Raw genomic sequence first — 144179 nt, 5'->3', positions numbered from 1 at the left:
AATCTAAAAAAAAGAACTCAACACATCAACATCTTCTTCCTGACACACGACGAACATTGCGATGAAGGAGAGGGACTCGAGCTTCTGGGCACTCGGCTAAAACTGCGACACTTCTAAGTTGAGGGAGAAAGGGAGGACTCGAGCAGCGAAGGAGATGGAGGATTCGAGCCACGACGCAGGAGCAAGGGGGGACTCGAGCCGGGACAAAGGACGATCTGAGAGGATGGACGACTCTAGCTGTGGTGGACTTGTAACACCCCGAAAATTCTCTATTTTCCAAAATACCTTTTTAATATAAAATTTAGAGAATTGTCAAAGTATTATCGCCCGTGTGATAACGTATCAACTTATTGAAAATTCTACAGCGGAAAACATAATAAATAAACTTCTGAAATAAAACTTAGTCAACAAAAAAGTCAACCCTAATAGTCAAACCAAACGAAAGTCAAAATCAACCTCAAAAGTTAAAGTCAACGGCAATAGTCAAATTCAACTATTAAAGTGTAAAGTCAAACATAATAAATAGTCAACACAAGTTCTCCAATCGTGAACACATGATGCATCATCTTCAAACCTGTAAGTGACGATGCACTATTGATCCCTAGAGACTGCTCACCAAATGGGTCATCACAGGATCAATAAGGCATAGCCATGATCAACACATACACACAAAGCACGTATCAGCAAAGCTGAGTACTACATAATAAATAATCAAATAAACAATCCTAACATGATATTAGCAAATAATAAACAGAGATAAATAATAATAAAATAACATTGTAAACTACTTTTACTGAACTAAATTTTACAACTAATAGATTCATTAATTTAAATGGAATTGTAAATGGAACGAGTTGTCTAGATCAAAACCAGTCTTAATCTAGAAGACGAAGTACGGGCACAACTCCGTACTCCCTGACCTACGATATCGAGGAACCTTTAAAATATAAAAGGACACAGTGATCAATCCGGTCCTAAGAAAAGCAATGGGCTACCACCATGTACTCCAACTCATACTTCTCCAACAATTCAGACGACAAGAGTCTAAATATTGCTATCCACGTTTCAATTTACATGACTAATAATTTAATCACTTGTTATGACTCACAAGTAGGACAAATGATATAATCATAAAATAATCATATTCCATTTCTATCTTAGGATTAGATAAGGTGATTATCAACTTATTAACAACCCAAGATTTTCCAATATTTAATATAACCTTGCTTTATTTGTTGAACCAAGTCAACAACCAACCAACCTTTCATAAGTTTAATAATCAACTTACCAAATAAGCCCCTCGATGCTCATAAAATAATTAAAAAATCCAAAGGTAACAACATGATTCAATCATGATCCAAACCAACATATATATTAATCCCTGATATGAATTAATAAAATAAAATTCCCAAATCCCATATACTTATATCAATCTTCCACACAAACATAATATAAATAACATAAACCAACATGCTTCATACAACGACATACAACATGAAAATCCAACGTAATAGAATCACATATGAACTAATAATAGTTTCCTATAGATGATACTATATACATCTCATCCGTAGGACATGATACTAATCCAATCAACACATAGGTATGTACGTACCTTGTGTAGACAAATCGAGAGGCCACTTTCACAACCTTAAAGTCGCGTAAAGAGTGTAATATCTTGAGTTTGAAACTGAAGGGCAACAAACTGAATATTGTGGCCCATAATTGACAACAAGAGCGATGAGTTGAATTTGTTGCCCTAGGGAACACTATTGTGCGACAAAAATGTTTTTTGTTGCCCAAATACATATTAGGGCGACGAACTAAATTTGCGTTGCCCATTATCTTAATAAGGCGAAAAAATTACATATTACGTTGCCCTTGTTTAGTGATGGGCCAGTTCAAATTAAAAATTCATTGCCCAAACCAAGTAGAAAAACGCTAAAAAAATTAAACTGGCTCCAAAATTTTCCCACAAAAACACGTTCCTTCCCCTCACCCCAGAGACTTCAACTGCTCATAACTCTCAACTCACACTTCTCTTCGGTTCACGGTGGTTCGACGGTGGATCTTCTTCAGTTTTTCCCGGTGATTTATGATTTCCGACGAGATATTGGACGTCTCTCAGGTGAGGACTTCAATTGTGATGGCCAATTAATTTTTTCATTGAATCAAATTGACATATCTCACATTTCTCAACATCTTCTTTGATGAATTCTTTAATTATGATCGAAATTTCGGTTGATGGTTAGTTGTTACCCTCTTATGCTCTGCCCTAACCTTTTAAAATTTCACAGGTGGTGATGTGGGTGGCTGCCGGAGATCAACAGTGAGGCTAGCGGCGATTTCGGCGGCAAGGTTGGTATCTTTTGTTTTATCCTAAGTCACGAATCAACCCCTCTTCTTGTCAAGCAAAACAGTTCTTTACCTTGAATTATTGTTATGAATTTGTCAATGTTTTATTGAATTACTTAGATTATTTGTTTCTCAATATTGGTACGAAATTTCTAGGTCTTCTACTTTCTCTTTCTCTCTTCTTCATCATCATGTAAAGGGACGGCTGTTCACAATAGTTATAAAGGGGGGGATATTATAGTATGTAGACTCGTTGATATCATTTTTTTGGGTGCTAGGATTTAGTGCTTGACCATTACTATTTCTGTAGACTATTAGAGTGTTTGAGGGCTAGTGCATTACACAACCTTGTGAAGCCCATAAAGGCAACTATTCTGCCTTAGACAAGATTTTGTGCTTTTGAAACTGAACTATTTTATAGGTGGTTTGCAACATACTTCTTCCAAGAGATCAAACATTCTCCAAAATAGATGGACCATCCTGTTAGGGACCTAGCATTGAAAGCACAGTCTGTTACAGGACATTGGACTTAGTGAGTTGGCGCCAAAACGAATTAGAAAGCTTGTTATGCCAATTAGAAAGTTGTTATGTTAGTTGGCAGTTAGTTACAAGTTGGTTGAGAATAACTGTATATAAGCAGATGTAATAAGCAGGGAACAATCTATCAATACAAAATTACAAATCTCAATCTCTATTATCTCTCTCTATCTCTCTAAATTCTGTTTTTTCTCTATCTTCTAAATTCTTCTGTTCTTTTATTCTTCTTCTCTTCTGTTCTGTGTTCTTTCTTATCTCTATACTCTTGTTCTTGACAGAAGGTTAGCTTGAGCTACCTTAACACAGTCCCTCTGATCACAAAAGCTTGTGATTCTAAGCTCTCCATTGGAGGGATATAATAACCCCTAATCTTCTGTGCCCTGTAGATATCTTACCACATGAATGACTGCATTTGAATATGAAATTCTGGGACAACTCATAAGGTGGCTGAGTAGTTGAACTGAGTTGGAAATGTTAGGCATACTCATATTCAAACATATGCTTCACGATCTTCTATGATGTCTCCTTCATCTGTGGAGAGCTTAATATGTTGAGGAAAAGGAGACTTACAGGGTGTACCGAGAGACTTGTAGGGTATGCAATTGATAAAACCAATGTCTTTTACAGTTTCCTTCACATACTTCCTCTTATTAACCATAGTGTCCTTATCACTTTCTATTTCTTATCCTAGAAACATTCTCATTTTTTCCTAGATCTTTAGTAGTGAATTCATCACCCAGCTCTGCTATGCATGCACTGTCATTACCTGTAATCTTTCATTAAGATATCTGCAAGATAAAGAAAACACCATATCAGTATATAAGGAACTTCAAGATACATATAGTAGTATAGGTAGCAAAGATTTAATTTTCACTCAGGTTTCAGATCACTGAAAGCCAGCAACAAATAAAGAAATCGATCGGGGGGGAGATGCATGATTGTTGACTAAAGAATTAAAATAAGCCGCATGTTCTCAATATCTATCCCAGTTTATACCAAGCTAGAAGTCTGATTTTTAATTACTTGGAACATGTTGTGAGCTGAAATTAGGCCTACATAGTATTTGTGATTGTGATTAGCATAGTATTTGTAATTCTTTGCCAAATTTCAATAGAAAGTCTGCTTCCAAACTTCATAAAATCGTGTAAGTAACTAATTGCAGGGGAGTATATGTTTTCAATCTTTCATATTAGGAATGATGAAACCTCTATATATAAGAATATTATTTACATCAACAAATGAATAGAAAGAATCATTATTTACAAAGTGAATCAGAAAAAAAGTCTATCAAGAATGGGAGAAGATGAAGGTGTTCTGGTACAATTGCTATGAATCTGTTGCATGGAATCATATGCATCGTCACCTTCATTTCATCTCATATATTATATAGAACCATATTATATAGAAACATATAATGTGGTAGGTTGACTATTCATGTCACAAATAGAGCAATCAGGATAGGAATACTCTGAGGTAGATAGAAAAGGTATTGAGTAAGAAGTTATCATTTGTGTATTTTTTTTTAATAGTGTGATGTGGAGCTTTTTAGGGTAAGTCCCTTCATTTCTTATATGTGTAATGGATGCTTGTGTTTTACAATTCGCATGTTTTATGTACTTCCTCCATTTCAAATTACTAGCGACTAAGTGAAATGCACATTTTTTGAAGGCCGAGTACTTAACATGATATATGAAACTAACAAAATTGTGTTAAACTCTTAAAACACGTCTTTATTTTTACCTGTTATGTATTATCGAAACCCTGATATAGGAATTGGACCATCTAGTTTTTTTTAAGAGGAAAGGGAGAGAATCGGCCTATACATGATTTATGAAACTAACAAAGTTGTGCTAAACTATAACCTTGTGAATGACAAGAGTGGTAGTTTCTAATTGATTATGGATTTGATATGTAACAACATTACCAGGAATCAAGTGTTGTTTGAACTGATCTATTGTGTGAGAATCTTGTATACCTCGTGCTCTATTATTTTTGCAGTATTCATTCCTTTTTTTTTTCACTTTTGCTTTTAGTCATTGAGATTACTGGCGGTGCATCTGCTTCTTTCAAAAAGAATTGCGTTAAGGGAATTGAGGCCAACAGGGAGAGAATTTCAAGGTTGCTAAATGAGGCGAGTGCATAATAGTACCTTATGTTGCAGTCATTTATTCTCTGACATATCTTTGGACTACAAGCTTAACTAATCATTTTCCTTTTGCTTCTTGATATGTGGCCATCTATACTTGCAGTCGCCTATGTTTGTGACAGCTTTAAACCCCGTAAGTTATTGTTGACCCCTTCACTAATCATTCTTAAGGTTTCATCTGCACTGCTTCCTGTATCTCTCAGAAAATTGGTTATGACAATGCTGTTGCAGTTGCCAAGAAAGCGCACAAAGAAGGAACTACATTGAAGGTGATAATTATTTTTGTATACTAATTTTCTACGAATCAGATTTCTCAATTTATATTCTTATGCATGCGTGAAGATATCGCTTTTGATTAATAATTTAAGTGCTGATGTGCAAAAGCCGAGTTTACAATTAAATCATATGCTAAATAAGCGCTAGAGGATGATTATTTTGCATTTCAGTTTTTTTTATAATAGTGTGACTAAATATTCATTATTATACTCGGTATTATTAATGTCGAAAATTTTCATTGTTTAAATTATCTTCTTATTTAGTTTCAAGCTAATTAAAGACAAAATATCTAGATTAGTTTTTACACAATGCACTGTCAAATTCTGGAGGATAGATAATTTTTTTATTTTATCAGGAACAATGGTTCATGACTAATTATAACGTTTTTTATTTTATCAGGAACAATAGGTCGTGACTATTTTCCGAAATTAGCAGAGGGGAGCTATGATAATGCTTAGATTATGTGAATTTCTTCGTAGATTATGGGTACTGCTAATTAGTTTTTTTTTTAGATTTACTTTGAATTATAAGTTACATTGAATGTCAAATTTGAAGATTATTTTGTTGTACTCGGATTATATACAATTTGTTATTCCAGGAATACATCTTCTATTATCTCATACTTTTGTTTTTAATAGGTTCATCTAATATATATGAATAGGGAAAAAGCTTATAGATTACACGATAACAATCATTTGTAGTCCATACCAATTTGGGCAACAAAATAGAGTTCGTACATTGTCATTTTAATTTTGCGTGTGATTGAAAAATATGTACAACAATTCGTAGCCTAAAGTATTTTGGGCGACGAAACTGGTGTTGCCCAAGACATCATGTCATGTGAAAAAAAGTCTATCAAGAATGTGATAACATCCTCGGCTTATTCAGAATTTTGCTGCGAAAAATATGCATAACTGAACTCATACTTTAAATATAATAAATAAATAAAGTACTTAAACCAACACACTATAAATGTTAACTTCAAAACCAACCTTAATATACTATGTTCCTATTAAAGCAATAGATAAATAATCTGTTACACAAGCTCTCTATTCCCAGATTCCCATGATGCAACATATGCAAACCTGTAGATATCAATGCTCCAAAGAATCTGCTCACCAAAATGGGTTATCACAGGATCAATATGGCAAAGCCATGATCAACAAACACAAACAAAGCACTTAATCAGCAAAGCTGAATATGATAATAATAAACATTTCTAACATGATACTAATAAATAATAAGCAGGGATAAATAATCATATAACAATCTAACAATCTGCAGATAACTTTTGCTGAACTGAACTTTAACCATCTTTTTAGTACTTTAATGGAGTAGTTATTAGACCGAGTTATCTAACTAAAACCAGCCTTCGCCTAGGAAGAAGAAATACATGGGTGACTCCGTATTCCATAACGACATGTGATATCGAGGAACCTTTGAATAAAAATGCGAACGGTGATCAATCTTGTTGTATAATATGAGCACTATAAGAGGGGGTGAATTATAGTGAGAGAATAAGCTATACATTTTGCGGAATTAAAAGTTAACTTGGGAACATACAATAGGAACACGAGAGATTTTAGAGAGGAAAAACTTCCTAGGCCCAATAGGAAGAAACAACCTCGACCACAAGGGATTTTTACTCAAACTTTCCACTGTAATAGGCCAAAACAACTATGTTTACAATCCTATTACTTTTCTCTCGAGCCACAATTTAAGTTACTAAACTCAAGTTCCCAACGACAGTTCCCACAACTGTCGCCTATCCAAGTTTCACTTTACATGATTTACCAATTATTACTTGTTATGACACACAAGCAATAGAGACACATATAATCAAACATTCACAACTTAATTTTTTTTAGTCTTAGGATTAAATAAGTGATCATACAACTTACAACCCAAGATTTATTCCTTCTTATTTCAATCCTTCTTATTTGTTGAACCTAGCCAACAACCAACTTACCTTCCAAAGACATAAATTATCAACTTACCAAATAAGGTGCGGTCCACAGTCCTCCTAGAGTAGTGAAAATAATAATATAAGGGAACACATGATTCAAACATGATCAAACTCAATAAATATATTAATTCCCCCATGCAAATTAATAAATAAAGTTCTCAACCAACATGCTTGCATCAATATTCCATACAAACATGATATTCAACTCATAATTAAATCTCATACTTAATATATTCGCACACAGGCATAAAACATGTAAAATCCAATCATAATAGAAATTATATATGAACTTACAAAGTTCCTATACATGATATTACAACTTTTGCTTCCTAAAATCATGATACCACATCACATAACACAAAGGTATGTACGTATCTTGTGTAAACAAATTGGTAGGCGGCCTTTAATCACCTTAAAAGTCGCCTACTAAATAATCTTCGCCTAAAATAACCAATATAATTCCAACTAAATGCTCCAAATAAATCCTAGCAACTTTAAAATACTTTAAATCCTCTTTAAAAATATTTAAAAGCTTTTTTTACCCTTACAACTTTAATTACTTATTTTATCTAGCATAGTACTACTATACTAGTCATTAAAATCCATAAAACTCCATTATTAACACCCTTCCTAAAATTCCAACAACTTAAAAATATTAATACTCTCTTTAAACATAATTAAACATGCTTAAATTCATTAGTTAAATCAATTTCATAATTTATAACACGCTATTATGATTTTCCAATCTTTAACACCCTAAAAATTCATGATTTGATAATTAAAAACTCAATCTAAATATAAACAAATCTGAAATTTTATTCTTTCAATACATAATTTATATAATCAAAGATCCATCATTAAAACAGTAGATTAAAGTTATTAATCATAAATAGTACTAAAATTAAACATAAAAACATAATCTTTAATCAAAACTTGAGGAGGAAGAAAAAAACAAAACCAACAAATCAAAGAACATAGAAACAAGGAGGCGTCGATCACACGCAGCAGCAGTGGCGCAGCAATAGGCAGCAGTGACGTTTCTTGGTGAAGAAGAAAGTATTCCTTGAAGAAGAAGAAGAAGAAGAAGAAGAAGAAGAAGAAGAAGAAGAAGAAGAAGAAGAAGAAGAAGAAGAAGAAGAAGAAGAAGAAGAAGAAGAAGAAGAAGAAGAAAGAAAGAAGAAGAAGAAGAAGAAGAAGAAGAAAGAAAGAAGAAGAAAAAGAAGAAGAAGAAGAAGAAGAAGAAGAAGAAGAAGAAGAAGAATTGGAAGAGAACAAAAAGCAACATGAAGAGATAAAAGGGAGAAAAAGTGGCCGGCTATCTTGGGAGCATGTGAGGAGGAGAGAGAAAATTTGTGTGGTAAAATAATTGGATTTAAGGTATTTATAAGTAGGCTTTTCCTTTTGGGCTTAGGAAAAGAAAATTGGGTTTGAATAGAGTGTTATGACGAATAGGATTGATGATTTAGAACTCCTAACATCAATAAAAATCCTTTTTCTAATCCACGTGAATTTGGGTTCCTCGAGCCCATTTAAACTTCTTTTCCAAATCCAATTAGTATTTCAAACATTTTTCAAAGCATGCCTTAAAAAAAAATATTTTAACTTCCTTAAATCCTTAAAATAATTCCTTTGACTTTTAAAATAGTCAACCTTCTTTAAATAAATAAATCACTTCAAACTAAATTATGTTTAAATATAAATATATAAATACTAGAATATATTTATGAAATCCATAAAATTACGGGAGATTACAGTAAGTTAACAAAAATCAGGTTTACAAGCATATTATTAAATCCTAAATATGTTAGTTTCAATAAAGTTCATGAAAAAAAGTTCAAACAACAACAATGTTTATTTTACTATTCGAAACACTAAGTTTTACATAGATAGTTAAGTTGATTATTATGTTAATAATATCAAGGACTAAGCACTGGAATACTTTTATTATTCGATTAGGTCCTAATTTCATAAGCGGGACGTTTAAGTAGTCAGCAAAGATTCTCCGTTACAAGGTATGTATGTGTACTAGTTCAATTAGATATGTTAGTATCGATTGAGAATTGGATTGTAATCCTATGATTTATTGTTGTAGCAAGGATGTTACAAGAGGTTGCCTAAACTCAAGAATTAAGCAATGTATCTAAGGAAGATTAAATGATTATGTGTTTAATGCTATGTGAATTATTATCACTAAGAAGGATATTTGGCGATAAACCTGTAGTTGGAATCCTTACAAGTAGTGAACAATGGGGGGCGTGTGGGACTTGTCCTACACTCCTACGCCAGCGTACTTGATAACTCAAGTAGGCGGAAGGATCCGTACGATCTTGGGGGTATGTATACTAAGGTGATGGGTATGAATCGGAACGAAACCGCATGTGTATTCCATCTAATAGACCAAGTTGTCTATTAAGGATTAAGTACCCCGTATGATTCTTGTAACACCCCGATAATTCTCACTTTTATAAAATACCTTTTCAATATAAAACTCAGAGAATCATCAAAGCATTATCGCACGTGTGATAACATATCGGCTTATTCAGAATTTTGCAGTGGAAAACATATAACAAAACTTTAGAATTTAAATATAATAATTAAACAAAATACTTTAAAACCAAACACACTATTAATGTTAACTTCAAACCAAACTTAATATAATGTATCTACTAAGGCAATAGATAAAACAATCTGCTACACAAGCTCTCAAGTCCCAAATCCCCATGATGCAACATCTGCAAACCTGCAGATGTCGATGCACTAAACAATCTGGTCACCAGAAATGGGTCATCACAGATCAATAAGGCAAAGCCATGATCAACATACACAAACAAAGCACGTAATCAGCAAGACTGAGTACTACATAATAATAAATAAGCATTCCTAACATGATACTAATAAATAATAAGCAGGGATAAATAATAACATACAATCTAACAGTCTGCAGATAACTTTTATTGAACTAAACTTTAACAATCTTTTTATTACTTTAATGGAATAGTTATTGGACCGAGTTCTCTAACCAAAAACCAACCTTTGCCTAGGAAGAAGAAATACGGGCGCGACTCCGTATTCCATAATGACCTGCGATATCGAGGAACCTTTGAATAAAAATAGGAACGGTAATCAATCCAATTCCCAGAAAAAGCCATGACACGCTCACCATGTACCCCAACTCCTTGTGTGCAATTTCAGACGTGCACCAGTCTAAAGTTTATTACTATCTAGGTTTCACGTTACATGATTTACCAATTATTACTTGTTATGACACACAAGCAATAGAGACACGTATAATCAAACATTCACAACTTAATTTTTTTTTTAATTTTAGGATTAAATAAGTGATCACACAACTTACAATCCAAGATTACTTCCTTTTATTCTAATCTTTCTTATTTGTTGAACCTAGTCAACAACCAATCTTGCCTTTCAAAGGTATAATTTATCAACTTACCAAATAAAGCCCACAATCCTTATAAAGTAGTGAAAATAATACTATAAGGGAACACATGATTCAACATGATTCAATCTCAACAATATATTAATTCCCCCATGTGAATTAATAAATAAAGTTCCCAACCAACATGCTTGCATCAATACTCCATACAAACATGATGTTCAACTCATAATCAAATCTCATACTTAAGATGTTCGCACACTTTTAAGACATAAAACATGTAAAATCTAATCGTAATAGAAATCATATATGAACTTAAAAAGTTCCTATACATGATACTACAACTTTTTCTTCCTAAAATTATGATACTACATCACATAACACATAGGTATCTACGTACCATGTGTAAATAAATTGGTAGGTCACCTTTAACACCTTAGAAATCACCTACAAAGTAATCTCCGCCTAACACAACCAATAGAATTTAAAATCAGTACTCCAAATAAATTCCAACAACTTTAAAAAACTTTAAATCCTCTTTAAAAATATTTAAAAGTTGTTTTTATCATTAAAACCCCAATTACTTATATTACCTAGCATAGTACTACTATACTAGTCATTAAAATCCATAAAACTCCATTAATACCCACATTTCTAAAATTCCAGCAACTTATAAATTATTAAAACCCCCTTTAAACATATTTAAACATGCTTAAATTCATAAATTAAATCAATTTCATAGTTTATAACATGCTATTATGATTTTTCAATCTTTAACACCCTAAAAATTCATGCTTTGATAATTAAAATCCCAATCCAAATATAATAATCAAATCTGGATTTTTATACTTTCAATACATAATTTCTATAATCATAGATTCATCACAAAAACAGTAAATCAAAGTTACTAATCATAATTAGTACTAAAATAAAGAATAAAAACATAATCTTTAATCAAAACTTAAGGAGGAAGAAAAGAATTAAACCAACACAACAAAGAGGACAAAGACACCCCTGGCAGCAGCGGGAGCAGAAACAACTCGGGGGTGGTGGTGGAAATTGTGGTGTTGTGAAGTTTCTTGGTGAAGAATAAAGTGTTTCTTGAAGAAGAAGAAAGAAAGAAGAAGAAGAAAATAAAACGTGAAGGAGGAAAACAAAGGGGACCGTCGGTTTTGGTGAGGCGAAGGAGAGAGAAAATTTGTGTGAGTAAAATAATTGGGTTCAATTTATTTATATGTATGTTTGCTTTTGGGCTTATGATAAGGCAATCGGGTTTAAATAGAGTTTAAAGATGAATAGGATTGCTTATTTAAAACTCCTAACATCAATGGAAGTCTTTTTCCTAATCCACTTAGAATTTGGGTTCCTCAAGTCCATTTAAACTTATTTTTTAAATCCAAATAATATTTCAAATAGTTTTAAAAGCATGCCTTAACAAAATATTTTAACTTTCTTAGATCCTTAAAATAATTCCTTTGACTTTCCAAATAGTCAACCTTTTTAAATAAATAAATCATTTTAAACTAAATTATGTTCAAATATAAATATATATATATATATACTAAAATATATTTATAAAATCCATAAATTTACAGGGGATAACAATTCTAGAAAGATGATAGTGCTCGTTCGTTGCCAAATTTAAATTATAAAAGTAATAAAATGTAATACTCATATAGTATCATGCCTAAGAAGGTTTCTTATTGTTTTGATTATGTTTAGTTTATCATTTCATTGTTTAAGTATGTACTCAGCATAACTGATATTTGTTATTTGTGTTTGTTTGTTAACGTGTGATGAATCATTGATATTCAATGGGGAACAGATTAGGTATGAGTTCGGGAATACAAGGGATACTCTTTGTTTTATAAACCTTTTAAAGTGTTTTATTGAACATTCTAGAGTTGTTATGAATTACTTAGTTAATGGTTTTAAATAAAAAGGGGTTCATAGTGATTCTCGAGTTGTAGTTAACATTTTATTTCCGTTGCAGTTTAGTTTTCATAATAAGGAGTAAAATAATGTTTTTATTTCGATAAGGCTTGCATTTCACCGCGACAATACTTCCAAAGTCGATGCGACGTAGTTTAGACGTGTATGGATTTCGGGGGTGTTACATTAGGGGTTGGGGGTTATGGGTTATTGTTATGGGTTAATTTGGGTTTAAAACAAAAAATAGGGTTAATGAATATTGGAGTTAACCAATGTTAGTCATTAAAGGCATTTTGATGTATTACCATTAAACTCGGGGGTACTCGGTTAATTTAAAAAGTGCGAGAGTAATCGGTGAATTTTTCGAAAACTTGTGAGTACTTGAAAAAACCGTAATTAAAATTGTCTTCTTTTCAAAAAATGAAGATTGCAAGGAGAAGTTGCTGGATACACTCCAATTCAAAATAATGGAAAGTCAAGGATGTTGATCTTGGAACTAACTAACCTAGAGTAAGATATTTTGACGACATATTTTTCAAAAAAACTTTTAACTCATTTATTGTATTATACTTTTTCAAGTGAGGCTTGCAATAAGGATGTCAGTGTCATGCTTTTTGTGAGGGAAGTCTTTAATATGGTTGACAAATCTGTTTCAGAAATATGGAAAAACAAGAAAATGTACATTTATTTCATACGATTTATACACTTTTACACAAAATTGTTAATTGAATATTTTTTCTTATCTTTTGATATACTAAATAAATTATGTTCTTCTATCTCTAATTCTTATTATTTAGAATGGTGAAAAGGACGGGTTTCCGAAGGAATTTAAGGTGTTCCTGGGCAAAAAAATTCTCTTCAAAATAGAAATCCCTCATTATCTCACAATTATTAATACCACAAATGATGAGCAACTTATTGATAAATGGATGAGAATTTGCATGAGGCAAGTTAAAACATGCTATATACTTTGTGAAATATAATCTAAATTTTATTTTTAGCTTTTTAGGCCTTCATTTTTACATGGTTATTTTCATTGTTGTATTGAAAATAAAGTATGACAGATACAAGAAGGAGCAAAGTGAATATGAAAGTGTAACACCCCGATAATTCTCTCTTTCAGAAATACTTTTTCAATATAAAACACAGAGAATTACCAAATCATTATCGCCCGTGTGATAACATATCGGCTTATTCAGAATTTTGCAGCGGAAAACATATAACTAAACTTCATACTTTAATATAATAAAAAAAAAATAGTACTTAAAATCAAACACTCTATAAATGTCTAATCAAATCAAACTTATTATAACATGTTCCTGCTAGGGCAAAAATTATAATAATAGATTACACAAGCTCTCCATTCTCAAATTCTCAATGATCATGTAAAATCTGTGAACCTGTAAATGTCAATGCTCTGAAGAATCTGCTCACCAAAATGACTCATCACACAGGATCAATAAGGCAAAACCATGATCAACAATCACAAACAAAGCACGTAATCAGCAAAGCTGAGTACTATATAGTATTACATAAACATTCCTAACATGATACTAATAAATAACATGCAGGGATAAATAATAATATAAGAATATAACATTTTGCAGATAACTTCTACTAAACTTAACTTTAAACATCTTTTTATTACTTTAATGAAATAGTTATTGGACTGAGTTGTCTTATCTAAACTTGCCTTCACCTAGGAAAACGAAATACAGGCGCAAATCCGTATTTTAGAATTACCAGCGATATCGAGAAACCTTTTGAAAAATAATAGGGATGGTGATCAATCCATCTCCCATACAAAGCCATGGGCTTACCTATGTACTCCAACTCCTAAATGTCCAACTCTAGACGTGCACCAATCTAAAGTTTATGACTATCCAAGTTACACTTTACGTGATTTACAATTTATTACTTGTTATGACACACACAAGTAACACAAAAATATCAAATCAAACATTTACAACTGAACTTCTTTTTATCTTAGGATTTAATAAGTGATCACACAACTTACGATCCAATATTACTTTCTTTAATTTCAATCATTCTCATTTTGTTGAACATAGTCAACAACCAATCTTACCTTTCAAAGGCATAACTTATCAACTTACCAGATAAGGCCCACAGTCATTATAAAGTAGTGAAAATAATAATGTAGGGAACACATGAATAAACATGATTCAATCTCTATAATACTATCAATTCCCCCATGTGAATTAATAGCTAGTTCCCATACACATGCTTGCATCAACAATTCCAAATAAACATGATAATCTTTAACTCATAATCAATCTCATAATTAACATGTTTACACACATGCACAAAACATGTAAAAATTCAACCATACTAGAAATCACATATGAATTTATAAAGCTCCTATACATGATACTACAATTTTTCCTTCTTAAATCATGATATTATATCACATAACACATAGGTATATACATACCTTGTGTAAACCAATTGATAGGCCACATTTGATTCCTTAAAAGTCACATGCTAAATATTCTCCGCCTAAAATAATCAATACTCTAAATAAAATACAGCAACTTTAAAATGCTTTAAATCCCCTTTAAAATATTTAAAAGTTGTTTTTACTATTAAAACATCAATTACTTTTAATATCTAGCATAGTACTACCATACTAGTAATTAAAATCCTTAAAACTCCACTATTAAAGCCCTTTTTAAAATTCCAGCAACTTATAAAATTATAAATCTCTCTTTAAACATACATAAACATGCTTAAATTCATAATTTATAACATGTTACTATGATTTTCCAATAATTGACACCCTAAAAATCCATGCTTTGATAATTAAAAACTCAATCTAAAATAATAATCAAATCTGAAATTTTATTCTTTTTATACATAATATATATGAATCAAGATTAATCATCAAAATAGTAAATTAAAGTTAATAATCATGGTTAGTATTAAAATAAAGCATCAAAACATGATCTTTAATGGAAACTTGAGGAAGAAGAAAAAAAATTAACCAACAATTCAAAGAACTAAGAAGAACAATGAACGGCGCCGAAATCAAGGAGGCATACAGCAGCAATGGCGCCCAAAGATTGATGATTTTGAAGGTGTGGTGATGTTTCTTATCGAAGAAGAAACGTTACTTAAAGAAGCAGAAAGACACTTGAGAGAGAGAGAAAATCGTGAGGAGAGAGAGAAAATAAGGGGGGCCGGCGGTTTGAGTGGGGAAGAGAGAGAATAAATCTTTTGTGGTAAAATAATTGGGTATTAAGGTATTTATAAAGAGGCTTTTCCTTTTGGGCTTAGGAAAAGGAGATTGGGTTCAAATGGAGTTTGATGATGGATAGGATTAATGAATTAGAACTCTTAACATCAATATAAATCCTTTTCCTAAACTACTTAGAATTTTGGGTTCCTCAATCCCATTTAAACTTCTTTTCCAAATCAAATTAGTATTTAAAACATTTTTCGAAGCATGCCTAAACAAAATATTTTTAACTTCCTTCAATCCTTAAAATAATTTCTTTGACTTTCAAAATAAGCAACCTTCTTTAACTAAATAAATCCTTTCAAACTAAATTATGTTTAAATATAAATACTAAAATATATTTATAAAATCCATAAATTACGCGGATTACAGAAAGTGCCAAAGAAAAGACTAATCTTTTTTAGGGAGCATAAAAAATGTTATTTGGTTGTTCTATTGATAAAAGTTGCTATGGATCGTGTTAAACAGAGGCCAACTATGGGTGAACGTGATTCCTAATCATGCTAGTACCCTCACCTCCGAACTCAAATTTTGGTTCATTACCATCAATGATGTCATGACGGTGAAATCTACATTGGATAAGTCACCACGATCTCCTTAAGTTTCATAAATATCCAATTAGGTTTACGAGTCTTCCTTTTAAAGACTTGTTGGCGACTTCAAAATGTTTTTCAAGAAAACCCTTACAATGTAGTCAAATACGTGCTCACACCGCCGCACCAGACCGTCACACTATTGCACCATTAGCGACCAGCGAGCACCAGCGCACAATGCCTTTGACTTTGTTTTCAATTTTCTCCCTAGTTTCTCTTCTCCTTCTACTAAAGATTTTTTGCCTTCATTTTCCTATTTCTCCTCAATTCTTATTTTAACCCCAAACTCCAATCAAAATCATCCACTAATCACAACAAATCTTCAGTAATCAGTAACTTCATTCTCGATTGATTCTAGTTTATGCCTGATAAAAACGAAATTAGGGAAAAGAAAGAAAAACTACAAATTATCACAGAAAATTGGGCGGAACTCAAATCCAACTTTCGTTTTTCATCAACTTCGGGGAATTATTTGGAATTATCTTCATCATTTGTTTCGTGATGTGATTTTCTAATTTCCATCGATTTTGTACAAATTTCGTTGATAATTCTCTCATTTATGATGTTCGATAATTCTTCGATCAATTCTTCGCATCTGATTGATGTTCTTCGATCAATTTTTTGAGGTGACGGTGAAAGCTGCGGTGGACAGAGTGTAATACCCCAAATTTTCAAAGTTATTTTATTATTTATTAAGATTCAATATTTTTTATACTTAAATTTATTTTATGATATACGCGATTTTATTTGATAACTATGTTTATTAAAATAATAATTTCATTTAGTTTTGATCTATTAACAAATTTAAAATAAATCATTTACTTGTTTTATTATTCATTTCATTATTTCTAAATAATTAAACTCTTAATTTAGTTATGGGTATCCTTGCACAAGTTATCCATTCATAATTGTCCATCCATATTAGCATTACAAAGCCCAAATGCCAAGTCCATACCCATATGTCTTTTGCCAAAAAGAAAAGTTAAAATAAAATATATAAAAAAAATAAAAAAAAGGGAGGAAAAACGTGATTCACTCATCATCTTCCTCCCCCTTCTTCGTCTGATTTACAGCACAAATGAGTCAAGATTGTCAACAATTGACAACCCTTGTCAGTAAAGATTTGAATTTCAATCCACAAAATCAGATTTTAGGGGGTAAAAATTTCAAAAGGCTACCCCTAAAACACCATAGCCCTCACACCTCACTTCTACCATTAATGGCCTTGACCAAAGCTCCAAAATTTCTGACCAAATTCCTCTATAAATACTGAAACTTACTCACCATATTACTTAAGCAAACAATCTCAAAAGGTTTGCTACAATCCTTTATCTTCTTCCTTAATTTCTGAATTTTGTTTTGAAAGTTAAAAACGAAAATTTCAACCACCATTTATAACTCCTCTGCTTCTCTTCACCACCGCACCACCGGAAACCACGCGACCACCAAAATCGACCGCAACACCGCCAACTCCAAAACCCATCGCAGCCAACCTCATATCTCCCACGCGTCTTCCTTGCGGCCTCTGGTGCGCCCCCTACAGCCCACGCCAGCCACCACCAGTACTCCACCTGACCTCGGCCTGCCTGACTCATTCTACCTCTTGAATTCTATCGTCTAAACATTGGTCGTGCGCCGGCCAAAACGCCACTAGAACACCTTCACCTCCCCTGCTTCGTGCCTCCCCTTCTTTCATTCCTCTTGTTCTGTTTCTCAGTTTGAGAAACTGAGATTTTAAAACTTCCTTTTCTTTTTGGTTATATTGAGTTTTTCTTTGTTTTATTTTGTTTACTTTTATTTTTAAAACTAAAACTCATAATTTCCTAAACTAGTCTACTGAATTAAGTTAGTATTTTTAGTTAACTTAGTATTTGATAAACTTGATAAATGTTTCTTAATTTTCTGAAATGAAACGAGTATAATAGAATTAGTTTTTCAGGTTTAAATAATTGTTCAAGTTAATAAAAATGAAGTCGAAGTAATTTTGTGAGTACTTAAAATGATTTCATGAATGATTTACTTTGATTTATAAACTCCCTTAAAATCAATAAGAATTTCTTTAAGTTACATGAATTATTTAAATTATTTTTTTATACAAAAAGGGGTTATTTAGGAACTAACTTAGATCTCGTTAATACTTATTGTAGACTCCGATTTCGTAGACGAGGAATATCAAGGGTGCTAATACGTTTGGGAACTTAACTTTTGGGCACGCGTCACGAGGTAATCTCCGATGTCCATCTAAACATAGATCTCGTTAGTGTAAAACGAATTGATTACGTGATTATTATGTGCTTATAAAATTTATAAGTATGGACTATAATTATGGATTATTGACCTAATGCGAATTATGAATATGAATGGAAAAATGGACAACGAATATGGATTTCGATTATGAATCATGACTATGGACGATGTATGATATGACAAAGATGTTTATTATACCGTTGTTAAAAATCGGTTAATGTCATTTAATAATATTATGATTATTATTATTATTATGATTATTGTTATTATTATTACTATATATCATTATGATTATCATGAATATTATTATTGTTATTAATATTGAGACTTTATGAAAGTTGGAATTAGTAAGAACTTGTGATAATGAAATGATTATGAACCTGAAGTGATAAATGAACTCAAGTGACGGATGTGAAATGAGGTATTGAAACCGCAATGAATGGATTGAGATTATGATGGATTGAATATGTTCACACGGGATTGAATAACATGACGTAAATGTGTACGTGATTTATGTGATGACTTGATTAATAGATGTTAATCACGTAAAGTGAAATATCGGAGGGAAATAATTAACAGGTTGCCCTGTATGAGAGGTTCAGCGGCCCCTACAGGTTATCTGGTTACTATGTTGATTATTCTGTTACTGTCTTCCTTCTATCTTATTGTGATCCAAGTAGAAGGAATTTGCACACTAGGGACTCTGTTATTATGGCCATTATGATATCCGTAGGTGGTTACAGAGGTTCTCCCCGGCCTACAATGTTGAAGTAAGTGGTTACAAGGATTCGCCCCGGCTTACTGGCGTTCTTTTTCCTCTCCTTGAATAACTTGATTAATTGAATTAGTGATATGATTATTGTTGAACCCAAGTTTTGATGATGACAAAGGAACAAAGATGCAAACTAAGTACTGGACTAACAAGTTGTTTAAGTGAGTGAATTTCAAGGTATCATTGAAAGGAATAAAGAGAATACTAAATCAAGAAAGAAATCAAGTTTGGATTTTGAAGACTAAGTGAAGATGTTTCTCTATTTAATACTGGAGCATCATTGGAGCAAGAAGACTAAAGCGAGGCTTTTTATTTCTAGTTCTATAGTAAAGGAACGAGTAGAGATGGTAAGGAACTATGGTAGTTTAGAATGAGAATGATAGTTTTTTCCTTTGTAAGGAACAGACGAATTGGCGCTAAACTTATAAGTTAAAGGAACTAACAATTAAAAGGAACTAGACTTAGGTTGAAGCATTACAACAGTACATTGATGGCAGTTGAGAAAATTATGTCTAGAATGTAGGTAACCGTTTTATTTAAAGAAAAATCTGATTTTATGGAAAATCTTTTTAAAGAAAATGTTATTTCCCTAGGAACACTACAAGAGGGGGGTGAATTGTAGGTGTAGAAATAAACGTAACTTTTTGCGGAAATTAAAACTTAAACGAATAAACAAGCTAAGGAACACAAGGGATTTTTACGAGGAAAAACTTCTTGGGCCCAACAAGAAGAAACAACCTCGACCACTAGGGATTTTAAACTCAACTCTTTCACTAATTAGGCCAAACAACTTTGTTACAACCTAATTCTAACTCGAGCCACACCTTGAGTTCCTAAACTCAAGTTCCTGAGCCACTGTTCCCTTAACAGAGTTCCTCTCAACTTCACTCGAAGTTTTCTCACCATACAAGCTTCACTCAAAGCCTTCTCTTTACAGAACTTCACTCAAAGTTCCCTTACCCCAAAAACCAAAATACAATTGATCGAAATAAGCTTAGTGGAATTAGAGTAAGAAAGCAAAGAACAAATGGCTATTATGAGAGAATGAAGGCACTGACACTTAATAAGTTAAACTCACTTAATTACTTAGTCAGACACTTTGGAACTATCTAGACTTCATATTTATAGTGAATCATGAAGAACGTGGGAGTTAAATGTTACATGTTAAGTCCATTAACCCATGATGTTCCTTCCCCTAAGGAACACGTTTTACATCATGTCCCATGATCCCATGAACTATTGAACGTGGATATATTTAAGCACCTACTCCTAAAGATTAGGAGTTCCTTGAGTTTATCCGAAAATCAGTTTTATAAAACTTTTATTTTAAAACTGAATTTTTAATCTTTAAGAAAATAATATCTTTTAAAAAATCTTCTAAAACCGGATATTTATTTTCTTATTTTCCAAAAAAAAATCTTTTCCTAAAACAGATTTTCTTTTTAAAACATGATTTTAAATTAGATAATAACTAATTTCCTATAATTTAGGCATGACTTACCAATTCATATTTAACCTTACTTTGCACGCCTAAGTCTAGTTCCTTTTATTAACAGTTCCTTTAACAATTGTTTAGTGCCACTTAGTTTGTTCCTTAAAAGGAACAAACTTCATTCTCAATAAAACTGCCACGTTCCTTACCATTCTTTCTTTGTTCCTTTACTTGGAACTAGAAAATAAAACGCCTAGCTTTATTCTTCTTGATCCAATGCTTGCTCCAGTATCAACATAGAAACTTCTTTACTTAGCCTTTGAAATCCTCTCTTGACTTCTTCTTGACTTCGTATTCTCCCAGTTCCTTGCATTGATACCTTAAACACATACACTTAAATAATTCATTAGTTCACTACTTAGTTTGTTCCTTTGTTTCTTTGTCATTATCAAAACTAGGGTTCAACAATTTCCCCCTTTTTGATGATGACAACAAAGGTACAAACTAAGGAAAATAACAAATAATATAAGTGAATGAAATATAAAAACATAAAGAAGAAAATGAAAAATAAAACACAATTATAGTAGTATAATGAATGAATTTTGATTTTTCATTTACCTTAACCTATTTTTGATTTTTCATTTACCTTATCCAATTTTTTAATTTTTAATTTTTCATTTTTCAGTTTATGTACAGTTTGTTCCTTAAATCCTTTTCCCCCTTTGTCATCCTCAAAAAGAATAGACGCTGCATGATTGATGAATTGTTTAACACCTTAAGACCAATAGCAAGCACCATTGTGGTTAAGTTAGAAATCAAAGAGTAAACTTGCTCAAACATCAATCACATAATACTAGCCATTCCAAGGAAGAAATTATGCAAACATTTAGAAACATAGACATAAATAGCAAAAGTCATTTATATATAGCACTTGTTCCATAACAAAACAAAGAAAGAAAAGAAAAAGGATAAACAAAAGTTGTGTTCCTTGAAAAGAAACAGGAACAACAAAAAAACTAAGAAAGGAAGGGGAATGGTGTTCCTCTACAACTTCTTCTTCAACCACATCCTCCCTTTTTCATACCCCCCATGATGTGCCAACTGTTCCTTCAGCTCCTCCAAGCTAGGCCATAGAGTCCATCTTCTTTTGTTGCGCAACACGTATCACTAGATCTTCATAAGACTTATCATTGATCAGTTTTGGCATCCAAAGTCCAATGAAGATGATTATAAAATTTTATCATGTGTTGGCAGGAAGCAACTTCATTAACCCAGTTAGTCATCCGAGATTTCCTGTTCCTTACCCTTGGAACTGAGGCAGAGGGATTTGTGAGAAACTGGAGGAGGTTTGAGTGGAAGGCTCATCTGTTCCGGAATGGAAACAGAAGGTGAAGGGTGATAAATGGGAGGAAGAAATGGTGGTGTGGGTGGAAGAGTTGTGGAGGTGGAAGCAAAAGGTTTGGTCCTTTTATTTCATCCTTCAACTGCTCAAAACTGGAAGGAACAGAGAAGGATGAGGGGAAATGGAGGTATTTTGTGAAAGGAACAGAGAGTTTGGGATGATGGTGGAGTGGGTTCCTTGAGAGTGAGGGTCCTGTTCCTCTATCCGAAAGGACTAAAGGAGAGTCCTGTTGGAAGGAACAGAACTAGGAGCAATTTTTCACGAGTGCTCTTCTCACTCTCAGGAACAGGGGTAGGCTTTGGCAATGTGTTTGCGCCTTTAGGTTTCGGTTCCTCCGGCTTAGGAACAGGTTCATCCAAGATAACATCATCATCTTTTCTCTAAGTCTAACTTAGGCATTTTCTTTTTCCTGAGGAACGGAAGCATTCTCCTTGAATGAGAACCCTTCTTGGACAGAAAGACCAAGTCCATTTAGGTCTTCTCATTCAAGATGTTCCCTTGTTTGACTCCTATGTGGTCCAACCAGTAAGTCTTACTTCAAAGTGATGAAGTAAGAGATTATCAAGGCCCGTACCAATAACACAATGATTTTCAATACATGGGTTAAGATGTTGAATAAGAGAGGAAGGGAAAGTTGATTTGTATGTGTGGTCCAAGCAAAACATGTAACACATATCCAAGAGACCCACTTCATTCCTCTTTTCAGTTCGAGGAATGAGTGCTCTCCAAACCAAGTTAAAAGACTTTGTGAAGGGGAGAGAGTAGGTTATGGTTTTTTTTTGGCCAGAGTTCCTCCAAAATATTCAAATTTTGTCTTGAGGAAAATTCGAGAAAGAAACAGTTCCTTTCCGTTTAAAATACAAATCAGTTCCTTTGCAAGGAACTTCCCAATCTTTGCCAAATGTGCTTGATTAAACCTTATTTTCTTTCCTCTAACCTCAGTTGTGCAATTCCATTAATTTAAAATTTGCACAAAATCTCCATAGCTAAGGAACAAGAGCTTTTAAAGGCGAATTCAAACAAGAATTCCATGCCTTGTTCCTTTAGAATGGAGTTAATTCTGAAATTCTATTTATTGCCCATTCTAAATCGAGCAAAACCCAAGACATACCTAGATTCACTTCGTTCGACCCGTTTTCTTGGAAGAGAAGAAACAGTTCCTTTGGAAGGAACAGGCGTATTCTTCTTCTTCCCCCTGAGATTGTTCCGGGGTTTCTTCTTCATCATCTTCCCCAATACTTTTCTTCTTCGTAGCTCCTTCTGGAGATTCTAATTGTTGTTTCTCATGGGGTTTTCTTGAATTATGTCGGTTTCAAGGGTTTTGGTAGGTGAAGGAAATTTCCATTTTTGAAGGTGTTGGTTTTTGGTGTTGGAAAAGGAGAGTTTCTTGAAGTTTTTGCCATGATTTGAGAAGGTTTGAGGTTTTTATGGAGTAAGAGGTGTGATGATTTCGGTATGGTGAAGATGAAGGTTGGAGGAACACGGTTTCTATAATGTGAATTAAGAGGAATTTTGCATGTAATAGTTTTGACACGCGGGAAAAAAAATAAAGCAATAAAATAAAAAAAAAAAGAAAGAAAAGAAAGATAAATAAGAACAAGATTTAATTAAACTGTTCCCTTATTTTTCGGATTTTTCGGATTTTTCGGATTTTTATGAATTTTAATTTTTGAAAGAAAATAAATGCTAAGGAACTTGTGCTATAGGAACAACTAATGCTACATATCAAGTTCCTTCATAATGCATGTTTCTTGACCTTAGGAACAGTAAGGGGAGTATTATGTGACATTTGTGAGTTGTTTAATTTCTTTGAATTCATGTTTATGTTTTCAACATTCCAATTTGCAATGGTCTTAGGCAATTAAACACAATTATTTTTAGCGCACAAAGTCACTCAAATTGATTCAAACATGGGGAATGACATAGGAACAATCACTTAATTTTTATTAATCCTAACTCAAGCCTTAATTTTTCATATCTATCTCTTTGCAAAGGCTTAGTTAGGATATCAGCAATCTGATAATCAGTTTGACAAAACTCAAGTTTAATCAAACCTTTTTCAACATTTTCTCTTAAAAAGTGATGTCTATATGTATATGCTTTACTCTAGAATGATGCACTGGATCTTTAGAATACTATAGCACTTGTATTGTCACAATAAATAGGAACACATTCAAAGTTTATTCCATAGTCACTAAGTTGTTGTTTTATCCAAAGCATTTGAGAGCAACATGCAGCAGCGCTACATATTCTGCTTCAGCAGTGGATAAAGCAACTGTGTTTTGTTTCTTGGTACTCCAAGAAACTAAACTATGAACAAGGAATTGTGCCATACCTGAGGTGCTTTTCCTATTTACAAGATCTCCAGCATAATCTGCATCTGCATATCCTTTTAGTTCGAATGTATCACTTCTTGGATAGTAGAGTCCAAGATCATCTGTTCCTTTAAATATCTAAGAATTCTCTTCACAGCAGTAGGTGAGACTCCTTTGGATTTGCTTGAAATCTAGCACACAAACCAACACTGAAAGCTATGTCTGGACGACTAGCAGTTAGATACAAAAGTGAACCAATCATTCCTCTATATTTTGTTTGATCAACACTTGTTCCTATGGAGTCTTCATCTAATCTAGTTGAAGTTCCCATAGGAGTGTGATTTATCTTTGAATTTTCGAGGCCATATTTCTTTAATAGTTCCTTTATGTATTTTTGTTGGTGAACAATTATCCTTTTTCAGTTTGTTTGATTTGTAGTCCAAGAAAGAAATTTAACTCACCATCATACTCATTTCAAATTCATTGCTCATGAGATTGAGAATTCTTTGCACAATGTTTCATTAGTAGCTCCGAATATGATGTCATCAACATATATTTGAACAAGCAAAATATCAGTTCCTTTAGATTTTAGGAACAAGGTTTTATCAACCTTTCCTCTTTTAAATTGTTTTCTAAAAGGAACTTTGATAATCTCTCATACCATGATCTAGGTGCTTGTTTTAACCCATAAAGAGCTTTATCAAGCTTGTAGACATGATTTGGGAGATTATTATTTTCAAACCGGGGGTTGTTCAACATATACATCTTCTTTAGATAGCCATTTAAAAATGCACACTTAACATCCATTTGATATAATTTAAATCCCATGTAAGCAGCAAATGCAATTAAAATTCTAATGGCTTCTAATCTAGCTACAGGAGCAAAGGTTTCTTCATAATCAATTCCTTCTTGTTTGTTATAACCTTTTACTACAAGTCTAGCTTTGTTTCTTACAATGGTTCCATATTCATCTAGTTTGTTTCTAAACACCCATTTTAAGCCAATTACTTTTTGTTGTTTAGATGAGGAACTAGATGCCATACCTTGTTTCTTTCAAACTCATTTAATTCAGCTTGCATTGCAGTAATCCAATCAGAGTCAGTTAAGGCTTCTTCATGATTTCTTGGTTCCATCATTGATAGGAACGCATGAAATGCACAAAAGTTCCTTAACTGAGATCTAGTTTGCGTACCTTTGGATATGTCGCTGATTATGAGTTCCAGGATGTGACTTTTGTTGATCTCCAAGGTTTTGGTTGAAACTCTCTTATAGGAACATGTTGTTCCTCATGAGTTCCTTGAGTAGATGAGGAACTCTTCTAGTTGTTTCTCTATTAGCCTCGGTGGACTCAGTTCCTTCATTTTGAGGAACAGGAACATCTTCTCCTCCTTGAGGAACAGGAACATCATTGATTTCATTATTTTCAAATTCCTCGTTCCTTTCCTCTTTCACTTCTTCTTCTTCTTTTGAATCTTCTTCTTTACTTGGTTGCTAACCCTATCTCATAGTCATCAACCTGTATGCTTGGATTATTTGTCAGATTCATCAAAGATTACATGAATACTTTCTTCAACACACATAGTTCTCTTGTTATATACTCTATAAGCTTTACTATGTGAGGAGTATCCTAAAAATGTTGCTTCATCACTCCTTGCATCAAATTTTCCAAGATTATCTTTTCCATTATTATGCACATAACATTTGCACCAAATGTTCTAAAATAGGTGATATTTGGTTTCTTTCCAAATAAAGTTCATAAGGAGTTTTATTAATGATAGGTCTCATCATGGCACGATTAATTATGTGACAAGCAGTATTAACAGCTTCAGCCCAAAAGTTCCTTGGAAGTTCACTAGCAATTAACATGGTTCTAGACATTTCCTCCAAAGTTCTATTTTTCCTTTCTACAACACCATTTTGTTGTGGTGTTCTAGGGGCAGAAAAATTATGATCTAGGCCATTATCTCTGCTTAGTCATCAAATTTATAATTTTCGAATTCTTGCCATGATCTGATCTAATGTGCATTATTTTATGCCACTTAGGTTTTGAACTCTTTTAGCAAAGACAAGGAACTCATCATAAGTTTCATCTTTACTAGTGAGAAAAATAACCCAAGTTACCTAGAGTAGTCATCTACAATCACAAGTACATACCTCTTTCCACTTCTGCTTTGAATTCTCATGGTCCACATAAGTCCATATGAATTAATCTAATGGTTTAGTGGTACTTACAATCGTTTTAGATTTGAAAGAGGATCTTACTTGCTTACCTCGTGCACATGCATCACAAACTTGATCAATATGAAATTTTATGGATGGTAATCCTAAAACAAGTCTTTTGATCTAAGTTTCTCAAGTAATGAAAAGCTAGCATGTCCTAGACGCTTGTGCCAAGAAGTGAATCATCTTCAATAACACTAAGACAAGTTAAATTGATTTGAGGAACAAGGTCTAGATCCACAATGTATGTGTTCCCTTTCCTTGTTCCTTCCAAGATAACCTTCTTAGTTTTAATGTTGATGATCAAGCATTTTTCTTTATCAAATTTTACAGTATTTCCTTTGTCACAGAATTGAGAAATGCTTAATAGATTATGTTTTAGACCTTCAACTAAAAATACATTTTCAATGGAGTGTAATGGTGACTTACCAACCTTACCCATAGCAACTATGTTACCTTTCTTATTATCACCAAATGTTACACTCCACCTTCATAGGTTGTGAGTGAGAGAAACTTGTTTTGTCTCCTGTCATGTGCTTGGAACAACCACTATCGAGATACCATGTGTTGTTCCCCCTCACTCCAACCTGCAAAAATCAACTAGTTGTTAGTTGTAGGAACCCCATCTTTCGTGGGTTCCTGTTCTTGACTAGGATTTGTTTTGACAACCCATTTTTTCTTACTTATTGTCACATTTTTCCCAATCATCTCAGATTTTAGTTGACATTGATTTATGTAATGACCTACCTTGCCACAATACATACAGAACTTATCACTAGGTAGATCAACATATTTCTTTGTCTTGTTCCTTTTCTTGTAGTTTTCAAAACCAAGACCTTCCTTCCTTTGGTCTGTGGTTTCTCAATCCACTTAGGAACTTTCATGATTTTGCCTCTGTTCCTTGCGACAACCAGTTCCTTTTTAAGATTACAGATCTGTTCCTTTAAAAATTTTTCTCTTTATTATTTTTCAATCTCAGATCTGTATCCTTTCAAAGGGGTTGATCTTATATCAAAGGAACTCAGAACAGGGACAAATTCCTTCAAGTGTGAAATCTCTAAATTAATTAGATAATTTTTTTTTCAAACTTCATAATATTCTTTGATTTTTAAGTTTTTATCAAATAAATCAAAGAAATCTTGTTTCACATCTGTTCTCATTTTCTTAAGCCATTCTATGTGTTCCTTGCAAACCTTTAAGGCTTGTTCCGTTTGTTTACGTTTTTCACGTTCATCTCTACATTCAAGAATTGCATCATAAAGAAGATCATATATTTCAGCCTAGTTTTACATCTAGTTCTGACTCAAGTCCATGTTGACTTACCTCAATTTTTCTTCATCTTCTTTTTCGTCAGTGTTTGCCATGAGGCAAAGGTTTGCTGTTTCTTCAGTTGGTTGTTCCTCTTCTTCTTCCGTCTCTGAATCTCCCCAAGCAGCTATCATAGCTTTGCGCACATTTGCCTTAGAGAAAGGTGCTTTTGATTCTTTGTTCCTTTCAGCAAAGCGTTCCTTGTTCCTTTCTTTGGTTTTGTCATTTTCCCAAAGAGGACATTCCTTGATGAAGTGATCTGTACTCCCACATTTATGACAAGCAGCTTTGTTAGAAAATTTCTTAGTTTTACCTTTGAAGTTTCCATTCTTCATGTTCCTGTACATCTTTCGAAATTTTCGAACCATGAGGGCTGCTTCTTCTTCTTCGGAGTCCGAATCATCTTCATCATCTGCTTTGAGAGCAATTGATTTTGATTTGGAGCTTTCACCATATTCAGTATCAAGGTGAAGCTCATGAGTCATAAGTGACCCTGCCAGCTGTTCTAAGTTGAACTTAGTGAAGTCTTTTGTTTCTTGAAGAGCAGTGACTTTAGCCATCCATCTGTCCTTAGGAAGACTCCTAAGAACCTTTCGAACCTGTTCCTCAGATGAAATAAACTTTCCAAGAGAAGCCAACTCATTATAATGTTAGTAAAACGAGTAAACATGTCTCGGATGCTTTCTTTGATTTCATGCAGAACAGTTCATATTGATTCATAAGTAAATCAATTTTCGATCTTTTAACTTCATTAGTTCCTTCGTGGGTTACTTCTAGTAAATCCCATATTTGCTTTGCGGATTTGCATCCCATGATCCTATTATGTTCATGGGGTCCAAGTCCACAATGCAAAAGTTTAATAGCCATGGCATTTACTTCCATTTTTTCAAAATCAGATTTGTCATAATCAGAGAGGGGTTTAAGAGTTACCTCATTTTTGTCATTTGTAGTTGTGACTTCGAAATCACCAACTTCAATGACTCTCCATACCTGATAGTTTTCACCTTTGATGAATATCTCCATGCGGTTCTTCCAATAGTTGTAGTACTTCCCATTGAACATAGGAGGCCTTTGAGTGGAATAACCTTCTTCAAGTTTCTCGGTGGTATTCATTGTTCCTTGGATCTTTTTCTCAATAGGGTTTCCTATCTTACGTGAGTTCTAGCTCTGATACCAATTGTTATTTCCCTAGGAACACTACAAGAGGGGGGTGAATTGTAGGTGTAGAAATAAACGTAACTTTTTGCGGAAATTAAAACTTAAACGAATAAACAAGCTAAAGGAACACAAGGGATTTTTACGAGGAAAAACTTCTTGGGCCCAACAAGAAGAAACAACCTCGACCACTAGGGATTTTAAACTCAACCTTTCACTAATTAGGCCAAACAACTTGTTACAACCTAATTCTAACTCGAGCCACACCTTGAGTTCCTAAACTCAAGTTCCTGAGCCACTGTTCCCTTAACACAGTTCCTCTCAACTTCACTCGAAGTTTTCTCACCATACAAGCTTCACTCAAAGCCTTCTCTTACAGAACTTCACTCAAAGTTCCCTTACCCCAAAAACCAAAATACAATTGATCGAAATAAGCTTAGTGGAATTAGAGTAAGAAGCAAAGAACAAATGGCTATTATGAGAGAATGAAGGCACTGACACTTAATTAGTTAAACTCACTTAATTACTTAGTCAGACACTTTGGAACTTATCTAGACTTCATATTTATAGTGAAATCATGAAGAACGTGGGATTAAATGATTACATGTTAAGATCCATTAACCCATGATGTTCCTTCCCCTAAGGAACACGTTTCTACATCATGTCCCATGATCCCATGAACTATTGAACGTGGATATATTTAAGCCACCACTCCTAAGATTAGGAGTTCTTGAGTTTATCCGAAAATCAGTTTTATAAAACTTTTATTTTAAAACTGAATTTTAATCTTTAAGAAAATATATCTTTTAAAAAATCTTTCTAAAACCGGATATTATTTTCTTATATTTTCCGAAAAAAAAATCTTTTCTTAAACAGATTTTCTTTAAAACTGATTTTAAATTAGATAAAACTAATTTCCTATAATTTAGGCATGACTTACTCAATTCATATTTAACCGTTATACTTTGCACGCCTAAGTCTAGTTCCTTTTATAACAAGTTCCTTTAACAATTCGTTTAGTGCCACTTAGTTTGTTCCTTAAAAGGAACAAACTCTCATTCTCAAAAAACTGCCACTGTTCCTTACCATTCTTACTTTGTTCCTTTACATTGGAACTAGAAAATAAAACGCCTAGCTTTATTCTTCTTGATCCAATACTTGCTCCAGTATCAACTTATATAAACTTCTTTACTTAGTCTTTGAAATCCTCTCTTGACTTCTTCCTTGACTTCGTATTCTCCCAGTTCCTTTCCTTGATACCTTAAACATCATACACTTAAATAACTCATTAGTTCATTACTTAGTTTGCATCTTTGTTTCATTGTCATCATCAAAACTAGGGTTCAACAGAAAAGATTTTATTTTTCCAAAGATAAAAAAAATATTTTTCGGTTTTTACGGAAGTGATTTAAAGATAATATTTTTATTAAAATTATTTAATTTCAGATTTAATAATTAATATGTTTTAAATTAAACCAGATTTTCGAGTAATGCTTAAAGTGGTTGCTAAAATTAAGGAGCGGTGACTAATAAAAACACTCCCACGTTTAACAGCGATCATGGGGATCATGGGATGTTTGAGGAACGTGTTCCTCAAAGTAAGAAACATCATGGGATAATTGTTTTTCACAAATACATGTTTTAATCCCATGTTCTAAATTACTACCACTATAAATATTAATGTCTAATTAAGTTCCAAAGTGTGTCTGACTAAGTGATTTAGTGAGTTTAACTAATTATAGTGTCAGTGCCTTCATTCTCTCATAAAAGCCATTTGTTCTTTGCCTTCTTACTGTAATTCCACTAAGCTTATTTGTCAATTGTATTTTGGTTTTAGGGGTAAGGGGACTTTGAGTGAAATTCTGTAAGAGAGAAGCTCTGAGTGAAGCAAGTAAAAGTGAGAAAACTTCGAGTGAAGTTGAAAGGAACAGCTGTTAAGGGAACATTGGTTCAGGAACTTGAGTTTAGGAACTCAAGGTGTGGCTTGTGAGTAGAGTTAGGTTGTAAAAAAGTTGTTTGGCCTAATTAGTGAAAGAGTTGAGTTTAAAATCCCTAGTGGTCGAGGTTGTTTCTTCTTGTTGGGCCCAAGAAGTTTTTCCTCGTAAAAATCCCTTGTGTTCCTTTAGCTTGTTTATTTGTTTAAGTTTGAATTTTCGCAAAAAGTTATGTTTATTTCTACACATACAATTCACCCCCTCTTGTAGTGTTCTTAGTGAAATAACAATTGGTATCAGAGCCGGAACTCATGAAAGATAGGAAACCCTATTGAGAAAAAGATCCAAGGAACAATGAATACCACCGAGAAACTTGAGGAAGGTTACTCCACGCAACGGCCTCCCATGTTCAATGGGAAGTTCTACTCCTACTGGAAGAACCGAATGGAGACATTCATCAAGGCTGAAAACTACCAGGTATGGAGAGTCATTGAAGTTGGTGATTTCGAGGTCACAACTACTAATGACAAAAATGAGGTAATTCTGAAACCCTTCTCTGAATATGACAAAGTTGATTTTGAAAAAATGGAAGTAAATGTCATGGCTGTTAAATTGTTGCATTGTGGACTTGGACCCTGTTATTTCCCTAGGAACACTACAAGAGAGGGGGTGAATTGTAGGTGTAAAAATAAACGTAACTTTTTGCGAAAATTAAAACTTAAACGAATAAACAAGCTAGAGGAACACAAGGGATTTTTACGAGGAAAAACTTCTTGGGCCCAACAAGAAGAACAACCTCGACCACTAGGGATTTTAAACTCAACTCTTTCACTAATTAGGCCAAACAACTTTGTTATTACAACCTAATTCTAACTCGAGCCACACCTTGAGTTCCTAAACTTAAGTTCCTGACCTGTTCCCTTAACGCAGTTCCTCTCAACTTCACTCAATTTTCTCACTCATACAAGCTTACTCAAAGCCTCTCTCTTACAGAACTTCACTCAAAGTTCCCTTACCCCAAAAACCAAAATACAATTGATCGAAATAAGCTTAGTGGAATTAGATAAGAAAGCAAAGAACAAATGGTATTATGAGAGAATGAAGGCACTGACACTTAATTAGTTAAACTCACTTAATTACTTAGTCAGACACACTTTGGAACTCATTTGAACTTCAATATTTATAGTATAATCACAAAGAACGTGGGAGTAAAATCGATTACATGTTAAGTCCATTAACCCATGATGTTCCTTCCCCTAAGGAACACGTTTCTCATCATGTCCCTGATCCCATGATCTCAATATGAACGTGGATATATTTAGCCACAACTCCTAAGTAATAGGAGTTCCTTGAGCTTTATCCGAAAATCAGTTATTATAAAACAGCTTTTATCTTAAAACTGAATTTTTAATCTTTAAGAAAATAATATCTTTTAATCAAATTCTTTATAAAATCGGATAATTATTTTCTTTATATTTTCCGAAAAACAAAATCTTTTCCTTAAACAGATTTTTTTTTAAAACTGATTTTATCATTTAAACTGATTTAATATAAAACTAATTTCCTATAATTTAGGCATGACTTACTCAATTGCTAATTTACCGTTATATTTTGCACGCCTAAGTCTAGTTCCTTTTATAAACTAAGTTCCTTTAACAATTCGTTTAGTGCCACTTAGTTTGTTCCTTAGAAAGGAACAAACTCTCATTCTCAAATAAACTGCCACTGTTCCTTACCATCTTACTTTGTTCCTTTACATTGGAACTAGAAAATAAAACGCCTAGCTTTATTCTTCTTGATAATGCTTGCTCCAGTATCAACTTATAGAAACTTCTTTACTTAGCCTTTGAAATCCTCTCTTGACTTCTTCCTTGACTTCGTATTCTCCTTCTTCATTGATACCTTAACATCATACACTTAAATAACTCATTAGTTCACTACTTAGTTTGCATCTTTGTTTCTTTGTCAATCAAAACTAGGGTTCAACAATTTCCCCCTTTTTGATGATGACAACAAAGGTACAAACTAACAATAACAAATAATATAAGTGAATGAAAATGATAAAATAAAAATGAAAAATAAAACACAATTATGTAAGTAACTGAATTTTGATTTTTCATTTACCTTAACCTATTTTTGATTTTCATTTACCTTATCCTATTTTAATTTTTAATTTTTATTTTCAGATTTTTTATTTTTCAGATTTTTCATTTATGTTATATGTAAGTTTGTTCCTTAAATCATTTTCCCCCTTTGTCATCCTCAAAAAGAATAGACTCTGCATGTATTGATGAATTGATTTAACACCTTAAGACCATAAGCAAGCACCATTATTGGTTAAGTTAGATTTTCAAAGAGTAAACTTGCTCAAACATCAATCACATAATACTAGCCATTCCAAGGAAGAAATTATGCAAAACATTGAAACTCAGACATAATAGCAAAAGTCATTGTTTATATTAGCACTTGTTCCATAACAACAAACAAAAAAGAAAAGAAAAAGGATTAAAACAGAATCATGTTCCTTGAAAAGGAAACAGGAACAAAACAAAAAAAAAAAGAAAGGGAAGGGGAATGGTGTTCCTCTACAATCTCTTCTCCACACACTCTAGCTTCTTCATCACCACCCATGTTGAGTCCAACTTGTTCCTTCAACTCCTCCAAAGCAGGGCCATAGAGTCCATCTTCTTTTGTTGCGCAACCACTGTATCACTTAGATCTTCATAAGACTCACATTTTATCAGTTTTAGCATCCAAAGTCCAGTGAAGTGATTATAAAATTTATCATGTGTTGAGCAGGAAGACAAACATCATTTACCCAGCTACATCATCCGGATATCTTGTTCCTTACCCTTGGAACCTGAGGCAGAAGGTGGATTTTGTGAAGGAACTGGAGGGGTTGAATGGAAGGCTCATCTGTTCCGGAATGGAAGAGAAGAAGAGGTATAAATGGAGGGGGAAAATGGTGGTGTGGTGGAAGAGTTGTGGAGGTGGAAGCAAAAGGTTGGTCCTTTTATTTCATCCTTCAATCTGCTCAAAATGGAAGGAACAGAGAAGGATGAGGGAGAAATGGAGGTCAGTTTTGTGAAAGGAACAGAGAGTTTAGGGATGGTGGTGGAGTGGTTCCTTGAGAGTGTGAGGGTTCCTGTTCCTCAGATCCGAAAGGACTAAAGGAGAGTCCTTGTTGGAAGGAACAGAAACAGTAGGAGCAACTTTATACGATGCTCTTCCTCACCTCTAGAAACAGGAATTAGGCTTGTGCAATGTGTTTGCGCCTCTTTGGTTTTGGTTCCTCCGGCTTAGGAACAGGTTCCTCCAAGATAACATCATTATCTTCTTCTCATGTCAACTTAGGCATTTTCTTTTACTTGAGGAACTGGAGCTATTCTCCCTTAATGAGTACTCCTCTTGGACAGAAAGACCAAGTCCATTTAGAGTCTTCTCATTCAAGATGTTCCCTTGTTTGACTCCTATTGTAGTCCAACCATGAGTCTTACTTCAAAGTGATGAAGTAGAGAAGTTATCAAAGCACCATACCAATCACACATATTTCAATACAGTGAGTAAGATGTTGAATAAAGAGAGAAGGGAAGTTGATTTGATATTGGTGGTCTAAGCAAAACATATAACACATATCTAAGAGACCCACTTCATTCCTCTTTTCAGTCGAGGAATGAGTGCTCTCCACCAATTGAATAGACTTTGTGAAGGGAGAGAGTAGGTTATGGTTTATTTTTTGACCAGCAGTTCCTCCAAAATATTCAAATTTTGTCTGAGGAAAATTCGGAAAAGAAACAGTTCCTTTCCGTTTAAATAAAATCAGTTCCTTTGCAAGGAACTTCCCAAACTTTGCCCAATGTGGCTTGATTAAACTTAATTTTCTTTCCTCTAACCTCAGTTGTGCAAAGACCATTATGTTATTAAAATTTGCACAAAATTCATCCATGCTAAAGGAACAAGCTTGTTAAAGGCGAATTCAAACAAGAATTCCATGCCTGTTCCTTTAGAATGGAGTTAATTCATGAAATTCACTTTATTTGCCCATTCTAAATCTACACAAAAACCCAAACATACCTAGATTCCTTCGTTCGACCCGTTTCTTGGAAGATGAAGAAACAGTTCCTTTGGAAGGAACAGGTGATTTCTTCTTCTTCCCCCTGAGTTTGTTCCGGGGTTTCTTCTTCATCATCTTCCCCAATTAATTTCTTCTACGCAACTCCTTCTTGGAGATTCTAATTGTTGTTCTTCTATGGGGTTTTCTTGATATTGTCGGTTTCAAGGGTTTTGTTGGAGATGAAGAATTTTCCATTTTTGAAGTTGGTAGTTTTTATGTTGGAAAAGGAGATTCGTGAAGTTTTTGCCATGATTTGAGAAGATTTGAGGTTTTTATGGAGTATCAAGAGGTGTGATGAATTTTCGGCTATGGTGAAGATGAAGAGTTGAGGAACACGGTTTCTAATAATGTGAATTAAGGAGGAGTTTTGCATGTAATAGTCTTTGACACGCGGGAAAAAATAAAGCAAATAAAAATAAAAAGAAAACGAAAAGATGATAAATAAGAATCAAGATTTAATTAAATCTGATTCCTTTTATTTTGGGATTTTTCGGATTTTTCGGATTTTTATGAGTTTTAATTTTTGAAAGAAAATAAATGCTAAGGAACTTGTGCTATAGGAACAACTAATGCTACATATTCCTTCATATCATGCATGTTTCTTACCTTAGGAACAGTAAGGGGAGTATTATGTGACATTTGTGATTGTTTAATTTCTTTGAATTCATGTTTATGTTTTGTAACATTCCAATTTGCAATGGTCTTAGGCAATTAAACACAATTATTTTAGCACACAAAGTCACTCAAATTGATTCAAACATGGGGAATGACATAGGAACAATCACTTAATTTTTATTAACCCTAACTCAAGCCTTAATTTTTCATATCTATCCTTTGAAAGGCTTAGTTAGATATCAGCAATCTGATTCTCAGTTTGACAAAACTCAAGTTTAATCAAACCTTTTTCAACATTTTCTCTTAAAAAGTGATGTCTGATATGTATATGCTTTACTCAGAATGATGCACTGGATCTTTAGAAATACTTATAGCACTTGTATTATCACAATAAATAGGAACACAATCAAAGTTTATTCCATAGTCACTAAGTTGTTGTTTTATCCAAAGCATTTGAGAGCAACATGCAGCAGCTGCTACATATTCTGCTTCAGCAGTGGATAAAGCAACTGTGTTTTGTTTCTTGGTACTCCAAGAAACTAAACTATGACAAAGGAATTGTGCCATACCTGAGGTGCTTTTCCTATTTACAAGATCTCCAGCATAATCTGCATCTGCATATCCTTTTAGTCGAATGTATCACTTCTTGGATAGTAGAGTCCAAGATCATCTGTTCCTTTAAGATATCTAAGAATTCTCTTACAGCAGTAGGTGAGACTCCTTTGGATTTGCTTGAAATCTAGCACACAAACCAACACTGAAAGCTATGTCTGGACGACTAGCAGTTAGATACAAAAGTGAACCAATCATTCCTCTATATTTTGTTTGATCAACACTTGTTCCTATGGAGTCTTCATCTAATCTAGTTGAAGTTCCCATAGGAGTGTGATTTATCTTTGAATTTTCGAGGCCATATTTCTTTAATAGTTCCTTTATGTATTTTTGTTGGTGAACAATTATTTCCTTTTCAGTTTGTTTGATTTGTAGTCCAAGAAAGAAATTTAACTCACCCATCATACTCATTTCAAATTCATTACTCATGAGACTTGAGAATTCTTTGCACAATGTTTCATTAGTAGCTCCGAATATGATGTCATCAACATATATTTGAACAAGCAAAATTCAGTTCCTTTAGATTTTAGGAACAAGGTTTTATCAACCTTTCCTCTTTTAAAATTGTTTTCTAAAAGGAACTTTGATAATCTCTCATACCATGATCTAGGTGCTTGTTTTAACCCATAAAGAGCTTTATCAAGCTTGTAGACATGATTTGGGAGATTATTATTTTCAAACCAGGGGGTTGTTCAACATATACATCTTCGTTTAGATAGCCATTTAAAAATGCACACTTAACATCCATTTGATAAATTTAAATCCCATGTAAGCAGCAAATGCAATTAAAATTCTAATGGCTTCTAATCTAGCTACAGGAGCAAAGGTTTCTTCATAATCTATTCCTTCTTGTTGATTATAACCTTTACTACAAGTCTAGCTTTGTTTCTTACAATGGTTCCATATTCATCTAGTTTGTTTCTAAACACCCATTTTAAGCCAATTACTTTTTGTTGTTTAGATGAGGGAACTAGATGCCATACCTTGTTTCTTTCAAACTCATTTAATTCAGCTTGCATTGCAGTAATCCAATCAGAGTCAGTTAAGGCTTCTTCATGATTTCTTGGTTCCATCATTGATAGGAACGCATGAAATGCACAAAAGTTCCTTAACTGAGATCTAGTTTGCGTACCTTTGGATATGTCGCTGATTATGAGTTCTTGGATGTGACTTTTTTTTTGTCTCCAAGGTTTTGGTTGAAACTCTCTTATACGAACATGTTATTCCTCATGAGTTCCTTGAGTAGATGAGGAACTCTCATTTGTTCCTCTGTTAGCCTCGGTGGACTCAGTTCCTTCATTTTGAGGAACAGGAACATCTTCTCCTCCTTGAGGAACAGGAACATCATTGATGTCATTATTTTCAAATTCCTCGTTCCTTTCCTCTTTCACTTCTTCTTCTTCTTGTGAATCTGCTTCCTTTACTTGGTTGTCTAACCCATCTCATAGTCATCAACCTGTATGCTTGGATTATATTTGTCAGATTCATCAAAGATTACTGAATGCTTTCTTCAACACACATAGTTCTCTTGTTATATACTCTATAAGCTTTACTATGTGAGAGTATCCTAAAAATATTGCTTCATCACTCCTTGCATCAAATTTTCCAAGATTATCTTTTCCATTATTATGCACATAACATTTGCAGCCAAATGTTCTAAAATAGGTGATATTTGGTTTCTTTCCAAAATAAAGTTCATAAGGAGTCTTATTAATGATAGGTCTCATCATGGCACGATTAATTATGTGACAAGCAGTTCACTAGCAATTAACATGGTTCTAGACATTTCCTCCAAAGTTCTATTTTTCCTTTCTACAACACCATTTTGTTGTGGTGTTCTAGGGGCAGAAAAATTATGATCTAGGCCATTATCTCTGCTTAAGTCATCAAATTTATAATTTTCGAATTTCTTGCCATGATCTGATCTAATGTGCATTATTTTATGACCACTTAAGTTTTGAACTCTTTTAGCAAAGACAAGGAACTCATCATACGTTTCATCTTTACTAGTGAAGAAAAATAACCCAAGTTACCTAGAGTAGTCATCTACAATCACAAGTACATACCTCTTTCCACTTCTGCTTTGAATTCTCATGGGTCCACATAAGTCCATATGAATTAATTCTAATGGTTTAGTGGTACTTACAATCGTTTTAGATTTGAAAGAGGATCTTACTTGGTTACCTCGTGCACATGCATCACAAACTTGATCAATATGAAATTTTATGGATGGTAATCCTAAAACAAGATCTTTTGATCTAAGTTTCTCAAGTAATGAAAAGCTAGCATGTCCTAGACGCTTGTGCCAAAGAAGTGAATCATCTTCAATAACACTAAAACAAGTTAAATTGATTTGAGGAACAAGGTCTAGATCCACAATGTATGTGTTCCCTTTCCTTTGTTCCTTAAATAACCTTCTTAGTTTTAATGTTGATGATCAAGCATTTTTCTTTATCAAATTTTACAGTATTTCCTTTTCACGAATTAATGCTTAATAGTTATGTTTTAGACCTTCAACTAAAAATACATTTTCAATGGAGTTAGTAGGTGACTTACCAACCTTACCCATGCAACTATGTTACCTTTCTTATTATCACCAAATGTTACACTTCCACCTTCATAGGTTGTGAGTGAGAGAAACTTGTTTTGTCTCCTGTCATGTGCTTGGAACAACCACTATCGAGATACCATGTGTTGTTCCCCCTCACTCCAACCTGCAAAAATCAACTAGTGTTAGTTGTAGGAACCCCATCTTTCTGGGTTCCTGTTCTTGACTAGGATTTGTTTTGACAACCCATTTTTTCTTACTTATTGTCACATTTTTCCCAATCATCTCAGATTTTAGTTGACATTGATTTATGTAATGACCTACCTTGCCACAATACATACAGAACTTATCACTAGGTAGATCAACATATTTCTTTGTCTTGTTCCTTTTCTTGTAGTTTTCAAAACCAAGACCTTCCTTCCTCTTGGTCTGTGGTTTCTCAATCCACTTAGGAACTTTCATGATTTTGCCTCTGTTCCTTGCAACAACTAGTTCCTTCTTAAGATTACAGATCTGTTCCTTTAAAATATTTTTCTCTTTATTCAATTTTCAATCTCAGATCTGTATCCTTTCAAAGGGGTTGATCTTATATCAAAGGAACTCAGAACAGGGACAAATCCTTCAAGTGTGAAATCTCTAAATTAATTAGATAATTTTCATTTTTCAAACTTTTATAACATTCTTTGATTTTAGAGTTTTTATCAAATAAATCAAAAAATCTTGTTTCAACATCTGTTCCCATTTTCTTAAGCCATTCTATGTGTTCCTTGCAACTTTAAGGCTTGTTCCGTTTGTTTACGTTTTTCACGTTCATCTCTACATTCAAGAATTGCATCATAAAGAAGATCATATATTTCAGCCTAGTTTTAATCAAGTCTGACTCAAGACCATGTTGACTTACCTCAACTTTTTCTTCATCTTCTTTTTCGTCAGTGTTTGCCATGAGGCAAAGGTTTGCTGTTTCTTCAGTTGTTGTTCCTCTTCTTCTTCCGTCTCTGAATCTCCCCAAGCAGCTATCATAGCTTTGCGACATTTGCCTTAGAGAAAGGTGCTTTGATTCTTTGTTCCTTTCAGCAAAGCGTTCCTTGTTCCTTTCTTTGGTTTTGTCATTTTCCCAAAGAGGACATTCCTTGATGAAGTGATCTGTACTACCACATTTATGACAAGCAGCTTTGTTAGAAAATTTCTTAGTTTTACCTTTGAAGTTTCCATTCTTCATGTTCCTGTACATCTTTCGAAATTTTCGAACCATGAGGGCTGCTTCTTCTTCTTCTGAATCCGAATCATCTTCTCATCTGCTTTGAGAGCAATTGATTTTGATTTGGAGCTTTCACCATATTCAGTATCAAGGTGAAGCTCATGAGTCATAAGTGACCCTGCCAGCTGTTCTAAGTTGAACTTAGTGAAGTCTTTTGTTTCTTGAAGAGCGTGACTTTAGCCATCCATCTGTCCTTAGGAAGACTCCTAAGAACCTTTCGAACCTGTTCCTCAGATGAAATAAACTTTCCAAGAGAAGCCAACTCATTAATAATGTTAGTAAAACGAGTAAACATGTCTCGGATGCTTTCTTTAGATTTCATGCAGAACAGTTCATATTGATTCATAAGTAAATCAATTTTCGATCTTCTAAGTTCATGGGTTACTTCTAGTAAATCCCATATTTGCTTTGCGGATTTGCATCCCATGATCCTATTATGTTCATGGGGTCCAAGTCCACAATGCAACAGTTTAATAGCCATGGCATTTACTTCCATTTTTTCAAAAATCAGATTTGTCATATCAGAGAGGGGTTTTAGAGTTACCTCATTTTTGTCATTTGTAGTTGTGACTTCGAAATCACCAACTTCAATGACTCTCCATACCTGATAGTTTTCAGCTTTGATGAATATCTCCATGCGGTTCTTCCAGTAGTTGTAGTACTTCCCATTGAACATAGGAGGCCTTTGAGTGGAATAACCTTCTTCAAGTTTCTCGGTGGTATTCATTGTTCCTTGGATTTTTTTCTCAATAGGGTTTCCTATCTTACGTGAGTTCTGCTCTGATACCAATTGTTATTTCCCTAGGAACACTACAAGAGGGGGGTGAATTTAGGTTGAGAAATAAACGTAACTTTTTGCGGAAATTAAAACTTAAACGAATAAACAAGCTAAAGGAACACAAGGGATTTTTACGAGGAAAAACTTCTTGGGCCCAACAAGAAGAAACAACCTCGACCACTAGGGATTTTAAACTCAACTCTTTCACTAATTAGGCCAAACAACTTTGTTACAACCTAATTCTAACTCGAGCCACACCTTGAGTTCCTAAACTCAAGTTCCTGAGCCACTGTTCCCTTAACAGCAGTTCCTCTCAACTTCACTCGAAGTTTTCTCACTCATACAAGCTTACTAAAGCCTTTCTCTTACAGAACTTCACTCAAAGTTCCCTTACCCCAAAAACCAAAATACAATTGATCGAAATAAGCTTAGTGGAATTAGAGTAAGAAAGCAAAGAACAAATGGCTATTATGAGAGAATGAAGGCACTGACACTTAATTAGTTAAACTCACTTAATTACTTAGTCAGACACACTTTGGAACTCATTTAGACTTCAATATTTATAGTGATAATCACAAAGAACGTGGGAGTAAAATTCGATTACATGTTAAGTCCATTAACCCATGATGTTCCTTCCCCTAAGGAACACGTTTTCATCATGTCCCATGATCCCATGATCTCAATATGAACGTGGATATATTTTAGCCACAACTCCTAAGTACTAGGAGTTCCTTGAGCTTTATCCGAAAATCAATTAGTTATAAAACAGCTTTATCATTAAAACTGAATTTTTAATCTTTAAGAAAATAATATCTTTTAAACAAATTCTTTATAAAACCGGATAATTATTTTCTTTATATTTTCCGAAAAACAAAATCTTTTCCTTAAACAGATTTTCTTTTTAAAACTGATTTTAAATTAGTTAAAACTAATTTCCTATAATTTAGGCATGACTTACTCAATTGCGTAATTGTACCGTTATACTTTTGCACGCCTAAGTCTAGTTCCTTTTATAAACTAAGTTCCTTTAACAGATTCGTTTAGTGCCACTTAGTTTGTTCCTTAGAAAGGAACAAACTCTCATTCTCAAATAAAACTGCCACTGTTCCTTACCATCCTTACTTTGTTCCTTTACACTGGAACTAGAAAATAAAACGCCTAGCTTTTATTCTTCTTGATCCAATGCTTGCTCCAGTATCAACTTAGAAAACTTCTTTACTTAGCCTTTGAAATCCTCTCTTGACTTTTCCTTGACTTCGTATTCTCCCAGTTCCTTGCATTGATACCTTAATCATCATCCACTTAAATAACTCATTAGTTCACTACTTAGTTTGCATCTTTGTTTCTTTGTCAGCATCAAAACTAGGGTTCAACAGACCCCATGAACATAATAGGAACATGGGATGCAAATCCACAAAGCAAATATGGGATTTAATAGAAGTAACTCACGAAGGAACTAATGAAGTCAAAAGATCTAAAATTGATTTACTAATGAATCAATATGAACTGTTCTCCATGAAGACTAAGGAAAGCATTCAAGAGATGTTTATTTGTTTTACTAACATTATTAATGAGTTAGCTTCTCTTGAAAATTTTATTTCATCAGAGGAATAGGTTCGAAAGGTTCTTAGGAGTCTTCCTAAGGACAGATGGATGGCTAAGGTCACTACTTTACAAGAAACAAAAGATTTCACTAGGTTCAACTTGGAACAGCTGGCTGGGTCACTTATATATGACTCATGAGCTTCACCTTGACACTGAGTATGGTGAAAGCTCCAAATCATAATCCATTGCTCTCAAAGTAAATGACGAAGATGACTTTGACTCAGAAGAATAGGAAGCAGCTCTCATGGTTTGAAAATTTCGAAAGATGTATAGGAACATGAAGAACGGGAACTTCAAAGGTAAAACTAAAAAGTTTTCTAACAAAGCTGCTTGTCATAAATGTGGGAGTACAGATCACTTCATCACGAAATGTCCACTTTGGGAAAATGATAAAACCAAAGAAAGGAACAAGGAACGCTTTGCTGAAAGGAACAAAAAATCCAAGGCACCCTTCTCTAAGGCAAACGTTCGTAAGGCAATGATAGCTGCTTGGGGAGATTCTGTAACACCTCGCCGACCCGAACCCTTCTTCATTCGATAAATCTCGGGTTTTGGGGGAAAAATTAATCCACGAGGGTTCGACTCGACGGGTGGTGCTACCACCGCAATTATCTCCTTGGAAATAAATGCAAGGCTAAGTTACAACACACCAACTCAATTTCATTAATCATTACAACTAAGTAAATTGTTCATTAAACATTACTAATTAATTAAGTGTTCAGAGTTCCAGCGGAAGCTAATCATATGCTAAGTGGATGACAACGCTAAATGTTCTCCCTTTTGTTTCCCCTGATCAATCACCCACCTGCACAAATACATTGAAAAGAGACAAGAGAGACAAGCTCCCAAAAATCAAAAAAACTGAGTAATTCCAACTCCAACCCGTAAAATACTTAAGTTGAAAATACTTTGTAAAATAGTAGATTAAGAGTTTTGGAAGTCATAGCACATATACACGCATATATATACACTGAATATAATCATCATTAATTCAATTAATCCAGTTATTTAAGGAGAGGAAAGAGAACGCCAGTAAGTTGGGGTCAATCCCCTTTAACCACTTACTTCAACATAGTAGGTCGGGGCAACCCCCTGTAACCACCTACTTGTAGGCCGGGGAAACCCCTGTAACCACCTACAAAAAATCATGATGGCCATAATAACAGAGTCCTTGGTGTGCACACCCCTTCTACTTGGATCACAACTAGATAGAAGAAAGACAGTAACAGAATAATCAGCATAGTAACCAGAGAACCTGTAAGGGGCCGCTGAACCACTCATACAGGGCAACATCTTCATCATTTCCCTCCGATATTTCACTTTACGTGATTAAGATCTTTTAATTCACGTCATCACAAAAATCACGTACACATTCACGTCATCTTGTTCAATCAAGTGTGAACATATTCAATCCATTATGAACTCAATCCATCATAGCGATTTCAATAAATCATTTCATATTATTCACAATCATCACTTAAGTTCATTTATCGTTTCAGATTCATAATTATTTCATTATCACAAGTTCTTACCAATTCCAACTTTCATAAAGCCTCAATATTAATAACACTAATAATATTCATGATAATTATAATAATAATAACAATAATAATCATAATAATAATAAGAATAATCATAACATTATTAAATGACATTAACCGATTTTAATAACGTTACAATAAACATCGTTGTCATATCGTACATCATCCATCGTCATTATTCATAATTCATAATCGAAGTCCATAGTCGTTGTCCATTTTGTTATTCGTATTCATAATCTGCATTAAGTGGATAATTCATAATTATAAATTTTATAAGCAAATAATCACGTAAACAATTCGTTTTACGCTAACGGGATCTATGTTTAGATGGACATCGGAGATTACATCGTGAAGCGTGCCCAAAAGCTAAGTTCACCGAACGGATTAGCGCTCCTGGTATTCTTCGTTTACGAAATCGGAGTCTACAATAAATATTAACGAGATCTAAGTTAGTTCCTAAATAACCTCGTTTTTATAAAATATACGATTTAAATAGCCCAAAGAGATTCTTTGTTATTTTAAAAGAGTTTATAAACCAATTTATGGTTTTTAAATCATTTTAAGTACTCACAAATTCTTTCATTAACTTAAACAATTATTTTAAACATGAAAAACTAACTTTATTTTACTTCTTATTTTCGGTTTAGAAATTAGAAAACATTATCAAGTTTATCAAAACTAAGTTAACTAAAAGACTAACTTTACTAAAATAACTAATTTGAGTTTTGGTTTAAAAGTAAAAGTAAACAAAAATAAAACAATTAAAACTCAAAGGAAAAGAAAAAGGAGGTTTTAAAACTTTGGGTTTCTCATATTGAGAAACTGATGAAGAACGACAGAAGAGGAGGGAGAAAACAGAGGAGCGAAACAGGGGAGAGTGAAGGAAATCGATGGTGTTGGTTGTTCGTCGGGTTTTCGGTGGCTCGACGGCCGGAGGGAGGTCGTGAAAGAGGGAGGCTGGGTTCGAGAATGGCTGGGCGCGGTCGCGGTGGTTCGCGCGGGTGGCTGGGCAGAGCTGCAGCCAGTGGCGGATCCAGGAATTTCCTAATGGTGGTTCACCATCAATTACCGTTCACTAAATCAAATTAATTTTTAATAAAAAATACTCCAAACTAAATTTCAATCGAAAAGAAAATAAATATATAACCAATAATTATACAAAATACAACTAAATAGTACTAGAGTAACCAAATATCCAAATTATACTACAAAATACAACCAAATACTAGTAAAAATGATTACAATTGCTCGCGATGAGTTTTCATGTTTTGATATCGATTTACAATATCATTCATGTTAACATTCAATGTATCTTAGTGAAAAAACTAGCAATATTTTGCATTTTGTTTGGAGTACGTTTTCTCTTCATTATCAAATCTGAAAATCAAGTAACAATTGAACTAAATTTGATGTATCTCACCAAATGAAACATATGCCAATTTGTCATAGACCATCAACTATCATCAACAAAATCAGCAATAAAGTGATAACACCCAATTCAAATATAATGTAATTTCAATTATCAAACACCAATAACACACAAATCAAAATACAATAACAAAATCAACATTTATAATAATTCTACATTACATAATCTGATATATAAACACCCATAACAACTTAAATTGCAATTTATTTTTCAATTCTCATGAAATTGGTAAACCCTAATCTATAAAGTAAAACAAGAAATCAAGAAAATTGAGTAGATTAAGATGTACCTAGAGTAGATTCACGATTCTTGGAAGTTGTCCGTCCACCGTCATCCACCAAGGAATGAATTCCGACCACTTTTGCGGCTGTATGTCGGCGAATCATCAAGGATGTGAGATGTCAACAGTCACGATCGCCCACGAAGGACGAAGCCACGAATCGCCCAAGCCGCCAGCAGTGACGAAGCCACTTTTGCCGGTGAGGCCGCCGGATGAAGCCAGTCAAGCCACCAGCGAGGCAGCGAGAAGGTTTGAGATTTTTGAGAGAGAAGGTAGAGGGCGATTGTGAGGTGAGAGAAAAGAACGTTGCTGAGTGTCTACAGGGGAAAAAAATCGTGCGTAATTTTCTGATTTTTTTTTTAATTTTATTGCTGGTGCACGTGCACCAGCGTGTTATTAGCTAAATCCGCCCCTGGCTGCAGCTACAAAAGGCTGCGAATTAGGGAGGGTTGGAGGGCTCGACTCGAGTTCGAGATCTGCTCGTGACCTTAGCGAGCCGAGCCTGAGCCTAGTAGAGTTCGGCTCGAAAGTTCGCAAACATGTTCGTAAAATGTTTTAAGATAGGCTTTATGTAAAAAAGTATTGTCCCACATCGATAGAAAAAGTAAACACCAACTTTGTTTTCCCTATATAATCTTATTACCTTTAAGTTCATTATAATTCTTGTTTGATTTGTCTTATTTAATAATGTTGGACAATCAATAAATATGCAAAGCCTAGAAATTGGATTAGCATAAAATTAATTCTTTTATTATATAATTCTATCACCTTTCTTCTACCCATATTGGGAATATGAGGAATAATGCACAGTGTTTGTGAATTATTTAGTTAAGTTTTATAAGTCCCACATCGGTGAGACAAAAGCAAAATTTTACATCTCCAAATATAAAATGTGCATGATATGGAAAACAACTACACCCATCTCTTCTTGGTGCCCGTTGTAGAGCCTAAGTGGGTTCCTTTGTTGGGATTTTGAAAGTCCCACATTGGGGAGGAAGCAAGAGTAACAAGGGACCTTTTGTATTATATGGGCATGCATAGATAGGAGTACAATGGATGGTTTTTGGGCTTGTCATATTTAATGAAAATTAGCCTAACATCCATAATTATAAAGAGTTTGACAAAACATAATGTTGAGCTTATTTAGCTAAGGTTTATAAGTCCCACTCGGTGAGGCAAAACCAAAATTCATATCTCCAACTATAAAAGGCGCATGATAGAAAAATCTAAAGCACCCATTTTTCTTTTTCTCGCTGCTCCTATAGAGCCTAAGTGAGTTCCTTTGTTGGGATTTTAAAAGTCCCACATCGGGAGAAAGCACAGTAATAAGGGACCTCTTGTATTATATATGGGGTATAGAATATAGATAGGAGTAGAATGTATGGTTGTTGGGCTTGCATTATTTAATGAAAATTAGCCTGACATCCATACTTATAAAAAGTTTGGCAAAACATTGGGCTATATCTAAAGTCTTGGATAATGTTAAGCTAAATTTTCTTTCAATTTTTAAAATTTTAATTTCACGAGCCAAGCTTCGAGCCGAGCTTCGGGCCGAGCCTGGTTTTGTTCGTTTCGAGCTCGAGCCGAGCCTAAATTTTTTAGGCTCGACGAGCTTCGAGCCGAGCTGAGCTCGAACTCATTCATTCTCGAGCCGAGCCGAGCCTGGGTATGTTCGGTCTCGGTTCGGCTCGTTAACAACCCCTACTCATAACGAATGTAAAAAGCTTAATAAATTAGAAATAGTAAAATGAATAATAAAACAAGTAAATGATTTATTTTAAAACTTTTTTAAATAAATCAAAACTAAATGAAATCATTATTTTAATAAACATAGTTATCAAATAAAATCGCATTATCATAAAATAAAATAATATTAAACCTTAATAAATAATAATATAATTTTCTGAAAATTCGGGGTATTACAAATTCAGAGACGGAAGAGGAAGAAAAACAACAAACTGAAGAAACAACAAATCTTTGCCTCATGGCAAACAATGATGAAATAGAAGATGAAGAAAATGTTGAGGTAAGCCAACATGGACTTGAGTCAGACTTAGATTGCAAAACTAGGCCTGAAATATATGATCTTCTTTATCATGCAATTCTCGAATGTAGAGATGAACGTGAAAAACGTGAACAAACTGAACAAGTTTTTCTGATTTTTGGAAGCTTGTCTCTCTTGTCCCTTTTCAATGTATTTGTCCAGGTGGGTGATCGATCGGGGGAATAAAAAGGGAGATCATTTAGAGTTGTCATCCACTTAGCATATGATTAGCTGCTGGAACTCTGAAACACTTAATTAATTAGTAATGTTTAACGAACGATTTACTTAGGTTGTAAAGATTAATGAATTTGAGTTTAGTTTGTTTTTAATTTAGCCTTGCATTTATTTCCAAGGAGATAAGTGTGGCGGTAGCATCACCCGTCAGGTCAAACCCTCGTGGATTTTATTTTTCCCCCAAAACCCGAGTTTTATCGAATAAAGAAGGGTTCGGGTCGGCGGGGGTGTTATAGAGAGAATGGGGATTGAGGTTTGAAAAGAAATAGGGGTTTGAACCGGTGGAGAGAGAGAGAAAGAAAAGAAATAGGGGGTTTGAACCATTTCGATCACATATGTATGACTCTTTGTTACATCATAACTTATGGTGTAACATATTATACTTAATATAAATGCCCAAAGTAATGTAAGTTAGTACTGTTATTTCACTAGGAACAATACAAGAGGGGGGAGGGGGTGAATTGTATATGTAATGTAAGTTAGTAATGACATAAATGTACCGCTGTAATGCTTCATCCTAAATCTAGCTCCTTTTAATTATTAGTTCCTTTAACATTCTTACTCATTCCTTTACAATGAAACTATAAACAAAAAGCTTCGCTTTAGTCTTCTTGCTCTAATGCTGCTCCAGTACCAAATATAGAAACATCTTCACTTAGTCTTCAAAATCCAAACTTGATTTCTTCCTTGACTTAGTATTCTCTTTGTTTCTTTCATTGATACCTTGAAATTCACTACTTAAATAACTTGTTAGTCCAATACTTAGTTTGCATCTTTGTTCCTTTGTCATCATCAAAACTAGGGTTCAACAATTTCCTCCTTTTTGATGATGACAACAAAGGTACAAACTAAGGAAATAACAAATAACATAAGAGAATGAAAAAGAAAAAATAATAAAATAAGAAATGAAAAAGCAGTATTAAGAATTTTGATTTTTCATTTACCTCTTGGATTAAGAATCTTAATTTTGATTTTTCATTTACCTCTTGGATTAAGAATCTTAATTTTGATTTTTCATTTACCTCTTTTTTTTAAAAAATTTTATTTTTATTTAGTATAGTTTGTTCCGTAATCTTTTCCCCCCTTTATCATCGTCAAAAAGATTAAACTCTTGGTGATTTCATGGATAGAGATCAATGCCCCTTTGTCCTTAGCTAAATATATGGTTGGATATTCAAATCTTCTACAATATATCTTTTTTTAATTTAAAGATGGGGTCAAAATTCTAATGATAAATTAAACTAAATAAGCATTAACAAAATAACTTGACACAATTAGAAAAAGAGAATGTATTGTGTCGGACTCGTCCGACCATAATCTTGGTCGGACGACTTTCAGGTTGTTCCAATTTTTTTCAGGTAGTATTCATTTTTTTTCAGGTGGTTCCAATTTTTTTTCAGGTAGTCTTCATTTTGTTTTCAGTTAGTCTTCTTTGTTTTTCAGTGGGTTTTTGTGCTTCAGTTAGACTTACTTGGGTTTCAGTTGGTCTTTATTCTTTTTCAGGTAGTCTACATTTTTCTTCAGGTAGTCTTCATTTTGTTTCAGTTAGTCCATTATTTCTTTTCAGTTGGCCCATTATTTTTTCAGTTGGTCCAACTGAAAGAAAAGAAAGTCTAACTGAAAGAAAAGAAAGTCTAACTGAAAGAAAAGAAAGTCCAACTGAAAGAAAAGAAAGTCCAACTGATAGAAAACAAAGTCCAACTGAAAGAAAACAAAGTCTAACTGAAAGAAAAGAAAGTCCAACTGATAGAAAACAAAGTCCAACTGAAAGAAAACAAAGTCTAACTGAAAGAAAAGAAAGTCTAACTGAAAGAAAAGAAAGTCCAACTGAAAGAAAACAAAGTCCAACTGAAAGAAAAAAAACATAACTCTACTTTCTCTCACTTTCTCCTTCTTCTTCATGGCATCATATCCCACTGCCCCTTACTTTCCAAACAAGCTGTGCAGTTATAAGCCTTCCAGTTCAGCAACATCCACTTTCTAACATATCTATTATTCTCCCATCTTTCATATCCTCATCATTATATGGAACTTCAATAACAACACCATTACACTGTCCCACCAAATCCAGCAGTTTCGAATCATTCCTATACACTGCTAAACTCCCACATTTCACCCTTTTTTCCTTATTCTCTTCCAACACTTTTTCTGAGCAATTTGGGAGCACATATATATCACTGTGATTCGTTGCGAACTTGAATCTGTCGTCCCTGAATGACATATTCTTAAGCGAATCAAAACAATCACTTGTGTTTGGATTACTCTCAACCAAAGCAGAGTTTATGATTTGAAACATTCTTTCCATGGCGGATTTTGAGAAGGTTACGAAGAAGAAGGTTTCTTTTCTCCTTTGCTGTATATTATAGTACTGGGCTCAGCCCGTCTGACGAGAATATTAGGTCAGACGGTCTGACCCAATACTTTCACTTAGAAAGAGAATGGTTATTTAACTAAAAAAATTACAAATTTAAATTGACTATAAAATCCTATATCTTAACGTTCATTACAATTTCTAACCACTTTATAGTATTAGTTTGTACAACAATAATTATAAATCGCACTTCTAAATTTATATTTAGAAATTCAAACAATCGACGCACGCATCGCGGTGTATAAAAAGCTATACAGCTTATCCAAGCTCCTAAAATCCGATGCGTAAAGCCTAAACTCCTTTCCCGGAAAAAATCTCCAGGTTAATTTCTTCCTTTTCCTCTTTCTAAAACGTAAAACCCCTCTCTTTCTAAAACCCTCTAGTCTCTATTTCCTTCCATACCCAATAAAGAAACTCACTCCATATCTGCAACAAGCCAACAATGTCTTTCTGCTAATTTCTAGAGTCTTTTAGTGGCCATGCTTCATAATTTCAATATCTTCGTTACTTTTGCTTTTATCTTCTGCTTCAATGTGAAAAATTTCGGGGCCCTGGCTTTCTCTGGGCCCCACATTGCGGATGTCAACATTCTTTTGCCCCCCAGAATGACTCATCCTGTTGAGTATCGTCTCCTTGGAAGTGATGGCTGCTTCAAATGGTGTGTTTTCCTTTTTATTTCTGTAACCCAATTACTTCATTTTTTTTTTGTTGTGGGTAATTTTGTTTTGAGGTTTATATGATTCTTAGCTTAAGTTTGAACTCTGGGTATTCAGCTGTTTTGTTAATTGTTTGCAATTGGTTAACTTGACGAATTACGCCCTCTGGTGGTGATATTGTTAAGCTTTTTAAGCTGATACTGCTCTTTGAACTTTAATAGATAAGTTGCATATTAAGTGAAAGCCTAACGAATGTTTGGGCTTTGAAGTTTGAATGGGCAACTTATAAGTCAATGAGTCATACAGCTTGCTTATGAATAAATTGGAAATTGGTGTTTTTCAAATTCCGGATGTTCCTTTTGCTGCTAGACAAATACCTGTTAGTATTGACCAGTTTTTGCTGGTTTTGAATCTTTTGATGTTTATTGCAGATTTTGGTTGGAAGGAAGATGTCTTCCTAAGGAGAATTTTCTTTTTGATGTGTTCCTATGAAAAATGTTCCCCGATTTTATTTACCTTGTGTTTGTTGTAGGAGAAAGTATGGTAAAAGCAGAGAAAGGAGAATATGGCATAGTAATACGAGTTATTCTATATTGACTTATGGAGACCAGGGGTGGATACAATTCAAATGCTTTCACAAAGTACAAAGCATGAGTATCAAGTTAAATACTTAAGAGATTGATTAGACTGGATAATATATAATTTGGTTAACTTATCACTCATGACATCTCACTTAGTTTGACCCATCAGAACGAGCAGTAGAATGCATTTGGGAGGTTCATAGATTAGGTTCACAGATTGCGAGTAGGCTGGAGAAAATAGGGAGTTATGATCATTGAAGTTTATGGATAGCTTTAAAAACCCAGGAAAGAGGATACTTCATACTGAAAAAAGCTTGCCTGAATTAGTATTGAGTAGTATATGGAATGTTAATAACAATGCTGTAGTTGGTAAAAATGTTGGAGGTTGATCTCTCTGTACAACATAGATGACAATTTATAGCTAAGCTAAGCTAAGTGCAGACAAAACAGTGCATCCTTCTGCTGGGACATTCAAACTAACCCTCTTCTCTTAACGTGGGAAAAAGACAAATTTTGTATCCTTTTCTTCTACTGGTAACAGCCCTAATCATTTGAAAATAATTGATCGGAGCATAGCTTCATAAATTAATCATGATATTTATGTTTTGGCTTGGCAGGTCATGGGATCATCATGATGTTTTATCTGTTGTACCTGAATACAATGAAAGTAATCATTGTTCAACTAGTGCTCGACTACGATCAATTGCTCCCTACACCGGACGAAAGGAGACGGCTGTTTATGCTGCTGATGTTCGCACAGGAACTGTAGTTCGTTGTAAGGTGTATATTGACATGTTCTCGAAGATTCAGATCTTCCATAGCTCTATTAAACTTGACTTAGATGGTCTTGCGACTCTCCGGGTCCGTGCATTTGATAGTGAAGGTAATTCTGAAGCACTAACTTTAACATATTTTTCTGAACTCGAAGTACTTGATCTGTTAGTGGTTGTTTTGTGTGGGTGTGATTCTTGTTTCTTGTCAAGTAAAAGTTTTGATGGCGACTAATGTACTTGTGATATTAAATAATCTTGTTATGCACATAGACCTATTGGTGATGTTTAACGCAATCATGTATCGACATTGCAAGTATATAATTTATATGGTATTGGCTTTTCCGATGTCACGCAAAGTTATAATGTTTGACTCATATAAGATTCTTTCTTAGTCATTCAAATGAGTTATTGTTATGAGTACTATATAATTTTTGTCCTTGAATTGGCATCACTTGGCGCCATGATGCTCACTCTTGATCTGCTGTGCAGATAATGTCTTCTCCTCATTAGTGGGCTTGAGGTTCATGTGGCAACTGAGGCCTCAAAGTGACAAGTCATCTCATCACCTTGTTCATGTCCCTTTGAGTGATTCTCCTCTAAGTGACTGCAGTGGATTTTGTGGTGACTTAAATATTCAGATAAAGCTTGAAGATACTGTATGTTTGCTGTCTAACTAGAAGTTCAATATTTAACTCATTGTATATGTTTTACTTGTCTAAGCTAAAACTTGTGTGCAGGGAGTGTTTTCAGACCTTTATGTAGTGAAGGGAATTAGCATTGGGCATGAGATTGTCTCTGTTCATTTGCGGGAGCCACAATTTGATAACATGACAGATGAGATTGTTTTGACTGTAGCTGAAGCCATGTCACTGGATCCTCCTTCCCCAGTTCTTGTTCTTGTTGGTGCTATAGTGCAGTACAGACTTAAAGTCATTAGTGGCAACATTCCAAAAGGTTTCTTTCTTATATAAAATTAAAAGTTGTAAATGATTCCTTTTACTTACAAAAGTGCAAATTTATGTCTCCCTATCTTCAAAACTGGATCGCTAATAATTAATACAATAGTGTAAATTGCCGTTTCGCTGTGTAATTCGTGCTATTAGCGCGTTTCGGAACGACCGATCTGGGTTATGGAACGACAAATTTAGTATGCTGGTTTTGCATATGGTGGATCTTGATTGGTGGTTATGGCCATGGCGTGAGAGTTATTGGGTTTATTATGGCTGATGTGGATGTTTTAATGTTAGTTATAATACTCTGTTAGTTGCTCTTTGGCTGGTGGTTGGAGGTGGTGAAGGTGGAGCAAATTACAGGTATAATGTAAAGATGTGCGACTATTAAATTAAAAACCAAGAAAACAGGGTGAAATTTGGTGAAGGAAAATGTGGGGTTAAGGAGAAAGAAACAAGTATAACGTAAAGAGATGCGACTATTAAAGTAAAAAGTTATGGTGGACCTCGTGTCCCTAAATAGACAAAAAAGAAGTGAGTAATTTTTTGTCTAACATACCAAAAAGGAAAGTGAGCAAATTTTTCTGAAACGGAAGTACATCCTTGTTTGACTTTCTCTCATTTCTATGGCTCCACCAACTTAGCCTAACATTGAGATTCTAACTTCCGTGTCCAACAGTCTATTAGCCTTCACCCCATCTCTAGGTTCGTCCATTAATAACAATATCGTCCCCGCATAGGACACTACAATATCTCATGCTGGATAAGCTATGTTATTCATCTATTAATGTCTTAACAAAGAATCCTGTCATAATCCATGATTCTGGACATTTGTTTACATGTCTCCTTACGTATCCATAACTAAGTCAATATGTGTACATGGTACACCATTCTTTAACATTGCCCACAAAAGCACGAGTCTTCCACCTTGTCATAGCCTTGTCAAGGAAAATTATGTTTAGGGCTCTCTTCTTTGCCATATGACATTCTCTTTTGTCTCATTAGATGTATGATTTTTATGATAGATCATCTCGGCATGAACCTAAACTAGCTCTGCAAAACGCTTGTTCATTTCTTTAAAATTGCTTTAATACTCTCATCGACTATTGGTCCCCATTGTAGGATGCTAGTCTAGTGTTGACTTGTTGACTCTTCTTCTTGCTGATGCATGTGTAATTTGAGGAGACTACACTGGTATCTTTGGTATCTGAAACAAAGGAAACTTGCCGGTGGTTCCCCCTCCAATGCTTACGTAAGTATATGTCTTAGTGAGAGAATGTAGAGCGAAAAAGTGGAGTAATTAAGAATGAATGTTTTCTCCGCGCTTGATGTGACCATTCATTAGGGGTATCTATATGGAAGTTGGAAGGTGTGCTTTTTTCCACTTTACCCTAGATAATTGTGCTGTGATTGGCTAGTTAATGGCAGTGGCAGATGTCACTATAGGAGGGGTAAATATTCAGTATGCAGCCGTTTGTACGAGAGCAGCATTCTAGGAAAATGGGCTTTTATAGTCCACCCTTTCTGGGTTACTCTGGGCTCTTTTTCAGTCTTTTAGGAATAAAGTGACACTGTATTCAAAGTGCGCAAATCATGAGTAATCATAGGATGACATTTGTCTCCTGCTGATAGGAGAGGCAAGCGCCATGTGGCATCCTGTGTGTGTTAGAGACCCTTGTTCATGACTTGTGTTCTTCTAGCTATCGTGTATCTTATAGATTTCTATTTCATCTCTTCTCAAGTCTAGTTTATCAAATACCTTGACTTTGCTTTCTGGGCAACATCTTTTTCCTTGACTTTGGCATCCTTATATTGCAATATGTTCTTCAATACCTACAATTTCCCAAGGGAAAGCAGCTATGTAGCACCGACCTAGATATGGGGACATAAACATGATGGGCATGGTTCAGAATCTAAAATATGTCCGTATCTTGGTAATAAGTGTATATACTTCAAAGTCGAGAAAGGATTTCAATACAGGATCAACTAAATCCTATGAAAGGGAAATAAGGGTCTTGAGTCCCTTTCCTTATCTTGATGATTCCTTAAAACATGGCAGCCCCTTAATAATTTGGTAATAGCACTGTAGAAGATAAGCATAGGGCATATCTACTGCTCACTCCATGGATGACACAATATACACTGAAAGCAGTGATTTGGATATTCTTAGGAAATCTGGAAGACCTAGAAAGCCAATGAGGCTACTATATGACTAGTCCAGTCTCCTCTTTCTGATTATGGTGCTTTGGATCTATACCATTTTCTTGTTGTGATCATTGTAGCTTGTGTTATAACCCATATATCTTTAGTGCGTGTACCAGAAGTTTATGTTAGCAAGGATGTATTTCATCCATTAGGGAAGTGTATAAGACTTACTAATTTTACTATGTCTCTGTTTTTGGACTACATATCTCTCCTTTCTGATGACATCTTTGATTTGTATTCTTTGCATTTTAGCATTTGGTGAAATTTATCTGGAGAAAGTTGTTCTTTTTTTAACTGAATTTGCTGGTTATTATATATTTCAAATTCCTCAATCAGTTACCTTTTTTTAATGCAGCTGTGCCTTTGCCCTCTCCATTTCACCTCTGGTTTGCCTTAAATACTTCCATTGCTCAGGTGGATGCTATGACTGGTCTTGTGCATGCATTAAAACTAGGGGAAACCAGTATAAGAGTGGAGGATACCAGGGTTGCTGGACATGTCCAGATGTCATCTCTGAATGTTGTCCTGCCAGATTATATGTCTTTATATTTGTTGCCTATATCTGGATCTGGTGACGCTACTGAGGGACTAAAACCAGTCTCAAATGCACGTTGGTACGTCGTTTCTGGCCGACAATATCTCATTGAATTGAAGGTTTTCTCTCGAGGGCCTGATGCGCAAGTAATCTATATAACGAAGGTAGCTAAGCATCTATACTTTTATAGCATTTGGTGCTGACTAAAATATATTTCTGTTCCTGGAACCTTTTGCCTCAGTCTTCTTTCGTGCAATTAGCATATAAAAGATGTTTGATTGTGATAATGCTGTTTTGTATTGTGTTTGGTTTAATTGTGAAGATAATTGATTTTAAGGTTGAACTCTTCTGTCTTGATTGTCATAATATTCTGTTCCACAATCCATATTTCTTGTCCATGTGCAAATTCGTGTGCCTGCATTATGTCATAAAGCGTTGATTTTGAAATGGACATAGTAAAAAACTGTTGATTGACATTGCTTACTTCGTTTTTCATGTCTGACGTATCTTGCAAAGCAAAGCTCAGGAATTCCTGTGAATCTGTTTCTTTAAATATGAGATATAATTTTCTCTAATGGTTCAAGCTTTGTAGAATTATACCCTTTATTTACCTATCTTTCATCTCACGAATTTCAATTGGACGTTAACTGTATGTATTCTGCACTTGAATGCAGAATGAGGATGTGAAATTGTACTATGATCAGCCAAAACATTGGAAAATTTTTGCCACACCAGAGAGTATTACAGCCAAGTATGGTTGGCAGCATTCAAGAATTTTGGAGGCGACAGTAGGAGGCCTTGGAAAGTTGTCAGCATCTTTGACTTATTCTACTGACCGTCTTGAGGCAAAGGAGGTGATGTTTCATTAACTTTATTTTGGAGATTTTGATCATCATTCAAATCATTTGACACTTTCTAAATGCTAGTGCTTCCACCTTAGTACCGACCTGTTTGGTTATATTTACACTTGTTATTGGACTGTCTGCAATAACTTCATATTCTTTTCTTGTAGCATTCTTTTCTTATATATTAAAATGAAAAATACCAAAGTAAATAAGCTAATGTTTTGTAAAGAATTTTGTGGTCATAAACAATCATTTGATGTCCTTGTTTCAGGGAGTAATATCATAGACAGACACACATATTCATAGTTAGGGGTGTTAACAAGCAGATGCAAGACCGAGCCTTGCTCGGCTTGGCTCGAGAAGGGGAATTATCGAGCTCAGCTCGAGCTCGAAACGTGAAAAATTCGGCTTGGTTCGAGAAAGTTCACGACAGTTCGGCTCGAAAAAGCTCAAGAATAGTTTTTCATTCAATTTAATTCACCCATATTAGATATCAAAGGAGGAACAAATAAAAGGAAAATGAAAATAAAAATAGAAAAGGAGGAGAGAAGTCAGACATGAAAGGATGAAAGAACGAAAAAGATAAATAAAAAAACGAAGATTAGAGATGAAATTTGACTAAACAACAAAATAGGGAGTGAAACTAACAAAGTGCAACTCGCTGGCAAAGATTGAGAAAACGAAAAAAAACCCTGTCATCTTACTTGCAAGTCTCAGCCTTCCCTCCGGTGTGAGAAATATCGATTAGGGATTTAGGGTTGAAGTTGTTGAATTTGAAATTCCTTAAACGGCTGAAAAATTCTCATTCTCTTCTCATTAGTTATTCCCATTTGGTTTGTATTTTTTAAATGGGCTAGGAAGTGGAGTACAACTTAATGTCCAAAATAGTACTTTAAAATTTATCGAACATGTTTGCGAGCTCTGGTGCCGAACTCCATCAGTTAAGGAGCCGAGCCGAGCCGAGCTAAACTCGAACTCAAATGCGAGCCATCTTGTGCTGAGCTTTGACCGAACTTTTCCCGAACTTTTACTGAGCCGAATATGAATAGTTTGCGAGCCATCCTGGCTTATTAGCACCCCTATTCATAGTTTTAGCATATTTGAGTACGAAGAAAATAAGAGCATAACCTGTTTATTCTTCTAAAGAGCTTCTATTCGACTTAGAGGGAAGATTTGAGGAATCTAAGAAGATGATTCTAGTTCGGAGATTTCATTTAGAAAATCCACCAATATAAACACACCGACATAAGGTAAAGTTAGGGGTGTATGTAACACCACGACAATTTTCTCTTTTCTAAGTATACCTTTATAATATAAAAGTAGAGAACGTGTGATGACGTATCGGCTTATTCAGAATTTTGCAGCGGAAAATATATAACTAAACATTAACCTTTTATTATAAATAAATAAATAAGCTCTACCCGGACTCGGCAAATTTTGCCATACACCGGTGTCGGTACGACACGACACTGATACGAAATACGTGTCGGATCCGGCAAGGGTCACTCGGACACGGCGGCTCTAAACCCTAGATTCTCAAACCCTAGAGTTTGAAGAGGAGAAGAGAAGAAAAGAAGAAGAGGAGAAGAGGAAAAGGCGATAACTCACCTTGACTCGCCGACCGGAGCTTCAAACGCGCCAGAGCTTCGAACTCGCCGGTAAGTTTGTCTCTTCAGTCTTCACTTCTCTCCCTTCTCTTCTTCTCTCTCTCTTCGTGTTCTGTACTTCCGTCTCTTCATATCTTCATCTTTTCTTTTTCTTTTTCTTTTTCTTTTTGTCACAAGTCCACGTGACTTTCTCCCTTTTCTTTTCTTTTCTTTTTTTTTGTTTCTTTTTTCTTTTCCTTCTCTCCTTTCCTACTTCTGCCCTACTTTCTTTTCTTAAAACATTATTTCTTCTTCTTAGTCATAGGCTAAGTTGTTCTATTAAATTAATATATTATAAATAGACAATTATAAAATATAAATTAGCTAATTAATTATTAAATTTTATATTATAAAATATTATTTTCGCGTACCCGTACCCGTGTCCAAATTTCGGACAGAGTCCCCGTGTCCTGATTTTTTGGAATTGCCGTACCCGACACTCAGATCCGTATCCATATCCGACACTCCTAGCCGAGTCCAGGTAACATAGTAAATAAGTATTTAGAAATCAACAAATCTAATTGAGTCTTATGCAAACAAACTTAATAATTAACGTTCCTACTAATGCAGAAAATAAAATATACTAGTTACACATTCTCTCCATTCCAGATTCTCAATGATGCACATCTGCGAACCTGTAATGTCAATTTTTGACCGAATCTACTCACCAAATTTGGTCATCACAGGATCAATAAGGTAAAACCATGATCACAAACACAAACAAAGCACGTAATCAACAAAGCTGAGTACTACATACTAAAAGATAAACATTCCTCACATGATACTAAGTAAATAACATGCAATAATTAATAATAATATAATCATATAACATGCTGCAGATAATTTTAACTGAACTAAACTCTAAACATCCTTTTAATAATCAAATGGAATAGTTATTGGACCTAAGTTGTCTTATCTACTAATGCCTTCACCTAGGAAGACGAAGTACCGGTGCTACTAGACACTACAACATTTTAGATTGACCTGCGATATCGAGGAACTTTTGCTAAATATAAATAGGGATGGTGATCAATCCATCTCTCAGAAAAAACCATGGGCTACTACCATGTACTCCAACTCCTAATGTCCAACTCTAGACGTGCACCAGTTTAAAGTCTATAAATATCCTCGTTACACTTTACGTTCTTTACTAGTTATTACTTGTTATGACACACATACAAGCAACATAGAACTACAAAGCAAACATGCAACTTCTTTTATCTTAGGATTTAATAAGTGATCACAACTTACAACCCAAAATTTACTTTCTTTTAATCTCAGACTTTCTTATTTGTTGAACCTAGTCAACAATCAAACTTACCTTTAAAAAGGCATAACTTACCAACTTACCAAATAAGGCCCACAGTCCTCAGGGGCGAGGCAAACATAGCGGGGACCCTATACGCTCTTTTAAAATTAGGCCTTTCATATTTAGTTCATAAAAGATATTAGAATCTCAATTTAAAAAAAATACTCTCAACATATCAAATAATTATAAATAAACAAATATTTAGATATAAATAGAGTAAATTTTATTGGAAATCGCAAAAAAAAAGATAGAGTTCTCATAAGATAGTGAAAATAATACTTATAAGGGAACACATGAATAACATGATTCAATCTCTATAACATATATTAATTCCCCCATGTTAATTAATAAATAAAGTTCCCATCCACATGCTTGCATCAATAAATCCATACAAATATGACAATCTTTACTCATAATAAATCTCAAAATCACATGCTTGCACAGGCATAAAACATGTAAAAATCAATTATACTAGAAATCACATATGAACTAAATAAGTTCATATACATGATACTACAAGTTCCTACATAATACTTATAAGAGAACACATGAATAACATGATTCAATCTCTATAACATATATTAATTTCCCCATGTGAATTAATAAATAAAGTTCCCATCCACATGCTTGCATCAATAAATCCATACAAACATGACAATCTTTACTCATAATAAATCTCAAAATCACATGCTTGCACACGGGCATAAAATATGTTAAAATCAATCATACTAGAAATTACATATAAACTTAATGAGTTCCTATACATGATAGTACAATTTCTTAAATACCCTCTTTAAACATATGTAGACATGATTAAATTCATAATCTAAACCAATCTCATAGTATACAACATGTTACTATGGTTTCTAGTAATTAACACCCTAAAAATCCATTCTTTAATAATTAAAACTTCAATCTAACAATAATAAACAAATCTGAATTTTTATTCTTGTAATATATAATATATATACTCCTTCCGTTTCCTAAAGATCTTCCCTCTTTTCGTTTAAGTGCGTTTCCAAAAGATCTTCCCTCTTTTACTTTATTCCTTATTTGGAAATTCTTTTTCTCCTTTTTACCCTCTCATGTCCCTATCATATGGTCCACCATTACATTATTAATTCAAGTTTACTCCTTTCTCTCTCCTACTTTAACCCCTTTTTATTTGTTTATTTATCTTAACCCCTCTCTCTCTCCTACTTTACCCACCCCATACCCCACACAAATGGATCCTCATTGGTATTTGTAGGAACAGTAACAAGGAATATCTTTAGAAAACAGAGGGAGTATGAACCATGATTATTTATTAAAACAGTAAATTAATATCAATAATCATGATTAACATTAAAAGAAAGCATAAAAACATAGTGTGTAATGGAATCTTGAGGAAGAAGAAAAGAAATTAACCAACAAGAAAAGAAACAAGGAGGCGCTGAAAATAAGCACACCCACGGCAGCAATAGCGACACAGTTCTTGGTGGTTTTGAAGGCTTTATGACGTTTCTTGTTGAAGAAGAAACGTTACTTGAAGAAGAAAAAATAAAGGAAGAAAGAAAATCGTGAAGGAGAGAGAGAAAATAGAAAATGCCGTGTGGTTTGAGAAAGAGGAGAGAAAAAATATTCTTTGTGTGGGGTAAAATAATTGGGTATTAGGATATTTATAAGGAGGCCTCCTTTTGGGCTTCAGAAAAGGAGATTGGGCACAATTAAAATTGATGATGAATAGGATAAATAAATTTGACCTCCTATTATCAATATGACTCCTCTTTCCTAATATACTTAGAATTTAAGTTCCTCAAGTCCACTTAGACTTCTTTTCCAAATCAAATTAGTATTTAAAACATTTATCAAAGCATGCTTAACTAAAATATTTTTAACTTTCTTAAATCCTTTAAATAATTTCATTTGACTTTTAAAATAGTCAACCATTTTAAATAGTCAAATCATTTAAAACTAAATTATGTTTAAATATAAATATATATATACTAAAATATATTTATAAAATCCTTTAAAATTATGGGGGATTATAGTGTAAATCGGTTGGACTGGATTGAATTTTGCTAAATCCAAATCCAGTCTAAAGTTTTTTGGACTCGAGAAATTGAGTCCAAATCTGATTTGAACTTTTTTTTAGCCCAATCTAGTCCAGCTTTAAACTTTATTCTTAATTCCAAATCGAGTCCAGAAGTCCAAATTATATATGGATTGTTTTCTTAAATTAGGTTCACAGTTGAAACCGTTTTCTCATGATTGAAATTCGAAAAATTAAACTCATTATTGCAAAATTAATTTTTGAATCAAAATGGCGTGTGGATATATTAAAAACTACACCATTCCACATAAGTATATCCATTTTAAAGAGTTCTAAAGAATATAATAACATACAAATTGAAAAACAGAAGAACCTAAATAATAATAAAAAATGCTTCTTAACAATCTGTAATATGTAAGCACGCATATGTTAGTTTGTAACTGTCATCACACATGAACACAAGACACAACAACCCATCTAACGTAATTTTAGAGTTTAGATTATTTAGAGTTGGAGATTTATGTTGCACAAGGGTAAGTAGGGTACTAAGATAAGACATTCAACAATTTATGGTTGAATATTTATGTAACAAGAGGGTAACTTTGGACTGGATTGTTTATATGCTAAAAAGCATTTGGATGGACTTTGGACTCCAAAGTTTGAGTTCAATTTGGAGTAAAAAATTGGAGTTAGAATCGATTGCAGTCAAACAAGTTTGGACTAGATTGGACTGGATTGGACCCTGGACTTTTCGCAGTCCGCTTACACCCCTAGATATCAGAACTACAGCTAATAGGATCATATAAACATAGCATATTATTAAAGGGGTATATTGGTGGGGATAGGGCACACCAAAACAAAACAGGAATTCTGTGCACAAGATGTCCTTATCCATGCAGCAGTGTCAAGCTGGCTTACATATTTGTAGCTTACTAGTATAATTCCATTTTATTCTAAAAAACACATAGATAATAGACTTACCAACTTTTGGGTTCTATGTTACTATGCCAGCCGATGTGGATTGACATGCCCTTTTCTATTGGAAAGACAGTTGCAGATTAACTCCTTTAAGTAGTTGCAAATACTGCAAATCAGTAAGGCCTTGTAATCTTTGCCAACACAGGGAAACATGGAAGACAAGATGAACTGAGCCTTTGTAGTAACTGAAAGAGCTGGAACAATTGCATATACTATCATACATATAGAACATACACAAGCCTCAAGAAGCCATCAGAAATTCAGATCGAGAAACCGAATTACTACTGTAATTCATCTGCCAGAAGATGACAAGTTTTAAGGAAAAGATTGGATTGACTCACTAGAATTCTATAATTCACAGATATTAAAACATACCTTTTAAACTAAGTTGTCATTGAAAAAAGAAATGCGAGTGCTTAAAGCCTTCTGCACACTTTTACCAATCGAAATCTCTCATAGATCTATAATTACAGATTATCAGATGTTCCTGAGAAAAAAAATCTATCAAAGCCAATATACTGATTTTGATGTCTTATTGTTATTATCCCATCTCTCATTCGAAGCCAACTATGATGAGAAATTCTGCTGACACTACTAATAATTTCTTGTATATGTAGATATGAGAATCAATACATAAATTTTTTATGAATGACTTGCCTCTTTGTTGCTGAAAGGAGAGCTACTCACAACCTAATAACCCACACTACCTATAGTTTCTTATTTATGTAGACAATACAAGAATTTTATAATAACTTACCTCTATGTAGCTGAAAGAGGAATTATTCACTTCCTAAAATCCCACACTACTTGTAGTTTGCTAATTATGTAGATGTGACAATTTATAAATGAAATTACTAAGACTGACTCACTTCTTTGTAGCTGAAAGAAGAATTGTCCAATTCGTATAAACCATATGCTGTTCCTGCGAAAAGTCTGCTGTACTGTTTACTCCTGAGTTTTCGGGTCTTCTTTGTAGCAGCAGGAATGTACTGCTCATGCTTGTCATGATTGGAGAGGTGTGGTTTCTCAAGGTTTTCCGCATATCAATCTGGAGATTATGCGAAGTTTTAGCATTTGAACATATAGTGAATGGACTCCCTTTCGCCTAATGTAGTCTGTTGTGAATAGTCCATATTTCATCAAATCAATGACGGAGAAATGGAAATAACATAATTGAAATCTAATGCAAAGATAAGCTGTACAAGGGGTTTTATTTATTTATTGTTTACGGAGTTTGAATCTCCTCCTTCCCACTCTATAACAAAATATAAGCAAATTCTGCTGTAGGCTCTAAAGGTTGTGCAAGAAGTTATGGTCTGTGATCAAGTGAGGGTTATAGAAGAAGAAAGGAATATTTCATTGTCATCCATTATGCTCCCGTGGTCACCAGATATTTATCAGGAAGCAGAGCTAAATGCCGCAGGAGGTTTTTCTCATCCTTGCCTGGCTCAATTGATTAGCACATCCATTATGCTGATTTATTACTCTAACCTTGATTTCTTTGGCGGTCTTGTAGGTTGTGCAACTACACCGGCTGAATATAGATGGCTTTCCTCTGATAGCAGTATTTTATCTGTATCAAATATGGGTGTTGTTCAGGCCAAGAGGCCTGGTAAAGCCACTGTGAAAGTTGTTTCCATTTTTGATAATCTCAATTTTGATGAGGTATCTACTGTTTGGTCACTGTCTCTTCTTCTGCTTATCTTATTTTGAGAAAAAAAATGACGAGTAGTATAATTACCTTCACATTAAGCATCTTTAATTTGTACCTATGACTTAGAATTCTTTTTGTGGCCAAAGGATGTGACTGTCTCTGTCCTTCTCTCTTTATCAGTAGCCTGTGTGATGTGTTTCTTGAACCAAGAATCACTAAATTTGGGCTCTTTGATGTAGTTTAGTGGCTTTTCTATATGAAAGATTATGTAATCTTGAATGAATCTTGATTTAAAGAATGGTTCTTTATGGTTTCTTGATTGATTCTTTAATGAATTAGTAACAAAAGTAGTAACTAGTAACCAGGATATGGAGAACTTAGGCGTATTTCGTCTCAAAGTTCAACTAGGGTTTTGGATTCTCTCCTAAATCTTTAACTCACAAGAATTAACTCAAAAATATTCTCTACTTTATTCATATGGCCGAAATTCTTGATTTATAGTCAGGGAAGAAAAACTCGGCCGTTCCGTTCTAGAACGGGCGCTTTGTAACGGGTTTGAGAGTTGCCGTTCCGAGAAAACCCGTTCTAGAACGGTGGAAGGAAATTCACACCAAACTCGGCCGTTCTGCCGTTATGTAACGGATTTGCGGCGTTCTAGAACGGTTTTTTGGCCGCATTTGTGTTAAAACGCGAGGCAAAGAAGGAAAAAGGAGAACAAAAGCATAAATCGGACTAAAATTTCTTGAATTAAATCTTACCAGGCTTCTTCATGCTCTAATTCGACACAAAACCCTCAAGTAATTTCATTTAATTACTTCAAATTGCAGTCTAAAATTGAAACCCTAATTTTAAAGAAACCCTAATTTTTAAAAGAAACCCTAATATGCGTATGGGAGGAAAATGATGGCCCTTGCTTCACCGGTCATGACAGAAAATGCCGGCGATATACCTTTAGATGCTTCTGGCATCGTAGCCGCCGGTGGATGCCGGCCGTTGTTGAAGTAGGTTACTTCTCTTTTATGGATCTGATGATTCTTCTTCTTTCTCTCTCTTCTTTTTTCTTCTCTTTTTCATTTTATTTTGTGACTGCTAGTCACGTGAGAACTGAGATAAAATATCTCGCTTGTTCTCCACTTCTCTGTCTTCTTTTCTTCCTTTTATTTTTATTTTTTATTCCCTTTTTCTTTTTTGTCCCCTATTTTTATTCTCTTTTTCTTTTTATTCCCACACTTAGTCACACCTTTACTATTGCACCAAAAAAAAAAGAGTAATTTCCATCAAAAGTACCCCAAATGTTGTATTGATAACAAAACAAAGTTAAAATGCTGCCTATGTGAATTTTTTTACAAAATTCACGTCGCGACGACCGCGAAACGTTCTATTTGGCCGTTACGGGGCGTTCCCGCGAAAACGCGACCGTTACCGAGAACGCGACCGCGACCGCGTTTTTTTTCCCTGTTTATAGTACAAGATTCCTAAACCTATTAAAACTAGTAAAGCTTAAAGGATAAAGTTAAATAACTAACTAACTTATCTATCTTTATCTTAAAGGATAAAGATAAATAACAAACTAAAACTTATCTATACCACACGCCTATCTTAAGATAATTAACAAAATAAAACTCCTAATTAGACTCAATGACAAGGAATTAGACTCCTAAGTATAATAGGATTCCTTTATCAAACACTTAAATTAAAGCAATTAAAACAATTAAACTACATAGTCTCCTAACAGAACTAGGATACTACATAAATGTCCTAACAGAACTAGGACTCTTCACCTTAGCCACGCATCACTCCGTCGAATAACCGAGTGGCAACCCTTGGTTATCCATTAATTTCATATGTACTTAAACATAAAGGAACGACAATAATTAATCAGGACGATGTGGTGATGGTATAGACTGGTAAGAGTCCCTGCTCAACAATCGTTAGTTACAAAAAGAGAGAATGATATGGAGAAGAAAAAGTGTAACTTTGTATTTCAGTAGCAAAAAGGCTGCCAGCTTTCGAGTAGCTGAATACTCCCAATAATTACAAACTAATTAACTCCAAATTCCAGACAATTCCTATTGATTCCCTTCCCCTTTATTTATAGATCTAAAAAATATTCCCTCTATGACATTACCAGCTGTGCCAGCTAACTCTTAACAGAATTCCCCCACGTCAACCTTTTTCCAACATTACTACTCCTTTGCGGGCTCCATAGCAAGAAATGATATATTCTGTTATGAAACGAATCAAAAACCGATTCATTGGGTGGAAGACAGTTTCCTTCCACTCTCCACTAGCTGCCTCCAGGTGTGCCTGAATGAGTAATACTAGACCTGGCCTTCTCCCTGTTGCGCTTAACATAGGCAAACCTTGTGGGAGGCCTAGGCTGGTGTACAGGTGAGTGGTGGCACCATAGTTTCATCTGGAGCTGTACTATGATACTTCCACAGTATAGCAAAATGATTTATTTTTGAATAAGATCAAGGTGGTTTGACTTATTTTTGATGAGGCAAATTATTGGTACAGTCCTTGCTATATTCTGATGATATGAATTATTGAAGACTGAAATGAAATTTAATGCTTTTGTATATTGTTTAGGATTTTATAATGTGTTCCTCGCTGCACTTGGAAAAGTAGAATTCTGTCTGAAAAGACCCTTATATACTTGTTTTGATGACTGAATTCGTTCATTTACTCTGATTTTTTTTTTCTTTAAAAGTAATAAAGAATTGAGGACCCCAAATGGGTGTCACCCATTCGCAATAGAAGGGCTAATCTATTTTACTTTTTGATGCATTGCTTATTATATATTTTTTTCTGTCATGTAGGTGAGTATTGAAGTTGCTGTGCCTTCTTCAATGGTTATGTTACCATACTTTCCTGTGGAGACTGTTGTAGGATCACACCTACAGGCTTCCTTGGCTATGAAGGCATCAAATGGTACTATTACTCAAAGTTTGTTGCCTTTAGTTCTTAAACATGAATTAAGATATCGTTAAGATGATCTCTCTCTCTATCTCCCCCTCCTCTATCTCTCCCTCCCTGCCACTCCCTTTCTCTCCCTCTCTCTCCCCCCACTCTTGGTCTCACTCCCTCTCCCTCTCCCTCTCCCTCTCCCTCTCCCTCCCTCTCCCTCTCTCTCTCTCTCTCTCTCTCTCTCTCTCTCTCTCTCTCTCTCTCTCTCTCTCTCCCTCTCTCCCCTCTCCCCCCCTCTCCCCCCCCCCTCTCTCTCTCTCTCTCACACACACACACACACACACACTTCCTCCATTCCAATATAAATGTAACACTTCTCTCACAAAGCTCTCACATAATATAGAGAAATGTTACATTTATTTTGGAGTGGAGGAAGTATTTATTTTGGGGCTGAGCAATTTGTTCATGTATTCTTGATACTTGCAGGTGATTTTTTTTACCGCTGTGATGCTTTTAGTTCATCCATAAAGTGGTATAGTGGAAGTGATTTTTTCATAATTGTTAATTCCTCTGTTGAGGCATCCCTGAAGAACAAGCGACCTAAATTTGGTCCCGCTTGTGCCCAAACCTATCTTTATGCTGCAAGTTCTGGTCGAGCTGTTTTGCATGCAACTTTTTCAAGTCATGTAAACAATGGTTATAGCAGGCAGATATCATTGAAAGCATCTGCTCCAGTTGCAGCCTTTTCACCACTTATGGTACATCAAGCTAGAGATGGCAATAAGTTTGGTGGTTACTGGTTTGATTTGGAGGAAAAAGGAATCCATATTGGATTGAAAAATCTAAAGAATTTATATCTCACACCTGGGTCCTATTCAAATGTTGTACTTGTTGGAGGACCTGAAAGGTGGAGGAAAGATATTGATTACATCCAAAAAGTTGATGTTCTTGATGAATTGTGTTCCCTTCCAAAAGATGGAGCCTTGGTTCAGCAAGTAAAAAATTCAGAAGGAAATGAATACATAATTTTATGCCAAGTGCTTGGTAACTTTGTAAGTCCAATTGTTTTTAATTTTTTTGCATTAAAGATATATATTTGGTATAAGTTGACTTATCTTGTTAGTTGGAAATTAACCTTATTTTCAGACACTTGTTTTCAAACGTGGGAATATGGTGGGAGATGACCATCCACTGCCTGTGGTTGCTGAGGCAATATTGCGGATTGATTGTAGCTTTCCCTCTTCAATTGTGGTTCTCGCTGATGAACCTGGTTTGTTTCCTATTCCTTCATCAATTTGTATTCAGACTCTTGCGAAATGATAGAGGGTGAATGTGCAATGCAAAGGATAACTAATTCTGTAACAGATCAAATTAGCAATAATACTAGAACATAGTAAATGCACTGAACATGTGAAGAAAGACTCCTTAGAAAACACTATTAGATACTAAAGAGAAGCCACAATAAGAGAAAGCTAGTCTACACAGATAAAGTGTGTTCCATGAAACCGTATATAGCAATGCGTACAAATCCCGAATTGTAAATGTTACAGGAAAGCAAGTATCAACACTCAACAGCCTTTGCCCGCAAAGAAGTCCTTAAGCGTCAAGCGACTCCTAGCAAATTGCATGTGACATGAGTGAAGCAGATTCTTCCATTTGTTTCCATAATTAATCATGATGAAATCATTCCTCAATACAATTTGCTTCGATTATGTCTTAGAAACCAGATTCCTCCTTCGGGAGTCATTTAAGGGAAAAAGAATTATTATCGAGGTGGTTTGCGTACTAGCCTTACATTCCAATTATTGCACATTCTGACTAAATATATGTCACTGTTACAGTAAACAAATTGGACATTATACAAAATGCTATTCAAGCTGACCGTAATCCTGGCCGCATTCGCTCCATGCCGATATCTGTAGCAAATGGGCAGACCATTAGAGTATCAGCAGTAGGAATTAGCAATTCTGGACATGCTTTTGCCAACTCATCTTCTATCCCCTTAAGATGGGAATTGAACAATTGTCAGGAGTTGGCATCTTGGGATGAGGCTTATAATTCTCAGATGTCTTTATCCAGTTGGGAAAGATTTTTACGTCTAGAGAATGCATCAGGACAGGTACTGTTGGAACATCTAAGCATATTGGTGATTGTTGTGGTATCGTTTGAATTGCTGGTCTGTGTTAAGTAACTTTTTGGCTATCTCTCCATGTTGGGATCTTTGTTTAATACGCTGGCCTATGCTTTGTCTTTGTTTCTGGTAACTATATCTATGCTCTAAATATATTGTTCCTGACAATATCTTCTGTATACAAATATAGAACTAATGTAACCAGCTGCTGATCGCACCTCGTTTGAATTATCTTATTACTAGAGCATGCTGGCTTCTAAATTTGCTTGTTTTACCCGTAATACCATTGTATCTATCAAGTTATGGTGCTATTATAATTTTTATTACAATGTTTTAATATGCATCTGAATAGTTCATTTGTTTTTGTTCATGTGAGTTCAGTTTCAATGATTTTTGTCCCTTGCTTTAGTGATGTATATTCCGAGTTCAAAATTAAACTCTTATCCTTGAAAGGAATGTTTCAGTTAGCTAGTTGAGAGTGAAATCATGAATATATCTTATTTTTGTCAAACTGTACCTGTTATTTCTCATGACGAACTTTGTATTTTCTCCAATATATTTTTTGGTTGGAAATACTAATACAATAGAATATTGAAGTCATCTCCTGATGAGTAGTTTCTATAATATCTTTTTAGTTAGATGCATGTTTGGACCTTGTATGATGAGGCAGTATATGTATCATCTGATCTGTGGTTGGTTAAATGTCTCCTTCTCTTATCATCTCACCATGATTAACCCATAACAGGGTTGTAGTGTTTAATCAGAGGTTTTGGTTCTTATCTAGTACTTTTTATTTGCTTTCTAGTGCACTGTTCATGCTGAGGTTCAGAATCATTTCAACTATGTCTCTCCTGTATCTGAAGCTCCTGAGAATCTTCTTCAAGATGCTATTCATCTTCAGGTATGCTCTGCAAATGTCATAGTTTGTTCTTGTAAGATAAAAAGAAAACAATTCCATCAGTAAAAGGAGTTTATTGAAACAATCAACATATTCGATGTTGTGGAAACTTCTATAAATATCTTGAGGAAAAATTAGTGCTAAAACTCTTTCGATTAATCGGACCTCATGATTGAATTCTTTAATTTATTTTCTTTAATATCTTTTTCCATTTTCTATGAAATAAGAACAAGAAATTAACTTTTCTTTCATGCTTTACAAATCTAATCAACGAAATCCTAAATTTATAATCATGACTAAGGTTCCTTGAATTATGTAACTTCTGAAAAATCTAACTCTGAAATTTTTATGTTACCTACACCATGATGAGAATTTTATGGTAGGGAAGTTGGGAAAACTGGAAAATCATATTAAGCGAAAATAGAGGGTTGGAGAGAGAAAAGGTAAGGTAATATTTGGGGTTGGCGCATGGAATTAAAATTCTCCCGTTCTATAACGTATTTTGGTTTTGCCGTTCCCTGAAATCCCGGTGTGGAACGCCATGATACTTCTCGCCACGCTGTCTGTTCCATAACGCAAACTCGCTGCTTCAGAACGTTTTTATCCCCCTTACATTTGTCTTTTCAAACATTGGCCAAAAATATTTTATGAAATAAAAGCGTAGGAAAGTTTAGCTGAAAAGGTATTATGTTATTAATTTGAGACATCGACTTTCCGGAAGTTATGTAAAACAATGTGTGACAGAGTGAATAGTTAGTTAAAGAGAGTAACTCTGTTGAATCTAGAAAATATGTTAAAGCTTCTATAATCTTGAGTAGAAAATCCCGATATTGAGTAAAAAATGTAAAACTTGCTTGAGGGTTTTCGGTTCTACAGAACTGTAAAGATATTCAAAGAAAATTTACTAGTTGAGAAATGAGAACTGGTGTGAAGAGTATAGGTAAATATTAAACAATCTTACAGAACAAGAAAGAGGAAAACGGGTGAGCCACTGAGCCCGCATAATGCTATTACCAAGATGTCTTTCCTCTCTTCTCTTGGTACCGTTTGGAATGTACTCCCATCTGAATAAGGAGAAAAGTGGGTGAGAATATATTCCTTGTTATCTCCAATTTTCTTTTCTAGAAACTTGCAAAAAATTGGGGATCAAATTTGGAAAGGTAGATATATCAAATGCCTGATAATCTCCTTTTTCTTTTCTTTGTCCCCATAAAAGACCACCATTTTTTGTGCTTCTCTTTTTTGTTTAGGGTCATAGAATTAATAAAGATTAATGATGAAATATTTTGCACTAATTTTGTTTTTGGAAACTTCCCATCTTCCATGAATTGGAGAATAAGTATTCAAAACATTCCTTAATGAATTTAGGAAAACTGGCTAACTATTTAAAAATACCCTTACTTAATTGCCAAATTAAAGACCTTAACATAAGCATATGAAGCTATACTAATCTGTTTCATAAATTTATTTGCCCTTGTTAATGAATATTTTATAAACTAAATCTAATATGTGGTCCATTGAACTACATCAGGCATATACTCTAGAGTATAATATTTAAGTAAACAGGCTTGGTGATTTTTTTAATAAATACTCCCTCCATCCTCAACTTATTGTCCTCTTTGGTTTCGCTATGCATATTAAGAATAGATAGTACGATATTTAGGATTTTGGGTAGATAAAGTAAAAGTAAGAATAGACAGCTGATTGAATAAGAGAGAGAGAGAGAGTGTGTTAGTGGAGGGCTTTTCATCATAAAGTTAAAGTAAGATTTTGTATTATATAATCTTTTCTTTTGAGGGGACTTTGTATTATATAATCTTGATTAGCATAAAATTGATATTTTATACTAGGAGTCTGGGACTTTGAGTTTGGATTTAGCTTTTCCATGCGCTTTTTACTGCTTTAGTGCTGGGTGGACAGGTGGAGGGGGTGGGAGGATGAAACTCTCATCATTTGTTTTGCGTTTCTCACAAAATGCAGGTGATCTCTATGCTGCAAGTTTACCCAGAATACAACCTGCTATTCTTCAATCCTGATGCGAAGGTATATTCAATTTTATTTTTTTATTCAATATTGGAAGTTTATGCTGGTGCTACAATGGTTGAATCAAATAAGTATCCAAACTTTCTATGGATTGCCGAGGAAGGGAACTGAATCTTAAACATATAGGGAAAGTCATCTGCAATGAAATATGCAAGCACATCTAAGGTTGGGGGGGGGTTCTCTTTTTCGTTCTACGGAGAAATATATTAGCTCCATCGAACTAGTTCCAAGTTTGAGTCTGGGGAAACCCCTATGTTCATATGGAAAAAATTAATTCTGTGTATAGGTAGAAATCCAATTGTATTTTTCTTTTGCAATTCACATCATTTTTTCACAAACAACTCTTTTGAATTCAACGGATTGGTTAATACAGGCATAAAGCATCTTATTCTGTTAAATGATAAGTTCCGACTGCTCTATCTCTGGAGAAGTCGTGTTCTTAATAGTTGGTTACAGTTAAGCAATTTTACATAAATGCGAACTTGAGAGACATGAACATGAAAGCTAATAGGGTTGCTTATATAACTGGACAACCAGAACTGAAGAGCGTAATTTCATATCCGAGGTCTTTCCCAAATTTGTCACATTTGCAAGGTCATGTTGAGGCTATATTATCTGGTTATAGTTTTGGATTAGGGCTAAGGTGCTCTCTCTTTCTATCTCTTGTCTCTATTGCTCTCTTTAATCTAGAACTTATTGTTGATATTCCCTCCACAGATAGATAGTTATCCCCTCTCCCATCATACATTACCCATTTACTTTTGACATAATATTTAGGAGGTGTATTTTGGTAGCCCATTTTACCTGTAGTATGCTGAAAAAATAGATGTGCTGTGCGATTTTGTTTTGTTGCTCTTCAATCTTTGAACTTAAAAGTAAATGTTGTTTAGACCACAACTCCTTTCCTTGAACTTCCCAAATCAAGCCTCGGTCTTAGATCCAACATGGCTAGGCTTCGTTTATATCATTTTACCAATTTATGGCTTATGCTTGTCTCGAACGACATAGAGTAGCTTGAGCTCGGCTGAAATGCATAGTTGAATTCTGTTCAAACAAGAAACACAAATTACATTATTGTTTTCTCTGCAGCTCGGCTCTATATTAGTGTTCAGCTGTGGCAAGTCCTTTAAGAAAGTACCTCACTTGCGTAATCATACAGATTTTAGTCCTTGGGGTGAAGGATATATCATAATTTTGCTCAAGTAAATAAGCTCCAACTGATTTTTGGATTCAGCTCGTCGTCTAGTATTCTTAACTACTCCCTGCAGTCTTTATTAGTTTACCCGTTTTTTTTGCACAAAGTTTTAGGAGAAACAATATTGTGGGACATAGAAGGAAATAGAAACTATTATTTTATGTTTAAGTTGAATGTATGTGTTATGGAAAGTTAGTGGTCTCATTCCAAAATTAGAAACAAAAGAAATGGGTAAACTAATAAGGGACATCCAAAAAAAGAATAAGGGTAAATTGATAAAGACCGGAGGTAGTATAATATTATGAACAAGCCGAGCTAAAGTCGTAGTTGATTTGAGTTGGATTGTTGATGAGCGACTTTGTTTATGATGACTTGTAACTACACATAAATTTAAACTTTACATAACAGGAAAATTCATATGATAAGCCGATAAAGTCATAAAACCTTGATGATAAGCTTTCATCAAAGAAGAAGTTTACTAAATGTGTGATCTAAGTCTAATACACCCCTCGAGATTAATCCGTGGATTGTGCTCCCAGGAGCACGAGAACTGTGCCCCCATAATGCAAAATACTCCCTCCGTCCCAAAATACTCTTTACACTTTCCTTTTTTATCTGTCCTAGAATACTCTTTAGACTTCTATTTTGGGATGTGACTCACTATTATTTTAATCATTCTACCTTTTAACGATTGGCCCACACTCTTTCTCCTCCAAATAAAATAATACCACTCTTATTATCTACCAACTCTAATCTTGGCCTACATTATTTCTCATTACAATAAAATAATACTACTTTTACTAACTAATAACTCCTTTCACATCTACTTTTCAATAAAATAACAATTGATAATTAAACAACAAATTATCATCTAAAATTACGTGCATGGATAAGTTCAAGAGTATTCTGGGATGAAAGGAGTAGAACATTTACGAAAATGAAAACAAACATTTTACTGTTGAAGTGGAACATTATAAGAATTCACTTATGCAAACTAACATTTTATTGTTGAAGTGGAACATTACAAGAGTTCACTTACGAAAACGAACATTTTACTGTTGGAGTGGAACATCACCATAATTCAATTACTTAAATAGAACATTTTCTCATCAAAATATTTTCACGGAAAATAGCACATATCTTTTGCTAAAAAATAAGTTTAAAACGAACATTTATTGGAATAGAACATTTGCCATTGAACCATTTTCACGGAAAATAGAACATTTTTTTTGCTGAAAAATATGCTTAAAATGTGATATGAATTTTGAAGGCTATTCTAAGTCTCTTGATTGAAAGATGGTTTTCTTTTAGTATTTAGGATGGTGTAGTTCCAGATTTTATAAGTTTTAAGGCACTTTCAGACTGATTAGTAACAAATGATATGAAGTTATAAACTCCTAACCAAGGATTAGCAACAACTAGGGTTTGAAGAAGTTCAACTAATCCAAGTTGAAGATCAACTAAGGGTTTGCATGCACTGCTAAAACTTTGGATTCACTTCGAAAACATATATTCACAAGGAATAGGTTAAACTCAAATCACACATTCATAGCCTCTAATGACTAGGCATGTGTTTTATTTATAGGAGCATCAAGAAAACCTTGCTCCCCAAGCTTACACAAAACTCACGGCCAACTAGCAGTAATTTAAGGAAAGTTGCCCCTTAGTTCAAGCCTAGAATCTAGCTAGAACTTAAGGAAACACAAACTTAAGGAAAGATGTGCAAATCTTTCTTTAAATGCACTAAACTACATGGCTGCAAGGACACTCCGTTTGCACGCCACATACACCCCAATTTTTAAGGAAACTTTCCGAAAATACAACTCATGACAACTAAGACTCTTATGAACCAAAACAAGCTAAAAGCTTATTATTACAACCAGACTTGAATAAAAATAACTCAATTACTTGAATTTAAGGAACTTAACTAACAAACATAATAAAAAGACATATTTTTGGTTACAATGTAGAACCCTTACTTTAAGAGTAAAGTAAAACCATGCAACAACCAAAGAAAGCAGTAAAGATAGCTTGGTGGAGAGTCAGAGTCATGCATGCACTCATCAGAATGAACATTTGTTGAAATAGAACATTTGCTCACTGAAAATAGAACAATTTTCACGAGAAATATAACATGGTTTTTCGCTCAAAAATATGCCTAGAATGAACATTTGTTGAAAGAGAATATTTACTCATCGAAAATGGAATAAATTTGGGAACACAATAGAATTTTCACCTCCAGATGATTGCTAATGTATTTAGACTTGGAAAGAAGTGCTTCTCACTTTGTTTCACTAAACACTAGAAAACTGAAATTACTAATAATCTAAAACAAACTCACGATTATTGGGATCTTAGGCTAAAACAAACTCATTTAATCCTCACCCTAATCTTATCACTTAAGACTAACTCAAAGCAATAAGCGAGTTTAGAACAACACTAACTCAATTCAAAAAGAACATACAATTTTCTTTTCACAAACGTTGCCGTGATCCGATTTATTACTCTTTACATATAGAGGATAACAAGCAAGGTAAAGCATCAAAAGATGACTAAGTACATCAGTACCTTTAGCTACGATGAAACTGTTGCATTTAAGGAAGAGCTGGAAAGTGAAAGTCTATGAAACCTTCCCTTAAATTGAGCCATTATTTCTCGGCTCCCCTTGTGGATTCTTTATGCTAACTTTTGCTTGCTTAATTATGGATCATTCAAAAGGCTTTAAGAGCTTAAAGAAAGCTCCCACCGAATTGCCAGAAAAGCAACACCAAAAAACCTCAAAAAAGAGAAGCAGAACGTCAAGCGAAAAGGACCCTCACTGGAACCATCGGGTGCCCTTTCGGTTGGTCTAGCCGCAACCTGCCATCAATTAGAAAATGATACTTCTCCGCAACTTCGCGATCTTTGAAGCTGGGTCATGGAAATTTATGCTAGTTAAACTGTATATTACTTTGTAACTAGTCATGCTTCTAATTCAAGTGTTGCTAATTTCAGATGAATCTTTCAGTTGTTGGAGGAAGTTGCTTTCTAGAGGTTATCGTGGATGATTCTGAAGTTGTAGAAGTCATGGAGCCTGGAACAGGTCTACAATGCTCACGGTTGAATTTGGTTCCTAGAGGTGTGGGGAATGCAGTGGTTAAAGTTTTTGATGTAGGGCTTTCTCCGCCGCTAACAGCTATCTCAGCGGTAACCTCTTCTATCCAGCCACCCTAGTTATTGAGGCTTTTTTTTTTTCAATCTGTGCTTGAGTAAAGAATCAGTCAGTTTCTCTTTTTGGTGATTTCTCTGACTTGATTTGTTATCATGCCTTGAATTCTGTCCTGATGGATGTGTTATAAATATGCTTATTCTCTAAGCCTCTAGAGTCTAAATTGAAAATGTGACGGCTACTAATTAGGGAAACACTTTCAGTTTGGCCATACTTTGATCCATCAATATCAGTGCAGACGCTCGCTTCCCCCCCCCCCCCCCCCCCCCCCCCCCCAATCTGTAGCTTTTATTGGTTATGTGTAATTAGCTTTAATGCTCCTGTTTTACTAGCACACTCTTGTTGCGGCTCTTTGTTCTTCTCATTATCTTCCAAGTAGTTTCTCTATCCGTGCATTGGATAAAGTTTCGATTTGGTATGGGCTAAAATAACCTTCAGCCTATGCAGAATGTATGCAATTGTTTTTCATTTTTCTAATTTTGCCTTTTTGTAAAAGGGAAAGGGGGGATGGGGGTTACCCAGCATAATCTGCTTACATCATAGGCTCATACAGATTCCAAAAATTTCTCTAATAATTGGCTACATTACTTTTTAGAGAATGAAACATCTGAATGAGCATATGCATCCTTTCTAAGTACAGGTAACGGTCGCTTTATCGATGAAGCGGCTTGTATTGGATTTATGGAACGGATTGCAGCTAATGCGGTGTGAATTTTTTCAAAAAATTCACATATAAGGGATTTAATGTTATATTTGCAAATTTATAGTTTAAATGCCCCCACGGCGAGTCACTGTTACGTAAAGGACGACACAGCGAGGACATAATTTTTGTCACGTTGTTAACGGGATTCCTCCGAACGGCAACTTCCAAATCCGTTACAGAAGGGCCGTTACATAATAGAGGGGCCGAGTTTTAATTCCATGGTTCAGAGTAGTTTTCTTGTAGTATAATGTAGCAGACTTAGGTTGTAAAGTATTTCTGTTATATGATCTTCAATCTATTGAACAATTTAAATTTGATATCAACCTGCTACAAATTTCAGGTCAAGGTTTCAGAGGCAGACTGGATCAAAATTATATCGGGGAAAGGAATAAGCCTGATGGTATGTTTTATTTTGATCTTTACTACTATAGTTGTAATACGTTGACATGCCACCTTGGGTCATGCAGGAGGGAAGCTTAATCTTGATTGACCTTATCGCTGGAACAGATGATGAGACATTCGAGTCCTCGCAGGTTTGACTTTTCTGAATCCTAAGTTGATTTCAGCATCATTATTCTGTTGCTGTGTGCAAATAGGTCTGAAAATTTCATCTATGCACTTGTAACTTCCATACATGACGATGTGCTTTTCATTATATTCATTTAACCAAACTGTCTGTGGGTCTGCAGCCTGTCTTGCAGGACTTCTTTTTCCGTCATAGAACCGAGTTATGATCCTCTCACGTCAGTTCAATTTATACATTCAACTATAAACTCCTAAATACAAAAAAATAAAGAAGAAAAAGAAAAAAATGAAACAAAAATAACACAAGATTGTATTCACATATATGTAAATTATCAAAGTGTACTGACGGTACCAATATGGTAGTCATAGCATTTGGAAGCACCATTGCCACATGAAAGGTGTGTTTGGTGTATGCAACTGTAAGATGTTCTGGAGAAAAGATTAAATAATGAATTGATTGTTACATTATTTTAATCTCTCGTTTCCCCTTTTGGGTGCAAGAGAGCCATAAATTTTAATAAGTTGTATGGTGCATATTAAACACAATAATAGGGATGTGACAAGTTCCCATTTGTTTCCACCTTATCCTTTATAAGTTCATCTTTGATTTTGGCAGTATGCTTTCATGAATATTCAAGTGCACATTGAGGACCAAATAGTCGATCTTGTAGATGGTCATGATGGATATGTTAATGCGTCCAACTTTACAATTCATGGTAGATCGGCTGGAGTAACCACTCTATGTGTAAGTTGGCATACATTGATAATCTCTTAGTTTTAACTTTTCTATAACTTTTTCTGTGCACCATGGAAAACTAATTTTTTTCCAAAAATTAAAAAACCAGGTTACCTCTCGACAACAGTCTGGTAAAGAAGTCCGCAGTGAAAACATCACAATTGAAGTTTATGCTCCACCTATGGTACACCCCAATGATATTTTCTTGGTTCCTGGCGCATCTTACGTGGTATGTGCCTCGCTTTTAGTACCCTTACGACCCTTTTGGTTAGCGGTATTAAATGGTGGTAATGGTTTCTAGTGCAAATTTGTGAAAACATTCCCATGTCAACATCTATGGTGATGCTACTTTATCCCAAACTCCTATTTTCTTGCTAAAATTTCATTACCATCCATTACCACTTAGGAGGGTGGTGTTGGGTGGTAATAGAAATTTATGAAGGAAAACACATGTTTTGCCATCAAGTTCCATTACCATAGATGTTAATATTGGAATGTCTTCATAAACTTGCACTAAAAAACATTATTATTACCACAATTTAGTACCACTAACCAAACATGTTATTTTCATTGCTAATTAGTTTCTTTGCATGAAATTATTCATAATTTAGTCGTAGTGAAAGCTAAATCTAAAAAAATGAAAAGCATTTATGGCAATAAAGAAGTATTATGAAGCATTCATGACACTAGTTACCGTTGTTATGAAATTTGAAACTTTGTCTTCACATCATACTTATGTATAAGACGTAAGACCATAAACCTTGTCGTCAAGATAAGAATGATAAGGCGTCTTGGACTTGAGGTCCCTTAAAGTTTATTATGTAATTCATCATTTCCAAAATATTTGGGCTACGAGGCCTGCCAAGGTTTTCACCCTAAATATTGTGTGTTAATAAAATATACGGGTTTTCATCAAATATCCCGAGTTTTTAGAAAATTCACCATGTACTCTAGCACTTTTCATAATTAACCAATTACCTCGAGTTTCTTGGGTGGGGCTGAGAAGGGGGGGGGGAGGTGGTGGGGGTGGGGTGGTTAGGGCGTTAGGGTTAGACATTAGGGTTATGGGTTAGGAGTTAATAGGTTAATTAGGGTTTAAAAGAAATAGGATTAATGACTAACATAATTAACTACTGTTAAACATTAAGGGCATTTGGATGTATTACCATAAAACTCGGGGTACGTGGTGAATTTTGAAAAGTGCGAGGGTAACTGATTAATAATCTAAAAATTTGGGGTGATTGGTGAAAAAAACATTTAATATGTCTTTTTGGATCTTAAGCTTATTAATTATATACAACGGATGTCATTAACCTTGTTGCTTTTAATCAAATAGGCTCCTCTATTATAAAATTCATAGAGAAGGTTTCTTTATGATGTCCATGTCATCTCTGTCACTCATGCAGAGAAGCACCTTATATACATGAAAAAAAATCGCATTCGTGGTAATGTTCGCATTGTCGCTGTAACGACTTATAACAGTTAAATAGAACGTGGCGTGAATTTTTTGGAAATGATCATATAAGTGGTAATTTAATTTTGTTTTATGCCTTTTCTTTATGTTGTGTCCAATAGCATTATAAATACACTGTTTGGGATACTTAGAGAACGACGTGTCTTTTTTCGCCTATGTGGGATGAGCGCGTATTTGACTACGTCATTTTAAAGATTTTATTGAAAACATATTCAAATAAAAGAAGTCGCCAACTTAGTTTTAAAAAGCGCGAGTGGAGATGCGGCCTAAAGCTTTTAGTAACACTTTTCGAGCAGAAGCCCTCACTCAATTGCAAGAAATTCCTAAAACTTCATCTAAAAAGCAAAATCCCCAATTATGCATATAATTCATTGTGGGTTTATGATCTGAAATTCATATACAAAAAAGAAAATTGATATTATTAAAATTAATAAATATAAGTAAAAGTGCGTGTCGGCTACAAGATGCGAGCACCTTTGCCTTAGCCTCCCTTTGCCTTGCGCCTCCCTTTGCCTTGCGCCTCCCTTTGCCTTGCGCTTTGCGCCTCGGTTCGCCTTGCGCCTTTTAAGAATAAGGTCACAACAAGTTTTTAAAGGAAGATTGATAAACATAATTATATATTAGAAAATCATAAAGACAACTTTGAGACTTATCCAATGTAGATTTTCCCATCGTGACTCCATAAATGGTCAATGAACCATAGATCGAGTTCGGGGGTGTGGTTACGAATAAGATCATAAATCAAATTCACTAAATGATGGCCTTTACTTAATATCGATTCATGTCAAGTTTTATGTAAATAAACAACCACATAATATGTTAATGCAATATATAATTAATCTATATCAGTTCCTATAAAAACAAATAGTACTTTTTGATGACATATTATTGTAACAATCAAACTATTGGGTTCCGAATCAGATTGTCCAATTATCTTCATTTGATGTTAGAACAGTTTTGTAGGTCTTGATTTGCGATGATAAGCATGTAAGATGATAAAAATATTGAATCATACAATCATGCATACGAAGAGTATAATCAATATATAAAAGAAATAAAAATAAAGAAAAGAGTAGAGAAGAATGTACAAGAAGCGTTAATTCTTTTAACGATCTACATCATGACAAGTAAATGGTTAGTAAAATAAAAATTAAAGTGGAATTGACCGTCAGGAATAACACCTTTGTCGCCTGGGTCTTATATAGCGATCTTCCGGATGAGCAATCTTGAAGCTTAAAATAAGAAATTCAAAGGTCTAAATGTGTGAATGTGAGTTTGAGTGTTTGATATTAGGGTTGTCGAGGTATTAAGGAGCATTGTCAAAAGTCATTCGAAGAAAGAAGTTATTTATAGGCAAAAGGGAAATTGAAAACGGAACGAAAAGATAAAATGAAATTGCCCCTTGAGGACAACTTTACGCTTGACGCCCAACTCACGCGCACAACATGTGCATCAAGCGCACTTGCTTTCTTGCCGGTTTGTTTTGATTATTTTAAGATTCAGAACCGAAATTAGCTAGCTTTAGGAATAAAATCTGAGTCTCGAAATATCCTTTAAAAATTAATTATCGCTAATTAATGTTATAATATTAAAAATTCAATTAATTATCAGGAATAATTAATCGAGCCTTTAAAATTTGGCTTGGATTTGATAAACAAACTTTAGATTTTCGAAATGCCTTTGGGCTTAGTTCATTCGATTGCTCTTCCTTTATACAGGATATTTAATTACTGGATACTACATGGGGAAACACGATTTTGTGTCTACAATAGCCCCTACTAGGGATGGGCAAGGGTAGGATCTGGGTAGGGTCCAGCCGGACCCTAGACCCGGACCCTAAATTTTTTTGCAGACCTAGACCCGGACCCTAAGGGTCTGAAAAAATTGGACCCTGACCCAGACCCTTAGGGTCTGAAGGGTCTAGAGGGTCCAGGCTTAAATTCTTTAATTGGCCAAATTTTCAGCATTATTAATATCAATAATCATCTGAAATTCGCATGACACAAACACAAAAAATCGCATGAAACAAACACAAACATATAAATTGAAAAAAAAAACAAACACAAACTTATAAACTGAAAAAAAACGAAACAAACACAATTCACAAACATATAAACTGAAAAAAACAAAACAAACATACAAACTAAAAAAAACGAAACAAACACAACTTACATAAGAGTTCTGAATGGGTGTTTTGGTGTTTTAGTTTAGCTATTAGTCTTTTAGAAAATCAGTTTGTTTTTTAAAAAAGAGTTAAAATGTATATATTAAATACGTTTAGGGTCTAAGGGTTGGGTCTGGGTAGGGTCTGGGTCCAAAATTTTAAGACCCAGACCCGGACCCTATAAAATTTATTTGGACCCACACCCGGACCCGGACCCTTAGGGTCTGAAAAAGTTGGACCTAGACCCTTAAATTAGGGTTGGGTCCAACAGGGTCGAGGTAGGGTCCTGGACCCATGCCCATCCCTAGCCCCTACTTTGACTGAGGTTTAGGAAAATGATAGTCAAGGTATATGATGTTGGAACAAAATGATTCTTAATGCTATGTAGTTTAGAAGTGGTCTATATATCGCCGGTGTTTGCAAAACAAAGTTAGTTTCCAAGACAATAAATCCAAGTAATTTGATTACCTGCAAGACAAGATGTTAGCAGATAGGTGCAAAAAGATGGTCACGTGTAAGACGCACTCCAGTTACGAAAGTCGGAAACAAAAGAAAAATGTTATGGTTGGGTAGGTTTGCATATGACTAAGATCCAACACTATGCTGAAATCAATAGTGATGTATTTGCAAAACTGAAATTTTATTTAAAAGAATATAAAACAAGTATGAATTGTGCTTTTCATGTTTCACCCAAACTTTTTTTTTTTAAAAAAAAATCCTCCCCGGTGGAGTCGCCAAATCGTAATCTTGGGCGTGTTCTTATTCGCCTTTGCGGTGTAAGCGCGTACTTGACTACCTTATTGTAAATGTTTTATTGAAATTTGAATTAAAAGAAGGTGCGGACAAGTCTTTAAAGGAAGACTTATAAACCTAATTGGATATTGGGAATGTTTGGGACAACTTTCGAACTTATCCAATGTGTATTTCCTCGTCATGACTCCATTAATGGTCAATAAATCATAGATTGAGTTCAGGGGTGAGGATACGAATAATATCAGGAATCAAATTCGCCCATCGATGGTCTCTACTTAATATCGATTCATGTAAGTTTTATGCAAATAAACAACCACATAATATGTTAATGCAATCTATAACTACTCTATGTCATTCAACAAATAAAAGACAAATATTTGGTCACATGTTATTATAACAATCTAATCATTGGGTTCCTAATCAGATTGTCCAATTATCTAAATTTAAAGTTAGAATAGTTCTTTAAGTCCTGATTAACAATAATAAGCATGCGAGATGATGAAAGCATTAAATAATACAATCATGCATATGAATAGAATAATCAATATAGAAAAGAAATTCAAATAAAGAAAAGAGTAGAGAAGAATGTACAAGAAATCATTAAGTCCTTTAATCATCTAAATCATGACAAGTAAATGGTTAGTAAAATAAGAATTAAAGTGGAACTGTCACGGAGTTTTTATCCCTTAGTCGCCTGGGTCTTAAGCAAAGATCTTGAGGATGAGCAATCTGGAAGCATGAAATAAGAAATTAGAAGGTCTGAATGTGTTTGAATGTGAGTTTGAGTGTTCGAATATAAGTTTAAGTGTTTGATATTAGGGATGTCACAAGTCATTCGAAGAAACGAGGTATTTATAGGCAAAGGAAATCAAGTGCAAAGTTTGATTAAGCACAAAAATTGATCAAGCGCAAATATTATTATTTCCATAATTTATTTATAGTTTGATCAATTTTTGTGTCATTTAAGAACTGCTTATGAGTACCTTATTTTAAGTTTTAAATTAAATGTATATTATTTATTTAATAAAGGAATTCTTTTATATATCAGATTTTTATGTGTGTAATAGTGTATGACACGGGTCACAAGTCTGTCATTTATAGAATGCTTATATTGAAGGATCACTCACCCCTCAAAAAGAGTAGGAACCACCTAACAAGATGCTTTACTTTTTTCTATAACTTCCTTCCAGCCTATTGGCTCTTTTTTTTTCTTCTGTGGAGAGTACTAGAGAACTTCTCTTTGTAGTCAATTGTCAAAACATCCTAAAAATGCAATATTGAAAAAACTTGTCCAGTCCCAATTAAACTGTTGTTTGTGGTATCCTTGCTCATGAGTTGCACTTTTTGACTTCCGTAAAGTAGTTACTTGATTCAAAAATTCAGTGGGTTGCCTCAGAAGTCATAACTTTTCATGCGGATATTCTTCTCTTTAATTTTCACCTCAAACTGTTAACATGTTCTTTAGTTTACTGTGGAAGGAGGACCGAGAATGGGTATCTTCATTGAGTATACAAGTATGAATGACAGTATAGTGGCAGTTGATGCTTGTGTGGGACGACTATCTGGAGTAGCACCAGGCAATGCTGTAAGAGGAAAATATTATCCTTTCAGCTTTTTCTACTTATTTCCTTCTTGTGTCCGTGTGCATGATTTTGCTACTTACTATTTGGTGTAGACTGTGCTTGCCACCTTTTATGGGAATGCACGAACAATTCTATGTCAAGCACATGGTAAAGTCAGAGTAGGGGTTCCATCAGCCGCCATCCTGAATGTACAAAGTGAGCAACTGGCTGTGGGACGTGAAATGCCTATTTTCCCTTTCTTAATTGAGGCAAGAGGAGTCACATACTTGTTCATATCGTTTTCACCCGCGCTTTCTAAGTTTTACTGATACCCTTTAATCTTATAGGGAGACTTGTTTTCATTTTATGAGCTGTGCAAGGACTACAACTGGACTATTGAGAATGAAAAGGTCAGATCATTTGTAATGCTAGAAAACAACTTATTACTTCAAGTTTTGTACTGATAATGTTGTGTTATTGCCCATACTAAATGTATCTAATACTCGTGTCTAGGTATTGGGTTTCAGCCCCGCTGAGCATTTGCATGGTAACTACAAACTGCCTACAAGGAGCCATGAGTATGAGCAAGAAATTAATTTTCTTAAGGTGCTTTATGGAAGGTATGCTTGATTCTGACTTATTTTTTATCCAACTCCCAAATCTTGTTTGGTTTAGAAAAGCTCATTTCAGAATAAAACACTAGAAGTTACAGAAGTAAACAAGTAACTCTGCAGAAACTAAGATAACGGGGAAGACGAAAAAGGAAGTCTTATTATCTTGCGTGTCTGACGAAGTTCCTGGAAGGCCTTGTGGGCTTGGACATATAGTGAACTCAGTATGTGTTTGTTGTGCATATATAGATTGTCAACTAAACTCACTTGTGATGAATAGCTCACTGTTTGTTGCTTTTAAGACATTCCTGGCAGGCATTGTAGGAGTTCAATAATTTGCTGGATAGGGGGATTTAGAAGGAAAGGATCAGAAGAAAAAGGGAGGCATTAAATATCTTGTGTTTGGTACAATATGGGCGAAGGGAAGGGAAATGAATCGGGAGGATTCATTTTCCTTCCCCTCTTAATAATCAAATCCTTCCATTGTTGGAAAGATTTGTAAGAGACGTGCTTTGTTTGGCACAAATCTGTTAAGGGGCTTGGCTACTTGAGTTTCTTTTGGGCGTCAACTTAGTAGGACCTATAATCCAGAAGTCAGGTGACTAGCACTATTTGAATGAAAGTTATTCTGTTTGTGGCTGAAGTTGAATATAGTTGAAATAAACCTCTATTTATAGGTTGACAATTCTGCCTGGAATCTGGATTGTGGTATGCTCCTCTACATGGGAATACGGGATAAACATGGGAATGTAGTTTGCTAGCTGGTTTTACTTTTAGTTCATTGGGGTAGGCAAATTATCATGCATCTTTGAATGGTGGTATCAGTTATGGCATGATTTATTCATTGACCTATCAATTATTCTTTAGGTTTTATTACTGACAGTGTCTTAGTGATTTGTTTTTGAAGAAAAGATTTCGTTGTTCTTTTTCTTCACTGTCTCTAATTGAAGTTTATATAAAAAGCAATAACTTATTGAGTATACAAGGATAAGGTACTAGGAGGTGAATATTTTGTATGAGAAAATTCCATCAAAAAAGGGGCCACAAAATGTGAAAACTCAATGCTCGAAGAAGAATGGGTGTTTAGCATACATGATGCTTTCAGGTGGAGGAAAGAGAAAAACATATCAAACCAGTAAGAGAAGACAAGACATCGAGCTTTTAGATTCTGTTGCTAAAGAAGGTAGCTGAAACAATAGGTAGTACTCCTAAAATGCACTAGCTGATTCACCTTACCCAACTCAGAAAAAGCCCTAATGTTTTGCATGTTAAATTAAGGGATTACTCCCAAACTTGCAGATCCAGTTGCTGAAACCTAGATCTAAATGTTTCGTTGGTTGCAGCTGGTCTCTTTACAATCCATCTATCTGTCATGGGCAGAAGGGGACATTTGCATATTGGATATGCTAGTCTTGGTGTTCTCTTCACGTTTACATTCAGAGTGATTGGGCATGTGTGGTTTTGTTATTTATTCTGTGGATTTTGCGTTACGCTCAGCTGGTATATGATCAAATCATGATCCATTATGTATGTACTGTGCACTAAAGATTGTTTGGAGAGGTGGGGGTTAAGGGGTAAGCACACTAGGTAAAATTGGTTCAACATAGTATTGATCTGGAGGTTCAATAGGGTTGCTCAAATTAAAACATTCAAGAACCGACCGCAGTGGTTTAGACATTGACATTTCCAGAATCCGAAGATATTTGTTCAGAGAATGACCAGTTAAGATAAAGGCGATATTAGAAGGAGTCCAGGTTGATCATATATGGAAGGTGTAAATAAAATCACAAAAGAATTTTGCCTCATTGATTCAAGAAAAGTTAGTGGAACTTTATTGGGAGGATTTCTTACTTCATCATAGTCAACCTTAAGGCTCTAAAATACATGACATTACAATTTTATGACTCATTTATGCTACTCTGTCTTTAATCGATAATGGGTATGCTTTCATTGTCTATTAGATTATTGGAACTAGTTCTTGAATTAAATAGCTTTGTACTCGAAGCTAATCGAAGTGTATATTCCCATTTTCTTCTGTCCTTTTTTTTGATGTAATCATGTCACCTTGGAGTTTGGAGATTTAGATCCCTATTTCCAATTAAAAAAGGCTAAAGACGTAAGAGCTTTCTTACTTTAATAATACCTTTGAGGTCTTTTAAGACCCATACTCTTGTAATTAGGGACATGAAATGTGTCTATTGGCTAAGGTACATCTCTTTTGGCTTCTTTGAGGATGAGGTGGTGAGCCGTATATACTATATTGTTGCATAACATCCTTGTGGAAGAAGAGTTTGTGTGTATGGGAATCAGATTTTGTGTTTCTATCTTTCTGGCATTCTTGTATAATTTGCAGGTGAATTATGCTACATCTGGGAGGGCATATACGAGAAAACGAACTTAGCAGTTCACTGCTATGACCAACAGTTTAGGTTGCAAATTATGGTCCAAGGAGATTTCTTGTTCTAGGGTGGTATTTAGTATAAGTGCATATCTGGGCTATAGGCTACTGAAAAGTGTCAATTGCTTCTGTGTCGTACTGTCGTTGTATGATGTGCCTGTATCTTAAAACAAATTTCTTGTTTAAGAAACCACGTGATTTCTGTTATCTTTATATATAAGATATACCCATAAGAACAGAAAAGTTTGATCCACATATTTGCATTTTTTTTCCTTCCTGAAATCAGATCCGGTGGAAGAAGCAAAATTCTACTTACATTCACTTGTGACTTCTTGTCTCCCGGTTTTTTCCTACATTCAAGGTCCTACAGTGCTTCTTTACTCATAAGGGTTGTTCCTGATCCTCCCCTCGCTCATGGGATTCCAATAACATGGATTCTTCCTCCGCATTATACTACATCAGATCTTTTACCTTCATCAATATCAGATCGTCAAACGGGATCCACTGCTTACTCTTTACTAGGATGTTCTGGTCTAAATGATGATGAATGGCAAAAAGGTGCCATTTCTATATCTGGAAGTAGAATTATAACTACAAATAGCAACGATCTTGCTTGTATCCAGGCAAAAGACCTCAGTACCGGAAGAATTGAGGTTGCCACGTGCCTGAAGGTGGCTGAGGTACAAATACATACACTCAGCGCTATATAATTTTGCCTATTGAACTATCATCAGCACATGATTTTGTTAATTTTCGTACTGCTTATCTTCGCTATTTGATGATTTATTACCAATGCTAATTCTAGTCAGTTTATTGATGCGACTTTCTGGTTCAGGTTGCTCAAATCAGATTTCTGAGGAAGTTGACATTCTACCTTGCTGTTGGTTCTGAACTTGAACTTCCTGTTTACTTTTACGACAATTTGGGTACTCTAACTCTCACTTGAATTGATGTAAGCTTGGATATTATTGAGGTGAAAGCTTTCAGAAGACTGAATATTAGTTTTTGGGCAGGAAATCCCTTCCTTGAAGCTCACAATGTGGTGGTGTTTGATATCGATACTAACTTCAAGGACATTCTTGCTATTGATAAGGTTAATCAGAATAAGGAGAGCATCAATATCAAGGTATACTTGCAAATATTATACCTTTTGGAATTTCGAAGCATTAATATTCAGTTACTTGCGACGATATTTTTACCATTTTCCATTATATATACTCATGGCTTGACCAACTTAATGAAATATGAATCTCATTCTGTCATCTATTGGTATTCTGTTGTCTTTTTTCTGATTGGTTATGCAGCTTGATTTAAGTTAATGACCTGGTCTTCCATTGTCTTTCTTCTGGTTGATCATGCTGCTTGATATGAGTTAATGATCTCTGCTTTTGTGTTTAAGTTAATGACCTGGTCTTCCATTGTCTTTCTTCTGGTTGGTCATGCAGCTTGATTTGAGTTAATTATCTCTTCTTTTGTGTTTAAAGGCGATGCGGCATGGTACAGCTCTTGTTGCAGTGAGATTTGACCGTAATCCAAAAAAGTCAGACTATATCATGGTAACTGTTTGCCTCAAGTTTTCGTTAGCATTTACATGGTTCTTAAGAGTGAAGTTGCAACAGGAATCTTTCATCGAAAGTTTAATTTCTATGCTTATGTAGTTTTAGAAATTGTTTATTTTAGTGTCGGTCGGGGTGGTGGGGGGGTTGGCATCATATTGATCTAGATCCATAAGAAGGATCTGAAACCTATTAGTTTGTAGAAACAATGTCAATGGTCCACTCTAGCATACTTTCATTATGCTTCATGACTGTAGGAAGTAGCAATCAAGTATGCACTTTTGTAAAATCTGTACGAAGTTTTTCTTCCTCTGTTTAAATTTCTCATTCTTATTCTTAATCAACTTCAGAACAAGTTCATGAAGACATCCCAAAGTTTGGCATTTCAAGAAGAGACTATGTGTTACATGAAGATTACTTGATATTAAGTGGCAGATTCTTTCTGAATTTTTTTGTCATTTAATACTTAATAATAATATCCTTAAGTTTGAACATGGGGTAATAAGGTCAAACATGCAAGCATTGTGAAATATTCTGATGCCAAAATGTGACCACTGATCAATCTGTAGTAATTATACTCAAACACTGAAACTACCAAGTTTTCAAGGACTCTGAAAAGTTTCCAGTGCACCAAAAATTACGACGGCTGAGAAAAATTGCATTAAAGATAATCATTTCTTTGAAAGACAAACATCGCTCTGATGAAATTTGGTAGCATTGGCTATATTAATGGGTAGATGATGTTCTTGAAGATTTAAAGCATAATGAAAATTATATGTTAATTTTAGGATTTTGGCAGTGTGGTTCTTAGCATCTTGGTTCGTCCTCTTCAATTGTAGTCGGAATTTTCACATGATTTAGTGGTTGTTTTGTTCAGATTTCTGTGGGAGCTCATATAAATCCACAAGATCCAATTGCTCATCCTGGAAGCAATCTGAGCTTTATTGTAGAAGGTAAAAAGAGAAAATTCCTTTTCATCAGTTGAAACAACATAATCTTTGTAACCCCTCCCCCCCTTCATAAACAATTACGTCTTGAATTAGTTGTTATGGTACCTTGTATTGTGTTTGAAATCCTGTATTACTGAGGATTTCTTAGGATAGATCCAATTTATATGATAGAAGGAGAATCTTGCTGATTGGCAACCATATTTACATGTGTTGGATCGACCTGTTGTTCCTTGACATGGTATCCTCTGTCAACCAACCTTGCTGGGTTTCTCTGATAGGATTAGAGAATCAAGCACCAGGAGAATGGTCAAGTAGTGATGAAAGTGTTATTTCTGTGGACTCACAATCTGGTAAAGCTGTGGCAGTTGGAAAGGGTACAGCTGCAGGTATTCATTTTTCTTGATGCTCGACATTTTAAGATAATAAGGCATGAATGCTTAGCATGTACATATTAAGATATTAAGTTAATCATTTCATCTTCATTTGAGGTTCGTTACTGTTTACAGTGATGTTTCAAAGTTCAATCTTGAAACTGCAAACGACCGTAAGTGTGCTGCATGGGGATCTCATAACTGTTGATACTCCAGCGGACAGCTTAACAAATACTCCTCTTCCCCCCGGAGGATATAAATTCTCAGTGAAATTCAGGTTTTTTAAATTTGCTCTAGTTTACGGCAATAGTGTTTTCTTTTTACCCCATGTTAAATTGATGAGGTTGATCAGTTAGCCTTTTTTTCTTTGGCGAAGATTTGGTAATTACCTCTCGCCTCAGGAAAAGTTCAAACTGTATATCATCATAGATTTATTGTTGTTTCACATGAGAATAGAATTTAATAATTTTCTTCATTACCCAGAAGAAGCAGGGGATTCAATATTGGACTCAAGTTTGGATTACAACTTTCTAGCTCAATGTACTATGTAGAGTTTGAGGACTTTTGTGTATAACTAAGTATATAGATTCCAATTTTCACGAATCCAGTAAAGTAGTAAATTAATAAAATGGTGCTGCCGGGTTTTTTTAGTCTAGACACTTTAGGCTATTCCTTTTTAATGTACACACTTTGCTTTATCTAAACTAGGTAACCTTTTCCATCATCTTTCCCACCTTTTCAACCCATTTCTAACTCATAGGGCGTGTTTGGCACTAGGTTTTTAGGTAACGGATAGAGGTTTGACAAGGTCAAATCACTACTTTTGAAAAAAAGAAGTGTTTGGCAAATAGCGGTTGATGTAGAGGTTAGTCTTTGAACTAGCATTTTACCAGCTTTTGGCAAACGTTAGATATACTAACGTTTGAGGTTGGCAATATAGCGGCTCAATCCTTCCATCAAATTATGTTTCAAATTATATAAGGACATTGAAGAATTGGGTGGAAAAAGTTAGCAGACAATTGTCATGTGCTCATGTTGCATTGCATATGCTTTTTTTTTTTTCAATGTTAGTATGTGTTATATTTTATTATTTTATGATGTTAGATAATATAAATAATTAAGTAATATAGCACAACCAATATAATATTACTACTATGAAGTAAAACAAAAAGAATTGAACTCCTCTCCTTGCTTTTACTTACTAAATGTTATTATGTTTATGTAGACTAGACCTGGTTATTGGACAGGGTAGTCCAATGGTTAATGGGTTAGGGTCAATTTTACAGGGGTTTTATTGGACAGGATTATTATAGGATAAGGTCATTATAGGGCCAACAAAGAAACCCAATAATTTAAAAAAATAAAATAAGTTTTGTAAAAATAATTACATATTCGGATTCGCATTCATTTATACTTAATTTTGGCTCTCTTTGTTGTTTTTCTTGCTCGTTTACCGACCCGTCCATTATCGGCCCGCTACCGACCCTTTATGAGACGACCCTCTTATGACCCGACCCGCTTTCAACCTGCACTGACCCTGACCCGACCCGCCTAATAACCTGGTCTAATGTAGACTAATAAGTATTTTAAAAGTAGCCACTACCAAAAGTTAAAATATTGAATTCCAATATTCTAAATTATTCTAAATAGTACATTATTTTGTTGTTTATATTGCCGAATCGCTAGTTTTACCAAACACTTATACTTTAAACAACTATTTCAACAACTAACCTCTACCCGCTGACAATGTACCAATAACAACTGGTACAACAACTAACTGCTACTACGACCAAACGACCAATAACAACTACTTTTGCCTAACAGACCCATATACTTTATCTCCTCCAAGATCTTTTATTTATTTATTTATTTATTTATTTATTTTACTTTCCCCGACTTACAATAAGCTTTTAGACACTCTCTCTCATACTTTTGGCAAATTTCCGTGGTTTTCCCCCTAAGTTAATCATGTAAATCTTTTGGAGTCAGAGATAGAGATTGGTTTATTAAGTACTCCCTTATCCCTTAATAGATTTACCGTTTCTAATTGGGGCACTGTTCATAGGTATAGAAAATCCACAAAAATAAAAACCAATATATAAGAAAAACATACTCATGTAGGGTCTTGTTTAATTCGTTTCATTGTGTACTTAAGGAAAATCAAATTTTTTATAATTTTTACGAATATGTAATTAAGATATTCATAATACAAAATGTGCATTTAGGGGTATTTATGAACATCCCTACGTGATTAGATAAATGGGAAATCTATCGGGGGGTGGAGGGAGTATTAGTTAACCACCTTTTGCTTTTAGTTGTGGTTCAAAATAAAAATGAACAAATAAGATCTTTAAGGATACTCTAAATTAATATGTGATCCTTGCATGAGCTTTATTCTAATGTCAAACTAAAATTAGATGTATATTTTACTTAATTTGAATAATGTTTTTAAATTTTCATATCACAAGCAATCACCTAGGCTATTGGAACACAAATAACTAGCTTTAGACCTGTGCCATCTAAAAAATGAGAGATGAAATAGTGTTTTTGTTAAGATTCTTGATTCTCTTAGGATCTACTCAGTAATTTACTTGAGTTTCAAAATTAATATAATGTTTTCCTAATTATGTTAGTCTATTAAGTTCACTAATTGTTAGGTTCGTAATCCTTAGTTACATTATTAGATGAAAAATATTGCCTTAAGTGGTGCTCCGAAATTTTATGTCTTTATATGCACGACGTAGAGAAAACAAGAAGAAGGCTTATGTGATATTATTATTGTCCTTAACATACTTTTTTGTTATATAGATTATAAAATTATATTACATGAGTCTTACTTTAATATACAATTAGAGCTACTTATATTAATACTCTATGTGTAAAAGATCTGAACACTTGCTAGGACACGTGGTTTAAGGTGATATGTTGTAGTGTGGTTTTAAAATGATATTTTAGTATAAAGTAGATGTGATAGGAGTTATTGGTAGCATTAATTGAAGGAGAGAGAAAAGGTTGGGTATTTTTTATTTAATAGAGATTTGGACTATGGGCTAAAATAGTGTAAGAATTTTAATATAATAATAATGGGACCATGTCGAAATAAAAGAGTTCAAACTAATTTGGAGAAACAACAAAGGACAGGGTTCGGGGCGAAGGGAGTAGTACTAAAATCTATGTTACTCAGACACGGATTGAGTGTCTACTCGGATACGGGTGTTCAAGTGTCCGACTCGGCTATTTTGTAGAAAAAAAGTCAAGTTTTTAGCTTAAAATGAAGTATTCAAAGTAAAGAGCCGTGTCGGACACGATACGACACCCTGTTTTTGAGGTAAATGAAGGTGAAATTATAATAATTCAAATTATAGAAGCATAATTCGATTGATTATTATTGGATTATCATATATAAGTCTTATGTTGTATTTTTCATACTTAAGAGTTAAGATAAAATACAATATACTTTCGTGTCAATAATAATTTCCCATTTGATATCAAATACATTATGTTCCTAATAACAATTATTTTCTACTTAATATCAAATACAATGATTTCCCATTTGATGTCACTTGTTATTTTTTATCTTTCTTCATTGGTGAACATATTTTTTATCATTAGTTAACATTTTTCCTTTGAAAGTTAAGTCATTCTCTTCTCCCTTACTCGTTACTTTTTGGTAAAAGTTACTCGTTTTTGGTGAATCCTATTAGTCATTAATGTAACACAACTGTATCATCTTCCTGAGTGGTTGCTCTCATTCACATAGGCGTTCAAATATTATAGTTTGGGGTTGAAATGGTTCAGAGAGGTAATATAGTAATACTTTTGTTCTTTTACAAATGACTAGTTCTGGATTTATGGTGTTGCATCAATGTGAGTGTAGTACCTTAATTACTTTACTTCACAATTATTATCTGAATACTTAACATTAATCGCATCTGCCATAGTAAAGCATATGCCATGGTAATTGTCAACCACGTACCATAGTAAGGACTCTAAAGCAATGCTTAATTTCACTGTCATAGTGCCTCCAGATCAAAATTCTTAATAAAGTGATATCCATGAACTCAATATTAAAACTAATAATCCTCTTCACTTAAAATTCTAATCACTTTATACATTTATCCACACTTGGTAATCCTGAGCTGTTCAGTCTCGAAGGCTGTTACCTTATGTTTCTGCTATGCCTGTTCCTTGAGTGTAGGATATTTCCAAAGCGAATGGTGCGTTTCACTCGGATATAACTCTGTAACTAACAATGAAATAACCAAATCTGTTAACAAACATCTAGAGAAATGATCTGGGGTTGTTTCTTTGTGTAATTACTTCTCCTGATTGGCGATTCCCCTACAAGACCTATTCTTACCTTTCTAAAATTAGGTCTACTTGTTCTGATACGTGTTTTAATTGTATTAATTGGAGCCTAGTGTATATTTGACAAATTATGTGCAATTTAGTCCTTTAGCATGAGCGGACATGAGAGCTAGATGGGGATTTTGCTTTATTTCTACCTCCATTTACTCTTGTACTTTTTAAGGTTATACTACCTCTTGTCATACTACCATAATTCATCAATTAATTATAGAATATCCAATAACTATTGTATGTATGATTATGACTCTTTTATTGTGCTATAGCAGTAACCATGGACTTGGAGCTCCCAGCACAAATGTTGAGCTTCCTTATGAATGTCAAGTGGAGCCTACTTTTGTTGGGTATGCACCTTATACTGCCAACATTCCGCACCTTCTGGAAGGACTCGCACTCACTTTTAGGCCTTCTGACTATGCCTTTTATCTGTTCTGTCAAACATCTTGCAGGCATGCTAAGCCATGGAAGGATCTTGACAGTGGTGATTCATATTGCCTTTTCTTCCCTTTCTCTCCTGAACATTTAGCGCATACTGTACCAACATTGAAGGATGAGAGACCAGATATAAGCATCTCCGTGCATGCTAAACTAAGAGAAGCCAGAGACGTGTCCGGCTCCGCGTCTGCACTCTTTCTTGGTGGTTTTTCCATCTTGGATATGGACAAGGTAATGATTGTTTCTAAGCTGGACAAATTATGCTATCACACATATTGGGAGACTAGATGAGTGAGTGACGAACGCCTGCTTGACCTAGTGATAGCGATGTTGCATTAAATTCAGTGTTGTATGATTTTGCCAATGCCTCTTAACAGGCTCTTTCCTGGGACTAGAAGGAACCCAATGAATCCTTCTCAACGTAACAGTTGGAAATGGGCACTTCTAGCCTTACTTCTATTTTCAAGTAGGTTCTCTACATTTGACCCTGGATCTGGAATGCCATGGCCTACTACTGAGAGCAAATAAGGGGATAACACAATGAAACCAATCCATTTGAGTGCATATATTACTTTGCATTAGAAAATTTTGTCAAAATATCTATATGCTTGGTGACAACACTCTATCAGGATATTTTGCAGTTGAATATGTCGCCAAACTCTAACAGAAGCATCATAACACTAGTGGGCAATACAGGTAAATCTTGTCTTCATATGCATAAGTGCGTCATGCTATTTCGGTTTCAAACTTTCAAAGGTGCCAAAAATCTTGATCTTAATCTTCTCTTCATTCTTTTTATGCTTTTCTGATATTGCATGAATCATTTAAACTTATCTTATGCATGGCTTCGTGGTTTTAAAACTCTAGTCTTTCAATTTAGGTCTTTACAAAGCTTGATTTGTCACATTTTACTTTAAGTTCTATCGTTATTTGAACATAAGCCCTTCCATCTCTCTCTCTCTCTCTCTCTCTCTCTCTCTCTCTCTCTCTCTCTCTCTCTCTCTCTCCCTCCCTCCCTCCCTGTTTCTTGCCTTACAAGTAATTGGCCTAAAACTGCAACGGAGCCGGCTACCATGTTCTCTCCCATTATCTCAGGGGGCATTTGGTTGCTATGCTGTAAACGGAATGGAATCAAGAAAGGGGTAGAGGGGGAAAGGAAAGCAAAACCCTTAGATTTAAAGTGATGTTTGGTTGGTAAATTCCATTTCATTTCTTCATCCTCTTACCATTCTTCCACCATAGCACCACCACTCCTCCCTCTCTTGTTGTTTCCTCGCCACCTCTCCCTGTCCCCCAGAACGCAGCCGGGTTTTCGTCATCCCCCTCCCCTTCGTAGCATGCCGTCACGTTCTACCCCTCGCCCTTCTACGGTTCGCTTTTCCCCCTCCCCTCCCCTACCCTTCCCTGTTCGTCGCGTTCTACCCCTCCCCTTCCTTGTGCTATCGCGTTCTTCCTCTTTCCTTCCCTGCCTGCTGCTTGTCCAGTTGTCCCCCTCCCCTCCCCTTCGCTACTCGTCGTTCTTTTTTTTCTAGGGTTTGTGCCTTGTGGGTGATCGGGTTGATTGGGGTGCGCGTGGAGGGGTGTAACACCCCAAAACTTTGGTTCTAAAACTTTATGAAATATTCACTTTTCATTAAAATATCTGAACAAACCTTTAGGGTGTTACCGTTGCATCTATTGTTAAAAATAAATGCAAGGCTAATTATTAAGAATAAAATTTTTACTCATAAACCAAAGTATCAAAATAAACCAAACTAAGTTGTCTACTTTATACCAAATCAAAACTAAACAATCTCAAATGACAGTACTGTAATGTTTATTAAACTAGGTGAACTTAAAAACTATAAATTCACTCATTCCTGCAACGTAGTCCCTTTCACCAACCTGCACAATATAAATAAGAAAAGAGCAAAGAAAAACAAAAATACAAAAATTAGCGAAAGCTAAGTAATTACAACTCCATCCCGTAAAATAATAATAATAATAATAATAGTTATATTTTAAAAATAATTTTTATAGCATAATACAGACAAATATAACGTAATACAGACAAGTATAACATAATACAAACAAGTATATAATATGATTAACCATTTCAATTATTCAAGTTTATATGAGTTATACACAACAATTTTAATTATTAGAAGGGAACCGAACGTCAGTAGGCCGGGACTAATCCCAGTAACCACCTACTTCAACATGGGTCGTCACCCAGATATCGTTTTGCAGAACGTCACGAGTGTGCACACCCCTCTCTAATCTAATGGGTATTCGCAATGCGCACCAATAGTATTAGGAGGAAGACAATAAAAAGTTGTAACAGAATAAAATTAAGTATTGTTCACAGGGAAAAAAAATGCGCTCGCGGTCGCGTTCGCGGGAACGGTCGCGTTGTCGCGGGAACGGCTTGTAACGGCGAAATAGAACGTTTCGCGGCCGACGCGGCGTGAATTTTTTAAAAAAATTCACATTAATATGTTTTAACCTTATTTCCATTTTTTTAGTTTATGAAGCATTATTACAACATAATATAATCAAATCTAATAGAATATGATGTTTCCTTAACTATATAATTAAATCGTAAAAAAAATTTGGCCAATGTTTGAAAAGAACGGATGTAACGGGGATAAAATCGTTCTAACGCGGCGAGTTTGCGTTACGGAACGGACAACGCGGCGAGAAGTACGTGAATTTTATTATGGCGTTCCGTAACGGGATTTCGCGGAACGGCAAATCCAAAATCCGTTACAGAACGACCGTTCTGTAACGGAACGGGAGAGTTTTAATTCCCTGATTGTTCATCACCTATGGAGGATCCAAGTTCACATGATTATTCCCTCAATATTATTTCTACTTTACGTGATTAATATATTTTAATAGTTATGGCACATCAAAAATCACATTAACATTAACATGAACGTCTTTAGTTCAAATAATATTTTTCACAACTTAGCCACTTAATAAAATTATAATAATCAACGTCCATAATTCATAGTAACCAATATTTCCATCATTAGAGCCTCATAGAGTCACAATATATATCAACTTATAATACCGTTCGTTACATCATTAACACACTAGTTATACCCATTAAGTACATTATCAATATTAGAATAATTTTAATACGATGGTATAATTAGGTACATTAAAAAAATCCACTTTCATAACAACAATACCAGTAGATACATATATATTATACGCAGGGATAATAGTACTATAGTAATAATAATAATAATAATTTTAGTCATAGAAAGTACTATACGATTCCTGTTACATAATATACATCTAACATTTACACATAGCACATACAATTCCTAACGGGATTCTAGTTGTTGATGGACATTGTGAATTCCTCAAACGCGTCCCAAATATAGCAATATCAACTAAAAGTCGCCTTTTACGAAGTTTCCGTCTACAACAAATAATATTACCTAAAGTTAGATATCTGATATAATATCCCGGAAGAATAATTAACCAAAGTTACAAAATAAATAATTAACAAGGTTAAATAATCAAAGTTAGAAAGATAAAAAGAAAGAAAGAAAATTTTCTTTTAAAAAAATATTTGTATAAAACGTGACAATGTCACTGTGGTAAGGAACCAAAAGATTTTTGCAGGTTGACGTGTGACAGCAAAGTCACAATTCATCAGTGACTTTTGCTGCACACCCTTTTCTTTTTGTTTTAAAAAAAATAAATTCAAAACTTAGACATTCATGTTGCAGCACGCAAAAGAAAACCACAGAAAGAGGAAGGAGAAAGGAAGAAAGAGAAAGAAGAAGAAGACCGACGCCTACTCTGGCCAAGTCGTCGGAATTGTAGTCTCGGGTTTTAATAAATATATATATATTTTTTTTTTCTGGTTGAAACCTTTGAAATACAACAATGGTGGATTTAGATCTGAAATTTAAAACTTACCAAAAAGATGAAGAAAGTGTATTTCGTGAGAATTTTTTTGGGTGTTAGGGGATATATATATGTATGTAAATCTAGGGTTTCACTAAAAGATAAGTATTTAAAAAAAAAATTTAATCCTTTCTCAAAACCAACTCAAATTATAATTTCAGAATTTTCTTTTCTCTCTATCTTTCTTTTTGAACGGAAATCTGATTTTAAAAAGATAAAATTCTGATTTCGAAATTTTTTTTTTTTAAAGATTAAAAAAAAATCTGATTTACCAAATAAAAACGGGTTTCATAAAAATCTGATTTATTATGATTTTACTTTATTTTTTAGAATTTTATATTTATAAAATCTTATTATAACAAAATAAATTTTAAAAAATAGTTATAAAAATTTGGGATATTACAAGGGGTCGGTCACGTGGTCGCCTTCCGGTGGTCATGTTATGGTGGTCGGATGGGTGGTGGTCGTTGTGGTTGTGTGTTCAGGTGGTGGTTGGGTGGTCAAGGAGATATTCAATATTGGGTTGGGGGGGGGGGTTGGGGGAAAGAAAGTTGAGGACTTTGGGGGATAAGAGGAGGGTAAAGGGTATCATTAAAGTGTGCAAACAAACAATAATTAAAGAAATCAGGTTACTTGATTCTCTTATCCTTTCCACAAGAGCCCCCAACCAAACACCCCATCAGTTCTTATCCTTACTATTTCTCTTTCCTACCAAACACTATAATATCTCCACCACACCTTTTTCATGACCATTATGCTCTATCCCCCCTACACCATAAAGGGTTCATTATCCCAGTTTCACTTATCAATGTTATCCCCTTACATTGCTTGACGTTTTTATTGATTTGTGTCTAATAGAACACAACAAGGTAAGAGAAAAGGGGTGTTTACAAGAGAGGCTGGTTCTCACAAACTTAAATTGATCAAACATAAATATATATCAGGATTAATATGTGAAAATACCTCAAACATGTCACTTTTTCCTTCTATTGTTTTAACTATCATATTTGAACTTTTTCCTAAATGGGAAATTTATGAGATACCCATGATGTTTGACGTAATTCTCAAATTGCCCCACATTTGGGGGATTCCCATATACCCCTGAATTTTGACTTTGTGCTCAAAATACCCTTACTATTGACTGTCCTCTAATGCCGTTAGGGTCCCCCCCCCCAATCCCTCATTAATAAACCTCTAAGCTTTTTCTCTCCCCTCACTTTCATGCTCTTTCCCTCCCAATCTTCATTAATTGTTACTTGCAAAATTGAAAACCCATAATCTTGCTCGAAATCAAACTATTCATTAAAACAAAAGAATTTTTTTGTTTAATCTATATTATACCTTATTGAATCTAAGCAAGGAGATTAATGGTTGGGAAGCTCTGCCCATATTCTAGCCAACAACCACGAAGGGTTCCAGCACGTGTCCTCGGCAGCACCACTCACCAGCAGCAAGCAGCCACCACTAAAGTCGCTGCCAGTCAATGGACTGAGTCGCAAAAATCAGGTCAAAGCCCAGCCACGGCAATTCTCCCCTCCTATCTACGCCACCTTCTACCGCCCAGATTCACCAAATTCCGCCCGCCGCCGTGGCTCCACCGTTGCAAGAAATTGTGGGCAAAATTTTTGAATCAATTTAACGAACTATAATATGAATTTATTTAGTTAGTTGAGAATTTGATGAAAAATCTCTATTAACCACAAAATCTAATTATAATTCAAAATTAGTGGCAGAAATGTATCCGAAAATTAAAGAAAGCAACAATGGAAGATGGTGGTAGGGGAGAGAAAAAGTTTAGAGGCTCATCTATGGAGCACGGTGAGAGGAGGGAGAGAAAAACCAAAACGTCGTCAGAACGCTGTCAATAGTAAGGGTATTTTTAGCAGAGAGTCAAAGTTTAGGGTATTTGAGTAATTCCCCAAATATGAGTGGCAATATAAGAATTACGTTAAATCTCAAGGGTATCTCAAGAATTTTCCCTTTCCTAAATGATACTCAAATAAATAAATGAAACCCATTTTGCGCTACTTCTGTTTTACCAAATTATCATCCAAGTAGGTCTGGAGAGGTACTTTGAGAGGTGGAAGATATGATCTTTAGGCTACATGATAATTTCTTTGTAGTTTCCATGATTTCGTATATGGTTTTTGAAAAAAATTTGAAAATAGATTAGAAAAAAGGAAAACAGATGGGCCCTTAGTGGTTCCCATATATATGTTCCTCATTTTTTAGAAAAAGTGAAAACTAAAAAAGGATAGGCCCTTAGTGATCCAACGAGTGAAAACCATATTTTTTCTTTTACTGGTTTTCTCCTCAAGCAAGAAAGTGAAATTCCTACCACGCTTACTTGGACGGTATGGTATAAATAAGTTGGAAAGTTGTGTAAATTATGTGTTGTCGAATAAAAAAACTCAAATGGACCCGATGTACTTGGTAATTTATTTTAGTTTCATATAATGAGTTCTATAAAGAGATAGTGAACTTATATACAATATAGTAGATTTTATTAATGGAAAATATAAAGTGAAGTTATATGCAATATAATGGAGGAATTTATTAAAATGTTTTAACATACAGGTTGATCTAAGTTGTGTAGTATATATATCATGACATGTGTTCTGACATATGGAATGATTTAGTTTCTGCATGATATAGTGAGTGTCTAAATGATATAGTAAGATTCTGCTTATAATGTGTGTTTGAATGATCTATTGTGTGTCTGATTGATATAGTGTGTGTGTGTTTGAATGATATAGTGAGTGTGTCCGAATAATTTAGTGAATTTTTGCATGATATAGTGTGGGTATGAATCATATAGTGGGTTTCAGTATAATATAGTAGGTTTCCACATGATATAGTGGATTGTTCAGTAATGATACGTTCTTTTGGCCCGGTGCAAACTAATGTGAAGGTGAACTGGGTCCACACAAGTCAGATTGGTTGTCGAAATGCGTTTGTCAAGACAACTAAAATCTACATGTCAAAATTAGGGAACCGAAATTGACATATGTAGATGCATTTATGGAATGACCTTTCCTTTTGTGTGTCCACGGACGCATGCAAGTTTTTGTGAAAGAGAGTGAGAGAGAGTATACATGTGTGTAAGCGTGTGTAAAAGAGATTAAGAGAGACGTAAACAAACAGCATTTTGAAATGCTTTGATCAATGAAGCCAAAAAGTTGAAGAATTTGAACTCGTTGTGAAGTTAATACTAAATCATAAAAATATCTCTAGCTCTGTCACTATACCAGCATTACTAAGTGAATGGCCAATTTTAGGAGACGAGACCAATTATTCTTCTGAACGCTATTGATTGCTTGTTTGATCTCATCTGTGCAAACTTTTTGAGCAAAAACTTGTTCAACACAGATAGTAGACAAGGTGTATGGTTGGTTACAGTGATTTCATTTTACACTATTGCTTCATTGGAGACCAAGACAGGAAAAATGGAGAAATCAGGAACGAGGGAGGGGAGGAGGCCAAGACAGGAAAAATGAAAATGCAGCAGAGCTTCCTTTTCTTTCCTTTCATATGCGGTCTTTTTGAGGCAGATTCATTCTTGTTTCAAGCAGAACAAGAGGATTCAGTGGCTGAAAATTTCTTCTTATTCTTCGCATTGTGAATCCTGTTCATGTGAACTCATTACTATATGTGTGTCTTTGTTTACATATACACTCAAAGAAACCTTTTTACCTGTCGAGACTTGTGAGTAATGAAGCTATGTACATGTGGACCTTTGCACTTCCGACAGATGATAAGTCAACATGTGGCCCTTGCCCATCAGTATCATTATTCTACGCAGGGGACTGAAAGTTATGCATGTGTCTCACAACCTGAAACTAGTTTCCTTTATAGATTTAAATCAAATAAACCTTCTAGTTGAGACACAAGATATGAGTATGCTTTCATGTAAACCATGCAGTTTTGTTGCTTATCTAACTTCTATCGTTGTGTTTGCCATGATGCCTGTAATCATGAGTTAAAAGACATGCTGCATTTTGTAACACACTGACCATTGCATTAATGCGACTTCTCCTATTTTCTTGTCCCATTAAGTCCCTCAAAGTCTGAGCCTCGTACACAATAGACAGTCTTGACTACACTATGAGCTTATAAATAGAATCATCAGGTGATTCAGATCGCAATGCTCCTGTAAGAAATATTAATAAAACCATATGGGATGACAGATAAATTAATAGGCTCTTCTACACCAAAAAAGTTGTAACCACCTTGAGACCCCCCCCCCCCTTAGGATCTCCCAATCTCCCCAAAAGTAGAGAACTTTCTCTTTTTACTCCACAGCTTGGTTTAGCGTTCTCTAATCTTCAATTAAATAGCTCCAATGCGTATATTAACGTGAGTTGTCTAGTGTTCCTTTTGCTTCTTTTACTCCTTTTATTGATGATGTGCAACAATGCTATTTAACATTTTAATTTGAAGAGGCCTGTGCGTCTCTTTGTGGCATGTCTTTATGGGTACTGATGAACCAGACTGTATTTCTAGCACAGATGTTAGTCTGCACTGGTTGAACCGAGATCTATTCACGGTTAGGACCTTGGTTAAAGAAGGTTCTGGCATTGGTGGACGTGCACTATATGAGGTAATTGTTTTTTCCCCCAAAAATAATGTGAACCTCCACAAGGTTTCATCCTTACATTTGTTAAGTATTAAAGACTGGATATAATCTTTTAGTGAATCTCAAGCATCATGACATTGATGACCAGCATAAAATTAAGAACTGGTTCTTGAAGCATAAAAGACAGGCAAAACAGAGTGTGATGCAGGTGGTATGTAACTGGGTGAAAATTTTAAGCTTACCATTTTGCCTTTTACGCATATCTTCAGGTCGAAGTGCTAAAACGAAAGCCTTTCAAGGAAATACTTACATTTACTCTCCCAGTCAATGGTAATCCCCTGGCTCTCCACTGTCCATATATCGCATAGAATTTTGGGACAATACATGTGTTTTCTTCTTGTATTTCTGCCAGCACATGTATATTCGAGTCTATTTGAACATCATATCTGATCTAACAGGGCAGAGGGTGGATCTAATTGTAAACTATGAAGCAGACAAGGAAAAGGAATCAACTATTAATAGCACACTATTGGCAGGAGCTATGGGTTTTACACTATTGATACTTAGTATTATCATCTATAAATGTTTCCTTGGCAGACCTGATAGTACTCACCCGTCTGTTCGCTCATCTGTTGCTTTTCAAGCACAAAATATTGCTGCACCTCAGACTCCTGATCGTACTAGCCTTGCTCCTCAAACTGAACGGTCCCCTCAGACACCCCAGCCCTTCATCGACTATGTGAGGAGAACGATAGATGAAACTCCGTACTATAGGCGTGAAAGGAGGAGAAGGTTTGATCCACAAAATACCTATTAGCTCTGTAGTTGGGGATTGAATACACATTGCAAATCGGCCTGTATAAAACTTCCAACTGATAGAGATCATGATATCTAACGATAAGGATGATATCAAATTGTAGCATATACTCTATGTTAGTCTCTAGATTGGTATCCGCCTATCCTACCTTATGTATGGATGTATGTCATTGTAAGTTCGTGTATCTTTTAGTTTCCGTAGTCTCGAATATTCAATTCTTTTAGTGCTTCTCTGTTGTTCTAAAAGCATTGTGTAAATAATATGGAAATTGAATGCAAAAATTCTGTCCTCCATTAATTCTCACATGGTATTAGAGTTTTGAACTTCTGATCAAATCAAAATCACTACTACTTTGCAGTCACGTCCTAATAGTATTGGAGCTCACATAAAATACTTAGCACCTGGGGTTTGGTCGCACAGGGATAAAAAGAAGGAAATAAATCACTCTGGTTGCTTGCGTTCCAAATGCCCTTTTTTTTTTTTAAACAAAGGAAAGGAAAGAACTAGGGAGGATCCCAAGATTTGGGCCACCCTAAAGCATCCTTGCGGATGATTACAGCGAAAGATAAATCAGGAACATCAAACCAATAGGTTGTTGACACCGTTGAGTGACCACGATGAGCCATCCAATCTGCTGCCGCATTAGCTTCCCTAAAAACATGACTTACTTGCACATCTTCAAACAGGCCCAAATCTTTCACTGTGTCAACAATAATGGAATGTATCGTCCAAGGGATCTTCCAAACCTGCTTAATTGCATTAATAACAGCCAAATTATCACCTTCCACCATCAATTTGGTAATCCCAAGAGACCTAGCCCCTCTAAGACCTTCCCGGAGACCCCTAGCCTCTGCTTCTAAAATAGAGGCATCTATATCTAAGTTCCCAGCAGCACACAAATGAATAACGCCTTCAGAATCACGAATAACAAACCCAAAAGCTGCTTGCCCACTAGCCAGCTTAGACCCGTCAAAATTAAGCTTAAAGTAATCGGCCGGCGGGGGGGTCCAAACCACCTGGTCCCTTATAATCCTCTTCCCTTTGTGACCTGCCGAGAGAGACAAACTAGAATCCACTTTCGCTCCCACAGCTCCTAAAATAGTAAGATTATGAACAAAAGCTTTGACCATCATACTAACCTTTCGAGGTGAAGACGAGTCCTGGCGAAAAATAACCCCATTACGCGCATACCACACAAACCACCACACAATAGCGAAGCACTCCACTTGGGACGCTGAAAAGGAAGATTTTAAAGAAATTAATTACTCGTGAAAGGGAACACCATCCTCAATTAAAGTAGGGATACACCAATCCATCAATTCACGAAGCTCTTCAAACACATCAATCGTAAACGGACATTTAGAAAATAAATGCGCAACATCTTCCGAATTGTGGTTACAAAACACACACTCCAACGGAAGAAAAACATGGCTTAGCTCTAATCTTTTCTTAGTAGGAAGTCCATTATGACATAATTTCCATAAGAAAAATCTAATCTTGGGCGGGATTTTCAACTTCCAAATCCAACTAAACGGCGAAGGAGAAACTTGCTGCCTACTAATGCCTTGCAGCAGCTCCACCCCTGACTTAACTGAATACTTACCATCAGGAGCAAGACCCCACACCCTTTTATCATGACACGTATTGCTCGGGAGGAAATACTTAGCTATAGAGTTTGAGATTTCTAATGGAACAAATTGCCTAAGCAACGAAACATCCCACTGCCTATCAGGAGTAATAAAGAAACTGACTCTTAAAGCCTCCGACCCACTTGGGATATTACAACTATCACCCAGAGCATTCTTAAAAATCCAATTATCATACCAAAAAGAGATACTCTCCCCGTTGCCGACAATCCACGTTAAACCCTTCCTAAAATCACTTTGAAGATTCATAAGTCTTCGCCACTGCCATGAGACATTCGTTTTAGTTTTATAAGTAAACTGGCTGCAATTTTGAGCTTGATTGAGGTATCTTTTTGGGCTTGATTGAGGTATTTTTTCGTATTCTTGCTTTTATTATGTTCAATTCTATGTAAACTTTCAAAAAAATTCACAAATAGTCTCTACAAGTTATGTTTTTGTTGCTTTATAATTGTTGATTGCAATCAAACTTATTACGTTCAAAATCAGTAATTCGTTTGAATTATATTATTAGATTTTTGATTGCAATCATTTTTGAAGGTTTTGAAGAATTTTTGAATTCAATCGCTGACTTTTTTTTTTTAGAATGGATTATGAAATGTATGAAGGTTTTGAAGAATTTTTATTAGCGGATGCAGCAGATAATGAAAGTGAATCAGCAAATCAAGTCATTCATAATCAACTAGAAGTAGTTGATGCAACACATAATGAAAATGAACCATTAGATGCAATGATTCATAATCAACTACAACCAGTTGATTCAATTGTTGAAGAATGTACTGGTAACAGAAATTCTTGGCAGAATATGTTATTTATTTTTTTGGCAGAAATATGTTGTTATTTTATATCTGAATATGACATTATGTATTTTGTTATAATAGTGACTTTATGGCCTAAAGTGGTCACTGATTAAGGCTTTGTGGTGTCTTTTTGTGATTTGTGGCAGAAGACGAGCTTGATATTAGTGGTAGTCTTATTGGTGTGCAAAAGAAAACAATTGAGGAATTGTATCGTCTGCATTCTGGAGCATTGGGTTTTAGCATTAGGAAGTATACATCTAGGATTGGTAGGGTTGAGGGAAATGTGTATTTAACGAAGGAAAAGTACTTTGTTTGTTCGTGTCATGGAAAACCGGATGGTCAAAGTGATTTTGTTTCTGTTCCGGATGTTGTTGTTGATGAGGATGGCAATGAGAGAAAGCGGAAGCAACGGAGGGTTATTTTACAAAGAGGGGTGTAATGCAATGATGAGGGTGAAGTTAAATGATTCGGGGATGTATGAAGTTATAGGTCATGTGCTTGTGCATAATCATGAGCTTACACGTACTGAGTGACAACATTACCACCGTTCAGAATGGGCCATTGGGATGGCAAAGCGAAAGAAATTACTGTTATGACAGAAGCATCAATGCGTCCTGCTGTGCAATATCGATATGAATGTCACCAATATGGTGGTGCAGAGGCCCTTGGTCACACTTCTCGTGACCACTACAATTTTGTGAATAGGCTAAAGATGAAGGCAATTGAAGGAGGTGATGCACAAGTTGTCATCGATAAGCTTAGCCAAAGGGCTGCTCATGAGGATGACTTTTTTATAGGGTTAAATTGGATAGCATGGGTAGGTTGTGTAATGTGTTGGCGCGATTCTATGATGAAGGATGATTATGAATTGTATGAAGATTTACTGTTTTTGATACCACTTATCGTACAAATAGGTATAATTTGATATTGGTGCATTTGTGGGTATAAACAATCATTGGAAATATATATAATTTTGGGTGTTGCTTTTTGTCGGACGAGACAATTGATACATTTGTTTGGCTCTTTGAGATTTTCAAGAAATGTACGGGTGGAGTTTGTCCTGTATCAATATTTACAGACCAGGATCAGGCTATGAGCAATGCTTTGTCTCAGGTAATTTTGTTTAAATTTTTGAGTCCTTTTATCTTATATGTTAATGCACTAAACTGGTAACTTATAAAGGTATAATGAGTACTTAATAGAAAACTGACATTTATGACGTAATTATTATTATGTAATGTTTAGGGATTATGTTATGTTGGTCACTAAATGACATAAAATGGTTACTTAATGGATTTATCTGGGTACGGATATCTTAAATGTGTTTATAACAGAATTGGGGTATGTAGGTGTTCCTAACACGAGGCGAGGCTATGCCAGTGGCATCTTTATCAGAATGCAGTTAGTCATTTGGACTTTGAAGAGTGATGACACATTTTCCGATGCTTTTAAGAATTGTCTTCGTGGTTGTTATGATAGCGTTGAGTTTGAGGCAAGTTGGGATTATATGATGAAGAAGTATGGCCTAGAAGGAGACAAGTGGTTTGCTCGTTTGTATCAGTTGAAGGATAAGTGGTCCACAGCATTGAGTAAGGACTTCTTCTCAGCTGGAATTTTGTCTTCCCAACGTAGTGAAAGTACTAATAATGCTATAGGCTTTCAAGCTTCCAAGACAACAAGCTTGTAGATTTTTTGTATGTTTCAAAACAATATTTCACGATGGAGACAAACTGAAACCAATGATGAATTTGTTGATTCTAAATCTGTCCCTAAGTCTTATTTTCCTATGACGGGTATGTTGAGACATGCTAGTCAAATTTACACAGCTACAATGTTTAGGGATTTTGAGCAAGAATTTGGGTATTCTTTGGTACTATTTGTGAGTTGTTGACTATGGATGACACAATATTAGTTTATATAAGTGTGGCCTGAGAAGCATCCACAACGGACACACCAAGTCACTTTTGATTGTGTCAACAAGTTTGTACAGTGTTTTGTAGGAATTATGAGAGGTGGGAGAGATGTTAGTACATTGCCTAAGGGTACTTCACATGCACTCGGTTAGTGAGATACCTTCATCTTATATTTTAAGGCGGTGGACAAAGTTTGCCAAAAACAGAAGTTTGGGACCGTTTGAAGCAACAACGGATGAATGTCATCACTAAAGAAAGATTGCATTCCTTGGCGATTTCAAATGTCTAGGTTGTATAACAATCTCATCATAGAAGATCATGATAATGAAGAGGCAAGGAAGATAATGGAGAAGGGTTATATGCTGATCTTGCTGATGTGCTGACTGTTTTTGCTAATATTAACTTAGGTGATTCAGAATCAGGTGTTGGAGAATCAACTGCATCAAATTCCTCTACTTACGTTTTTTGATCCTCCTTGGGTTAAAACGAAAGGAAGAAGTGTGAGGCCGAAAAGTGGAATTGAGAAGAGCAAGAGGGGCAGAGGTCGTGGGAAATGTGTTTCAAATGTTGCAAAGGAGTTTGGCTCTTACACTCCACCTGCAAGATTATTTTGACTTTCTTACAGTGAGATAGAAGGGTGACTAATAAGCTTTAAGTGGTCACTAATAGGGTTAAATTACTGACCAGTAGGATTGTAATGGAGGTTAGTTAATAATAAGTTTTTGTAATGACTCATTTAAGTTTTCTTCATTACAATTGAATAATATTTTTCTTTTTTCTTCATCACTTATGATTTTTAAAGAGTTGCACAGTTGGTAACTAAATAGAATAAACTGCTGACTATATGACTATAATAGGTCACTAATTAAGATAAACTACTGACTAATAGGCTTGTATTGGTGACAAAAAATAATATTGGTTTTAGGCTTATGACTAATATCTTAATTAAGAATACCCACAATAATACAATACTGCTTTCTAGTATTTTATACTTAAATGTTATGTTTTTAGACTGGTCACAATAATACAATATTTAAAATTACTTATGCATTCTAATAGGATTAGACTGGTCACAATTAAGAATAAAGTGGTAACTGATAGGATTAGACTGAATACAATTAAGAATATTGGTTTTGCGGCATCACCTTGGTAAATTTAGCTTATCTTCTTAGACTCCATGTCATAGACCCCTATGCCATGCCCCAAAAGATCGATTTCAACATCAGCATAATATATGCAATTTCGTTTCCAATTTGTCGATGATGAAGTAGGTATAGATATTTTACAACCAAGTCCCAAAAATATTATAAAGTTACCCAAATCTTTAAGTTCCACCCACTTTTTAGACTCGTAGTTAAGCCTGAATACCTTAAAACACTAGCTATAATAATTGCGAATATACACAGACCCAATTTGAAATAATTGTCGATGATGAAGTATGTTATGTTTTCCAAATATTTAAAATTACTTATGCATACTAATAGGATTAGACTAGTCATAATTAAGAATAAACTGGCAACTGATAGGATTAGACTGAATACAATTAAGAATATTGGTTTTGTTTTAATTATTTACCCACAATAGAATACTGACGACATAAACTTGAAATGTTAGTATGCTATATGAACCGTTAAGCCCAACAAACAAACATTTCAAAACACTTCTCCATACATGGTTACTAATTAACATAATATGGTGACTAAAAGGTTTATAGTGGTCACAAAATAGAACTTTGCCTACTGCCCTTAGTTTTCATATTTACATTTAAAAATATAACCTAACATACCCTATGAAAGTTGTTGACATATCAACATTTGTGCAAAAAACCATATGATCAGAATTCATAATATAGCTTTCTAGGAGGCATTCTTTGTTTTTCTAGGAGAGATTCTTCTTATAGGAGAGTCTTTTGGTACTTCAGTGGTTGCCTCTTGTTTTTGTGCTTCTTGGTGTCTCTTTGATCGTCTCGTAAAGACTTGTTGAGGAACAAGTTTGCTTTGATCTTCTTGTTGTTTTGGTTTTTTAGGTTGTTTTTTTGGTTCATTTCGGGTATACCCAAGTCAAATGATGGCATATCTAGAACTGTTTGCCTTGTTGTTTAGGAGCTTCTCAATGTCATCAATTTGTTGAAAACTTTGGGTTCTCTAACAGTTGAGTCAATGTGGGTGATCCATCCTGTGGAACTCCTCGTTCCTTTGTTTAAGCTCCTCCAATCTTCGCGTGTGCATGCTAAAGCAAACCTCTAGGTCGCGTCCCAATTTCAGACGAGCTTGATCAATAGGCTGTCAAAATTACAAGGATCGTCATTGCAAATAATTAAAATAGTAAAATATTAATGCAAGTAATCTAGTAGAACTAATGTATAATAACAAAAATATTGTGACAGTACCTTGTAACTAACCTAGTGACAAATGTAATGAAACTGGTAACAAAAATAATTAAAATGGTAACAACATGTACTGCATTTTCCTTCTTGTCATAATAAGAAAATCTTTGTCATAACAAGTTTGCAATAAAGTTTATTCTCCCTCTAAAACAGATTTCCTGATTCCCACTGTCTTTCTAAACTTAAGAATTTTATAACTCAGTTGCATAGGGATATTACCCTAGTAACAAATGTAATTAAACTGCTAACCAAAGTAATTAAAATGGTAACAAAAAAAATGTACTGCCTTTGGGAAGCTTGATTATTATTACCCTCTCTGCAGAATTTGTAATCACCATTGGTTGTGGCTTTGACCCCCGTCATTGTAGGATTTTGATCATGATGCAATGGAGGACCTTCATTCATTTTTTTATGCTGAGTTTCAAACCTGTTTCCATTGAGTAAGATTGGGAACAGTAGATTATATACCTAATGTTAAGCTATTCTATGATGACATAAAAAAACTTTATACCACACATAAAACAACATAAAAAACATAATAGTATCACACCTGTTTTTATTAAGGCATATTGGGAACACTATTGTTTCCCACTCACCCATACCAAATCTTCCTCCTTTGCTGTTCTTTGCTGCAACCTCTTCTAGCACACGCTCACGGACTATTTCATATGTCCAATGCTGAATTAGTGGAAGTGATGTTGGGGTTTGCATTCCCTTCCAAAGTAAACGATGGAAGTAAACAAGTTGTAGTATGATGATGCACCCACCTACATACTTTGATCCTTTTTTGTTGCAACTTGTTACAGCTCTACCCAATCTCTCCAACACATAGCTGCACCAATTCATTCTTGGGATTTGCACGGGATCCAAAAGTGCTTTTGTTATATCCATGTCTATGTTGTTGTGTGGTGTAGGCGTGAGAAATGTCGAGAGGGCATACATAGCATAATAGCTTTGGAATCTTCGACCTCCATTTCGTAGTTTCATAATCTCTTCAACCAGTTTGGATACTTTTATTTGTGCATTGCCTGTACATCCTAATTCTTCACGCCAATGATTTTGTGCCCAAAGATCTGGATTGTCTCTTTTGGCAAGAGAGTTTTGGACAACAGGATCACCTTCTTTTGGCAGTTGAATGATGTCATATACATCATCTTCAGTTATATTGCATCCCCTAGTTGCATCAACTGTAAACCAGTGGCTGCTCCCGTTATACTGTTGGACCAGCCAGTCCACCATCCCTTGATAATACGCATTCATGTTTAGCATAAGCAATCCTCCAAATCCCATAAATTCCACATGCACTCTTTGATCTGTAGTGAGTTGCTCATTCAATCTGAACAGTCCACTAGGGGAACAATATGTCGAAATCAAAACTTTCTTAGCCCTGTAAACAAATTGGAACAACAAACAAACATCACAACCATATTGATCTTCAGACATTAAACTGGTCACTAATTGAGATAACTGGTGACAAAATGAACAATATTGAGCACAAAACGAGTTAATGTAGTGATAACCCTGTTTTTGTTTTGCAACTGATTTTTTCTAAAAAGTTAATGTTTTAGTGTTGAATAATGGACATAAAAACATAATTTAAACATAAAAGTTAAATGAGCCATAAGTGGTGACTAATAGAATTAAACTAGTTACTAAATGATATAAAATATCAACTAATACTGTATTATAAAACATTAATTAAATATTTTTGCAAAGGAACAATAAATATGAATTACATAATTTTAAAATGAATGAAATGTAAACCTGGTTTTACGGTTTTTTTTTTAGAATCATCTTGGTCAATCTCTTTCAGATGTTGTTTTTCTTTGTTCTTTGCTTTTGTATGAGGTGATTGTTGTGAAGCGTCCATCTCATTCTCCGGAGAAGTCTTCATTCCCCTTGTTATGGCTTTCCTTCCAGGTGATTGTAGTAAATCCTTTTGAGTACTCTTTTTTACCAATTTCATTCTTTTTCCTTGAGGTATCTCTTTTTGATCTTTTTCTTCCTTTATAGGAGGTTGTTTACGTCTTTTTCCTCCCTTTTCTTGATGTTCTTGTGTTGGATTTTCCTCATTTGGCCCCTTGTTTGACTCACCTTCAGCTTGTTCCTTTTCAATTATGAGAGGAGATGTTCTTTCCTCACTTTTTTTTGGTATTTTAGGTGGTTGGCGCCTTTTATCCTTTGCTGCAGCTTTTCTATCATTAGCTGCCTTTTTCTTCATCTCAGCTAAAGTTTGTGCCACAGTTTTGTATGGTTTTGCTTTTTTTGTGTCTTGATTGTGTGTATCTATAAAAAGTGGTCATAACTTTCATTAGTCACTAAATGACATAAACTAGCTACAAATACAAGTTTAATGGTAACTAAATGAAACAACGTATAATAATTTACAATCATTTGTCCATTTTTGCATTTATGTGTCCACCAATACAACAAGCACATAATGCATTTATAATAAACAAGTTTACATTTATAATAAACAAGTTTACTGCTAACATCTTAACTAATAAACCAAATTTCATGTAATTACTATGAAAATAATGAGCAATCTTATCTATCAAATCACACCCACCCCCTCAAAGAATAAATATAAAGAAACCCACAAAAGAAATTTGATCCAATGAAACAACAGAAGTACAGAACTAATCCCAATCAGCATAATAAGGAAATTGTGGCAGGGCAATGGGAGGGGGTGGGGAGTGCATGCAGTGGGAGGGGGAGGGAGTGCAGGTGGGTGAGTGAGGGTGTGTAAGGGAGGGGGGAGGCAGTGAGTGCAGGCAGTGGGAGGGAGTGCAGGTGGGTGAGTGAGGGTCTGTGAGGGAGGGGGAGGCAGTGAGTGCAGGCAGTGGGAGGGAGTGCAGGTGGGTGAGTGAGGGTCTGTGAGGGAGGGGGAGGCAGTGAGTGCAGGGAGTGGGAAGGAGTGAAAATATGTTTGACTTAGTTTCTTCACTAGTTTCTGTTTTTAATATTTACTGCTACTAAATATTTTGTCAGCATATTTTCAATGCTTCTACTACTAATTTATTTTCCCTAAGGTGTACAAATGAGATCCTTCTTATCTATTAGATTTAGATATAGAGATGGTTGTAGATTAAGATATAGAGATGGTTATAGATCAGATTTAGGATTGATGTTGGGCTAAGTGATTGTGAAGTCCTTCTTATCTTAAAATAAATGGTAACTAAATGACATAAACTGGCTACAAATACAAGTTTAATGGTAACTAAATGAAACAATGTATAATTTACAATCATTTGCCCATTTTTGCATTTATGTGTCCACCAATACAACAAGCACATAATACATTTATAATGAATGTCTATCAACAGTCATAGTGAGATTCACATCAAAAAATCATAATCATCAGATCACTGGAAAGAATATCCCCAACTCTAAACCTAAATTCCACAATGAAAAACAAACATTTACTATGCAAAATCTGAAATCAAAATGCAAAATGTGAATGCATGAGTTCATAGAATCAAGCAAAATCATCAGATCAATGAAAAGAATATCCACAACTCTAAACCTAAATTTAATAATGAGAAACAAACATTTAATATGTAAAATCTGAAATCAAAATGCAAAATGTGAATGCATGAGTTCATAGAATCAAGCAAAATCGCAAGCAAAATCGTACAAAAATTAATATCAAGCAAAATCGCAGTTTATTAATTGAAATTTACACTGAAATTTAGTAAAATACCTTCATTTGTTGGCATATTTGGCGATTTCTTCTTTCGTCTTGCCATATTTCGCTATTATATACCAAATAATTGTATGAAAACACCTAAAAATATCGCGGTTCAAAAGAATTTATTAAATTAGTAGAAAGAAGTCAGGAATTGAAGAAAATATGACTATAAAATACATACCTAAGTTGATGGAATGATCTTTTGTATGCAAATTGATGGTTTTCCACCGAAATTTAGTAGAATCATGTGTTTTCGATTGTTTTTTTGGTTGAAAATTGGAAGAATTTCGAGAGAGAAATGAGGTTGAAGAAGAAACTGTCAGGTGAAAAAAACTGTCAGGTAGGGGTTTTTAATTTTTTGGGTTTCAGTTTTTTGGGATTGTGTTTGCGGGTTTTGGGGGCGCTGGGTTTGCGGGTTTTGGGGCGCTGGGTTTGGTTTTGTGAGGTGGGTATTTCTATTTTGGGCCTATTGGGCTCTGCATAATTTTATTATTATAATTAGACCGTCTCTTGCAAGACGAGCTGAAATAAATGTGTTTGAATTTTAGAATTGAATTCATTGACCCCTATTTTATATGATCAATATATCTTTTATCATAAAATATATTTTTTATGTCATTTCATCGAGTATAAGTTTAGAGTATCCTTTTTTTTGTTTTCTTTTTTTTGGCAATGTCAAATCCAACTATAAATACCACAAAATACTCTTCCAAAATACAAGCATTTTTTTTTTCTAAAAACAACCATAACAAATTTCAAAGTCTCAGTTAATTTCCTTTCGAAAATTGAACGGACGAGTGTGGGGAGAAAACCCCCATGTCACCCCCTTGCTTCCCCCTAACCCAAAATGATATATTGCAAATTGTGACCTAATAGTCTTTCACAGGCACAAACATGTTCAAGAATACATTTGATAAATATGCCTTTCAAAGAATTAGGAAACACGAAAGATAATAAGAATTATTTGTGTAATTGTGCAGTCGGAACATAGGTTCATTTGAAAGTTTAATGGAGAGGTACACCATTTATAGAAAGTAGTTTATTTAGCAAATTTTCACTGTTCTCAACTATTTGTTTCTCATGTTCATCAGCATGGGACATTATGTAACCATAGTTGAAACATGAATATTCTTGTCTTTCATGAAAAACTTATTGTTAGCTTAATTCAAAACTACTAGCTCTATCACTTTCCTAATCTCCCTAACACTTATAAGTGCTTTCTCTCTTTAGTTATAGTAGAGGAGCATATTCCACTTCTTAGTTCCATTACACCAGCAATAGCCACTTCCTGATAATTTGAATCAATCATAATTAGTGTGCACTAGTAGCTTAATTGCTTATTACTGCAGTTGAATTGATGCGATTTTACCCATACACAGCAATAAACCACTTTAAAAGAAAAAGGGGAAATCAAAAATCCACTTATTGCTGCGGTTTTTGTAACTCCCCGATAATTCTTTCTTTTCCAAGATACCTTTTTGATATAAAACTTAGAGAATCATCAAAGTATTATCGTCTGTGTGATAACGTATCCGCTTATTCAGAATTTTACAGCAGAAAACATAATAACTAACTTTAGAATTGAAATTTAATTAATAACAAAGTCAACTTTAAAAACCAACCAACAACGTCAACATTAGCTTAAAACCAAACCAAATATAAAGTATGTAAACCAAAGTACGATAAATAATTAATAATCTACACAAGCTCTCCATTTCCGAACCTAATGATGCATCACCTTCAAACCTGTAGATGACAATGCACTAGAGAGTCTACTCACCAAGGATGGATCATCATAGGAGCAATAAGGCATATCCATGATTAACACACACAAACAAAAGCACGTAATCAGCAAAGCTGAGTACTACATAATACATAAATAAACAATCCTAACATTATACTAATAAACAGTAAGCAGGGATAAATAATAACATAATCCATAATTTGCATATAACTTTTACTGAACTAAACTTTAACAACATTCTCATTACTTTAAATGGAATAGTCACTGGACCGAGCTGTCTAACTAAAACCAGTCTTCCCTTTGGAAGACGAAATCCGAACGCAACTGTGTATTCCCATGACCTACGATATTGAGGAACCTTTAAAAATAAAATAGGAATGGTGATCAATCTGATCACAGAAAAAGTCATAGCACGCTCACCATGTACCACAACTCCTGTTTATTCAATACTTTAGACGTGCACCAGTCTAACGCTTATTACTATCCAAGTTTAACTTTACGTGATTTACCGTTTATTACTTGTTATGACACACAAGCAACCCAAATAATACATGATCAGACAATCACAACTTTTATTTTTATCTTAGAGATAAGTGATCACACAAGTTACAAGCCAAGATTCATTCCTTCCTTAGTCCAACCTTCCTTATTTGTTGAACCTAGCCAACAACCAACTTACCTTTCAAAAGTATAAAAATATCAACTTACCAAATAAAGACCTCGATCCTTAAAGAGTAGTGAAATAATAATAAATGGGAACAACCTGATTCAATCATAATCCATACCAATATATATATATATATATATATATATATATATATATATATATATATATATTATATATATATAAATTGCCCAAGTTAATTAATAAAATAAAATTTTTCAAGAATACGTTTGCATCAATATTCCATACAAACATAACACAATCTCATCAATAACATGTTTCACACAACGGCACAAAACATGCAAATCTAACATAATAAATCATATATGAACTCAAAATAGTTCCTATACATGATACTACATGATTTTCATCCTTAAACCATGATAGTAAGCATGTCAACAAATATGCATGTACGTACCTTGTGTAGACAAACTGGACGGCCACTTTCACAACCTTAAAAGTCGCCTACAACGAATTCTCCGCCTAATAAAAATCAACATAATCAAGCATCAATACTCAAACAATTACCAGCAACTTTAAAATATTTTAAACGTCGTTTAAAAATATTTAAAAGTCTTTTCCATCATTAAAACTTCAATTATTAATACTTCCTAGTATAGTACTACTATACTAGTCATTAAAATCTTTAGAAATCCATCAATAATATCCTTTGAAATTCCAGGAACATATAATCTGTTAAAACTCCCTTAAACATGCTTAAAAATACATAAACTTATAAGGATAATCAATTTCATAGTTTATAACATACTACTATGATTTTCCAATCTTTAACTCCCTAAAAATCCATGATTTGATAATTAAAAATCCAATCTAAACATAATAACTAAATCTTAATTTTATTTCTTCAATACATAAATTATATAAACTTATATTCATAAATAAATCATCAACATAAAGCTTTTAAACATAATCAAATTAAGATAAAATCTTAAAAACACAATCTTTAAATAAAACTTGAGGAGGAATAAAGGTAATCAAACCAAAACAAAGAGGAAAAAATCAAGAAGCGCGCCAGTCAAGGGTGGCAGCAACAGCACGGTGGTTGTACGATGGTTTGATGAGGAGGGGAGGTTACTTGTTGAAGAAGAAATCGTTTCTTGGAAGAGAAGGAAGGAAAATCGTGGGAGAGAAAGGAAGGAAGAGGGTGCCAGTTGTGAAGAGTGAGGAGACTCCCCTTATAATTCCCTTTAAAAATGCTTAAACATACTTAAACTTCTAAGGATAATCAATTCCATAGTTTATAACATACCAATATGATTTTCCAATCTTTTAACTTCCTAAAAATCCATGCTTTGATAACTAAAAATCCAATCTAAATATAATAACTAACTCTGAATTTTCTTTCTTCAATACATAAATTATATAAACTTAGATTCATAAATAAATCATCAACATAAAGCTTTTAAACATAATCAAACTAAAATAAAATCTTAAAAACACAATCTTTAAATAAAACTTGAGGAGGAAGAAAGATAATCAAACCAAAACAAAGAGGAAAAAAAAAATCAAGAAGCGCGCCGGTCAAGGGTGGCGGCAGCAACATGGTGATTATACGGTGCGTGGTTTGATGAGGAGGGGAGGTTACTTGTTGAAGAAGAAATCATTTCTTGGAAGAGAAGGAAGGAAAACCGTGGGAGAGAAAGGAAAGAAGAGGGCGCCAGTTGTGAAGAGTGAGGAGACTCCCTTTATAACTTGCTTTAAAAATGCTTAAACATACTTAAACTTATAAGGATAATCAATTCCATAGTTTATAACATACTACTATGATTTTCCAATCTTTTAACTCCCTTAAAATCCATGCTTTGATAATTAAAAATCCAATCTAAACATAATTACTAAATCTGAATTTTATTTCTTCAATACATAAATTATATAAACTTAGATTCATAAATAAATCATCAACATAAAGCTTTTAAACATAATCAAACTAAAATAAAATCTTACAAACACAATTTTAAATAAAACTTGAGGAGGAAGAAAGATAATTAAACCAAAACAAAGAGGAAAGAATGAATAAAGGCACCGGTCAAGGGTGGCGGCAACAACACGGTGGTTTGATGAGGAGGGGAGGTTACTTGTTGAAGAAGAAATAGTTTCTTGGAAGAGAAGGAAGGAAAACCGTGGGAGAGAAAGGAAGGAAGAGGGCGCCGGTTGTGAAGAGTGAGGAGAGAGAAAATAATGTGTGGGGAAAAATTATGGGTTTAATGAATTTATATCTGTATTTTCCTTGTGGACTTAGGAAAAGGTAATTGAACTTCAATAGAGTTAAATGATGAGTAAAATTGATGTTTGGATCTCCTAACACAACTAGAAGTCTTTTTCCTAACCTAAATAGTGTTTGGGTCCCTCAAGCCCATTTAGACTCCTTTTTCAAATCCAAAAAGTATTTCGTTCAAAGCATGCCTAAATAAAATATTTTAACTTCTTTAAATACTTAAAATAATTCCTTTGACTTTCAAATAGTCAACCTTTTGAAGAAATAAATCATTTTAATACTAGATTATATTTAAATATAAATATACTTCCTCCGTTCCATAATAAGTGAAACACTTCTCTAAAAAAGCTCTCACATAAAAGAGAGAAGTGTTTCACTTATTATGGAACGGAGGAAGTATATACTAAAATATATTTGTAAAATTCATAAATTTACGGGGGATTACAATCTACCCCTCTTAAAAAAAGTTTCGTCCCGAGACTTGACACGAAAACTCACATATTTTCTTATATTTTGAACTCAACTTTTTATTTGAGAAATACTTGTGGCACTCATGTGCACACTTTACCAACTTTAAGACTTACTTGTGTTACCCCTGCTAGAACTAGTTGGTTTTACACGGACATGCTGAATATGATGGAATTTATTTTGCACCAACATGTCCAAATTTTGCCAAAATAAGCATAAGAAGGCATAAAATTGTCATAAAAATAGGTAAAATGCGCAAAATTCTACCGCATTCTGCCCCCCTTAAAGAAAACGAGTTACGCCCTCGTAACTCACCTCAAGGAACAAATCTGGATACTTCTTCTTCATTTCATCTACAACTTCCCACGTTGCCTCTTCAGACTCGTGGTTAGACCAAAGTACTTTCAGACATTCTTATTGTGTGTACTACGCACCTTCTTGTCAAGAATTTTCACAGGCCTTTCCTCATATGTGAGGCTACTATCAATCTGGATCCTCTCAGGCTCCAGAACACGACGTTGATCACGGATATAACTCTTGAGTTGGAAAATATGAAACACATTGTGCATTTTCTCAAACTCCGTTGGCAAAGCCAACCAATATGCTACCTTCCCAATTCTTTGCAATATCTCATACGGGCCTACATATTTGGCCCTAACTTGTCCTTTTTTGCCAAATCTCATCACTCCCTTAGTTGGTAATACTTTTAGAAACACTTTATCACCTACTACGAACTTATCTTCTCGCCGCTTCAAACCGGCATAACTCTTTTGCCTATCTTAAGCAGCTAGAATTCTAGCATGAATCATCTTGACATTCTTGAAAGCCTCCTAGATGAATTATGTCTCCAATACTATATTCTTACTAAAATCATTCCAGCAAATGGGACTTCTACACTTCCATCCATACAATGCCTCAAAAGGTGTCATCTTAATACTCGCATGATAACTATTGTTATATGAAAACTCGATCAAGTGTAATTGGTCTTCCCAACTACCTTGGAAATCAATAGCACGCTCTCAACATATCTTCCATAGTTTGGTTAGTCCTCTCAGTCTGACCATTTGTTATAGGGTGGAAGGCAATACTCATTTTTAATGTTATCCCAAGATTCAATTGGACCTTTTTCCAAAATTTTGAGAGGAGTCTCGAATCACGGTCGGAAATGATATCTTTTGGAACCATATTTAATCTCACTACATGCTTAATATACGTCTTAGCAAGTTGTTTCTTTTTCCATGTCTCCTTAATTGGTGTGAACACGGCAGACTTCGTCAGACGGTCCACAGTAACCCAAATAGTATCATTGTCATTTCTCGTCCTAGGCAAAGCAGTCACAAAGTCCATTGAAATGGAATCCCACTTCCATCCAGGAACCTCTAAGGATTGAACCTTCCCCATGGGTCTCTCATGATCTATCTTCACAATCTGGCAGGTTAAACACTTGGACACAAATTCAGCGACCTCACGCTTCATATTTGGCCACCAATAGATCTCCTTAAGGTCTTTATACAACTTGTCACCCCCAGGGTGCACAGAATACGGAGCGTTATGCCCCTAAATCATAAGAAGTCTCTTAAGCTCATCACATTTTTGTGGTGCACACCAACTTCCCTTAAACCTCAAACTTCCATCATCATGGATCTTACAATCGACTTCCTTACCTTGCTTCATCTTCTCCTTAATCTTATCTAAGTCCTCATCTCCAACTTGACCCTCTTTAATCTCGTCGAAAACTGACAACCCCAATGATTAAGCGCTCAATCTTGCCTCACTTTCCCCAGGATTTAAAATTTCTAGGCTAAGCCTTTGCGTATCTCGACAAAATTTATTAGGAACTACCAAGGCACTCATGTTAATTATGACTCGACTTCCTATTCAAGGCATCAACAACTACATGTGCTTTCCTCTCATGATATTGGATGTCTAAGTCATAGTCCTTAATCAACTTCAACCACCTTCTCTGCCTCATATTGAGGTCTTTTTGGGTGAAAATGTACTTCAAACTCTTATGATCGATAAATATCTTACAGGTTGCCCCATAGAGGTAATGTCTCCAAATCTTCAAGGAAAATACAATAACATCTAATTCTAGGTCGTGGGTAGGGTAATTAGCCTCATAAGGTTCGGATCCTGTCTTATTCTTTGATAAACTGTTATGATTCTTGTGTTCTATAAATTGTTTGAGTCTTATGTTGTTGTTTCATTAATAGCTTTTATCTTTATAGTATTGTTAGGGACCTATAAAGTTTTGCTCAATGACTTTTGTTAGAATGGTTGTCAGTAGATGTAATTTTACTTATTAGTGATATTGTGCCCTTATGTTAATTTTGTAATTGATTTTGCTGGTGGAATATGTTTGTTTTCCAGTTTATAATGTAAAATCTAAGGGTTTGAGGATAACCTGCAGAATACGGATACGACTTACATATGATATTTTATATTACTAAAGATTAATATCCCCCCTCTCTTTTTCCTATGTGATACTTAAAATGGGATTCATCTGCGGGTTATAATACCATCTGCCAGGAATATTAAACCTTACCGGTGTCTTGTGTAGGAGGGAGACTTTTAATAACCTAGCAAGTTGGCTGGAGGATGCAAGGCAACATGCCAATGCAAACATGACGATGTCATCAATGTGAATCAAGCTGAAGTTGAATTCTAGACAAAGTCAGAGGGATACATAATGGGTTGGAGTGATGAAATCTTAATGCTTGATTGTGGAGGTCAGCAGTGGGTCTCAGAGACGTTTTTCCCAACTAGAACCTCAGTTCCAGAGCTGGACAATTCACCTTCGTCTCCATCCCTGAGCAAGGTAATTTTTAGAACCTTCCATTTCAAGATTTATGTTTTTGTAGAGATGATAAGCAATATAAACAATTATATTAGTGGTAAGAGGATCTAGCCTATTATAAACATGGTATTATATGGAATTTAATGATAAGTTGCTACTAAGGACAACTATGTAATGTTGTATGTCTTGTTTATGCTTCATATTTTAGTAAATAACTTGTGTTTTCTTTTTATATCCTCTTTGATCATGAACCAATTGAATTCACTATCTTTCTTTCCTAAACCCTGTTCCATAACTATTAGTTCTACTATAACTAGGAATATTTGCTTAATTACTAATCTTCATGTTATAATTTCGTAAGGTGACTGATTAATCAAGCAGTACAAAATGGAATGAGGAGCATAATTGAATTCACTAACTTAGTGCCTATTCTTTTGCCCTTTCTTTAGCTTGTAAAGTATAATATACTAGAAGATATCAGCGATATGAGTAGATTGCAAAAGATTTGGAGACTTTGGAGTGTATGTAAAGTGTAGGCTATTGATTTGGATTTTAATTATTCATGTGCTGAAATTATGTATTCAGGTAACTGAATTTGAATTAGGTGTAATCTTTGTAGTTTTATTAATTTAATATGCACTTTACTGAAGTTGTCATTACTTTCATTAGCTGCTTTTGTCATTGAATTATTTAATAATGCAAAAAAGTGACGACTGAAGGAGGAGATAGAATTATAAAGCAAGGAGCAGTATAACTGGCAGCTTGTGGTAGCATCTACAGCTGCATTGATCCTTTTTAATTTCATTCATTTTTAGTTTGTATAATATGATTGCTTGTTTTGATTTTAGTTGGTTCCTCTGCTTGTTGCTGCAGACCTGCAGTGCAGGCAAACTATTTTTTTTTAAATTTCATAACCCCTAAAACTGATGCGGTTTTGTAAGAAAATCGGATCAGTTAATCAAGTTAACTTATGTGGTTTTCTGACAAAACCGCATCAGTAAATAATTTACTAGAGCGGTTTCGGACCGCATCAGTAAATATTTTGGATCTGCTGCGATCCCATATGATGCGGACCAAAACCGAATCGGTAAGTCCGATTTTGACTTCATCAAATGGGCTTTTTTCCACTAGTGTAGTTTTTGTTTCTTTTCTTTTCTTCCTTTTCTCTTTTTTAATTTATTTTTGATTTCCATTTCATAATTTGTAATTGAGGGATTTTTTTTAATATATAAATTTATGGAACAAGTGCTACAAATATGATGACTTTTGCTACATTTGTCTTCGTTTATTATTTAATTGCATAATTTCTTACTTGGAATGACTAATATTATGTGATTAATGTTTGAGCAAGTCTAATATTTGAACTTCCTAACTTAACCACTTTTTGGTGTTTGTTAATGGTCCAAAAGGTTTTGAACATATCAGTCTTCCCAAAATCACCAAGAGTTTGATCTTTTTGAGGATGACAAAGGAGGAAAAGAAAGAACAAACTAAGTTGAAAAAATTGAAAAGTTTAAAAAATTATCAAAATTTTTAATCTGCCTTAAACTAAAATCCTTAATCTGCATTATTAAAAATTATAAAGTACGATTTTATTTATGTCTTTCGTTTCCTTAGGTTATTTGTTATTAGTTTGTAACATTGTTGTCATCATCAAAAAGTGGAAAATTTTTGAACCCTAGTTTTGATGATGACAAAGGAACAAAAATACAAACAAAGTATTGAACTAACAAGTTGTTAAGTGAATGGATTTTACAAGGTATTAATGAAAGGAGCAAATAGAATACTAAGTTAAAGAAGAAATTAAGTTTGGATTTTGAAGACTACGTGAAGACGCTCAAGGATTTGGTACTGGAGAAGCGTTGGAACAAGAAGACCAAAACAAGGCTTTATATTTCTAGTTCTATTGTAAAGGAATGAGTAAGAATTGGTAAAGAACTATGATAATATAGAATGAGAATGAGAATGAGCGTATGTTCCTTTGTAAGGAACAAACGAACTGACATTGTCATATTAAGTTAAATGAACTAATTATTAAAAGGAACGTAGACATAAGATGAAGCAGTATAACGGTTAATATGTCGTTTGAGTGATTTATGCGTAGATTCTAGGAAATCGTTTTATTTAAGAAAAAAAATTTGATTTTAAGGAATATCTTTTTAAGAAAGAGATTTTTTTTAGAAGATAATAAAAATCCTTTTCGATTTTTAGAAAATTATTTTTAAAGGCAATATTTTGGTAAAAGGATTTTATTTCAGTTTTATTAATTATAATACTTTCTAATTAAATCAGATTTTTGATTTAATGCTTAAGTGGTTGCTAAAATTAAGGAAGCAGTAATATTTCCATCTCCCACGTTCAACATATATCATGGAGATCATGGGTGTAAAAAGGAATGTGTTCCTCTAGTTGAGGAACATCATGGGATAGTGTTTTTACCACTAACTCATGTTTTACTCCCACGTTCTAAGTAATCACTGCTATAAATACTAATGTCTAATTAAGTTCGAATTTGTGTCAGACCAAGTGATTTAGTGAGTTTACAATAGTAAAGTGTCAGTGCATTCATTATCTCATAAAAGCCATTTGTTCTTTGTCTACTTACTCTATTCTACTAAGTTATTATTGATCATTGTAATTTTGGTTTTGGGGTAAGAGGACTTTGAGTGAAGTTTTGTAAGAGATAAGCTTTCAGTGAAGCGAGTTAAAGTGAGAAAAAATCAAGTGAAGTTGAGAGGGACAATTATGAAGGGAGCCGACAGCCGTTGTTCAAGAACTTGTGTTTAGGAACTCAAGGTGTGACCCGTGAGTAGATTTAGGTTATAACAAAGTTGTTTGGCCTAATTCGTGAAAGTGTTGAGTTTAAAACCCTTAGTGGTCGATGTTGTTTCTTCTTGTTAGGCTCAAGAAGTTTTTCCTTGTAAACATCCCTTGTGTTCCTTTAACGTGTTTCTTTGTTTAACTTTTACAATTTCACAAAAAATTACGTTTACTTCTACAATTACAATTCACCCCCTTTTGTATTGTTCCTAGTAAAAGAACAATGACATGAACTAGTTTAATAATGCCATAATTTACATACATAATGACATAAAGTACATCAATATATGTCATTAATTTTATTATTTTTACGTATCACTTTTTGTCATTTTTAATGACATGGAGAGTTATATTTATATCATTAATAATGCATTGTATGTCATTATTGGTTAATTATAAGTCAGTATTGGATGATTTTGTTATTGTTGTATTGCATGTCATTATAACTGCATTCAATGATATTTCTTAGGTTATTTATTTCATTATTAGTAATCCAATTTGTGTCATTAGAAGTCTAATTTGTATCATTATAACTTAAATTTTAAGGATATTATATGACAGTATATATATATTGTTTTGTTAATCCTATGTCACTGCAAGTGCAATATATGTCATTATAAATCCTTGAACTTTTAATGCAACAATGTAGATTTAATAAATTTTGCGTGATAGTCAGTTCATCTGATATCTAATATTGTGATACTTTAAATTCTTGTTTTCAAGTGCAATTGCTCGTTTCGAGGTCTTCTTCATTGAATGGTAAACGTTCTCATTTTAATAAGTTTCATAAGTTTTGTTGATGCGTTCAACGAATTATCTGAAGACGAATTTGTATTATTTTGCCGAGTTTCCAAGTCCAAACATCTAGTTTCTCCAAATTCTGCTACTGTTGATCGAGCTTTGAGTGAGTTTTAGGTTTTAGTTTTCTCGAGAATCGTTTTTTGAGTTCTCGAGCTGTTGTTTTTTCTCGGGCGGTACATTTATATTATTCTGAGTGCTTATGATTTCGCACATGTGCTACTTTGTTACGCAATAAGTTATTGTGTAACATGTTACACCGAAGATGCTTTCTTTACTATTAATATGAGTCCATTTGATGTAGCAACTGTTGCGACTGAGATTAATTAATATAGGACAAAGGAAGTATCAAATAGGAAACTTATAGCATTTTAGATATGAGCCTCTTCACAAGCTTTCGAGCCAAACCGGTGATGATTAATGCTTGGCTCTTCAAGATCTCGAGCCGAACACAAATTTGAGTCGAACCCGCATAATTTGAGTTTGAGTGAACCAATATCAAGTAGTTCACGAGCAAGCTAATTGACACTCATACGCTATAGTCGATACTACCGGGACTCGGGGGGAGAGTATGTGCCCTTCTAGTGTGGAACCAAAATTGTGGCTTTCCTTCATCCTCCCCGTACGTACAAAGAGAGATTTTTATCTATGTTTCAAAACGAACCTCTTTCAGTCGAAAAACAAAACGCAAGGAATAAGGGGGAAAAGCACCACTCTCAAGCCACAAGAAGAATGACGTGGTCAAACTTAGCTCCATTGCCGAGGGTAACCGCGTGAAATCAATTAATTAGCGATTTAATATTCATCTACATTTGATTTTAACAAATTTTCCATCGAAAACAATTTAACAGTTCCACTTTGTTTTTTTGTGTGAAATTGCAGGCGCAGATGCCTCGTATTGTTTGTAAGAAGAGAGAGAAAGAAAGAGATGAGCATCCTTATAAAGTCATCGAAATTTCCCCACCACCCAAACACCTTGGTATCCGTTGCTTTCCTCTTGTAAGTCCCATTTTTCCTTTTTTATTCTCCATTCTCCACCTTTTGTTAGTAATTTCTCGTTTGCTTAGTTTTTTTTTTTTTCCTTTTTTAAGGAGAAAAACATTAGTACAAGTCAATCAATCACGAGTCCTCCTGAGGGGAAATTTCTCATTTACTTCCAGAACTGTCTCAAAACTCCCAATTATTCTTGTTTGTGTACCAAAATTTAAGACGGACTATCATATAATGATAAATGAAAACAATTCCAACATTCTTTTTTGTTTTTGTTTTTGTACATTATGAGGATCCGTTTTTGAGAGGCTCCCGCAACTTGTTCGAAGTTTGAGAATCGGGTACATGAAATTCCACCACTGCGCATTCATGAATGGACTGATTTGCTCTTCAGGAATTTTTTGGTTTTTGAGCATTGTAGTCCAGGTAATCAGCAGCAGTACGTGGCTGGGGGGAGGGGAGGGCGAATTCGACGGGGGTGGTGGGGGAGGGGTGGGGGTGCGTGGGTGGGAGAATGTGGTGGTTGGGTGGTTAACGATGGGGCTAGGTGTTACAAGGTTAGGATTAGGGTTTAAGGGTTAGGATTAGAGGACTAATTAGGATTAGAGGTTAATTAGGGGTTAATGACTAACGAAAACTTAATACCGTTAGTCATTAAGGGCATTCCGTGAATTTTATTGAATATTAAGGGTACCTAGTGCATTAGAAAAAATTAGGGGTATACTCCATGAATTTTGAAAAATCACAGGGTACCTGGTGAAATATAATATAGGGGTTCTTATTGATGGTAAAGGGAAAATGAGAGAGAGTTTTGATGAAAATAAATAGGGGTTCTTGAAAGATAATATATGAGCCATTGTTTCTTATTTGATGGTTAATATTGCTGAAACTCTACATCATAGAGGTATTTTTGAACACTAGAGGATCCAAATACAATACATTTTAGAGAGTATTTGGTTTATATAATGGTATGAGTTTGTAACAAGGAATGAAATCAAAGTGACATAGGTTTGAAACTTGATACCTAATATCACGTGTTTGATTTTATTTGGGAATAAAACGTTTTCTTTTATTAATACTTAGAGGTATTCGTATGAGGGTGCGTTCTCTTCAACTTATTAGCCACGAACTTATTGGACCTTATCTGAACTGAACTTATTGAACCTGAATTGAACTTATGGCAAAAACGGTTAGGGCCTTGTCTTTATTGTGCAAATCAAACGCAATGTTCGGCAGGTTGACTCATACTGCTGAAATGTTTTCTTTCCTTAAGTATTTTTTTGAACTTTGAAGACACTTCTTAAATGTCTTTTCTTGTTACTCTCGTATTCTTTAATCGAAAAATATTAAAAGAGACGGTCTAATTTTAATATGAAAGTAGACCTAGTTAATAAATTGATTAAACTAGTCACCGAAAGAAATTAACCTAGTCACTATTGTGCTTATTCTCTTTTTAATATTTGGCTTATAATTGCCTAATTTTAATGTAAAAGTAGGCGGTCTCTTACAAAACAGACTCTTATTTTAATTTTCTCTTTCCAATGACTTAACTTGCTTTTTGATATTTCTTTTAATTTGGTAAACTAATCTTTTCTTATTTATACCATAAAGATAGAATACGAAATTTAGCCCCTTGAATAATAATGGATACTTGTGTATATTATGCTTCTACCTTAAATTTATGTAAATTATGTTAGAATTACTTTCGTGTGTGGGACAAAATAATATTTCAACCATTCTTTCTGAATAAATAACTTACTATATTAATGGTCAAAGTTGTGTGTTGAAGATATGAAAGTCAAAGTAGAACAATTAATTTAAATTTTAATTGTTGATTGGTTGGTATATGTAATTATATTTGATTTCTAAAATTCATTTTAGCTCTTGGATGATAAAGTGTGTTAATCTTTTGACTTAGTTCTACATTTCAAAATTGATTGTATTTGACAAATTTTTGGTTTGTTTGGTTTTCACGACTATTATGTACTAATCATATGACATGTAAAAGTATTTTTGTTGAAGAAACAACTATTGCTATTTTTGTTCAAATAAAACAAGATTACACTTTATCTTAATTTCCGTGTAAAAACAGAATCATGACTTATATTATGGGACGGATGGAGTATAATATAAACATATGCATATTTCCTTTTAGGGGGATCTTTTTTTTATTTTGTATCCGGCCCAATATTATTCAGGAACAACCTTGATATTAACCTTAGAAAATTAATGAATAGGAGCAGTGCCCACTTAATCTTGGCGATGAATGCTCTTTTTTTATTTTTTATTTTTTTGGCCTATACGGGGGACAATTTGGAGAGAATGGGAGAAATAAGGGTGTTTTGGATAGGGGTATAGCCATTGGTGGAAAGTTTAGTTAGTGTAAGATCAGGTTTAATGAGTAAAAATCAGTTTCAAACAGCTCTTATCAGAAAAATGATAATAGTTCGGTAAAAGTTTGATGAACACAGCGCTAAGTTAACTTATAGAACTATCTAAATTAGTGGGCTACTATTGTTTTTGTTGGTTTGCGGTTAGATTTTATCGTCAAATTTCCCTGCTTTGCCTATTATTAACTAAGGATGAAGTAGAAGGTAAGATTGAAACTGAACAGATATCATTAGTTATCTGGCTTCTGGCCTGTGGTGGGCAACAACGGACGGCATGGGAAAGGAACGGACGGGGTAGGGGAGGCAGCTTTAGTTTGTGTTAGTGATGGCATAAGCTTAGTTAGAGTTATGATAGAAATTGATGCTGATTGTGTAACTTATTTCTCTGTATTGTAATGCATGAAAAAGTACTCAAAAGACTAGCATGGGTTGGAAGTGCTAAAGCAAAACTGATAGTGAGTCAGGGAGATATCCTTGTGAGTAAATTTGAAGATTTTAGAATTTAGTGGATCGACAAAATCTTGAGTTTGTGTTTTTGTCTTTTGAGATGTAAAGCCGAAGAGCAAGCAGAAAATACTTGTGATAGAGGAGAGATTATGGTTGGTGTTGCAAGTGGTTGGAAGAGTAGCTTTATGTAAATAAATACGACACTAGAATCCATGTGGACAAAAACAAGGTTCACTCCGAGATAGGAGATACTCATAATACCTTCCTGTTTTAATATTGACTGTGCTGAAGCTCTGATTCTAGACATGGTTTTTGGTCCTAAGTTCATGTTGCTGGCCCTAAGCCTCGACTCTCGAGTAATTCAATCAAAAGTTTAAGTGCATGGTCCTGAAACTGAGTGATCCCAACTGGAGTGAACAAAGGGAGACCAAGTAACCAACCTTGAAAGAATGTGGACGATTTTACAATGAGAGAACTCTAGAACTATTATCTGCATGGATTTTCCTTTTAGTAATTATGCTGTAGATAGATTGCAATATTGACTGCTGTCAAGTCCTGATGTCCCATGCATTAGATATAATACACTAGGAGGAATAAGGTTGTCAAGATATTCACCTTTTGCAATGAAGAGCAAGTTTATTGTCCAAAATCTGTCAAAATAACAAGGTTGAAAGAAAGAAACAAAGAAAAGAAAACAAACTCGAGTTGCCTCCTGGAATAAGAATTTACTGAAAGTTGTTCGCTTGGCCTTTACTAATAATCACTTCGACAGGATCCCAATACCTTTTCAAACGCAACCACACATATATCATAAGGCAATACTCAATTTAAGGGCATGCATCAAGATTAACAAATCTTTTATACGTGTGAGGAGGATGCCTTAAATAGTAAAAGCTCAAAGAATAAAGGGGGCATTAAATGAAAAATGTGAAGAATCCTCTCCTAGCTCCTTAGATGAGAGTGAAATCACTCAATAGTCATTTAAGGCATATTGGATTGCTCTATGGTGCTTTGAGGGATAGGTGTTTGGCCCCTTCGATAAGCGCAAATAGGAACATGCACCCAAGTGCATGTAGAGGATGATACACCTCTATTAAACGACGTACTTTTAATATTTTAAGAGTCCATGATTTTAAGAAAAATGTTGTTATGATTCCTTAAATCTTGCAACTTATTTTACCTTTTAAAAAAATGGTTGTTGGCAAGATTCCTTTTTTCAAATTTGAATTTAAAAGGTATGTTCTTTTAATTGAAACTAGATGTTCATTTACAATATATTCTTTTCGTTACGACCTTCTATAATTGGAGATTTGCATATTCTTTAATATCAAATTGTGTGTTCTTTCTATCTTGAAAAATTGTTTAAAAACGTTCATGTTCTTTTATATGAATGGTATATTATTTCGAGTGTACAATAAGCACTGTACACCCTAGTGAATAATCCATGCTATGTTCGATGAGAGTGCATGCATAGCTTATCGATATTGACTGCAAAACTCCTATGGCTGAGTTTTGAGCCAAGACCCGTGTTTATTGATCCCTTTGTGATGGGACACTTCTACTCTCATAGTTAAGGAGCTATTTTGCTGCGGTGATCCTCACTGTACTTGTCTCATGCTATTTAAAAGCCATAGGAGGGAATTAGAAGACTTCTGAATCCCCTTGTGCATAAAGAACAGTGATTTGTCAAAGAAAAACCTCCACAATAAGATTAACTGAAGAGTTTCGTAGCAGTTAGGACCTTAGAGATTCGTACTTACAAAGAAAAGCCACAAGCCTGTGTCCCAAGTTGTGACATCACATGGTGGTATATACAAAGGGACATTGTCATTAATAAGATGTTTGATGCTATACCTCTTTCTGCAAACAAAAAGTAATACTTGCTCCATTCGTATAGATGGCATTAAAATTTTTTAAAGCGTCCCAGAATAGGCTGCTTTTTAAATTTAGTATGTTAAAGAAAGTAAGAATTTTCCCATAGTACCTTTAAGATAGCATAATTAAGAGGTAGACTACATTGGTCCAATGAAAAGGTAAAACATTGGATCCTGAAGGATGATTAATTGATTATAGCATTGAAATTTTGTTCCTTACGAACACCCAAAATCAAACGTGGGTTATTATATAGACAGAGGAAACCAGGTGCTTGGTCTAAGTCACTGGGTTAGATCCTGCCTGGTCTTTCGTTTGGAATTTCCAGACTGGGTTTCGCCTGCGCGAGGTTTTTGTCTGGTAGAGTCACTTTGTGTACCAATATATTTATTCGGTTTTAGGGGTTGCCGGGATGGGACAATGGGGTGTTGGGTTGTCTGTGGTTAACTCTGCATTAATATCTGTAGATGGGACAGAAGCAGTGCTATTTTTCGACTTATTAGTAGGCCTGCATTGAAGAAATCTTAATATTTCTCTCTGTCATGTTTCATTACTTTGAGCCGCATTTATAGTTGCAGTGACTTGAATGAATGTTGTGTTTGATGGGATTCTTGTGTTGTTGGTATCTTATAACTGTTCAAGTTCTGATTTTTTCTCACAGAACCTTCAGTGTGGGGAGAGTGTGATAATTGAAGGACAAACATACACAATTTCAGCTGTTACCCACAAATACCAACTCCGGAAGGGAAAGTATGAACCCAGTGAAAAGAGGCTTGATGTAATGTCCACTGGAAGATACATTTTGAATTTGTATCTTGAAAATTTGGTGCAGAAATCTTGATCTTTAAAAAATAAAGGTACTATGAAAAATGCGTATAATATTTAATTGTCGATAGTTGTAATTCCTTAGAAACTAATTAGAGTCTTCAATTTTTAATAATAAGTTTTTTTCTAACATAGTATTCCTATGAATAGTGATGTCTATGTAAATAGATTATGATGTGTAATGCTGGAAGCTATGCTATTCAACGATTGCGTCCTTTCCTGAATGATAGATCACACGTGATTTCGGTGGTTTACGGGTCTGTTCTTCTCAACTTATTTTCAATTCAATTTAGCTCAGTTCAGATCAGCTCTGGACAATACTTTTACTCTGACATATCACTATTCATTTCAGGTTAGTTCAGTTCAATTCAGCTCCGTACAATACTTTTACTCTCACATATTACTCGTCATTTCAGTTTAGTTCAGTTCGATTCAATTCAGTTAAGTTGTTTTATGCCGAAGAGAACATGATCCGTATACTCTTTTTTTTTTTTTGAAACAAAAAAAAGTAGGCTAGTCCTTTATCTAAGGTCAACCTAAAACATCCTTTTGAATGATGAAAAGGAAGTAAAAGTCAGAAAGTTCAAACCAATAATGGAGAGAACCACAATAGTGACCTTTGTGAGACCGGAAGTCCGCCGCTTGATTCGTCTCCCTAAAACAGTGGGAAAACGTGACATTCCCACCATAAGCCAAATCAGACTGGGCATCCTCCACTAGAGCATTAATTTCCCAAGGGATTTTCCACATCCTTCGGAGAGAATGGATAATAGCTAGATTATCGCCTTCTACGGTAAAGTTCTTAATACCCGCAGCTAAATCAAAATGAACTCCTTTTCTCATTCCTTAGTCTTCCGCCACAAGAATAGAGTTATTATGATTAACAGATATGACACCCATAACAACAATTTCCCCCGATTCATTTCTAATGATGAAACCGCGGGAAGCACTACCATCTTGTAATTTAGATCCATCAATGTAACACCCCGATAATTCTCTCTTTTCAAAAATATCTTTTTAATATAAAACATAGAAAATTATCAAAACATTATCGCCCATGTGACAACGTATCGACTTATTCATAATTTTGTAGCGGAAAACATATATAACTAAAATTCATACTTTAATATAATAAATAAACAAGTGCTTAAAACCAAACACATTATAAATGTTAACTTCAAACCAAACTTATAATGTGTTCCTACTAATTTAATAGATAAAATAATCTGTTACACAAGCTCTTTATTCCCAGATCCCCATGATACAACATCTGCAAACTTGTAGATGTCAATCATCTGAAAAAATCTGCTCACAAAAATGGGTCATCACATGATCAATAAGGCAAAGCCATGATCAACATACACAAACAAAGCACGTAATCAACCAAGCTGAGTACTACATAGTAATACATAAACATTCTGAACATGATACTAACAAATAATAAGCAGGGATAAATAATAATATAACAATTTAACATTCTGCAGATAACTTTTACTGAACTAAACTTTAACTATATTTTTATTACTATAATGGAATAGTTATTTGATCTAGTTATCTAACTAAAACATGATTTCACCTAGAAAGACGAAATACGGACGCGACTGTGTATTCCAGAATGACCTGCGATATCGAGGAATCTTTGAAAAATAGGAATGGTGATCAATCCGTCTCCCAAAAAAAGCCATGGGCTACCACCATGTATTCCACTCCTGATTGTCCAACTTCAGACGTGCACCAGTCTAAAGTTTATTACTATCCAAGTTACACTTTACGTGATTTACAATTTATTACTTGTAATAAGCAATATATATGATATATAATCAAACATTCACAACTTTATTACTTTTTATCTTAGGATTATATAAGTGATCATACAACTTACAACCCAAGATTAATTCCTTCTTTATTCCAATCTTTCTTATTTATTGAACCTAGCCAACAACCAACTTACCTTTCAAATGCATAATTTATCAACTTACCAAATAAGACACACATTCTTCATAAAGTAGTGAAAATAATAATACAAGGGAACGCATGATTCAACTCAAAAATATATTAATTCCCCCATGTGCATTGATAACTAACATTCCCAACCAACATGCTTGCATCAATATTCCATACAAACATATTATTCAACTCATAATCAAATCTCATAATCAACATGTTTGCACACAGACATTAAACATGTAAAATTCAATCATAATAAAAATCACATATGAGCTTACAAAGTTCCTATACATGATACTACAACTTACCCTTCCTAAAATCATGATACTACATCACATAACACATAGGTATGTACGAACCTTGTGTAAACAAATTGGTAGACCACCTTTAATCACCTTAAAAATCGCCTATTGAATATATTCCGCCTAAAACAACCAATATAATTCAAAGTCAATACTCCAAATAAATTCCAGCAACTTTAAGATACTTTAAATCCTCTTTAAAAATACTTGAAAGTTGTTTTTACCATTAAAACTTTAGTTACTTATTTTACCTAGCATAATACTACTATACTAGTCATTAAAATCCATAAAACTCCATTATTAATGCCCTTTCTAAAATTCCAGCAACTTATAAAATTTTAAAACTCTCCTTAAACATACTTAAACATGCTTAAATTCATAATTCAAATCAATTTCATAGTTTATAACATGCTACTATGATTTTTCAATATTTAACACCCTAAAAATTCATGCTTTGATAATTGAAAACTCAATCTAAATATAATAATCAAATCTAAAATTTTATTCTTTTAATACATAATTTATATAATCTAAGATTCACCATTAAAACAGTAAATTAAAGTTATTAATCATGAATAGTACTAAAAAATACATAAAATACAATCTAATTTAAATCAAAACTTGAGGAAGAAGAAAAGAATTAAACCAACGAATCAAAAGAACAATGGAAGAAGGGGCGCCGAAACACACAGCAGCAGTGCCGACAGTGTTGGTGATGATTGTGGTGGTGTGGCGAGGTTTGTTGGTGAAGAAGAAAGCGTTTCTTGAAAAAGAAGACAGAAAATTGAAAGAAAGAAGGAACAAAAAGAAAGCGTGAAAGTAAGAGAGAGAAAGAGGGGGCCGAATGCCTAGGAGTTTGTGAGGAGAGAGAAAATCTTGTGTAGGTAAAATAATTGGGTTTAAGGTATTTATAAATAGGCTTTTCCTTTTAGGCTTAAGATAAGGTAATTGGGTTTCAATAGAGTTTTATGATGAATAGGATTGATGAATTAGAAATCCTAAAATCAATAGAAATCCTTTTCCTAATCCACTTAGAATTTCAGTTCCTCAAGCCCATATAAACTCCTTTTCCAAATTCAATTAGTATTTCAAACATTTTCAAAGCATGCCTTAACAAAAAATACTTTAACTTCCTTAAATCCTTGAACTAATTTCTTTGACTTTCAAAATGGTCAACCTTCTTTAAATAATAAATCATTTTAAACTAAATTATGTTTAAATATAAATATATAAATACCAAAATATATTTATAAGTTCCATAAAATTACGTGTGATTACAATCAAAATTCAATTTATACGAGCCGATGGGAGGCTTAACCCACCAAACATCCTTAGGACCGGAAAGAACAACAGACTTGGGGAACTTAGCTGACAAATTACCATAAACAGTCTCATTCTCCTCCTGGCTATAAGACCACTCTTTACAACAAATTTTAATATTGAGTGCTAGCTTAAAACATGAGGAACCCTCTCCCCTAAATGTAATATCATGACGAGCAAACCAAACGTGCCACTAGAGGATGGCCAATTTACAAATCAAATGAAGGGAAATATTATCATGCAAGAAACCAAAGATGTTACCCATACCCATCTGCCTATTAGGCCAGGCCGCTGACTGGGAAAGCTGAAAAGCAACATCATGAGAGAAGGGCATTCAAACGATAAATTAAAGTCATCTTCAAAGTGAAAATTACAAAACACACAATCCTTAGGCATGAAATTATGCGATTTTTCAAGCCGACATTTGGTGGGTAGACCATCCACACACACTTTTCAAAGGAAGAATTTTATTTTAGGAGGAACATTCAAAGACCAGATTCACTTGAATCCTACTTTTGGAGGCACAACTTTTCCAGCTCTTGAATAAATTTAATACCAGATTTAACCGAATACTTACCATCAGGATTCAAACCCCAGAAAAGATGATCTTAGCGTGCTGAAGCAGGGAGAAAGACACCAATAATACATTTAACAATACAATCCAGGAAACATTCCTCCAGCAGTCGCCTAATCCAAATTCCATCATTCAGAATAAAATCTGCAACACATAAATTGACAAAGCCTAGAGGGCCTAAAACAAGGGAGGAAAGGGGAACCCGGTAGACCTAGTTATCATTCCAGAACGAAATCTTTGACCCATCTCCAACCATCCATCTTAGTCCCCGCTTGAAGATTGGGAGAAGACGCATAAGGTTTCGCCATTGCCAAGAGGTATTACTATTCAGCACATAATTCTAGAGGGACAAGTTTTTTAAGTACTTTTTTTGGACCAACTCAACCCAAATATTAGAAGGAGAAGCTATGATTTTCAGAAAATTTTCATTTGAAATGCCATCTTTGTAATCTTAGCCTTTCTAAAGCCTAACCCACCCAAGGACTTGGGCAAACATAAGGTATCCCAACCAATCATATTAACCACACCCGCATTGGGATCCTTATTCCAGAAAAAAATTCCATTAGTTTTGTCTAAATCCTGTAATAAGGCAGAAGGAAGGGAGAAACTCTGCATTTGAAAATTAGCCTTGGTTGTGAGATTTGACTGGATCAGAACGACTCTACCTCCTTGTTAAAGGGAGTTGGCTTTCCATTTAGAAAGTTGGCCTCGAGTTTTCTCAAGAACACTACCAAAGGTATTCTTACCTACTCTAGAATTTATAATTGGGCACCCTATATAGTTACCTAAAGAGAAGGTATTATCCATACCGAGAATGTTATGAAACACTAGACAACCTTCCGGAGAAACATTGGAAGTACACTAGAAGGCTGATTTACGAATATTAACAAGTTGACCCGACATAGAACAATATTTATCTAGAATATTTTTATGATATTACAACTTTCAGTATTTGCTTTACGAAAGATCATCGTATCATCATCAAAAGTTACGAATGGCACTTTAATCCCATAGCGACCAATTTTGACTCCTAGCTTCTTAGCATTGTTAAAACAATATACATGAAGTTGACGAGCCAGCAATTCAGCAAACAAAATAAACAAATAGGGAGAGAGGGGATCACCCTGACGAAGCCCCCTCGACGGAACAAACCTATCTCCTGAAATTCCATTGATTAATATTGAAAAAGAATCTAAAGAGACGCATTCTTCAATCCATTTGATCCAAATAGGATGGAAGCCGAGTTTCTCTAGAGTTATAAAAACATGATTCCATTCAATACGATCATAAGCTTTCTCCATATCTAACTTAATAGCAATCCACCCCTCTTTCCCTCATTTTTAAATGAGTGGAAAAATTCATGAGCAATTAGAATATTATCTTGGATAAGTCGCTCAGGGATGAACACACCAAGAAGGGGATGAATAATAGAACCTAAAAACTCTTTCAGACGATTAGTAAGAATCTTAAAGATAATTTTATAAATAGTCGAACAGAGACTAATGGGTCTAAAATGATTTGCAGACTCGGGAGATTCCACTTTAGGGATTAGAGTGATAAAAGTATGATTGATTTCATTTAGCATCTTACCAGAATGAAAGAAAGCTTTAACAACTCTACAAACAGAAGCCTCAATTAGAGACCAATACTTTTGGAAAAAGAAAGGGGGAAGCCATCTGGACCCGGTGTTTTATCAGGAGCGAGCTCGAGAACTGCACTTTTTATTCCTTCACTAGTTACCAGTTTTATTAGTCTCTCATTATCATCGACATATAAAATTGGAGAGATAAGCTCAAAGTCAAGAAATGGATCGAGAAAACAATCATGATTAGAAGAGAAGCGCATTTGAAAATCTGCCGTTATTTCTTTCTCAATACACACAGGATTGGAAACAACTTCACCCATACAGTTTTTGAAGACCTTGATATGGTTGTGATTACGTTTTATCGTAGCAGAATTATGGAAATAGGAAGTATTTGCATCCCCTTTATGCCAGAAGTTATCCCTACATTTTTGCTTCCAAAAGGCGGCTTGATACGAGAACAGTTTGGCACGGTTCGTTATCAACCTATCTTAAGAATCTTGAAAAATTCTATTATTTAGATCACTAAATATTTTGACTCGATATGACTATCCACTTCTTGGATTTGGCGATCTACGTTGCCAAACGTAAGCTTACTCCATTCTTCAATTTTACTCTTTATAAGTTTGCATTTTTTCACAAAACAAAACATATACGAGCTAGAAAATCTTGTGCACCAAGTTTTCTTTATTAACACATCAAAATCTTTTCTAGTGCACAACATTCTTTGAAACCTAAAAGGGGGAACTTTTGAATGCAAAACTTTATCTAATTTTAGTAAAACTTGACAATGATCAGACGAAGTAAACACATGATTAAATAAAGATGCAGAAGGGAATAAATTAAACCAAGACATGCTAGCCATAGCCTTATCTATACGTTCATAAATATTATTCTCTCCACTTCTCTTTTTATGCCAAGAAAAAGGATTACCCGTAGACAAAAGGTTCAATACAACTCAAACTATCTTTCAACATATTCATTATATTAAGAAGATTATAATTAAAGGAAGCCCCACCAAGTTTATCATTCTTTGAACTAATTTCATTGAAGTCCCCTAGGATTATATAAGGAAGGGAAAGGGAGTTCACATAGCAAATCAAGGCAGTCCAAAAATCATTTTTCTCATGATTTTCAGCTGGAGCATACAAAAAAGTAGCAATAAACATAATGTTAGACAAATGATAATGAATATTACAAGCCAAAAATCGACTAGCTTTGTGCATAATAGAAATTGAAAATGGAGCCAAAATATCATCTTCCCACATCAGCCATACTCTACCAGAAAGCTCAATGGTGGGAAGAACTTCAACATGACAAAATCCTGCACTTCTAACAGCAGCAGGCGAGGGAAATAATGAAGTTTTAGTTTCACAAATCATAAAAATAGAGATTCATATTACAACAACGAATATTTCGAAAACCTACAGACATTCAATCATTTTTAAATAGTGAAGATGGACTTAGATAGTTGCTATGCACGATATTTCTTCAGAGTTGAGGAGGCAGAATCATCTCCATAGCTCATTCTCTTCTTAGAGGTGCTAGAGAGGGAAATGTCACTCTCAATCCCCAATGCCTCAATGTTCTTAACAATGAAGCTCTTAGAAATTATTGAGTTGAAAGAATCATCAGACGACTGAGATCTAAGATCATCCAAAGAGGGATCATAAGGCAGCAGAACAGTGGCATTCTCAACATCAGAGCCAAAAAGAGAAGAATTTGTCTGCTCAACCCCCACAAGGGGAGCAAACTGACTACTTTCAAAGACATCAGGATATACAATCTGAAGAGGGACATGAGATAGCACTTCAGCATTGGAGGGAGCAAACACCTCCACCTCCACTTTCTTTAGCATACTAGCTTGGAAAGCTATATTAAAAGGACATAGCTTGGCAAGAGGCCCCCCTAGCTTCATCATCAGAATCTGTCTCACTATCATAAAACTTACCTTGCTTTGAGGCTAAAAGAATAGCTTTACCTTTCCTTAAGCGATGACCAACAAGAGTAGCAAACTTACCCACATCACCGGACTCTAGAGAGTCTTTAATAATAATACCAGAAGATTTCTTAGCAACAGGAGCAACAAATTGCTTACCATCAGAATACAGTTTATTAGGCAACCTTCTCCCGAAGGACTTAGGCTTTGTTGGCACAAGATTGGCCTGCTCAGCCCAAGTGCCAGTAGTTTCTTGCCTATGGGCTTTAGAAAGAGCGTCAACAAGAAATTTCTATTTAGGAATTTTCAATAAGCAAACCTTCACCTCCCACTGAGGGCCAGACAACAGAGGACATTTATCAATACTATGCTCATCACAACCACAAAAAGAGCAACATGAGGAAAAAATCCTCATACCAGATAATATAGCCACATGTATTTATACCAAACCTCGTAATTTTTCAGCATATTCTAAGAGAGGCTCAGTAATGTCAACTCGAACACAAGCCCTAGCAAATCGAATTTAATGCCTAAGAAGGGACCAAGAATCAAGGTTAACCAAACCCTGACCCCCACATTGTAAGAGGCTAATAAGCTACCAACATAATCAAAATTCAGCAATTCAGTAGGGAATCTTGGAATACGAACCCACAAATCCATCCATTTCAATTCTTCCAAGAAAGGATGAAAATCAGGCTTCCAAGCCTAGAGAACAAACAAATCCTCCTGGACATGCCAGGGGCGTTCAGATAAAAAAAAAAGGAACATATCACTAGGATTAGCAAATCTTAACAACACCCACTTATTACCCATTTTCAGATAATCCACCTCCCCCTGAAGAAATTTCAAATCAACTTTAGTTTTTGCAACAATAGTACGGATATCCAAAGGGACATCCAACATCTTCACAATAAGACAAGACTTAGAAAGTTCATCAATATCTTTTTACACTTGCGATAAATTATATAAAACAAACGATTCAGAGAAATTAACAGAAAGGGGGGGGGGGTCACCCACATTACCAGACTGGGAAGAAGAAACAAGAACAAGGGGGATGGAGCATAGGATGGTGATTAGATGAATCACCACAGCGCAAACAGCCAAACCTTCTCCAACTCCCATAGAGGGGTTGTACAAAATATCATCTTTAAAAGAGGGATTAGAAGCCATACAACAATTAACAGAGAGAAAAGAGCTCAAAGCAAACCAAACAAGAGAATAAGTATAAGAGGAAGTATTTGAAAGATATCAATAAATCAAACACCTCCAGCACAAATATCTATATGTATGTATATATATATATATATATATATATATATATATATATATATATAGAACTTAGGGTTTTCATGCCCCAACTATCTAACAAGCAAGCAATCACTACCAGAATAAATGCTTATTGTTGCAGTCATTATGTGGCCTAATGCAGCGGTTTTGGCCGCGCAACAATTAAAGGGGCAACAATAGGTAATTAATATATATTGTTGTGATTTTTAACCACAACAATATTTTAACATATTGTTGCGGTTTCTAGCGAAAACCGTAGCAATATATTTATTTTATATTAGCAAAATTGAGTATATTGCTGCGGTTTTTAGGGAAAGCCGCAACAAAATACTCTATTTTATAATAAATAATAAGCATACTGTTGCAGTTCCTAACCAAAACGCAACAATAGGTAGAGGTGTAGATCAATTTCTTTTTTTTTTTTTTTTTTTTTTTTTTTTTTTTGCATTTTGCCATTAAATTCGAAAGATGAACAAAATTCAGAAAAATAGCAAAAATTCATAAACATTCAACAAAATCTAACTACAAAACATAAAAATGGAAAAAAAAATGAAGAGACAAACTTAACATTACATCAGAAAAGCTTAACATTGATTCTAACACCTTAACAAAAAATTGAAGAGACAAACATAACATTAGATCAGAAAAACAATTATCAACATGCATAAACTAAAAAAATCTGAACTAAAAGATGTGAAGTTTTCCTTGTTTTCATCTGCGATCAAGTCATCCAAATTTTGAAAATCTCTCGTTTTCATCTGCGTTCAAGTCAACCTAGTTTATCATCTCCCATGAGAGGCCGACCAAAAAAAACAAACAAAATGATGTAAAACGAAAAAAACTGATTTGACATAATAAAAAAACGAAAAAATAAACAAATCTGAAACAATCGAAAAACGAAAAAAAAAACAGATTTGAAACATTGAAAATGAAAAAAAGAATGAGAAAAGATAAAAAAAAAATGAAAGGAGTCTTCGAGTCTTCGATTTGAAATCTTCGAGCTTATGATAAAGACAAAACGAAGAAATCTTCGAGTCTTCGATTTGAAAGGAGGAAGAACGAACGAAGAAGAAGCACAACTGATGAAGAACGGCGAGATTGAAGAAGAACGACAGGATTGAAGAAGAACGACTGCCATCAAAGAAGAACGACGGGATTGAAGAAGAACAACGAAGAAGCACGACTAATGAAGAACGACGGGATTGAAGAAGAACGACTGCCATTAAAGAGGAACGTCAGGATTGTCGAGAAAGAAGAACAGGCGACGAAGATGCTGGAGAGATGAGAGGAATTCGAGAGCAGCCTCCATTAAAATGGAGGAGTGAGAAAAACCGTAGGAGAAGATCTGATGGAGAGCAACGATTGAGGAGAGAGGAGAAAGATTGCGTGAGAGGTGAGGGAGGCGCAGGAGTGAGGGAGAAGTGAGAGTAGGGTTTGTTTTAGGGTTTTTGTTTTTATGAGAGTGAAGGAAGCACACCTTATGTTAGATTTATTAGGGTTTGGTTTATATTGCTGCGATTTTTTTAAAAAATTCACAGAAATCAATTAAAATATAATATTTTAATATATTGCTGCGGTTTTTTAAAGAAACCGCAACAATATATTTTGTTAAACAATTTTGAAA

At 34.6% G+C, this 144179-nt stretch overlaps 3 protein-coding genes and 1 long non-coding RNA gene across 10 annotated transcripts; all 4 read left to right on the top strand.

Moving 5' to 3' along the window:
• Positions 1–50946: 50946 nt before the first annotated feature.
• Positions 50947–105423, top strand: LOC104896728 (nuclear pore complex protein GP210). Of its 6 annotated transcripts, none has more exons than XM_048647443.2 (36): positions 50948–51327; positions 52524–52789; positions 53169–53335; positions 53417–53633; positions 56190–56533; positions 57044–57223; positions 64467–64605; positions 64696–64844; positions 67656–67767; positions 68230–68795; positions 68890–69013; positions 69585–69862; positions 70680–70775; positions 72753–72815; positions 77005–77196; positions 78262–78321; positions 78389–78454; positions 79063–79191; positions 79292–79411; positions 85039–85158; positions 85249–85404; positions 85483–85545; positions 85649–85755; positions 88431–88824; positions 88980–89070; positions 89158–89270; positions 89629–89700; positions 90578–90653; positions 90935–91036; positions 91157–91298; positions 95653–95730; positions 95836–96052; positions 96463–96517; positions 104236–104327; positions 104573–104633; positions 104762–105423. In XM_048647443.2, the coding sequence occupies exons 1-36, from the start codon at positions 51149–51151 to the stop codon at positions 105118–105120; spliced, it is 5745 nt and encodes a 1914-aa protein (XP_048503400.1). In that variant the 5' UTR covers positions 50948–51148; the 3' UTR covers positions 105121–105423. The 6 variants fall into 6 exon arrangements, with proteins under 6 accessions (XP_048503399.1, XP_048503400.1, XP_048503398.1 ...); XM_048647441.2 differs by having other exon boundaries at positions 96451–96517; XM_010683515.3 differs by having other exon boundaries at positions 90929–91036; positions 95656–95730; positions 96451–96517.
• Positions 57230–60415, top strand: LOC130591752 (uncharacterized). Its single transcript, XR_008969823.1, has 2 exons — positions 57230–58138; positions 58169–60415. It is a non-coding gene; the product is annotated as an uncharacterized LOC130591752 (long non-coding RNA).
• A 2693-nt stretch (positions 105424–108116) lies between the features above and the next one.
• On the top strand, positions 108117–109250 carry LOC104896758 (uncharacterized). Its single transcript, XM_057395782.1, has 2 exons — positions 108117–108477; positions 108898–109250. The coding sequence occupies exons 1-2, from the start codon at positions 108117–108119 to the stop codon at positions 109248–109250; spliced, it is 714 nt and encodes a 237-aa protein (XP_057251765.1).
• An 18374-nt stretch (positions 109251–127624) lies between these two features.
• On the top strand, positions 127625–133855 carry LOC104896729 (uncharacterized). Of its 2 annotated transcripts, XM_048646668.2 has the most exons (4): positions 127625–127845; positions 127963–128079; positions 133441–133636; positions 133755–133855. In XM_048646668.2, exons 1-3 carry the CDS (start codon positions 127729–127731, stop codon positions 133618–133620), a joined length of 414 nt encoding a protein of 137 aa, XP_048502625.1. In that variant the 5' UTR covers positions 127625–127728; the 3' UTR covers positions 133621–133636; positions 133755–133855. The 2 variants fall into 2 exon arrangements, with proteins under 2 accessions (XP_048502625.1, XP_010681822.1); XM_010683520.3 differs by lacking the exon at positions 133755–133855 and having other exon boundaries at positions 127626–127845; positions 133441–133734.
• The last annotated feature ends 10324 nt before the right edge of the window (positions 133856–144179 follow it).

This window comes from Beta vulgaris, chromosome 6, assembly GCF_026745355.1.
Source record: "Beta vulgaris subsp. vulgaris cultivar EL10 chromosome 6, EL10.2, whole genome shotgun sequence".
Classification (NCBI taxonomy): domain Eukaryota; kingdom Viridiplantae; phylum Streptophyta; class Magnoliopsida; order Caryophyllales; family Amaranthaceae; genus Beta; species Beta vulgaris.
Note: the sequence above shows the minus strand (reverse complement) of the source record. Positions and strands in the feature narration are given on the sequence as shown.

Excerpts from the sequence above, each read along its gene's own strand:
- LOC104896728 (XM_010683514.3), top strand. The coding sequence starts at position 51,149 with ATGCTTCATAATTTCAATATCTTCGTTACTTTTGCTTTTATCTTCTGC. Across the intron at positions 78,322-78,388 it reads GGAAAGGAATAAGCCTGATG|GAGGGAAGCTTAATCTTGAT; the intron begins GTATGTTTTATT and ends TGGGTCATGCAG. Across the intron at positions 79,412-85,038 it reads TTCCTGGCGCATCTTACGTG|TTTACTGTGGAAGGAGGACC; the intron begins GTATGTGCCTCG and ends CATGTTCTTTAG.
- LOC104896758 (XM_057395782.1), top strand. The coding sequence starts at position 108,117 with ATGGGCCATTGGGATGGCAAAGCGAAAGAAATTACTGTTATGACAGAA. Across the intron at positions 108,478-108,897 it reads ACCACTTATCGTACAAATAG|AATTGGGGTATGTAGGTGTT; the intron begins GTATAATTTGAT and ends TGTTTATAACAG.
- LOC104896729 (XM_048646668.2), top strand. The coding sequence starts at position 127,729 with ATGTTTCAAAACGAACCTCTTTCAGTCGAAAAACAAAACGCAAGGAAT. Across the intron at positions 127,846-127,962 it reads ACTTAGCTCCATTGCCGAGG|GCGCAGATGCCTCGTATTGT; the intron begins GTAACCGCGTGA and ends GTGAAATTGCAG. Across the intron at positions 128,080-133,440 it reads GTATCCGTTGCTTTCCTCTT|AACCTTCAGTGTGGGGAGAG; the intron begins GTAAGTCCCATT and ends TTTTTCTCACAG.